The sequence below is a fragment of the Ranitomeya imitator genome, chromosome 1 (assembly GCF_032444005.1).
Source record: "Ranitomeya imitator isolate aRanImi1 chromosome 1, aRanImi1.pri, whole genome shotgun sequence".
NCBI classification, from domain to species: Eukaryota; Metazoa; Chordata; class Amphibia; order Anura; family Dendrobatidae; genus Ranitomeya; species Ranitomeya imitator.
Window position 1 is genome coordinate 302,126,847 of NC_091282.1, and position 144,179 is coordinate 302,271,025.

At 44.8% G+C, this 144,179-nt stretch overlaps 2 protein-coding genes across 3 annotated transcripts; one reads left to right on the plus strand and one right to left on the minus strand.

Moving 5' to 3' along the window:
- Positions 1-34,386: 34,386 nt before the first annotated feature.
- GUCD1 (guanylyl cyclase domain containing 1) lies at positions 34,387-48,438 on the plus strand. 2 transcript variants are annotated; one of them, XM_069757457.1, is made up of 6 exons: positions 34,387-34,542; positions 36,395-36,479; positions 42,184-42,349; positions 42,511-42,602; positions 45,682-45,923; positions 47,080-48,438. In XM_069757457.1, exons 1-6 carry the CDS (start codon positions 34,425-34,427, stop codon positions 47,169-47,171), a joined length of 795 nt encoding a protein of 264 aa, XP_069613558.1. In that variant the 5' UTR covers positions 34,387-34,424; the 3' UTR covers positions 47,172-48,438. The 2 variants fall into 2 exon arrangements, with proteins under 2 accessions (XP_069613558.1, XP_069613549.1); XM_069757448.1 differs by having other exon boundaries at positions 34,393-34,542; positions 42,142-42,349.
- An 11,781-nt stretch (positions 48,439-60,219) lies between these two features.
- Positions 60,220-118,266, minus strand: UPB1 (beta-ureidopropionase 1). Its single transcript, XM_069757469.1, has 10 exons — positions 117,941-118,266; positions 116,758-116,929; positions 100,361-100,448; positions 87,745-87,839; positions 82,611-82,772; positions 69,963-70,132; positions 64,066-64,147; positions 63,926-63,968; positions 61,871-62,025; positions 60,220-60,422 (listed from the first exon to the last, which is right to left on the minus strand). The coding sequence occupies exons 1-10, from the start codon at positions 118,234-118,236 to the stop codon at positions 60,339-60,341; spliced, it is 1,347 nt and encodes a 448-aa protein (XP_069613570.1). The 5' UTR covers positions 118,237-118,266; the 3' UTR covers positions 60,220-60,338.
- Positions 118,267-144,179: the final 25,913 nt, after the last annotated feature.

The window sequence follows — 144,179 nt, forward strand, 5'->3', positions numbered from 1 at the left end:
AGAATCTGGAATTGCTTGCCTGAGGAGGTGGTGATGGCGAACTCAGTCGAGGGGTTCAAGAGAGGCTTGGATGTCTTCCTGGAGCAGAACAATATTGTATCATACAATTATTAGGTTCTGTAGAAGGACGTAGATCTGGGTATTTATTATGATGGAATATAGGCTGAACTGGATGGACAAATGTCTTTTTTCGGCCTTACTAACTATGTTACTATGTTACTATGTTACTATGTAGTATATAGCACAGCCACGTAGTATATTGCCCAGCCACGTAGTATATTGCCCAGTCACGTAGTATATTGCCCAGCCACGTAGTATATAACACAGCCACATAGTATATAGCACAGCCACGTAGTATATAACACAGGCCACGTAGTATACAGCACAGCGATTAAGTTTATTGCCCAGCCACGTTATATCTACCACAGCCACGTAGTATATAGCACAGCCACGTAATATATTGCACAGCCACGTAGTATATAGCACAGCCACGTAGTATATAGTAGAGACGTAGTATATAACACAGCCTATGCAGTATATAACAGGCCACGTAGTATATAGAACAGACACGTAGTATATTGCCCAGCCACGTAATATATTGCACAGCCACGTAGTATATAGCACAGCCACATAGTATATAGAACAGAGACGTAGTATATAACACTGCCCATGCAGTATATAACCCAGGCCACGTAGTATACAGCACAGCAATGTAGTATATTGCCCAGCCACATAGTATATAGCACAGCCCACATAGTGTATAGCACAGAGATGTAGTATATACCACAGCCCATGCAGTATCTAACACAGCCCACATAGTATATAGCATTGTGGGCACCATATCCCTGTTAAAAAAAGAATTAAAATAAAAAATTGTTATATACTCATCCTCCGTTGGCCCCCCGTATCCAGCCGAGGTGCTTACTGATGCTCCTTGCGACGCTCCGGTCCCAAGAGTGTATTGCGGTCTCGCAAGATGATGACGTAGCAGTCTCACGAGAATTGCAGGGAGAAATGGCGCTGGTGTCTCCAGGTCCATGGCGCTGAGCTGCAAAGGACGCAGGTAATTCCGGGCGTCCTTTGCAGCTTAGCGCCACGGATCTGGAGACACCAGCGCCATTTCTCCCTGCGATTCATCGCCCTACCTCGGCGCCTTTTCTCAAGCACATCCTCCAGGACCACAGAGGTGTGATCTCCCGGGTACATTTATGCGCAGGCCTTCTGGGCCTACCTATCATGCTATTTGGCTTCCAGTATTATCAAAGATGTTTCTGATGAAGGTCTTGTGATTAGACCGAAAACGTTTAAATCTTTGAACTGTATGCACAAAATAAACTAAATGTTCATCTTCATCTTGCAAAAGAATCTTTGAGTGCCAAGTGATTTGTTATCATTTACTGACGGGCTGGAAACCTGACTTGTGCACCACCAAGGAGCCTTGAGTGCCGTGTGTACTTCCTTTATCTGGAGGGGATTATGGAGCGGGCACTGACTGCGGGGAGTAAGGAGCGGCCATTTTGCCCCCGGACTGTGCCTGTCGCTGATTGGTCGTGGCCGTTTTGCCGCGACCAATCAGCGACTTGGGATTTCCGTGACAGACAGAAGGACAGACAGAAAGACGGAAGTGACCCTTAGACAATTATATAGTAGATAGCCATAATATAAATTATAGCCAGAATGGGAGAGAAAGATACAATTAATATATCAATAGGGATCTCATTATATTATAAAAATAGAACTAGCGTGTATTAAAGATTAAACATCTCACTGTTCTTAATAGTTGTAATATCGTTCTTTTCAGTCCATGATTTCAACAGAGCCACCAAGAAGCAGTGACAGCAGTGATAATCCAAATCTCAACCTTTCAAAGAGACAAAAAACATCACCCAGTGCCGCTGAACACCATTCTACCAAGACAGGTAAGATATGATCAGAGGTGATCATCAGTATCCTAATAGAATCTCCAGAAATAGACATCATTTATTGATTGTCCCTTCACAGAGAGTTCACCTGGTGGATGAAAGCAGGACCCCTACAAAATTTCCTCCGCAAGGATTCAACATCCACAACCTCGCTGGATCCAGCGCAAATCAGGTAGGTAAGTACCAGAAGTCTAAAATATAAATTTTCGGGGAACTCCATTCCTCCACCAATACTGTATGAATGCGACTATGGGAGTAGGTGTAGCTTGTTGTCCTATGTTGTTCATCCGACATCCTACGGCAACAGGGAGCTGAAAAATGGAAAAAATAAAATAAAAATCTTGATGCAGTGAACCCCCCTGCATAATTCAAGCTTCCAAATTCTGAACAAAGAGAAATGGAGATCTACAAGAAGGCCCCAAACCCAAAACTTTCATTGAGATCCTGTGGTGCTAGGGAACCCAATGTATAGATCCATTTACCGTACTTTCCTTTGATCTGGGCCTGGGTGAGGGCTTTTTTTGTGCCCCAAGCTGATGTTTTTATTAATATCATTATGGGGTAGATAAGATGTTTTTATTACCTATTATTACATTTTATAGCAATGTTGCGGCAACCAAAAAAAACGTAATTCTGGAGTTTATAATTTTTTCTCATTATGCCGTGTGCTGATCGGATTAATTCTTTTTAGATTTTGATAGAACGGGCGTTTCTCAATGACACAACAATACCAAATATGTGTATTTTATTATTTTGAGTGGGGCAAAAATGGGGTGATTTCAACTTTTATATTTTCTTATTTTTTTATATTTTTAAAAACTTTTTTTTACACTTTTCTCTTGCTTCAGTAGTCTCCTTAGGAAACTTGAAGCTGCGATCTTATGATCGCTTGTGCTAGACATACCAGGGCTTCAATACTGCTATGTGTAGCAGAAATGCCCATACGCTATAAACACCAGCTGCGGGCGGCACTCATAGCAGATTGGCATTCAACAGGCAACCCTGGCACACCAGCCTGACCAAAGAACTGATGCATGACAATGTGTGTCATGTGGCTGAAGTGAGTCAGCAGTTCTTGCATTATGAAGGCATTAATGCTATGGACTGGCCTGCCCTGTCAACAGACCTGAATCTAATTGAGCACATCTGGAACATCATGTTTCATTCCATCCACCATTGCCACGTTGCATCACAGACTGTCCAGGAGTTGACTGATGCTTTAAACCAGGTCTGGGAGATCACTCAGGAGAATATCTGCCGCCTCATCAGGAGTATGCCTAGGTATTGTAGGGAGGTCATACAGGCATGTGGAAGCCACACACGCTACTGAGCATCATTTTCTTGTCTTGAGGCATTTCCACTGAATGTGGATCAGCCTGTAATTTGATTTTCCACTATTATTTTGAGTATCATTCCAAATCCAGACCTCCATGGGATATTATTTTTGACTTACACTAATAATTTGTATGTGTTTTCCTCAGTGCATTCCACTATGTAATGAAAAAAGATTTGCAAATAGAATATTTAATTCAGTGATATCTAGGATGTGTTATTTCAGTGTTCCCTTTATCCGACATCCTATGGCAACAGGGAGCTGAAAAAAAAATTATATATATATATATATATATATATATATACAGTGGGGCAAAAAAGTATTTAGTCAGTCAGCAATAGTGCAAGTTCCACCACTTAAAAAGATGAGAGGCGTCTGTAATTTACATCATAGGTAGACCTCAACTATGGGAGACAAACTGAGAAAAAAAATCCAGAAAATCACATTGTCTGTTTTTTTAACATTTTATTTGCATATTATGGTGGAAAATAAGTATTTGGTCAGAAACAAACAATCAAGATTTCTGGCTCTCACAGACCTGTAACTTCTTCTTTAAGAGTCTCCTCTTTCCTCCACTCATTACCTGTAGTAATGGCACCTGTTTAAACTTGTTATCAGTATAAAAAGACACCTGTCCACAACCTCAAACAGTCACACTCCAAACTCCACTACGGTGAAGACCAAAAAGCTGTCAAAGGACACCAGAAACAAAATTGTAGCCCTGCACCAGGCTGGGAAGACTGAATCTGCAATAGCCAACCAGCTTGGAGTGAAGAAATCAACAGTGGGAGCAATAGTTAGAAAATGGAAGACATACAAGACCACTGATAATCTCCCTCGATCTGGGGCTCCACGCAAAATCCCACCCCGTGGGGTCAGAATGATCACAAGAACGGTGAGCAAAAATCCCAGAACCACGCGGGGGGACCTAGTGAATGAACTGCAGAGAGCTGGGACCAATGTAACAAGGCCTACCATAAGTAACACACTATGCCACCATGGACTCAGATCCTGCAGTGCCAGACGTGTCCCACTGCTTAAGCCAGTACATGTCCGGGCCCGTCTGAAGTTTGCTAGAGAGCATTTGGATGATCCAGAGGAGTTTTGGGAGAATGTCCTATGGTCTGATGAAACCAAACTGGAACTGTTTGGTAGAAACACAACTTGTCGTGTTTGGAGGAAAAAGAATACTGAGTTGCATCCATCAAACACCATACCTACTGTAAAGCATGGTGGTGGAAACATCATGCTTTGGGGCTGTTTCTCTGCAAAGGGGCCAGGACGACTGATCCGGGTACATGAAAGAATGAATGTGGCCATGTATCGTGAGATTTTGAGTGCAAACCTCCTTCCATCAGCAAGGGCATTGAAGATGAAACGTGGCTGGGTCTTTCAACATGACAATTATCCAAAGCACACCGTCAGGGCAACAAAGGAGTGGCTTCGTAAGAAGCATTTCAAGCTCCTGGAGTGGCCTAGCCAGTCTCCAGATCTCAACCCTATAGAAAACCTTTGGAGGGAGTTAAAAGTCCGTGTTGCCAAGCGAAAAGCCAAAAACATCACTGCTCTAGAGGAGATCTGCATGGAGGAATGGGCCAATATACCAACAACAGTGTGTGGCAACCTTGTGAAGACTTACAGAAAACGTTTGACCTCTGTCATTGCCAACAAAGGATATATTACAAAGTATTGAGATTAAATTTTGTTTCTGACCAAATACTTATTTTCCACCATAATATGCAAATAAAATGTTAAAAAAACAGACAATGTGATTTTCTGGATTTTTTTTTCTCAGTTTGTCTCCCATAGTTGAGGTCTACCTATGATGTAAATTACAGACGCCTCTCATCTTTTTAAGTGGTGGAACTTGCACTATTGCTGACTGACTAAATACTTTTTTGCCCCACTGTATATACACATATATACATACAGTACAGACCAAAAGTTTGGACACACCTTCTCATTTAAAGATTTTTCTGTATTTTCATGACTATGAAAATTGTAAAGTCACACTGAAGGCATCAAAACTAGGAATTAACACATGTGGAATTATATACTTAACAAAAAAGTGTGAAACAACTGAAAATATGTCTTATATTCTAGGTTCTTTAAAGTAGCCACCTTTTGCTTTGATGACTGCTTTGCACACTCTTGGCATTCTCTTGATGAGCTTCAAGAGGTAGTCACCGGAAATGGTTTTGATGCTTTCCGTGTGAATTTACAATTTTCATAGTCATGAAAATACAGAAAAATCTTTAAATGAGAAGGTGTGTCCAAACTTTTGGTCTGTACTGTATATACATAGCACGGTGGCGCAGTGGTTAGCACTGCAGCCTTGCAGCGCTGGGGTCCTGGGTTCTAATCCCACCCAAGACAACATCTGCAAAGAGTTTGTATGTTCTCTCCGTGTTTGCGTGGGTTTCCTCCGGGTACTCTGGTTTCCTCCCACATTCCAAAGACATACTGATAGGGAATTTAGATTGTGAGCCCCAACGGGGACAGCGATGATAATGTGTGCAAAACTGTAAAGCGCTGCGGAATATGTTAGCGCTATATAAAAATAAAGATTATTATTATATATACACAGTATATATACTGTATATTGCTCAAAAAAATAAAGAATAAAAAAACAGAATATAACTCCAAGTAAATCAAACTTCTGTAAAATCAAACTGTCCACTTAGGAAGCAACACTGTTTGACAATCAATTTCACATGCTGTTGTGCAAATGGAATAGACAACAGATGGAAATTATTGGCAATTATCAACACACTCAATAAAGGAGTGATTCTGCAGGTGGGGACCACAGACCACATCTCAGTACCAATGCTTTCTGGCTGATGTTTTGGTCCCTTTTGAATGTTGGTTGTGCTTTCACACTCGTGGTAGCATGAGAAGGGACTCTACAGCCCACACAAGTGGCTCAGGTAGTGCAGCTCATCCAGGATGGCACATCAGTGCTAGCTGTGGCAAGGTTTGCTGTGTCTGTCAGTGTAGTGTCCAGAGGCTGTAGGCGCTACCAGGAAACAGGCCAGTACACCAGGAGATGTGGAGGGGGCCGTAGGAGGGCAACAACCCAGCAGCAGGAACGTTACCTCAGCCTTTGAACAAGGAGGAACAGGAGGATCACTGCCAGAGCCCTGAAAAATGACCTAGAGCAGGCCACAAATTTGCATGTGTCTGCACAAATGGTTAGAAACCGACTCCATGAGGATTGGCAAATTCGCCACTGGTGCCCTGTGCTCTTCACAGATGAAAGCAGGTTCACACTGAGCAAATGTGACAGACGTGACAGAGTCTGGAGACACCATGGAGAGCGATCTGCTGCCTGCAACATCCTTCAGTGTGACCGGTTTGGCAGTGGGTCAGTAATGGTGTGGGGTGGCATTTTTTTGGAGGGCCGCACAGCCCTCCATGTGCTTGCCAGAGATAGCCTGACTGCCATTTGGTACCGAGATGAGATTCTCAGACCCCTTGTGAGACCATATGCTGGTGCCGTTGGCCCTGGGTTCCTCCTAATGCAGGGCAATGCCAGACCTCATGTGGCTGGAGTGTGTCAGCAGTTCCTGCAAGATGAAGGCATTGAAGCTATGAAATTGCCCGCCCGTTCACAAGACCTGAATCCGATTGAACACATCTGGGACATCATGTCTCGCACCATCCACCAATGTCACGTTGCACCACAGACTGTCCAGGAGTTGGCCGATGCTTTAGTCTAGGTCTGGGAGGAGATGCCTCAGGACTCCATCTGCCGCCTTATTAGGAGCATTCAGGCACGTGGAGGCCACACACACTACTGAGCATCATTTCCTTGTCTTGAGGCATTTCCACTGAAGTTGGATCAGCCTGTAACTTCATTTTCCACTTTGATTTTGAGCATCATTCCAACTCCAGACCTCCGGGTGTTTGGAGGTGTGACACTGCGGGTGTTTGGTGGGGCGAGTGCTCCACTGACATTTTGTGAAAGCCGAGGAACCCCCGCACTTCCATGATTTACATTGTGGTGGACTCAAGGAAAATGGCTCCCAGGGGCAGCACATGCACAGATGGAGATCTCCGCACCAAGATCTTGGCAGCTGAGATCTCAGCGCCAGGATCTCCATCTACGCACCGCCCTCAGCAGCCATTTTCCCAGAGTCCACTGCATAGTAAACCATGGAAGTATGGGGGCTTCGGCCTTTCAAAAAGTGTGTGTGTGTAATACCAAGCCCAAAGTTTAGTAATAAACAGGTGTCAGCCAAATACCCTCATTAATAAAATGGTACATAAAGAGATAAATAAAATACAAACACACGAAATCTACTTGAAACTCAAAATCTGTTTATTATTCAAAATAATTTTTTTTTTAAATTGCGTGAGCTCCCGCGTAATTTTCATAAACAGCAGAGGGAAAGCCGACAGCTGATGTTAACCCCTTAAGCCCCGAGGGTGGTTTGCACGTTAATGATTGGGGCAATTTTTACAATTCTGACCACTGTCCCTTTATGATGTTATAACTCTGGAACGCTTCAACAGATTCTGGTCATTCTGACACTGTTTTCTCGAGACATATTGTACTTCATGGTAGTGGTAACATTTCTTTGATATTACCTGCGTTTATTTGTGAAAAAAATGGAAATTTGGCGAAAATTTTGAAAATTTCGCAATTTTCCAACTTTGAATTTTTATGCCATTAAATCACAGAGATATGTCACACAAAATAATTAATAAGTAACATTTTCCACATGTCTACTTTACATCAGCACAATTTTGGAAACAAAATTTTTTTTTGTTAGGGAGTTATAAGGGTTAAAAGTTGACCAGCAATTTCTCATTTTTACAACGAAATTTACAAAACCATTTTTTTTAGGGACCACCTCACATTTGAAGTCAGTTTGAGGGGTCTATATGGCTGAAAATACCCAAAAGTGACACCATTCTAAAAACTGCACCCCTCAAGGTGCTCAAAACCACATTCAAGAAGTTTATTAACCCTTCAGGTGCTTCACAGCAGCAGAAGCAACATGGAAGGAACAAATGAACATTTAACTTTTTAGTCACAAAAATGATCTTTTAGTAACAATTTTTTTATTTTCCCAATGGTAAAAGGAGAAACTGAACCACGAAAGTTGTTGTCCAATTTGTCCTGAGTACGCTGATACCTCATATGTGGGGGTAAACAACTGTTTGGGCGCACGGCAGGGCTTGGAAGGGAAGGAGCACCATTTGACTTTTTGAATGAAAAATTGGCTCCACTCTTTAGCGGACACCATGTCACGTTTGGAGAGCCCCGGTGTGCCTAAAAATTGGAGCTCCCCCACAAGTGACCCCCATTTTGGAAACTAGACGCCCCAAGGAACTTATCTAGATGCATAGTGAGCACTTTAAACCCCCAGGTGCTTCACAAATTGATCCATAAAAATGAAAAAGTACTTTTTTTTCCCCAAAAAATTATTTTAGCCTCAATTTTTTCATTTTCACATGGGCAACAGGATAAAATGGATCCTAAAATTTGTTGGGCAATTTCTCCTGAGTACACCGATACCTCACATTTGGGGGTAAACCACTGTTTGGGCACATGGTAAGGCTCGGAAGGGAAGGAACGCCATTTGACTTTTTGAATGGAAAATTATCTCCATCGTTAGCGGATACCATGTCACGTTTGGAGAGCCCCTGTGTGCCTAAACATTGGAGCTCCCCCACAAGTTACCCCATTTTGGAAACTGGACCCCCCAAGGAACTTATCTAGATGCCTAGTGAGCACTTTAAACCCTCAGGTGCTTCACAAATTGATCCGTAAAAATGAAAAAGTACTTTTTTTCACAAAAAATTTCTTTTCGCCTCAATTTTTTCATTTTCACATGGGCAATAGGATAAAATGGATCCTAAAATTTGTTGGGCAATTTCTCCCGAATACGCCGATACCTCATATGTGGGGGTAAACCACTGTTTGGACACACGGCAGGGCTCGGAAGGGAAGGCGCGCCATTTGACTTTTTGAATGGAAAATTAGCTCCAATTGTTAGCGGACACCATGTCGTGTTTGGAGAGCCCCTGTGTGCCTAAACATTGGAGCTCCCCCACAAGTGACCCCATTTCGGAAACTAGACCCCCCAAGGAACTTATATAGATGCATATTGAGCACTTTAAACCCCCAGGTGCTTCACAGAAGTTTATAACGCAGAGCCATGAAAATAAAAAATAATTTTTCTTTCCTCAAAAATGATATTTTAGCCTGGAATTTCCTATTTTGCAAAGGGTAATAGGAGAAATTGGACCCCAAATGTTGTTGTCCAGTTTGTCCTGAGTACGCTGATACCCCATATGTGGGTGTAAACCACTGTTTGGGCGCACGGCAGGGCTCGGAAGGGAAGGCACGCCATTTGGCCTTTTAAATGGAAAATTAGCTCCAATCATTAGCGGACGCCATGTCACGTTTGGAGAGCCCCTGTGTGCCTAAACATTGGAGATCCCCCACAAATGACCCCATTTTGGAAACTAGACCCCCAAAGGAACTAATCTAGATGTGTGGTGAGCACGTTGAACCCCCAACTGCTTCACAGAAGTTTAAAACGCAGAGCAGTGAAAATAAAAAACAAAAATTTATTTTCTCAAAAATGGTTTTTTAGCCTGCAATTTTTTATTTTCCCAAGGGTAACAGGACAATTTGACCACAAAGGTTGTTGTCCAGTTTCTCCTGAGTACGGTGATACCCCATATGTGGGGGTAAACCACTGTTTGGGCAGATGCAAGGGCTCGGAAGTGAAGTAGTGACGTTTTGAAATGCAGACTTTGATGGAATGCTCTGCGGGCGTCACGTTGCGTTTGCAGAGACCCTAATGTGGCTAAACAGTAGAAACCCCCCACAAGTGACCCCATTTTGGAAACTAGACCCCGAAAGGAACTTATCTAGATGTGGTGAGCACTTTGAACCCCCAAGTGCTTCACAGAAGTTTATAACGCAGAGCCGTGAAAATAATAAATATGTTTTCTTTCCTCAAAAATAATTTTTTAGCCCAGAATGTTTTATTTTCCCAAGGGTTACAGGAGAAATTGGACCCCAAAAGTTGTTGTCCAGTTTCTCCTGAGTACGCTGATACCCCATGTGTGGGGGTAAACCACTGTTTGGGCACACGTCGGGGCTCAGAAGGGAAGTAGTGACTTTTGAAATGTAGACTTTGATGGAATGCTCTGCGGGCGTCACGTTGCGTTTGCAGAGCCCCTGGTGTGCCTAAACAGTAGAAACACCCCAAAAGTGACCCCATTTTGGAAACTAGACCCTCCAAGGAACTTATCTAGATATGTGGTGAGAACTTTGAACCCCCAAGTGCTTCACAGACGTTTACAACGCAGAGCTGTGAAAATAAAAAATCATATTTCTTTCCTCAAAAATGATGTTTTAGCAAGCAATTTTATATTTTCACAAGGGTAACAGGAGAAATTGGACCCCAGTAATTGTTGCGCAGTTTGTCCTGAGTACACTGATACCCCATGTGTGGGGGTAAACCACTGTTTGGGCACACGTCGGGGCTCGGAAGTGAGGGAGCACCATTTGACTTTTTGAATACAAGATTGGCTGGAATCAATGGTGGCGCCATGTTGCGTTTGGAGACCCCTGATGTGCCTAAACAGTGGAAACCCCTCAATTCTACCTCCAACACTAACCCCAACACACCCCTAACCCTAATCCCAACTGTAGCCATAACCCTAACCACAACCCTAATTCCAACCCTAACCCTAAGACTATGTGCCCACGTTGCGGATTCGTGTGAGATTTTTCCGCACCATTTTTGAAAAATCCGCGGGTAAAAGGCACTGCCATTCCGCTGCGGATCCGCAGCCAAATCCGCACCGTGTGCACATAGCCTAATTCTAAAGGTAAGTGCACATGCTGCGGAAAACGCTGAGGATCCACAGCAGTTTCCCATGAGTTTACAGTTCAATGTAAACCTATGGGAAACAAAAATCGCTGTACACATGCTGCGGAAAAACTGCACGGAAACGCAGGGGTTTACATTCCGCAGCATGTCACTTCTTTCTGCGGATTCTGCAGCGGTTTTACAACTGCTCCAATAGAAAACCGCAGTTGTAAAACCGCAGTGAAATGCGCAGAAAAACCGCGGTAAATCCGCAGCGGTTTAGCACTGCGGATTTATCAAATCCGCTGCGGAAAAATCCGCAGAGGACCAGAATACATGTGCACATATCGAAACCCTAACCCTAACCCTAACCCTGGTTCTAACCCCAACCTTAGTGGGAAAAAAAATTATTTATTTTATTATTGTCCCTATCTATGGGGGTGACAAAGGGGGCGGCGCCCATGGAGAAGACGGACGGACCCCGGGAGGATCGGTAAGTATGATGGGGTTGAGGGGGGGCACGGGGGGGGGGGTGGATTTGAGCACGGGGGGTGGATCGGAGCACAGGGGGGGTGGATCGGAGTGCAGGAGGGTTGGATCGGAGCACGGGGGGTGGGACTGGAGCACGGGGGGAGCGGACAAGAGCACGGGGTGAGCGGAGCACGGGACGGAGGGGAGTGGGGCAGTGTGCAGGACTGATCGGTGGCTTGGGGGGGGCGATCGTAGCCACGGGGGGGGGGGAAGCCACCCCCCCTCGGCTGTACTACACTCCCCCTGTCCCTGCAGATCGGGTGAAATTGGAGTTAACCCTTTCACCCGATCTGCAGGGACGCGATCTTTCCATGACGCCACATAGGCGTCATGGGTCGGATTGGCACCGACTTTCATGACGCCTACGTGGCGTCTAAGGTCGGGAAGGGGTTAATAAGTAACATTACCCACATGTCTACTTTATATCAGCACAATTTTATAATCAACATTTTTTTGTTTTGTTAGGGAGTTATAAGGGTTAAAATTTGACCTGCAATTTCTCATTTTTACAACACCATTTTTTTTTTAGGGACCACATCACATTTGAAGTCATTTTGAGGGGTCTATATGATAGAAAATAACCAAGTGTGACACCTTTCTAAAAACTGCTCCCCTCAAGGTGCTCAAAACCACATTCAAGAAGTTTATTAACCCTTCTGGTGCTTCACAGGAATTATTGGAATGTTTAAAAAAAAATGAACATTTAATTTTTTTTCACAAAAAATTTACTTCAGCTCCAATTTGTTTTATTTTACAAAGGGTTACAGGAGAAAATGGACCCCAAAAGTTGTTGTACAATTTGTCCTGAGTACCCCGATACCCCATATGTGGGGGTAAACCACTGTTTGGGCGCATGGCAGAGCTCGGAAGAGAAGGAGCGCCATTTGACTTTTCAATGCAAAATTGGCTGGAATTGAGATGGGACGCCATGTTGCTTTCGGAGAGCCACTAATGTGCCTAAACATTGAAACCCCCCACATGTGACACCATTTTGGAAAGTAGACCCCCTAAGGAACTTATCTCGATGTGTGGTGAGCACTTTTACCCACCAAGTGCTTCACAGAAGTTTATAATGTAGAGCCGTAAAAATAAAATATAATATTTTTTCACAAAAATGAAATTTTTGCCTTCCAATTTTTATTTTCCCAAGGGTATCAGAAGAAATTGTACCCCAAAAGTTGTTGTGCAATTTGTCCTGAGTACGCTGATACCCCATATGTGGAGATAAACCACTGTTTGGGTGCATGGCAGAGCTCGGAAGGGAAGGAGCACCGTTTGACTTTTCAATGCAAAATTGGCTCGAGTTAAGATGGGACGCCATGCTGCATTTGGAGAGCCCCTGATGTGCCTAAACATTGAAACCCCCACAAGTGACACCATTATGGAAAGTAGACCCCCTTAGGATCTTATCTAGATGTGTTGTGAGAGCTTTGAACCCCCAAGTGTTTCACTACAGTTTATGACGCAGAGCCGTGAAAATCAAAATTCTTTTTTTTCCACAAAAATTATTTTTTAGCCCCCAGTTTTGAATTTTCTCAAGGGTAACAGGAGAAATTGAACCCCATACACTGTTGTCTAATTTGTCCTGAGTACGCTGATACCCCATATGTGGGGGGGGAACCACCGTTTGGGCGCATGGCGGAGCTCGGAAGGGAAGGAGAGCCATTTGGAATGCAGACTTAGATGGATTGGTCTGCACGCATCACATTGCATTTGTAGAGCCGCTAATATACCTAAACAGTAGAAAAAAAAACCCACAAGTGACCCCATATTGGATACTAGACCCCCAAGGAACTTATCTAGATGTGTTGTGAGAACTTTGAACCCCCAAGTGTTTCACTACAGTTAATAACACAGAGCCGTGAAAATAAAAAATAATTTTTTCCCACAAAAATTATCTTTAACACTCAGTTTTGTATTTTCCCAAGGGTAACAGGAGAAATTGGTCCCCAAAATTTGTTGTCCAATTTGTCCTGAGTACGCTGATAGCCCATATGTGTGGGTGAACCACCGTTTGGGCGCATGGCAGAGCTCGGAAGGGATGGAGCACCATTTGGAATGCAGACTTAGATGGATTGGTCTGCAGGCGTCACGTTGCATTTGCAGAGCCCCTGATGTACCTAAACAGTAGAAACCCCCCACAAGTGACCCTATATTGGAACCTAGACCCCCAAGGAACTTATCTAGATGTGTTGTGAGAACTTTGAACCTCCAAGTATTTCACTACAGTTTATAACACAGAGCCGTGAAAATAAAAAATCATTTTTGTCCCACAAAAATGTTTTTTTCAGCCCCTCAAATTTTTGAGTACGCTGATATGTTGGGGTAAACCCCTGTTTGGGCGCACAGGAGAGCTCAGAAGGGAAGGAGCAGTGTTTTACTTTTCCAACGCAGAATTGGCTGGAATTGAGATCGGGCGCCATGTCGCGTTTGGAGAGCCCCTGATGTGCCTAAACAATGGAAACCCCCAATTCTAACTGAAACCCTAACCTAAACACAACCCTAATCCCAACCACACCCCTAACCCCAACCCTAACCACACCCCGAACTCCAACACACCCCTAACCCTAATCCCAACCATAACCCTAACCACACCCCTAACCCTGACACACCTTTAACCCTAATCCCAACCGTAAATGTAATCCAAACCTTACCTAGCCCCAACCCTAACCCCAGCCCTAACCCTAGCCCTAACCCTAACCCTAGCCCTAACCCTAGCCCTAACCCTAGCCCTAACCATAACCCTAGCCCTAACCCTATTGGGAAAATGGAAATAAATACATTTTTTTTTATTTTTCCCTAACTAAGGGGGTGATGAAGCAGGGTTTGACTTACATTTATAGCGGGTTTTTTAGCGGATTTTTATGATTGGCAGCTGTCACACACTAAAAGACGCTTTTTATTGCAAAAAATATTTTTTTGCGTTAACACATTTTGAGAGCTATAATTTTTCCATAGTTTGGTACACAGAGTCATGTGAGGTCTTGTTTTTTGATGTTTTTATTGGTAACATTTTCGGGTGCGTGACATTTTTTGATTGCTTTTCATTCCGATATTTGTGAAGCAGTATGACCAAAAACCAGCTATTCATGAATTCCTTTTGGTGGGGTGGCGTTTATACCGTTCTGCGTTTGGTAAAATGGATAAAGCAGTTTTACTTTTTTGGGTCAGTACGATTACAGCGATACCTCATTTAGATTTTTTTTAATGTTTTGGCGCTATTATACAATAAAAACTATTTTATAGAAAAAACAATTATTTTTGCATCGCTTTATTCTGAGGACTATAACTTTTTTATTTTTTCACTGATGATGCTGTATGGCGGCTCGTTTTTTGCAGGACAAGATGGCGTTTTCAGTGATACCTTGGTTATTTATATCTGTCTTTTTGATCCCATGCTATTCCACTTTTTGTTCGGCGGTATGATAATAAAGGGTTGTTTTTTGCCTCGTTTTTTTATTTTTTTAACGGTGTTCATTTAACCCCTTTCTGACATCAGACGTACTATCCCGTCGAGGTGGGGTGGGCCCCTATGATCACCAACGGGATAGTACGTTATACGCGATCAGCCACGCTCACGGGGGGAGCGCGGCCGATCGCGGCCGGGTGTCAGCTGACATCCGGCACTATGTGCCAGGAGCGGTCACGGACCGCTCCCGGCACATTAACCCCCGGCACACCGCGATCAAACATGATCGCGATGTGCCGGCGGTACAGGGAAGCATCGCGCAGGGAGGGGGCTCCCTGCGGGCTTCCCTGAGCCCCCCGCAGCAACGCGATGTGATCGCGTTGCTGCGAGGGTCTGCTCACCTCCCTCCCTGCTCCAGGCCCGGATCCAAGATGGCCGCGGCATCCGGGTCCTGCAGGGAGGGAGGTGGCTTCACAGAGCCTGCTCAGAGCAGGCACTGTGAAGCCTGCAGTGCTGCAAGTCAGATCGGTGATCTGACAGAGTGCTGTGCAAACTGTCAGATCACCGATCTGTGATGTCCCCACCTGGGACAAAGTAAAAAAGTAAACAAAAATTTTTCCAAATGTGTAAAAAAAAAAAAAAATATTCCTAAATAATGAAAAAAAAAATTATTATTCCCATAAATACATTTCTTTATCTAAATAAAAAAAAAAACAATAAAAGTACACATATTTAGTATCGCCGCGTCCGTAACGGCCCGACCTATAAAACTGGCCCACTAGTTAACCCCTTCAGTAAACACCGTAAGAGGAAAAAAAAAAAACGAGGCAAAAAACAACGCTTTATTATCATACCACCGAACAAAAAGTGGAATAACACACGATCAAAAAGACAGATATAAATAACCATGGTACCGCTGAAAGCGTCATCTTGTCCCGCAAAAAACGAGCCACCATACAGCATCATTAGCAAAAAAATAAAAAAGTTATAGTCCCGAGAATAAAGCGATGCAAAAATAATTATTTTTTCTATAAAATAGTTTTTATCGTATAAAAGCAACAAAACATAAAAAAATGATATTAATGAGGTATCGCTGTAATCGTACTGACCCGAATAATAAAACTGCTTTATCAATTTTAACAAACGCGGAACGGTATAAACGCCTCCCCCAAAAGAAATTCATGAATAGCTGGTTTTTGGTCATTCTGCCTCACAAAAATCAGAATAAAAAGCAATCAAAAAAGTCACGTGCCCGAAAATGTTACCAATAAAAACGTCAACTCGTCCCGCAAAAAACAAGACCTCACATGACTCTGTGGACCAAAATGTGGAAAAGTTATAGCTCTCAAAATGTGGTAACGCAAAAAATATTTTTTGCAATAAAAAGCATCTTTCAGTGTGTGACGGCTGCCAATCATAAAAATCCGCTAAAAAACCCGCTATAAAAGTAAATCAAACCTCCCTTCATCACCCCCTTAGTTAGGGAAAAATTAAAAAAATGTATTTATTTCCATTTTCCCATTAGGGCTAGGGTTAGGGCTAGGGTTAGGGTTAGGGTTAGGGCTAGGGTTAGGGTTAGGGCTAGGGTTAGGGTTACCGTTAGGGCTACAGTTAGGGTTGGGGCTAAAGTTACGGTTAGGGTTTAGATTACATTTACAGTTGGGTTGGGATTAGGGTTAGGGGTGTGTTTGGATTAGGGTTTCAGTTATAATTGGGGGGTTTCCACTGATTAGGCACATCAGGGGCTCTCCAAATGCGACATGGCGTCCGATCTCAATTCCAGCCAATTCTGCGTTGAAAAAGTAAAACAGTGCTTATTCCCTTCCGAGCTCTCCCGTGCGCCCAAACAGGGGTTTACCCCAACATATGCAGTATCAGCGTACTCAGGACAAATTGTACAACAACTTTTGGGGTCGAATTTCTCCTCTTACCCCCGGGAAAATACAAAACTGGGGGCTAAATATAATTTTGGGGGGAAAGTTTTTTTTTTATTTTCACGGCTATGCGTTACAAACTGTAGTGAAACACTTGAGGGTTCAAAGCTCTCACAACACATCTAGATAAGTTCCTTAGGGGGTCTAGTTTCCAAAATGGTGTCATTTGTGGGGGTTTCTACTGTTTAGGTACATTAGGGGCTCTGCAAACTCAATGTGACACCTGCAGACCATTCCATCTAAGTCTGCATTCCAAATGGAGCTCCTTCTCTTCCGAGCCCTCCCATGCGCCCAAACGGTGGTTCCCCCCCACATATGGTGTATCATCGCACTCAGGACAAATTGGGCAACAAATTTTGGGGTCCAATTTCTCCTGTTACCCTCGGGAAAATTTTTTGTTTTTTACGGCTCTGCATTATAAACTTCTGTGAAGCTTTTGGTGGGTCAAAGCGCTCAAAACACATCTAGATAAGTAAGTTCCTTAGGGGGGTCTACTTTCCAAAATGGTGTCACTTGTGGGGGGTTTCAATGTTTAGGCACATCAGGGGCTCTCCAAACGCAACATGGTGTCCCATCTCGATTCCAGTCAATTTTGCATTGAAAAGTCAAATGGCGCTCCTTCGCTTCCGAGCTCTGTCATGTGCCCAAACAGTGGTTTACCCCCACATATGGGGTATCGGTGTACTCAGGACAAATTGTACAACAACTTTTGGGGTCCATTTTCTCCTGTTACCCTTGGTAAAATAAAACAAATTGGAGCTGAAGTAAATTTTTTGTGAAAAAAAGTTAAATGTTCATTTTTATTTAAACACTCCAAAATTTCCCGTGAAGCACCAGAAGGGTTAATAAACTTCTTGAATATGGTTTTGAGCACCTTGAGGGGTGCAGTTTTTAGAATGGTGTCACACTTGGGTATTTTCTATCATATAGACCCCTCAAAATGACTTCAAATGAGATGTGGTACCTAAAAAAAAATGGTGTTGTAAAAATGAGAAATTGCTGGTCAACTTTTAACCATTATAACTCCGTAACAAAAAAAAATTTTGGTTCCAAAATTGTGCTGATGTAAAGTAGACATGTGGGAAATGTTACTTATTAAGTATTTTGTGTGACATATCTCTGTGATTTAATTGCATAAAAATTCAAAGTTGGAAAATTGCGAAATTTTCATAATTTTCGCCAAATTTCCATTTTTTTCACAAATAAACGCAGGTACTATCAAAGAATTTTTACCACTATCATGAAGTACAATATGTCACGAGAAAACCATGTCAGAATCACTGAGATCCGTTGAAGCGTTCCAGAGTTATAACCTCATAAAGGGACAGTGGTCAGAATTGTAAAAATTGGCCCGGTCATTAACGTGCAAACCACCCTTGGGGGTAAAGGGGTTAAGGGGGTAACTAGTGGGACAGTTTTATAGGTCGGGTCGCTACGGACGTGGCAATGCTAAATATGTGTACTTTTATTGTTTTTTTTTTTATTATTTAGATAATGGAATGCATTTATTGGAACAATACTTTTTTTATTACTTATTTAGGATTTTTTTTAAAAATTTTTTACACATGTAAAAAAAATTATTTTTAACTTTTTTACTTTGCCCCAGGGGGGGGGCATCACATTATATTGACAGATCGCTGACCTGACCCTTTGCTGTGCACTGTGTCAGATCAGCGATCACACAGGCACAGCAGGGAGGCTTCCTGGCGCCTGCTCTGAGCAGGCGCTGGTAAGCCACCTTCCTGCAGGACCCCGATGCAGCCCTGTGGCCATTTTGGATCCTGGCCTATAAGAAGGAGGAGGTAAGAGACCCTCGGAGCAATGCGATCACATCGCGTTGCTCCAAGGGTTTCAGAGAAGCACGCAGGGAGCCCCCTCCCTGCGCGATGCTTCCCTATACCGCCAGAAGACTACGATCATGTTTGATCGCAGTGTGCCGGGGGTTAATGTGCCGGGGGCGGTCCTTGACCGCTCCTGGCACATAGTGCCGGATGTCAGCTGCGATAGTCAGCTGACACCTGGCCGCAATTGGCCGCGCTTCCCTCATGAGCGTGGCTGATCGCACTGAACGTACTATCCCGTCACTGGGAATTAAGTCCCAGGTCACCTTGACGGGATAGTACGTCCAATGGGATTAAGGGATTAATATTCTGGAAAGGAGCCAATAGCCTTAAAGGTTCCCAGGCTATTAATATCAGCTCACAGATGTTTGCTTAGCCTTTACTGGCTAGTTTACAGGGGAACCCCAGAAAAAAATTGACATGGGGTCCCTCTATAAAATCGAACCAGCAAAGGCTAGGCAGACAGCTGCGTGCTGATATTAATATGGATATTGGCACCCCCAGGCAAAAAACATCAGCTCTCAACCGCCCCAGAAAGAAATGGTGCATCTTATAGATGCGCCAATTCTGGCACTTAGCCTCGCTCTTCCCACTTGCCCTATAGTGGTGGCAAGTGGGGTAATATTTGTGGAGTTGATGTCACCTTTGTATTGTCCGGTGTTATCAAGCCCACGGATTAGTAATGCAGAGGCGTCTATAAGACACCCATCCATTACTAATCCTATGGTTGTATGGTAAATAAACACACAGCCAGAATAAAGCACTTTATGTGAAACTAGATGGTGGCCCGATTCTAACGCATCGGGTATTCTAGAAAATGTATGTACTGTATGTATGTACGTCGCGCTTAGCACAGCCACGTAGTATATAGCACAGCCACGTAGTATATAACACAGCCACGTAGTATATAACACAGACAGCCACGTAGTATATAGCACAGCCACGTAGTATATAGCAGCCACATAGAATATAGCACAGCCCACGTAACAGACAGCCACGTAATATATAGCACAGCCGCGTAGTATATAACACTGCCCACATAATATATAGCACAGCCCACGTAATATATAGCACAGCCCACGCAGTATATAACACTGCCCACGTAGTATATAGCAGCCAGGCAGTATATAACACAGCCCACGTAGTATATAACACAGCCCACTTATATACTGCGTGGGCTGTGCTATATATTACATGGGCTATGTTATATACTGCCTGGCTGCTATAAACTACATGGGCAGTGTTCTATACTGCGTGGGCTGTGTTATATACTACGTGGCCTGTGTTATATATTGCTTGGGCTGTGCTATATATTAATACAGGCCACATCGTATATAACACAGCCCACGCAGTATAGAACACTGCCCACGTAGTTTATAGCAGCCAGGCAGTATATAACACAGCCCACAATATATGTAGCACAGCCCACGTAGTATATAACACAGCCCACGTCGTATATAACACAGCCCACGTAGTATATAACACAGGCCACGCAGTATATAACACAGCCCATGCATTATATAACAGCCCACACAGTATATAACACAGCCCACGCAGTATATAGCAGTGTGGACACCATATCCCTGTTAAAAAAACTTTAAATAAAAAATAGTTATATACTCACCCTCCGGCGTCCACCGAAGCTGTCCCGATGCGCGTGATGCTGCCGCTAGCTTCCGTTACCGGTGAGGCATTGCGAAATTACCCAGATGACTTAGCGGTCTCGAGACTGCTAAGTCATCTGGGTAATTTCGCAAGGCATCACTGGGAACGGAAGCTGGCGGCAGCATCGCGCGCATCGGTGGACAGCGGAAGGTGAGAATAGCACAATTTGTTTTTATTATTTTTAACATTATATCTGTTTACTGTTGATGCTGCATAGGCAGCATCAATAGTAAAAAGTTGGTCCAGGATGGGGCGATACACTGGCGCTGACTGGAGGGGAGTAGGGAGGGGGCACTGACTAGAGTAGAGTAGGGAGGGGCAAATTTGCTGCCGGACTAAGCCTGTCGCTGATTGGTCGCGGCCGGCGATGCGGGATTTCCGTTACAGACAAACAGACAGACAGACAAACAGACGGAAATACCCCTTAGACGATTATATAGATAATCACACAGACTCCTTTATTGTAACTTACCATACTCACCAAACGCTAATCCCCGATGCCGTGTCTCCTGCAACAAAAATAAAAAAAATACCCACGTATGTGGCTGTTGTAGGAGGCTTGGGCGTCGGGGATTAGATGTTTGGTGAGTATGTATATTGTATGTAATTATGTAAAATGTTTTTATTTTTTTTACAATTGAACACAGTCGCCGGATCATCGGCTCATACTTTCACTGTTATATGTGACAGCAGACATAGCCTGATGGGAGTAGTAGTCCAATCAGACGACGCCTGGATACACACAGACACCCGCAGACAGACACACACATATTCTCCGCTCACACATATTCTCCGCCCACACATATTCTCCGCCCACATACTCTTCCTCCTTCTGACATCATTTCCTTTCTGCAGAGTTTTTCACACGCAAATCTGCAGACCTTTTTACATTTTTTTGCGGTTTGGCTGCAGATTTGACTGACTCAATGTAAGTCAATGGGTGCAGAAATGCTGCAGATCCTCAAAAGAATTGCCATTCTGCAGAAAATAAAATGCTGGGAATCAGGACGGAATTTTCCGCAGCATGTGCACACCAAGTCTGTATTCCGATTGATTAACATTGCTTGAGCTACCCTTTGCGGATTTGGTGCAATTCCGCGAAGAAAAAACGTTGCGGATCTGCAACAAATCCGCAACGTGTGCACATAGTCAGAGGATTTCAAGTATCTGTCATACTTAGGCTATATTTCTTTAATTTCTATTCATTCTGTGTTTCCTCACCTCCTTGTGGTTTGCAGTATAGGTAGAAGCCAGGAGCAAGTCAGGCTGTTCCTACGTTTTCATAAAGGGAGGCCATTGATCTATGTCCCCTGCAGGCCTTCACAGGAATGTTGGAAAGGCTTGTGGGGCCACATGGTTTATGACACATGATTGCCATAAGCCATATTCTTGAGCACTTTTTGGTAACATTTTTGTTGAGGAAAGCACATAGTTGTTTTTTTAAAAAAAAAAATCAAGATCAGCTTCAATGGCCATTCAGCAATGGAAAGAACTCACCTCGCCTTGTTGTTTCTCAAGGGAATAGCCGGTGTGCTGGTGAAATAAACTCCCTCATGTAAAAGTCATTGAAGACATCTACACTACAACTACATTCAGACATCAGTTTTTCTTATGTTGCCATTTTTAAAAGAGACAGCACACTGAGCAATAGAGTTTAGTGGACCCAGTCACAGACCAGACTCGGCCATTCAAGCCTATGGGTTTCATCAAATTGAATGAAAATGGAAGATATCCATTCATTTTTCTATGCTAATATCAGTTTCCATCCTTCAGCTTTTTTAAATGGAGGTGAAGACAACAGATCACTTGAGCGTAAAAACTGTTCATCTATAATATAACGGTGGGAGCGTCACTCTGTCCGAAGCCTTTATAGACTGCGCAAGCGCGACGCACCGCGCCTGCGCAGTCTGGACCAGAGTGACGCAGCCGAACTTACTTATCCCCCCACCAATATACCGGCCATGGGGGCTCCACACACCCGTGGATCCCCCATAATATAGCGACCATGGGGGCTCGGTGCTCTGCAGCTCCCGTCAGGGTAGATGTAGAGCCCAGCGGAGCTCCAGGACCTTTGATGATGTCACCAGCATGTGACCAGTGACGCGAGTGGGCGGAGTCAGCCCTCGCTGTGCTGGCTGCAGGGGTGCTGTATCCATTATAGCCAGCGCCGCACTCAGGCAGTAAGTACAGCCACACTCACGCAGTACAGCCACACTCAGCCGCACTCACACAGTACAGCCACACTCACACAGTACAGCCACACTCACACATACAGCCACACTCAGCTGCACTCACACAGTACAGCCACACTCAGCCGTACTCACACAGTACAGCCACACTCAGCCGCACTCACGCAGTAGAGTCACACTCAGCCGCACTCATGCAGTACAGCCACACTCAGCCGCACTCATGCAGTACAGTCACGCTCAGTATAGCCACACTCAGACAGTACAGCCGCGCTCAGTATAGTCAAACTCATGCAGTACAGCCATGCTCAGTATAGCCACACTCAGGCAGTACAGCCACACTCAGCCGCACTCAGGCAGTACAGCCGCGCTCAGTATAGCCGCACTCAGGCAGTACGGCCGGGCTCAGTATAGCCGCACTCAGGCAGTACAGCCGCGCTCAGTATAGCCGCACTCAGGCAGTACAGCCGCGCTCAGTATAGCCGCATTCAGGCAGTATAACCACTCTCAGTATAGCCGCACTCAGGCAGTAGAGCCGCGCTCAGTATAGCCGCACTCAGGCAGTATAGCCGTGCTCAGTACAGCCGCACTCAGGCAGTACAGCCACGCTCAGTATAGCCGCACTCAGGCAGTACAGCCACGCTCAGTATAGCCGCACTCAGGCAGTACAGCCACGCTCAGTATAGCCGCACTCAGGCAGTACAGCGACGTTCAGTACAGCCACGCTCAGTACAGCCGCACTCAAGCAGTACAGCCGCGCTCAGTATAGCCGCACTCAGGCAGTACAGCCGTGCTCAGTATAGCCGCACTTAGGCAGTACAGCCGCGCTCAGTATAGCCGCACTCAGGCAGTAAAGCCGCACTCAGTATAGCCGCACTCAGGCAGTACAGCCGCGCTCAGTATAGCCGCACTCAGGCAGTACAGCCGCGCTCAGTATAGCCGCACTCAGGCAGTACAAGCGCGCTCAGTATAGCCGCACTCACGCAGTACAGCCGCACTCAGTATAGCCGCACTCAGGCAGTACAGCTGCGCTCAGTATAGCCGCACTCAGGCAGTACAGCCGTGCTCAGTATAGCTGCACTCGGGCAGTACAGCCACGCTTAGTATAGCCGCACTCAGGCAGTACAGCCGCGCTCAGTATAGCCGCACTCAGGCAGTACAGCTGCGCTCAGTATAGCCGCACTCAGGCAGTACAGGCGCACTCAGTATAGCCGCACTCAGGCAGTACAGGTGCACTCAGTATAGCCGCACTCAGGCAGTACAGGCGCACTCAGTATAGCCGCACTTAGGCAGTACAGCCGCACTCAGTATAGCCGCACTCAGGCAGTACAGCCGCACTCAGTATAGCCGCACTCAGGTAGTACAGGCGCGCTCAGTATAGCCGCACTCAGGCAGTACAGGTGCATTCAGTATAGCCGCACTCAGGCAGTACAGGCGCACTCAGTATAGCCGCACTTAGGCAGTACAGCCGCACTCAGTATAGCCGCACTCAGGCAGTACAGCCGCACTCAGTATAGCCGCACTCAGGTAGTACAGGCGCGCTCAGTATAGCCGCACTCAGGCAGTACAGGCACGCTCGGTATAGCCGCACTCAGGCAGTACAGCCGCGCTCGGTATAGCTGCACTCAGGCAGTACAGCCACGCTCGGTATAGCCGCACTCAGGCAGTACAGCCACGCTCAGGCAGTTCAACTGCACTCAGTATAGCCGCGCTCTGGCAGGATAGCCGCGCTCAGGCAGGATAGCCGCACTCAGGCAGTACAGCTGCACTCAGTATAGCCACACTCAAGCATTAAAGCCGCACTCAGGCAGTTCAACTGCACTCAGTATAGCCGCACTCAGACAGTATAGCCGCACTCAGGCAGTATAGCCGCACTCAGGCCGTATAGCCGCACTCGGGCAGTAGAGCCGAAGAGAGAAAGATGGGAGCAACATATGGCAGAATGGAAACAGGATTATTTAGTCTAGAAAAAAGACGACTGAGGGGCGATCTAATAACCATGTATAAGTATATAAGGGGACAATACAAATATCTCGCTGAGGATCTGTTTATACCAAGGAAGGTGATGGGCACAAGGGGGCATTCTTTGCATCTGGAGGAGAGAAGGATTTTCCACCAACATTGAAGAGGATTCTTTAGTGTTAGGGCAGTGAGAATCTTGAATTGCTTGCCTGAGGAGGTGGTGATGGCGAACTTAGTCGAGGGGTTCAAGAGAGGCCTGGATGTCTTCCTGGAGCAGAACAATATTGTATCATACAATTATTAGGTTCTGTAGAAGGATGTAGATCTGGGGATTTATTATGATGGAATATAGGCTAAACTGGATGGACAAATGTTTTTTTTCGGCCTTACTAACTATGTTACTATGTAGCACATTACAACAGAATGGGGGCACAGGATGGGAGCAGCACATGACAGAATGGTTGCGCATGATGCGAGCACCACATGACAAAATGGGGGCGCAGGATGGGAACAGCACATGACAGAATGGTTGCGCACGATGGGAGCACCACATGGCAGGATGGGAGCAGCACATGACAGAATGGTTGCGTAGGATGGGAGCAGCACATGACAGAATGGGAGTGCAGGATGGAGCAGCACATAACAGGATTGAGACCATATACCAATATAAATGCTCGCCACCCGGGCGTAGAACGGGTTCAATAGCTAGTTTATGATATATGTAAATATGGAAACTGACTAGATGGGGAGAGCGGTAATGTCACGATGGGGGCTGGCATGCGGCACTATTGTTACCTAATGGCATCCTGTGATAATCTAATGACTTTTACATCAGGGGACTCGTGCTTGACGCATACCCTTATATGCATTGTTTTTGTCCCAGTGATGCTGTTGCTCTTCAAGAGTCTCATGTGCCCTTTGTTGTCTTCGATGTTGTGCCTTTGCTGCTTTCCTTTCATTGTCATTGGGGTATTTTATATGAAGAGCCATGTTGGCATTAATATTTGCTTTTTAAAGGGATTTTCCCACGAACAGAAGTTCATTTTAAAAATTGTCTGTGTCTGACCATGTACCGAACATACCACAGCTCCTGGGCAGGGAAGGAAGCAAAAGACAATACTGACATTAATGCTAAGTGCACACGTTGCAGAATTGCCGCGGAAATTTCCGCGGCAATTCTGCGCCTCCTGCCGCGGGTATATTGCATGCGGAATTGGCATGCATATTCCCGCAGAAAACTAGCGTTTTGCAAGCATAATTAGCTTGCAGAATGCTAGCGTTTTCCAAGCGATCTGTAGCATCGCTTGGAAAACTGACTGACAGGTTGGTCACACTTGTCAAACATAGTGTTTGACAAGTGTGACCAACTTTTTACTATTGATGCAACCTATGCCGCATCAATAGTAAAAGATAGAATGTTAAAAATAATTAAAAAATGGTTATACTCACCTTCTGCAAACAGCCGATCTCCTCAGCGGCTTCCGTTCCTATAGATGGTGTGTGTGCAGGACCTTCGATGACGTCGCGGTCACGTGACCGCGACATCATCGCGGTCACGTGACCGCGACTTCATCGCAGGTCCTTCACACACACCATCTACAGGAACGGAAGTGGCCGCGTGCAGCGCTGAGGGGCAGGAAGACTCCGGGGCCATCCAGGGTGAGTATATCACGATTTTTTTTATTTTAATTCTTTTTTTTTTAACAATTATATGGTGCCCAGTCCGTGGAGGAGAGTCTCCTCTCCTCCACCCTGGGTACCAACCGCACATGATCTGCTTACTTCCCGCATGGTGGGCATAGCCCCATGCGGGAAGTAAGCAAATCCATGCATTCCTAGGTGTGCGGAATCCCCGCGATTCCGCAAATTAAATGAACATGCTGCATTTTTTTCTGGAATGCGAATCTGCTCAGGAAAAAAATGCAGCATGTGCACAAAAAATGCGGATTGCATTCTATTAAATAGGACGCTTAATGTGAGCTTTCTTTCGCGGTTTTAGAGCGTTTTTATAGCGAAAAACTGCAAAAAATCTGCTACGTGTGCACACAGCCTAAAGCAGAGGTCCCCAACTCCAGTCCTCAAGGCCCACCAACAGGTCATGTTTTCAGGATTTCCTTTGCATTGCACAGGTGATGCAATTATTACCTGGGCAAGACTAAGGAAATCCTGAAAACATGACATGTTGGTGGGCCTTGAGGACTGGAGTTGGGGACCCCTGGCCTAAAGCAGGAGATTGCAGAGGATACATTTTGTGAGGTAAAATATTTTTAAAAAACAGTAAGTGAAATATTTTACCTCACAAAATGAATCCACTGTGATCCCCTGCTGTAATGTCAGTGTTGTCTTTTGCTTCCTCCCCTGCGAAAACGCATACACAACACAACCCATTGAATTCAATTGGATTCCGCAATGCTGTGCTAATGCGTATTTTTCCGTTGCGCAATCGCATCGCGGAAAAATACGCAGCATGCTCATTCTTTGTGCGGCGATTCCGCACACATAGGAATGCACTGATCCGCTTACTTCCCGCATGGCGCTCTGCCCACCATATGCAAAGTAAGCGGATGATGTGCAGTTGGTACCCAGGGTGCAGGAGTGGAGACTCTCCTCCGGGCCCTTAAAAAAGAATTAAAATAAAAATCTACTATATAATTGTCTAAGGGGTACTTCCGTCTTTCTGTCTGTCCTTCTGTCTGTCTGCAACTTCCGTCACGGAAATCCTGCGTCGCTGATTGGTCTCGCCAGCTGCCTGTCCTGGCTGCCGCGACCAATCAGCGACGGGCACAGCCCGGTCGAGAATTAGTCCCTCCCTACTCCCATCCAGTCAGTGTCCGGCGCCCGCTCCATACTCCCCTCCAGTCAGCACTCACACATGGTTAATGACAGCGTTAACGGACCGCGTTATGCCTCGGGTAACGCACTCCGTTAACACTGCTATTAACCCGGTGTGACCAACTTTTTACTATTGCTGCTGCCTATGCAGCATCAATAGTAAAAAGATCTAATGTTAAAAATAATAAAAAAACAAAAAACCTGCTATTCTTACCTTCCATCGTCCACCGAGGCGCGCGGCTGCCGCCAGCTTCCGTTCCCAGAGATGCATTGCGAAATTACCCAGAAGACTTAGCGGTCTCGCGAGACCGCTACGTCATCTGGGTAATTTCGCAATGCATCCTGGGAACGGAAGCTGGCAGCTGCCGCGCGCGCATCGACAGAGCTTCGCTGGACGCCGGGGGGTATATAACTATCACCAACCGTTACACCGATGCCTCTACCTTGTGCCAATCATTACACTGGCTACCCATCCACTCCAGAATCCAGTACAAAACTACTACCCTCATCCACAAAGCACTCCATGGCTCAGCACCACCCTACATCTCCTCTCTGGTCTCAGTCTACCACCCTACCCGTGGCCTCCACTCCGCTAATGACCTCAGGTTAGCATCCTCAATAATTAGAACCTCCCACTCCCGTCTCCAAGACTTTACACGTGCTGCGCCGATTCTTTGGAATGCACTACCTAGGTTAATACGATAAATCCCCAATCCCTACAGTTTTAAGCGTGCCCTAAAAACTCATTTGTTCAGACTTGCCTACCGCCTCAATGCATGAACCTAACGATCCCTGTGTGGCCTATTTAAAAAAAAATCAGGTTCCTCGCATTATGTTCTCATTCACTTTATGCAGTTAATAGCCCTCTGTGTCTGTACTGCTACATACTTAGGCAGTTAACTGGTTCATGCAGCTTTACATGAACACCCGAGCCTTACACTATGGCTGGTCCGAATAACTATAGCAATTTGTTACCATCCACCTCTCATGTCTCCCCTTTTCCTCATAGTTTGTAAGCTTGCGAGCAGGGTCCTCATTCCTCCTGGTATCTGTTTTGAACTGTGATTTCTGTTATGCTGTAATGTCTATTGTCTGTACAAGTCCCCTCTATAATTTGTAAAGCAATGCGGAATATGTTGGCGCTATATAAATAAAAATTATTATTATTATTATTTTTTATTTTAATCATTTTTTTTAACAGGGATATGGTGCCCACACTGCTAAATACTACGTGGGCTGTATTATATACTATGTGGGCTGCGTTATATACTACATGGCTGCTATATACTACGTGGGCAGTGTTATATACTACGTGGCTGTGCTATATACTGCATGGCTGCTATATACTACGTAGCCAGTGTTATATACTAGGTGGGCTGCGTTATATACTACGTGGGCAGTGTTACATACTATGTGGGCTGTTATATACTACATGGCTGCTATATACTACGTGGGCAGTGTTATATACTACGTGGCTGTGCTATATACTGCATGGCTGCTATATACTACGTAGCCAGTGTTATATACTAGGTGGGCTGCGTTATATACTACGTGGGCAGTGTTACATACTATGTGGGCTGTTATATACTACATGGCTGCTATATACTACGTGGGCAGTGTTATATACTATGTGGGCAATGTTATATACTGCGTGGGCTGTGTTATATACTGTTTGGCTGCTATATACTACATGGGCAATGTTATATACTACATGGGCAGTGTTATATACTACGTGGGCAATGTTATATACTGTTTGGGCTGTGTTATATACTGCATGGCCTGCATAAAATGCATAGGGTATTCTAGAATATGTTGTGGCCTGTGCTATATACTATGTGGCTGCTATATACATACAGTACATACATACATACATATTCTAGAATACCCGATGCATTAGAATCGGGCCACCATCTAGTAGTTATATACTCACCTTCTGGTAGCCCCCAGATCCAGCCCAGGCCTTAGCGATGCTCCCAGCAGCTCCCGTTCCCAGTGATGCATTGCGACAATGACCTGTGATGACATAGTGGTCTCGCGTGATGCTACGTCATCTGAGGTCATTGTCGCCAGGTATCACTGGGAATGGGAGCTGCCGGGATCATGGCGAGGATCGGGAAGGCTGCGGGGCCTCCGGAAGTTGAGAATATCACGATTTTGTATTTTTTTTAAATTATTTTTAACATTATATCTTTTTACTATTGATGCTGCATAGGCAGCATCAATCGTAAAAAGTTGATCACACTTGTCAAACACTATGTTTGAATGTGAGTTTGAATGTGAGTGTGAGCGTGTGGGGGTAAATTATCTTTATTACATACCTATTGATCGTCTGTCAATACAGGCAATGGTAATTATAACTTTGCTTTGACTATTTAGCCAGTATCCCCACGTCCCACGTTTGTAAAATTGCTCATATGTTCGTGGGTGTATCCACTGTTACACATGTTTTTGTACCTGTTTCTAATAAAGTTTTTCTACAATTTTATATACTCTCCGGCCTGTTGATCGTTCTCTCCTCCTTGTTTTCTATATTGAGAAACAGGAACATCATGGGGATCGCCCCTGGAAGCATTTCTGACTCCAAGGTCACAGCTGCGCAGTTAATCATTTTCCTACGGCTGCCTGGCGGGAGTGTGCCCCAGTGGTCAGGATCCGAGCGGCAGCCGGGATCCCAGCGGCGGTCTGGATTCCAGCGGCGGCCTGGATCCCAGCGGTGGGGAGGGGTCCTTGCTGCGGGGGAGTCCCAGCAGCGGGGGGCCTGGCGATGACCCGCTGGTGGTACTGTGCAAGGGCCTGGTACCACCAGAGGGTGCCATATTGGAATACCCATCACTTGGGTATTCCAATATGGCAGTCTGCGTACTTCCGGTGCGGTGCGGTGGATTGTGGGATTCGAGGACGTCCAAACGGAAGTGGATGACAGACAATTTAAGGTAATAGATGTGTGAATGTAAGCCTAGTCCATTCAAATGTAAGTTGATTGACCCATATGGATTCTTTTGAAAATTAAAAATGTGTTTTTAACTACGGTAACTGGTTTAATTTTAACTGCCAGATCCCAAATAGCAAAGTATATATGCTACAAGATGTGCAAGTATTAGGAGGTACGGAAACAATAAGGAAAACCATTTTGTTTTTTACCTAGAAAAGAATACAACAGTCTATTTTGCTCAATGGAGATAAAATACATGTCTAGAAAATACCAGTAAATGGATGCCCCAAAAATGAGGAAAACACTCAAAATATCGTTGGAAAAGAAAAAAAAAACTACTAAGATACTTCAGGAAAATGTTTCCTGAAGCCTATTCTTTTTGAAAAACATGGTATAGTCGCCCGCCTGAAAACGGCGTCTGTGCACATGGCTCAACTTACATGTGTGTGAAATCCATCTAGAGATGAGACCCTGTTCAGATTACGTTTGATGTTGATGATACCATCGTGGCACGTCTGAACTCTGAATCCTGGTTTTCAGGGGGAATCAAGCCGCTGGTGAACGGATCCTGTACTATACTGACATAATTCATGGGCAAAAGTGATCTGTAGTATGAGGATTTGCCTGTGGAGTTTTCTGCTCAGATTCTTCCTCTCTTGGCAGAAAACACAGCTGAAAATCTTCGTGGATTTGATGCGTTTTTGATGCGGATTTTCATGTTTTTTTTTCTTGCGGATTTTTATGCGTTTTTGTAGTCTAAATAAAGATATTGTTAGGGCTAGAGGAACGCACCGAGTAAATATAGATGTTTATTATTGGTGCGTTCGCAGCCCGGGGTCCACCGTGCAGGAGGAACCTGCTGCTAGTGAATGGTGGCACTATTTGGCGGTATAAGCTAGCTCTGTTACTTCACAGAGTCGCCGTGAAAGGAAAGCACTGCGCCCTGTTAGACTCACAGGAGAATATACGGCCTACCTCGCATGTGCTATGGTGCTGTCCCAGGAGTTGTTTCTCCATTTTAAAAATTGGAATAAATTTTCATGATTTTATTGAAGCTGGAACCATTCTCTTTTCGTTTATAGACTCACAGGAGCACAAGCTTACTGCCGAGCTGATAGCAGTCAGTGGTCATGCAAAAACACAATCTCCTCACCGGAGGTGCCGGTATTCTAGGGGCTTATTTCAGCCGGGTCCCTGACTACAAACACAACACACAATCTCCTCACCGGAGGTCCCTGAATACACACATAACCACACTGGCGCAAAGCACATAACTTCGATTGATTCTAGCGCATGGCCGTGCGGTCATGCGAACATTTTATAGCTGCAGCAACTACAGGCCCTTCCCAGAAGGACCAATGGGAGGCTGCCACAGAACTTGAGCAACTTCAGGACCTTCCTAGAGGACCAATAGGAGTTGCTTTAGTACCTGAGCATGTGACCCCCGACCTCCAACGAGAGATCTTACCCTGGGCATGCTCAGAAGGGGAAAAGTAGGACTTAGTCCCAAAGACGTCTGCTTGCCGCTGACCAGTACTGGCTACAATGGCAGAAGCTGGAAAGGCAGCAGTAACCCTTTGCATAGTGTCAGACTGAGCAAGGTGCTGGGACCGACGCCTCTGCTGAGCAGACTTCACTGTTGCAGGAGAAGAATGGGAGACCGCAGTGGAGATGGCTCGAGATTCCCCCTGTGCAGAGGCGGGAACTCAACCCCTAACAGATATATTATTTAACAAAAAAAGAATTGTGATGTAATTTCCTTGTCCAACCTCTTCTTTTACATACTCCATTGAAGAATAATGTTTACACACACACAAAGACAGATAGATCTATAGATAATAGATAGACATGACATGGGGTCCCCCTATAATTAATAACCAGAAAATGCTATGCAGACAGCTGGGGGCTGATATTAATAGTCTAGGAAGGGGCCATGGATATTGGCCCCCCCTGGCTACAAACATCAGCTCTCAGCTGCCCCAGAAATGGTGCATCTCTAAGATGCACCAAATCTGACACTTAGCCTCGCTCTTGCCACTTTCCCTGTAGCGGTGGCAAGTGGGGTAATAGTTTGGGGTGGTTGGTGTCACCTTTGTATTGTAAGGTGACATCAAGCCCACGGCTTAGTAATGGAGAAGCGTCAATAAGACACATATCCATTACTAATCCTATAGTTGTTAAGGGGATAAAGACACAGCCAGAATAAAGTCTTTTAATGAAATAAAACACAACAGCTTCCCATATTTATTATACGCCTAATTCCTGCAATGCCCTCATTTTCCTGCAAAAAAAATAAAATAATAACCCAACTCAAATACTCCCTGTTCCGATGTAATCCATTTAATAACGACTGTGCCACGATGATCTCTCGTGTAGAACAGTCACATCAGGTGTCATCCCCTTGAGAAAGCAAGTACGAAAAGAAGCGAAACGTGCATTGGGGGCTATTTAGAATCCGACCTGGTGTCTTTTGCCTGCTATATATACTGGTAAGCGCTGCTCTTCATGCCCAACGGGTTTCTGTTGCAATGTCTTACTTGTCTGATTGGTACTGATACCACACTGAGCAGCTCTTTGCCCATAAATTTACTCATTCAGCCTCACTCAGCTATTTACATCAGGGGTTCTTCTCCTTATTCCATCCTTGTGCACTTTATTATTGTAATTCTTTACTTTTTTTTGTAATATTTTACTAAGTGTTGTGAATAAAATATGTTTTACACCTACATACTCCTTAATTCTCTGTCTTTGGTACATCAGGAGATGTGACCGCTCTACAGGGCCTGCGGTGATACACTGAGATAATACTCCCGCAAGGTATGATCGGAGTTCGTGCTCTCACTTTACGGCACTACAGCTGGGTGAGAATTTTCTCACGCCGAGGTTCCACAAGTGACAGGACGAACTCCGGTGACCTCTAAACGGCAGAGTGATACTTACGGGAGGATACCTCCTGTCAGTGTATCACCGAAGCCGTGTAGAGCAGTCACATCTACGGATGTGACTGTTCTACGCGGGAGATCGTCGTGGGACAGACGTTATTAAATGGACATCAGAACAGGGAGTATTTGTGTTGGTTTTTTTCTTTGCAGGTGTTCGAGGGCGTCGGGGATTAGCTGTTTGGTAAGTATGTGAATATGTAAATGTAGGTTTTTTTTTAATAATATTCAACAGTAGCTGGATGATGGTACTACTGCCCCTTCATCTTCTAATGCTGTCACTGTTCTACGTGAGCCGACATAGCCAGATGGAACTAGTAGTCCCATCGGATGATGCCTGCCTACACACAGACCCGCACACAGATAGACACCCGCAGTCTCCACTCACAGTCTCCACCCACTCACATATTCTCTGCCCACACACTCTCATCTCACACTCTTCCTCCTTCTGATCTGCAGCGTTTTTCGCACGCAACCCCACAGCAAAACCGCAGATCTTTTTACACCTGCGGTTTTGCTGCGGATTTGACTGAAGTCAATGAGTGAAAAACGCTGCAGAGCCGCAAAAGGAATTGACATGTTGCGAAAAATAAAACGCTGCACATCCACACGGATTTTTCCGCAGCACGTGCACACCAATCGTAGACTCACATAGATTAACATTGGCTGTGCACTACATTGCGGATTTGGTGCAATTCCGCGTGTCCCAATAACGCTGCGGATCTGCAACAAAATCCGCAACGTGTGCACATAGCCTGCAAACAAAGGGTGAGGGGCCCATCCATTATTATCAGGTCCGTCTGGGTTACTTTAGTTTTTTTGATGCAGACCTTTACAGACATCAAACTCCATAGGAATACGGGGCCCATTGCTTCTGTTTCCACAACGGATCACTAATGCACAGAACTTCTGTTCATTACCGCAACACAAACGTAAGATCCGCACGGCACAAGCGCGGGATTCGGAAGCAGCGGCCTCTTATAGAGTGCTCAGCCACGCCCCCAGTCATTACTTGCCAGCCAGTGGGCGTGGTCTCAGAACACGGCTCTCACTCTGCTGTTAGGCTCCGCCCCGGGTAGGACGGCGGCTGTGAGGTCGGTATGAGGGAGCTGTTTATTCCAGGATATCCGAATATCGTCATGAAGAGCCCCGGAACCACTGGTGCAGAAGCCGACAAAGCCGCGCTGCAGTCCCCGGACACAGGGCACACAGACAACCGTCAGTAATGATTTCTGCGCGCCTGCTGTGTCTCCACGTATAGTGAATGCACTCATATAGTAGGAGAGCAACCAGCACTGACCTCCCCAACATATGTGCCCATCCTCCTCCTCACTGCACTAGTGTGTACCCCATCCTCCCCCTGACTGCCCCAGTGTATGCCCACATGTATGCCCCCATCCGGCTGCTGACTGCCTAGTGTATGCCCCCATCCGGCCGCTGACTGCCCACATGTATGCCCTTACCCGGCTGCTGACTGCCCACATGTATGCCCCCATCCGGCCGCTGACTGCCCCGATGTATGATCCTATCCGGCCGCTGACTGCCCCGATGTATGCCCCATCCTCCCTCTGACTGCCCCGATGTATGATCCTATCCGGCCGCTGACTGCCCCGATGTATGCCCCCATCCTCCCCCTGACTGCCCCGATGTATGATCCTATCCGGCCGCTGACTGCCCCGTTGTATGCCCCATCCTCCCCATGACTGCCCCGATGATGCCCCCATCCTCCCCCTGACTGCCCCGATGTATGCCCCCATCCTCCCCCTGACTGCCCCGATGTATGCCCCCATCCTCCCCCTGACTGCCCCGATGTATGCCCCCATCCTCCCCCTGACTGCCCCGATGTATGATCCTATCCGGCCGCTGACTGCCCCAATGTATGCCCCCATCCTCCCCCTGACTTCCCCGATGTATGCCCCCATCCGGCCGCTGACTGCCCCGATATATGCCCCATCCTCCCTCTGACTGCCCCGATGTGTGCCCCATCCTCCCTCTGACTGCCCCGATGTATGCCCAATCCTCCCTCTGACTGCCCCGATGTATGCCCCCATCCGGCCGCTGACTGCCCCGATGTATGCCCCCATCCGGCCGCTGACTTCCCCGATGTATGCTCCTATCCGGCTGCTGACTGCCCTGATGTATGCTCCTATCCGGCTGCTGACTGCCTCGATGTATTCCCCCATGCGCCGCTGACTGCCCACATGTATACCCCCATCCTCCCCCTGACTGCCCACATGTATACCCCCATCCTCCCCCTGACTGCCCCAGTGTATACTCCTTCCTCCCCCTCACTGTTCCAGTGTATACTCCTTCCTCCCCCTCACTGCCCCAGTGTATACTCCTTCCTCCCCCTCACTGCCCCAGTGTATACTCCTTCCTCCCCCTCACTACCCCAGTGTATACTCCTTCCTCCCCCTGACTGCCCCGATATATGCCCCCATCCGGCTGCTGACTGCCACGATGTATACCCCATCCTCCCTCTGACTGCCCCGATACATGCCCCCATCCGCCACTGTCTGCCCCGATGTATGCCCCCATCCGGCTGCTGACTGCCCCAATGTATGCCCCCATCTGCCGCTGACTGCCCCAATGTGTGCCCCTATCAGGCTGCCCACTGCTTGATGGCATCTCTACTCTCTTCTGGTCCTTTATACTGGTTTTCAAAGACCTGTGACCAGCATCACTTTTGGGATTTTGGCAGACTTTCAGAAGTTGAGTAGCAACCATCGGTGACATTTGGTGCTCTGTTTACATGGATCTCAGACTGGTGAAATTGCATCTGTAAATCCCCTGTAAGAAATGAGGAAGGGTTATTGCTCAATATCTGAAGGTTTTGTGCAATCTGCAGACCCTCTCCCTCTGTCATTAAGGAGAATAGTAAATAATTTAATGTGTGACTCCATGTGACATTTATAATTGAAGTATTATGAGGGAGCAGCGAAACGAGCCATATCACTAAGTATTATTTTTGATCATTTCCTTGGCTAGTTTGATATCCTTGACAAATAGAAGTTTTGTTAGGTTCTCTCTTTTGTTTTTTTTATTTCTTTTTTCATCTGTCATGTTTTAGGTGATCATGTCCAGTTGAAAGTACCCCTCATCCAGCAGTCTTACCACTGGGATTGTGGTCTGGCATGTGCCCGCATGGTTTTGCAGTAAGTAGTTTTCTTTGGGTGCTTGGGACGGATATTGCACTGGCATATATGGATGATGCTGGAGAATAGATGTTCAAGAGCTATTACTTTAGGTTTGAATGACACTATTCATTTTATCATATAATGCAGGGGTGCAAAACATTTTTTAGTCCAAGAGCCACATTTCTATACTAAATCAATCCCAAGGGTTGCAAAAACATTTTAAGGGATACTTGCATAAATACATAACCAAAACCAAGTTTTAAGTATTTGAGGAGGATTTGGGGACTTTCTGCTCAGTCTCCGTTCCAAAAAAAAATCAGTTTGAACCTGTCAGCAGTAATTTTGCTAAGTAACCTATAGGCATTGTCAGGTTGCCGCTGTTATACTGATTAAAATGATACCTGGGGTGAAGAAATCAGTTTTGTGGTTCTTGTGTAATCAGTGTTAGAAGTTTTCAGTTAATGATATGCCCGTGCTCAGGGGTGGGACTGTAGGCAGAGTCTTATCTTCCTGCTCTAAGGGTACCGTCACACAGTGGCACTTTGGTCGCTAGGACGGCACGATCCGTGACGTTCCAGCGATATCCTTACGATCTCGCTGTGTCTGACACGCTACTGCGATCAGGGACCCCGCTGAGAATCGTACGTCGTAGCAGATCGTTTGAAACTTTATTTCGTTGCTGGATCTCCCGCTGACATCGCTGAATCGGCGTGTGTGACGCCGATTCAGCGATGTCTTCACTGGTAACCAGGGTAAACATCGGGTTACTAAGCGCAGGGCCGCGCTTAGTAACCCGATATTTACCCTTGTTACCAGTGTAAATTTAAAAAAAAAAAAAAACACTACATACTTACATTCCCGGTGTCTGGTCATGTCCCTCGCCTTCAGCTTCCCGCACTGACTGGTGAGCGCCGGCCAGCCGTTAAATACAGCGGTGACGTCACCGCTGTGCTTTCCGGTTGTCCGGCGCTCACTGTCAGTGCAGAGAAGCACAGCGCCGAGGGACGCGACAGGAATGTAAGTATGTAGTGTTTGTTTTTTTACGTTTACGCTGGTAACCAGGGTAAACATCGGGTTACTAAGCGCGGCCCTGCGCTTAGTAACTCGATGTTTACCCTGGTTACCAGGGGACTTCGGGATCGTTGGTCGCTGGAGAGCTGTCTGTGTGACAGCTCTCCAGCGACCACACAGCGACGCTGCAGCGATCGACATCGTTGTCGTATCGCTGCAGCGTCGTTTTAGTGTGACGGTACCCTAAGCCAGAGAAACCAAGGAAAGAGCTGTCCACAGGCCGTGCCGAAGCAAACATGCTCCTCGTCATAGAGACAAGTTCACTTTAAAGGGAATCTGTCACCCCAAAATTTGCCTAAAAGCTAAGGTCACCGGCATCAGGGGCTTATCTACAGTATTCTGTAATGCTGTAGATAAGCCCTCAATGTAACTTGAAAGATAAGAAAAACAAGTTAGATTATACTCACCCAGGGGTGGTCCCGATTCGGTTCGGGTCCAATGGGCGTCATGGTCCGGGTCCAGCGCCTCCCATCTTCATACGATGACTTCCTCTTCTTTTCTTCCTGCCATAGCTCCTGCGCAGGCGTACTGATTTGCCCTGTTGAGGGCAGGGCAAAGTACTGCAGTGCGCAGGCGCCTGGCCTCTCTGACCTTTCCCGGCACCTGCGCACTGCAGTACTTTGCTCTGTCCTCAACAGGGCAAAGTACGCCTGCGCAGGAGCCGCAGCAGGTAGCAAAGAAGAGGACGTCATCGTATGAAGATGGGAGGCCCCGGACCGCGACGCCCATCGGACCGGACCGCACCGGGACCGCCCTTGGGTGAGTATAATCTAACCTCTTTTTCTCATCTTTCAGGTTACATCGGGGGCTTATCTACAGTATTACAGAATGCTGTAGATAAGCCCCTGATACCGGTGGCCTTAGCTTATAGGTGAATTTTGGGGTGACTTTAACCCCTATCTGACCTTGGACGGGATAGTACGTCCAAGGTCAGATCCCCTGCTTTGATGCAGGGCTCCGTGGTGAGCCCGCATCAAAGCCGGGACATGTCAGCTGTTTTGAACAGCTCACATGTGCCCGTAATATGCGCGGGCAGAATCGCGATCTGCCCGCACCTATTAACTAGTTAAATGCCGCTGTCAAACGCAGACAGTGGCATTTAACTACCGCATCCGGCCGGGCGGCCGGAAATGTCATCGCCGACCCCCGTCACATGATCGGGGGTCGGCGATGCGTCTCCATTGTAACCATAGAGGTCCTTGAGACTTGTGTGCTGTGGTCGGCGCTCACAGCACACCTGCATTTCTGCTACATAGCAGCGATCAGCAGATCGCTGCTATGTAGCAGAGCCGATCGTGCTGTGCCTGCTTCTAGCCTCCCATGGAGGCTATTGAAGCATGGCAAAAGTAAAAAATAAAAAAGTTGAAAAAAATGTTAAAAAAATTAAAAAAATATAAAAGTTTAAATCACCCCCCTTTCACCCCAATCAAAATAAATCAATAAAAAAAAAATCAAATCTACGCATATTTGGTATCGCCGCGCTCAGAATCGCCCGATCTATCAACTAAAAAAAAGTATTAACCTGATCGCTAAACGGCGTAGCGGGAAAAAAATTCAAAACGCCAGAATTACGTTTTTTTTGGTCGCCGCGACATTGCATTAAAATGCAATAACGGGCGATCAAAAGAACGTATCTGCACCGAAATGCTATCATTAAAAACGTCATCTCGGCACGCAAAAAATAAGCCCTCAACCGACCCCAGATCACGAAAAATGGAGACGCTACGGGTATCGGAAAATGGCGCAATTTTTTTTTTTTTTTTTTTTAGCAAAGTTTGGAATTTTTTTTCACCACTTAGATAAAAAATAACCTAGTCATGTTAGGTGTCTATGAACTCGTACTGACCTGGAGAATCATAATGGCAGGTCAGTTTTAGCATTTAGTGAACCTAGCAAAAAAGCCAAACAAAAAACAAGTGTGGGATTGCACTTTTTTTGCAATTTCACCGCACTTGGAATTTTTTTCCCGTTTTCTAGTACACGACATGCTAAAACCAATGATGTCGTTCAAAAGTACAACTCGTCCCGCAAAAAATAAGCCCTCACATGGCCAAATTGACGGAAAAATACAAAAGTTATGGCTCTGGGAAGGAGGGGAGTGAAAAACGAACACGGAAAAACGAAAAATCCCAAGGTCATGAAGGGGTTAAGCTGAGTTTTGGAGCAGAAACTCACCAAATCCTCCTCGTAAAAATGCTCAAAACTTAGAGATATGAAATTAAGGTTTATCATAGCTATGAAGCATGTTATGGATTGCTACATGTGTAGATCAGAACAACCCTCAGCGCATGAATGTAGCTTCAGAACCCCCGTCAGTGCACGACTGCAGCGCCAGAGGCACAGCCAGTACCTGACTGCGGCGCCATTTTTTTGAGCTCTGTGTGTGTGTGTGTGTGTGTGTGTGTGTATATATGTATATATATATATATATATATATATATATATATATATATATATATATATATATATATATATATATATTCCAGAAAAATTGGAGGCAGCACACCTTTTGTAGTGAAAAGGAGCTATTTTATCAGCCCAGAAAGCGACGTCCCGTTGGGACCGAAACGCCGCTTTCTGGGCTGATTAAATAGCTCCTTTTCACTACAAAACGGTATGCTGCCTCCAATTTTTCTGGATTTTTATAATTGAGGTTTGGTATTTGCCTGGGGGGCTCTGCACCCGGACTCTTTCTTTGTGCTGCTTTCTTATATATATATATATATATATATATATATATAGTGGAGCAAAAAAGTATTTAGTCAGTCAGCAATAGTGCAAGTTCCACCACTTAAAAAGATGAGGCGTCTGTAATTTACATCATAGGTAGACCTCAACTATGGGAGACAAACTGAGAAAAAAAAATCCAGAAAATCACATTGTCTGTTTTTTTAACATTTTATTTGCATATTATGGTGGAAAATAAGTATTTGGTCAGAAACAAACAATCAAGATTTCTGGCTCTCACAGACCTGTAACTTCTTCTTTAAGAGTCTCCTCTTTCCTCCACTCATTACCTGTAGTAATGGCACCTGTTTAAACTTGTTATCAGTTTAAAAAGACACCTGTGCACACCCTCAAACAGTCTGACTCCAAACTCCACTATGGTGAAGACCAAAGAGCTGTCAGAGGACACCAGAAACAAAATTGTAGCCCTGCACCAGGCTGGGAAGACTGAATCTGCAATAGCCAACCAGCTTGGAGTGAAGAAATCAACAGTGGGAGCAATAATTAGAAAATGGAAGACATACAAGACCACTGATAATCTCCCTCGATCTGGGGCTCCACGCAAAATCCCACCCCGTGGGGTCAGAATGATCACAAGAACGGTGAGCAAAAATCCCAGAACCACGCGTGGGGACCTAGTGAATGAACTGCAGAGAGCTGGGACCAATGTAACAAGGCCTACCATAAGTAACACACTACGCCACCATGGACTCAGATCCTGCAGTGCCAGACGTGTCCCACTGCTTAAGCCAGTACATGTCCGGGCCCGTCTGAAGTTTGCTAGAGAGCATTTGGATGATCCAGAGGAGTTTTGGGAGAATGTCCTATGGTCTGATGAAACCAAACTGGAACTGTTTGGAAGAAACACAACTTGTCGTGTTTGGAGGAAAAAGAATACTGAGTTGCATCCATCAAACACCATACCTACTGTAAAGCATGGTGGTGGAAACATCATGCTTTGGGGCTGTTTCTCTGCAAAGGGGCCAGGACGACTGATCCGGGTACATGAAAGAATGAATGGGGCCATGTATCGTGAGATTTTGAGTGCAAACCTCCTTCCATCAGCAAGGGCATTGAAGATGAAACGTGGCTGGGTCTTTCAACATGACAATGATCCAAAGCACACCGCCAGGGCAACGAAGGAGTGGCTTCGTAAGAAGCATTTCAAGGTCCTGGAGTGGCCTAGCCAGTCTCCAGATCTCAACCCTATAGAAAACCTTTGGAGGGAGTTGAAAGTCCGTGTTGCCAAGCGAAAAGCCAAAAACATCACTGCTCTAGAGGAGATCTGCATGGAGGAATGGGCCAACATACCAACAACAGTGTGTGGCAACCTTGTGAAGACTTACAGAAAACGTTTGACCTCTGTCATTGCCAACAAAGGATATATTACAAAGTATTGAGATGAAATTTTGTTTCTGACCAAATACTTATTTTCCACCATAATATGCAAATAAAATGTTAAAAAAAAACAGACAATGTGATTTTCTGGATTTTTTTTTCTCAGTTTGTCTCCCATAGTTGAGGTCTACCTATGATGTAAATTACAGACGCCTCTCATCTTTTTAAGTGGTGGAACTTGCACTATTGCTGACTGACTAAATACTTTTTTGCCCCACTGTATATGAGAAAGCTATATATATATATATATATATATATATATATATATATATATATATATATATATATATATATATATATATATATATATATATATATATATATATATATATATATATAATCTCCTCAGCTCCCCCTGCTCTATTACATGGTGCCTGCAGATGCAGATTAGACTGCATTTTTATGGTGACACTTTAGCAATGTCTACAAAACTGGTAGATACAGCTGAGAGTGGTATTTGATATGAATCTTTGTCCGACCACAGGACTTCACTCTTCCTTACCTCTGGTTATGGCCAATCCTTTAGGTACCTTAATCTGCTGAATGAAGAGGAGTTCCAGAATGCAATGCAAGAGCTCCAACTAACAAAAAGTATTTGGACTATTGACCTGGCTTACCTAATGCACCATTTTGGGGTACAGCACCAGTTTTGCACTCAGACTTTGGGTGTAGACAAAGGATACAAGAATGAAGTATGACATTTATGCTTTGTTTATTATGGCTTGATTTACATACACTGTAATTTCTAAAGATATTAATTTTGATTTCACTATAAATATTAATGATATATGCTTGTCCGGCCATCTTAAATCAAAGGTTTGATTCAATGTAATGAATATTTGGCTTCCTGTAGTCTTTTTACAGGAAACATTTTGATGCGGAGGAAAATAGGGTGAACCAATTATTCGCCCAAGCCAAAGCTCACGGTGTTAATGTGGAAAAAAGGTACACAATATATTTTTCTTCAAAATGATGACATGCAAATATTTTATAAATTCTACAAACATATAACTTTAACTAAAAATAAAAACTTGATTGTGCCTTTATCAAACAAACTTAGCGAAAGAGTTTGCTAGTGCTGCGCTGCTTGCCTAGGAGACAGGCCACACCGATAGACTGCAGAGGTAGCTAGTAACCTAGGCAATGAGCAGTAAGCGATAACATTAAAAATGTCTCCTTGAGAATGTAAAATATCTTTAAAGGGAACCTGTCACCCCCAAAATCGAAGGTGAGGTAAGCCCACAGGCATCAGGGGCTTATCTACAGCAGAGGTCCCCAACCTTTTTTGCACCAGGGACCGGCTTTAAGCAAGACCAGTTTTCCATGGCCCGGTGGGGTGGAGGTGGGGCAGGGGTGGGGCTCTGGTCATATGGGGGTGGGGTTATGGAGGGGTGGAGCTTAGTGCATACTTATCATGTAATTATGACATTTATAATGAGAATGTGATTCACACATTCTCACACACACATTCTCACACACATTCACACACACACATTCACACACACACATTCACACACACATTCACACACACACACACATTCACACACGCACATTCACACACACACACACATTCTCACACACACACATTCTCACACACACACACACACACACACATTCTCACACACACATTCACACACACACTCTCACACACACACATTCACATTCTCACACACACACACACACATTCACACACACACATTCTCACACACACACATTCACACACACATTCACACACACACATTCTCACACACACACATTCTCGCACACACATTCTCACACACACATTCACACACCCCTCTCACCTCTCCTCGCACTCTACCACAGCATCTCATTGCCTTCCTCTGACACAGCCGGCCGCTGAATGATGACGTCATCCAGCGGCGCGTCTGTGTGAGAGGAAGCAGGAAGACAGATCGCTGGGCAGCGGAGCTGCGGGGATTTCTCCCTGCCCGTCGCAGCCACCCTGCAGGGGCTCCCCTCCACCTCTGCACACGTTGGGAGCCGGCGCTCTGCAGCTTCTCTGTGCCGGCTGTCAGCTTGACAGTCGGCACAGAGAACAGCTGACTCCCTGACCGGGGGCGGCAGAATGCAGCCGCCGGGGGAGACACTGCGGACCGCCGAATGAGGCGGCCCGACTGCGCCCCTCCCTGCCGGCTGCGCCCGGGGCAAATGCCCCGGCTGCCCCCCCCCTAGATTCGCCACTGGGCGTGTCAGTGAGGAGAGCCTGCCGCCCCACCCCATCAGGAACACACCATGCTGCGCAGGAGGGCTGCGTCACTAAGACCCGCCTGACGCCCCGCCCCGTCCTGCATAATGTTCTCTGCCGGGAGCTGCGAGCTGTCACAGAGTGTGCTCTGACCAGGCGCAGGGCCGCGAAGATAGCTGTCAGCGGCGCCGCGGACCGGCTGAAAAACCTCAATGGCCCGGTCCTGGTCCGCGGACCGGCGGTTGGGGACCTCTGATCTACAGCATTCTGTAATGCTGTAGATAAGCCCCCGCTGTAACCTGAAAGATGAGAAAAAGAGGTTAGATTATACTCACCCAGGGGTGGTCCTGCTGCGGTGGGTGACGCGGTCCAGGCCGGCTCCTCCTATCTTCATCAAATGACGTCCTCTTGTCTTCACTCTGCGGCTCCGGGGGCAGGCGTACTTTGTCGGCCCTGTTGAAGGCAGAGAAAAGTACTGAAGTGCGCAGACGCTGGGCTTCTCTGACCTTTCCCGGCGCCTGCGCACTGCAGTACTTTGCTCTGCCCTCAACAGGGCAGACAAAGTACGCCTGCGCCGGAGCTGCAGCGTGAAGACAAGAAGAGGACGTCATCGTATGAAGATGGGAGGCCCCGGACCGGAGCGCGACGCCCATCTGATGGGACCGCCCCTGGGTGAGTATAATCTAACCTCTTTTTCTCATCTTTCCGGTAACATCGGGGGCTTATCTACAGCATTACAGAATGCTGTAGATAAGCCCCTGATGACGGTGGGCTTAACTCATCTTCCATTTTGGGGGTGACAGGTTCCCTTTAATACAAAGTAAATTGCAAAGTTGATCGATTTTTTTGCAATTGTAGGCTTCTAAAAGGATTAATGTAGCATATATTTTTGATCCGTGTTCTTTTTTTAATTCAGTTACTGCTTTTTTATTTTTCAAATAATTTTTATTAACAATTTTTTTCAACAAAACCAATATAGTGCATTTGTAAAGTATTAGTATTCGTCTACATTAAAAAACAAGAGAGTGGTTGGGAGAAGGGAGGGAAAGGGAAAAGGGAAGCGGGAGGGGAAGAGGAAGGGGGAACATAATAACAAAACCATCAGATAAGCAAAAACCTTGCCTTTTGGGCCACTGACCTCAGTTACTGCTTTTTTGAATTGTTGTACGGACTTGTTTTTAGTGTAGATCTGCGTCAGGTTGTGGACCTGGAATGTTGCATCAAATGCTTTCACACACCAAATGGGCCTCATTGTTTCTGCACGGCTAGTTACTGTGTGGCATAACTGTACACATTCTATCACAAATTTATGCAGTCTCGGCTTTTGGCCATACGACTTGTGAAAAAGTGTGTTTCACCGTTAGAAACAAATGCACGGCTTTGTATAGCGGTAGCTGGCTGTGCAGCAAATTTGGCACGTGCAACTACATAACGAATCATACTTTAGTTTACAACCAATAAATAGCACCCAGGTCCACATTTCTACAATGGGTTAGTGAGGCCCTGTTGTCCAGCCATCTAGGCAGTTCTTCCCTCTCGCTGATCTCCTGCGCAGTAACAGGTGCCTGCCATCTCTCCTACTCACAGAACATGCTTGATTGTTCTGTAGAGTGTGAAGAGAACGGTTAGACCTAATACTTTTTTTTATCCATCAAGGTTATGTCAGGTAGACCAGTGTATACAAGGAGAGAGTGGGATAGATGGCAGCATGGGGCATCCCCTGGGGGTCTTTGACAATCATTGTATACTCCGGGCAGTTTGCATTGACCTCTTTGCCATACTGAAGAATTTGTTCTGATGTGTGTCCTATGTTTTCAGAAGTGTCACAATACAAGAGCTACAAGATCACCTTTCCCAGGGAAATGTGGCCATCGTGCTGGTAAATGCTGTCCTGCTCCTGTGCGACCTCTGTCCTAGCCGCGTTAAATACTGCTGTTTTCTTCCTATTGGTCAAAAGTGCTTCTGCAAAAGCAGTGAATATCAGGGTCATTTCATTGTGCTATGTGGCTACAGCAAGTCCTCTGGGAGTCTTTTCTACAACAATCCTGGATATGCAGACAGTGAGTACCCCAAGAGGAGCCTGTTAAGAGTTTCATGCTGACCTAACCATGGGCAACATGTGGTGACAAACTGCCATGTAGTGAACCGCATTTTACTGTGAAATGCAATGTAGTTTCAAAAAGAGCCAGGCACAGGGAGAAGTGTCTGCTTGGTGGCTCCCTTTTGGCTTTTTTACCTAACTGTTGGGTTGTAAGGTCTTTCCCTGTTTGCATACAGAGAGAGAACGGTCAATCAAGCCGAGCTGGGCAGGGAGTATTTAAAGGGGCCATCTAGCGGTCACTTACTCTCTTTCCTGGACACTTTATCCTATGCCGTGCTCTCTCTCAAACCGTTTTCTCTTAAATGCCATAGTGTTTCTGACTAAACCATCGCTGAGTGTAACGAGGCAGACTGGAGCTGTTCTATGCAGCCTGTTAGGAAGTCTAAAACTGTGGACGTGTTTCCTTAAAGGGAACCTGTCACCCCGAAAATTGCGGGTGAGGTAAGCCCACCGGCATCAGGGGCTTATCTACAGCATTCTGTAAGGCTGTAGATAAGCCCCCGATGTTACCTGAAAGAGGAGAAAAAGACGTTAGATTATACTCACCCAGGGGCGGTCCCGCTGCTGGTTCGGTCGGATGGGCGTCTCTGGTCCGCTCCGGCGCCTCCCATCTTCATTACAAGACGTCCTCTTCTGATCTTCAGCCACGGATCCGGGGCAGGCGTACTTTGCTCTGCCCTGTTGAGGGCAGAGCAAAGTACTGCAGTGCGCAGGCGCTGGGCCTCTCTGACCTTTCCGGCGCCTGCGCACTGCAGTACTTTGTTCTGCCCTCAACAGGGCAGACAAAGTACGCCTGCGCCGGAGCCGTGGCTGAAGATCAGAAGAGGACGTCTTGGAATGAAGATAGGAGGCGCCGCAGCGGACCAGAGACGCCCATCCGACTGGACCAGCAGCGGGACCGCCCCTGGGTGAGTATAATCTAACGTCTTTTTCTCCTCTTTCAGGTAACATCGGGGGCTTATCTACAGCATTACAGAATGCTGTAGATAAGCCCCTGACGCCGGTGGGCTTACCTCACCCGCGATTTTCGGGGTGACAGGTTCCCTTTAAACTAAGTAGATACCCTTTTAGCCTGTTAAAAATGGAACTATATCTAAAAGTGTATTTTATCTTAGGGTTGTGTCAGACAAGCATCACCAACTTTGAAGAAGCGCGTAGCAGTTATGGTACAGATGAGGATATCCTCTTTATCTATGTGGACAGCTGACCCCAGAATGGATGACGACAAGAAGCTGATACTTTCTTCTGTGCAGAGCAACGTCTGCAGATTATGCACTACAGAGACATTTGTTTGTATAGCATTTGCAGTAAAAAAAAAAAAATGGATGATGGGTGAACTATTTGGCTAAGAGAGGATGCTGTTGATCTATCGTTATCAGTGGAAGTTATTTCTAGTGTATTAGGTTCTGCAGTGAATGTGGTATTTGTGATATTGGCCTCATTACAGTCCAGGAATATATATATTGGAACATGTACACTACATGGTCAATGAAAAGTGATCAGCTGAACTTCTCATCTCGAAATCATGCTTCACCATGGAGCTAGTCTTCTTTTTGTTGCTATAATTGCATTCTGGGAATGCTTTCCTCTAGGCTTTCATACGTGGCTGGTAAATCCTCACAGCCATAAGAGCATCAATGAGGCTGGACCAAGGTAGTGGTCAGAGCTCTAAGCTGGCCAGGCAAGTTCCTCCACACCAGACTTAGTAGCCAATTTGTAAGGATCTTGTTTTTATATTGAAACCACTCATCCACTAAACCCAGATTGCTTTATCAGATGGCAGCTGCCGAGTTCTGATTACTACTTGCCACTCTGCCCTGTTCTTCACATTGCTCGTGGTGGTCTCAGGTTTTTATGCTACATTTATAGTCTATCAGCGCAGATCTGTATGCAGTTGCCATGCTGTGTTCAGTCTACACTATGTGTATCCCTTGGATAAGCCTACAATGGCTGACACAAGAAGGCCACGGGCTCAACTGATCTTATCAGAGCTACAGATGTCCAGTGGATGGCGGTGGGTTATTTCCTGCAATTGAGGACTGTGTCAACCAGATTGTATGAAATCAGCAAGATGTGGTACATTTCCAGAACTGATTATTAATGTACAGTTTGAAATAAAGTACATTTACTTGCTATTTATTTACAGACACAATAAAGCCATCACTAGTGCAATAACAAGCTTTTCTACAGGTTTCTATGGTATATTTCACCAACCAGGTCACTGCTCTAATGGATTTTCCTTGTACGTGTATGCATTAAACGTGATCTGCTGCCAGCGTCGGGCATGTACACCAATCACATCACTTTCCATTATTCTGTGACTGCAGCAGATTGAAATCTTTGCATACTCCATGGACTTGGTGGCGGACTATATTGCCGCTCGGTGTTTGTAGCCTAACTTGTCTTCTGTCTCATTTATTTATTTCAGTTATTCATACATTCAGCTGCAAATAAATTTAATTTTAAAGACGTTTCCCAAGTTGTTATTTTCTCGATTGTGATGGGCTGTAAGCTTGATTTCACATCACGTTTGTAAGACGCATCAATCTGAATCCTCAAAAAACACAATTCAGACATGCCCCCAACTTTTTAAAGGGAACCTGTCAGCAGGATTGTGCACAGTAACCTACAGACACTTTCAGGTCATCACAGTTATACTGATTAAAATGATACCTTGGTTGCTGCAATCCGTCTGGTATCATTGTAATCAGTATAACGGCGCCAGCCTGACACTGCCCATAGGTTACTGTGCACAAACCTGATGACGGGTTCCCTTCAGTGAGCCAAACTGAGTTGAAAATATGACATGTTGGACTGTTTAGGCCTCCTTTCCAGCATTGTATGACTTAGCGTTTGTTTTTTTGAGAATTCAGCCAGAATCCCCCAGCAGTCATAAACGTGCAAAAGAAAATGAGACGTGAACTTTGGCCTAAATGCTGATTCACTTTTGCCTGCGTCATCAGATTGTGTTCTATGTAAAGTATCTGGAATATTGATATTCTTAAACGGTTGTTTTGCTGACCTGTTTAAACACTAATGACCCATCCTTAGAATTCACTTTGGACTGAGGTGGTTTACTAGAGTACAGAGGCCCCGACACTCCAGAAAATGCAAATGACTGTTCTAAAAGTTAAAGTTTACATACAAATACTTCATACAATTTAATGTTCATTCATCATCCCTTATAGCACAGATGTATTCTATAAATACTGCTTATGGGGGTTGTCTACTACGTGAGTCACTTATGAACTTATATGGTTGTTTTCTTTTCTTAGTCAGACCTTCATGTCGACTTCTAGCTTCTCCCAGCTCTGCTGCAGTTGACGGACTGGTTTCCTCCAATGGATGTACAGTACAGACCAAAAGTTTGGACACACCTTCTCGTTTAAAGATTTTTCTCTAGTAACCACCACGACAGCACACCTGGAGGATGTTACCCCTTTCCTAATAGGGACAGGAAATGACAAGAGGTTAAATAACCCCTCCCTCATCCTCCCCCTCAGTGTTTTTTCCTGTCCCTACTAGGGATGAAGAGGTCATCCCAGGTGTGCTGTGCCAGCAGCGGTCACCAGGGGGAAAAGAGATTCTATGCCGGGCAGCTGGGGAGCAGACTTACCTCTCTTCCCCGAGCGCTGCTCCCATCTCTCCGGACTCGGGACTTCCGCCACCAGTCCGCACCGACAAGGCAAGGTCTGGGCGGCATTCTTCGGCTGGAGGCCTCCCTGAGCTCTCCAGCCCCTCTCCTCCAGCGCTGTGCGAGCGATGAGGGCTTCCGGTCTGAAGCCGGCGGCAGGAAGTGACGTCAGACGCTGGCCGGCTTTAGTACTCAGGAAGCTCCTTTGCGTTCCACGCTGGAACGCATGTCAGCGTGGATATCGGCGGTCTTTCTCCCCCCACATCCGGACATTGGAGGAGGTCCTCTCACAGGAGGACAGGTGCTGTGTCCGGTCGCCTATTTAAGAGCCCCGGACAAGAAGACGTCTCAGGTAAGACCACAGTGTGGTGAAAATCATGGAGACGTCTGCCTCGCGCTCTGCTCTTGCAGATCCCAGCACCATCCCGGCCCCAGTAAGTAATCTGGCCCAGGGTGTCCACTCCCTGATGCGGGTTGCAATCTTATGATTCCTTCTCCCCTTTGTTTCAGGGGGACAAGGAACCCGCATCAGGAGGCAGATCCAAAGCTGCACGTAAATGTGCTGTCTGTGCAAAAAAACTGTCCTCTTCATATAAGAAGACATTGTGCAAAGAGTGCACAGAAAAAATTGTCAGAGAAGAGCAGCCATCTCTAATGGAAGAGATTAAAGGCTTGATCCAGCACGAGATCAGAAGCTCTCTGGCCACACTCTCCCAGCCCACACCCTCCCCCAGTACTCCTCCGGAAGCTAAGAAAAGGAAGCTTAATCTAGAGGAGGAAAGGCATGAGGAATCTCAGGAGGAGATGTCGGATGAACATCCAGAGGAAGGTGAAATATCCTTAGACTCAGAGGCTTCTCAGCAAGAGAGATACTACTTCTCCTCCAGTGACATATCAGAACTCCTCACAGCAGTGAGGAAGACTATGGAGATTGAAGAAGAGAAGACGGCTCAGTCAGTACAAGATGAGATGTTCGGGGGTCTTCGTTCTAAGAAGAAACAAGTATTTCCCATTCACAAGAACATCCATGATTTAGTTCTAGAAGAATGGGAGACTCTGGAAAAGAGGTTGACCACCCCAGCAGAAATTAAGGATCGATTTCCGGTAGATGCTGGTCGGAGATTCCTAAGGTGGATATCCAGATCGCTAGGGTAGCTAAGAAAACCACGCTACCATTTGAAGATGCCTCCCAGTTGAAGGACCCTCTGGAGTGTAAAATGGATGGGCTGCTAAGAAAGTCTTGGGAGACGTCTGCATCTTTACTTAACATCAATTCAGTGTCTACCTGTGTGGCTAGATCAATGCACCGCTGGCTGGGTCAATTAGAGGAACACCTCTCTTCAGGCACTCCCAGGGAGGAGATCCTGGCCTCTCTACCTATCTTCCAGAAAGCGACAGGATTTCTAGCGGATGCCTCAGCTGAGTCCGTGAGGGTGGCAGCAAGGTCATCAGGATTGTCAAATTCTGTAAGACGAGCACTCTGGCTGAAATCATGGTCTGGGGACATGACCTCGAAGATGAGGCTCTGTTCGATTCCCTTCAAAGGGAATTATATGTTTGGGCCGGCCCTGGATGATCTACTGGAGAAGGCTTCAGATAAAAAGAAGACATTGCCAGAACCTAGAAACCCTAGGAAAAGACCCTTTCGCTCTCAACAAGAGCATACTCCTCAATACAGAGGCAAGGGTAAGACAGGGCGCTGGAGTTACCCAAAAGGAGGGAGAGACAGAAATCTCTCTCTTTCCCAGCCCCAAAACCAGAGAAAACAATGACGCCACCAGGGTAGGGGGTTGTATTTCAAACTTCCTCCCATACTGGCAAGCAATCTGCTCAGATCAATGGACGTTAACATCAGTCAGAGACGGAATAAAAATAGAGTTGAGATCATATCCTCAAAAGATGTCAAGAACAACATCTTTAGCTACACCAAAGCTACAGTCCATATTGATAGCGGGAGTACAAGATCTTTTAGACAACAAAGTGATCTCCTCAGTCCCGGAGAACGAGAAGAACAGAGGACATTATTCAAATTTGTTTCTGATAAAGAAACCAAACAGGTCCCATCGAATAATAATCAACCTAAAACCTCTGAATCAACATGTCGCCTACAGAAGGTTCAAGATGGAATCAGTAAGGTCCACAATACCCCTCATAGGACAAGATTTCGTCATGGCGACGATCGACCTACAGGACGCGTATTACCACGTCCCAATCCATCCAACTTATCGAAAATTCCTAAGATTTGCAGTCGCCAGGGGAAAAGACATAGACCATTTTCAGTTCAATGTCCTCCCCTTTGGGCTATCCTCAGCCCCGAGGATCTTCACGAAGATCATGTCCGAAGTAATGGCCTACATCAGAGGTCAACGAATATGCATAATTCCATACCTCGACGACCTACTGATAGTGGCCCCCTCAGTTCCCATTCTTCAAGAACACCTTCAGAGGGTAGTCCAGATCCTATCATCCCTAGGCTGGATAGTGAACCACAAGAAATCGGAGATGGTTCCATCAACAACAAAGGTCTTTTTAGGGGTCCTACTAGATTCTCGCAGCCAAACATCTTTTTTACCAGAACAAAAACGGACCTTGCTTACAGCAAAGATCAGAACATTGGGACAAGATAACTTCTCTAAGATGGGCCATGTCGGTTCTCGGGACCATGACGTCGTGCATCCAGATGGTGTCATGGGCACAAGCCCACACCAGAGTACTCCAGACTCATATTCTGTCAAATTGGGACGGATCCTCAGATTCTCTGGACAGAAAGATCAGAATACCACCGCATGTAAAGTCATCTTTGACGTGGTGGCTACAAAAGGAAAATCTACTCAGAGGAGTTTCCTGGTCGCAGGACCCAGCAATCTCTATAACAGTAGATGCCAGCGAAAGAGGTTTGGGAGCTACGGTAGCCCAACACATATTTCAAGGGAACTGGCCAAGCGAGATAAGTCAACGATCCTCGAACTTCAGAGAATTAAAAGCTGTAGAGGAAGTCCTCAAAGCAGCGGTAACTCTCGTTCAGAATTCCCATATCAAGATCTACTCGGACAACATGACAACAGTTGCCCATCTTCGTCATCAGGGAAGTACAAGACACGAGGATCTAAAGGCCATATCAGCCATAATATTTTCCTGGGCCGAAGAACATGTTCTCTCTCTTTCTGCCCTGCACATAAGAGGGGAAATAAATGTACAGGCCGACTTCCTGAGCAGAGAAAAGATCCATCCCGGAGAATGGGGTCTAGACCCAGAGACTTTTCAGATTTTGGTCAGAAAATGGGGACAGCCGGAAGTGGACCTGTTCGCGAGCGCCCAGAACACAAAAGTGGATCAATTTTTTTCACTAGATCCAACCAATCCGGTGCTAGGAGTAGACGCATTGGCCCAACCATGGACATTCTCACTGGCCTACGCGTTTCCTCCATTACCAATTCTACCAAGGGTCCTACAGAAGATAAGGACAGAAAGAGTCAGTGTAATCTTAGTAGCTCCATTTTGGCCCAAAAGAAGTTGGTTTGGGTCCCTCATCAGCCTAAAAGTAGATGGACCAATGGCACTACCTCCGATCAAGAACCTCCTCTATCAGGGGCCAATACTTCATCCAGACCCCGAGAGATTACACCTGAATGCCTGGCTTCTGAATTCTCAATTCTGAGGACCAGAGGACTATCAAACAAGGTCATTAGTACGCTACAGAAAAGCCGGAAGACCGTTACCAATTCCATTTATCAGAAAATAGGGAAGACCTATATCACATGGAGTGCTCCTGAACGGCCCAACCCAGATAGGCCGAACCTAGCCAGAATCCTGGATTTTTTACAAGATGGACTAGAAAAAGGTCTCAAACCCAGCACCCTCAAGGTACAGGTGGCGGCACTGAGCTCGTATTTTGACCAACCTCTAGCCGAACACAGATGGATAAGAAGGTTTATGACGGCAGCATCCCGCATATCTCCAAGATCCATTAATATAGTCCCATCTTGGGACCTCAATATAGTCCTGAAGGGACTTACACTTCCACCTTTCGAACCTTTGTCATCAATAGCAATGGATAGACTCGCCTGGAAAACCACCTTCCTGATAGCCATAACTACAGCCAGGAGAGTAGGTGAACTACAGGCCCTGTCGATCAATGAACCCTACATGAGGATTCTACAAGATAGGCTTATTCTGCGATTGGATCCATCCTTTCTTCCAAAAGTCGTCTCTGACTTTCATAAGTCACAGGAGATAATTCTCCCTTCCTTTTATCAAGAACCAAAAAATGAAGAAGAACAACAGTTCCATACTTTAGACGTTCGAAGAACGGTACTTTATTACCTTCAAATTTCAGATAAAATTAGGAAGGATCAGAATTTATTTATCCATCTTCATGGGCAGAATAAGGGAAAGAAGACTTCCAAATCTACAATTGCCAATTGGATCAAGAGAGCAATCTTGGAGGCCTATCAGATCCAAGGCCTTCCACCGCCAGAAAAATTCACAGCTCATTCTACCAGAGCAACAGCTGTCTCCTGGGCCGAGAAAGCCAGTGCTTCCATTGAGCAAATATGCAGAGCGGCTACGTGGTCCTCGGTCCATACATTTTCTAAACATTACAGGCTAGACCTGATGTCAAAGGAGGACTTGGCCTTCGGAGAAAAAGTCCTTGGGGCTATAGTCCCTCCCTAATAGATTACTCTTGGGTACTGCTCCAGGTGTGCTGTCGTGGTGGTTACTAGAGAAAATAGAATTATTCTTACCGTTAGTTTCTAGTAACTCACCACGACAGCAGGAGTAATCCCTCCCTATGCTTGATATATACGTTCTGAAAAGAATAAATATAATTTGAAGCATTCCTTCTCCTGTGGTCCTTTATAATAACACTGAGGGGGAAGATGAGGGAGGGGTTATTTAACCTCTTGTCATTTCCTGTCCCTATTAGGAAAGGGGTAACATCCTCCAGGTGTGCTGTCGTGGTGAGTTACTAGAAACCGAATTAACGGTAAGAATACTATTTTCTATATTTTCAGGACTATGAAAATTGTACATTCACACTGAAGGCATCAAAACTATGAATTAACACATGTGGAATTATATACTTAACAAAAAAGTGTGAAACAACTGAAATTATGTCTTATATTCTAGGTTCTTCAAAGAAGCCTTTTGCTTTGATGACTGCTTTGCACACTCTTGGCATTCTCTTGGTGAGCATCAAGAGGTAGTCACCGGGAATGGTTTTCACTTCACAGGTGTGCCCTGTCAGGTTTAATAAGTGGGATTTCTTGCCTTATAAATGGGGTTGGGACCATCAGTCGTGTTGTGCAGAAGTCTGGTGGATACACAGCTGATAGTCCTACTGAATAGACTGCTAGAATTTGTATTATGGCAAGAAAAAAGCACCTAAGTAGAGAAAAATGAGTGGCCATCATTACTTTAAGAAATGGAGGTCAGTCAGTCTGAAAAATTGGGAAAACTTTGAAAGTGTCTCAAAGTGCACTTGCAAAAACCATTAAGCGCTACACAGAAACTGGCTCACATGAGGACTGCCCCAGGAAAGGAAGACCAAGAGCCATCTCTGCCGCTGAGGATAAGTTTATCCAAGTCACCAGCCTCAGAAATCGCAGGTTAACAGCAGCTCAGATTAGAGACCAGGTCAATGCCACACAGAGTTCTAGCAGCAGACACATCTCTACAACAACTGTTAAGAGGAGACCTTGTGCAGCAGGCCTTCATGGTAAAATAGCTGCTAGGAAACCACTGCTAAGGACAGGCAACAAGCAGAAGAGAATTGTTTGGGCTAAAGAACACAAGGAATGGACATTAGACCAGTGGAAATCTGTGCTTTGGTCTGATGAGTCCAAATTTGAGATCTTTGGTTCCAACCACCGTGTGTTTGTGCGATGCAGAAAAGGTGAACGGATGGACTCCACATGCCTGGTTCCCACCGTGAAGCATGGAGGAGGAGGTGTGATGGTGTGGGGGTGTTTTGCTGGTTTCACTGTTGGGGATTTATTCAAAATTGAAGGCATACTGAACCAGCATGGCTACCACAGCATCTTGCAGTGGCATGCTATTCCATCCACTTTGCGTTTAGTTGGACCCTCATTTATTTTTCAACAGGACAATGACCCCAAACACACCTCCAGGCTGCGTAAGGGCTATTTGACCAAGAAGGAGAGTGATGGGGTGCTACACCAGATGACTTGGCCTCCACAGTCACCAGACCTGAACCCAATCGAGATGGTTTGGGGTGAGATGGACCACAGAGTGAAGGCTTAAGGGCCAACAAGTGCTAAGCATCTGGGAACTCCTTCAAGATTGTTGGAAGACCATTCCCAGTGACTACCTCTTGAAGCTCATCAAGAGAATGCCAAGAGTGTACAAAGCAGTCATCAAAGCAAAAGGTGGCCACATTGAAGAACCTAGAATATAAGACATATTTTCAGTTGTTTCACACTTTTTTGTTAAGTATATAATTCCACATGTGTTAATTCATAGTTTTGATGCCTTCAGTGTGAATGTACAATTTTCATAGTCATGAAAATACAGAAAAATCTTTAAACGAGAAGGTGTGTCCAAACTTTTGGTCTGTACTGTATATTGTGAAAAACCTGTCAGTCAATGGGATCAAGGTAGGGAGAAGATAACAGTGGACTTCCTCACACTAGTCAGCGGAGATATAGTCCTTGGCTGGTTTTTCACAGTATGTTTTCTCAGAAATGTGACCGTGTTTTAGAGCAAAGCATACCTGTCTGCAATCAGGTTACCAGGCTCTGATTTATGATGCCATCAGACTGCATGAATCTAATGAACGGTTCCTTTTTAACCCCTTATGCCCACAGGATGGTTTGCACGTTAATGACCGGGCCAATTTTTACAATTCTGACCACTGTCTCTTTATGAGGTTATAACTCTGGAACGCTTCAACGGATCCCGGTGATTCTGACATTGTTTTATCGTGACATATTGAGGTTCATGATAGTGGTAACATTTCTTTGATATTACCTGCGTTTATTTGTGAAAAAACGGAAATTTTCCAACAACACCATTTTTTTTTTTAGGGATCACATTTGAAGTCATTTTGAGGGGTCTATATGATAGAAAATAACCAAGTATGACACCATTCAAAAAACTGCACCCCTCAAGGTGCTCAAAACCATTCAAGAAGTTTATTAACCCTTCAGGTTTTTCACAGGATTTTTTGGAATGTTTTAAAAAAATGAACGTTTAACATTTTTTCACAAAAAATTTACTTCAGCTCCAATATGTTTTATTTTACCAAGGGTAACAGGAGAAAATGGACCCCAAAAGTTGTTGTCCAATTTGTCCTGAGTACGCCGATACCCCACATGTTGGGGTAAACCCGTTTGGGCGCACGGGAGAGCTCGGAAGGGAAGGAGTGTTAAATATGCTTATTTTGCACATTTATTTAATCAGGACTCCTCACCAGGTGTGATACTCTTAAAAGAAAAAATTTCATGATATTTTCATAAAAAATGTAGTGGTTTATTGAATTGTCCACAGAAAAACCACATTGCAGCATAAAATAGATGAAATAGTTACGAACAGATTGTCCATTTGTTCCTATCAGCGTTTGTTCCACATCTTTCCCAAAGTTCTGAATGGTAAAAGCTGTCTGTGTGAAGCCTGAAGTCATCATGGCTACCAGTTGTTCCTTCCTTCTGTGACTTGTCTGATGTCCATGGTGAATGCAGGAGGTGACAGCCCCCTCCCTCTTAAGAGACGTAATATATATATGTCCCACAGCCCTTGTTTCCTCTCTATATGGTGTTAACTTATACTCTAAGCTATATATACATAAATAGCTTTTATAATGTCAGTGAGAAGCAATGTGCTCAGTACAGAATTGAGAATAATTCAATTAATATTTAACAAGGAGCACTGTTTTACTTTTTCAACACAGAATTGGCTGGAATTGAGATCGGACGCCATGTCGCATTTGGAGAGCCCTGATGTGCCTAAACAGTGGAAACCCCCCAATTGTAACTGAAACCCTAACCCAACCACCCCCCTAACCCTACTCCCAACCCTAACCACACCTCTAACCCCAACACACTCCTAACCCTACTCCCAACCACACCCCTAACTCCAACACACCCCTAACCCCAACCATAAATGTAATCCCAACCCTAACTTTAGCCCCAACACTAACCCTAACTTTAGCCCCAACCCTAACTGTAGCCCCAACCCTAACTTTAGCCCCAACCCTAATGGGAAAATGGAAATAAATAAATACATTTTTTTTAATTTTATTATTTTTCCCTAACTAAGGGGGTCATGAAGGGGGGTTTGATTTACTATTTATAGGGGTTTTTTTAGCGGATTTTTATGATTGGCAGCCGTCACGCACTAAAAGATGCTTTTTATTGCAAAAATAGTTTTTGCGTCTCCATATTTTGAGAGCTATAATTTTTCCATATTTTGGTCCACAGAGACATGTAAGGTCCTGTTTTTTGCGGGACGAGTTGTCGTTTTTATTGGTACTATTTTCGGGCACGTGATGTTTTTGATTGCTTTTTATTCCAATTTTTGTGAGGCAGAATGACCAAAAACCAGCTATTCATGAATTTCTTTTGAGGGGGGCATTTATACCGTTCCATGTTTGGTAAAATTGATAAAGCAGTTTTATTCTTCGGGTCAGTAGGATTACAGCGATACCTCATTTATATCTTTTATGTTTTGGCGCTTTTATACAATAAAAACTTTCATAGAAAAAAAATATTTTTGCATCTCTTTATTCTGAGGACTATAACTTTTTTGCCGATGATGCTGTATGGTGGCTCGTTTTTTTGGGACAAGATGATGTTTTCAGCGGTACCATGGTTATTTATATCCGTCTTTTTGATCATTTTGATTATTTCACTTTTTGTTAGGCGGTATGATAATGAGACGCGGTGATACTAAATATGTGTACTTTTATTGTTTTTTTATTTAGATAAAGAAATGTATTTATGGGAACATAAAGAAATGTATTTATGGGAACAATATATATATTTTTTTCTTTTTAGGAATTTTTTTTTTTTACACATCTAAATATTTTTTTTTTTTACATTATCACATTTTCCCAGGGGGGGAGGGACATCGCTATATAGTGACAGATCGCTGATCTGACACTTTGCAGAGCACTGTGTCAGATCAGCGATCTGACATGCAGGGCTGCAGGCTTGCTCTGAGCAGGCGCTTGTAAGCCACCTCCCTGCAGGACCCGGAAGTAGCCCCGCGGCCATTTTGGATCTGGAGCCTGCAGGGAGGAGATGCTTGGTACAACGTGAGCACATCGCGTTGTACCAATGGTCTCAGGGAAGCCCGCAGGGTGCCCCCTCCCTGCGCGATGCTTCCCTATGCCCCCGGAACGCTGCAATCATCTTTGATCGCGGTGTGTCAGGGGTTAATGTTGCAGGAGCGGTCCGTGACCGCTCCTGGCACATAGTGCCGGATGTCAGCTGCGATAGTCAGCTGACACCCGGCCGCGTTCCCCCGTGAGCGTGGCCGATTGCATATGACATACTATCCCGTCACTGGGAATTAAGTCCCAGGTCACCTTGACGGGATAGTACGTCATATGGGATTAAGGAGTTAAAACCAAAGAAAGGTAGTGTTTTCTCCTTGTTAACGTGCAGTTAATATCTAACTTTTACATGAAGGATTCTGTCAGGTGGTTATCCAGCTATGTCCTTGTCACACTGGAAAACAGAAACTGTAGACTATGTAATGTGACAGACTAACTGAATGCAAGGAGCATAATGTCCAGCAGCTGACGTGACTTGGAATTCTGTCTCTTTTCATAGCTTTTTTATATCTTTTTCTTTGGTGGTCTTCAAGAGCAAAAGTGTTTTTTTTTCTTTTCGTAATCCTCTTTTGATGCTGCAGAAAACTGTCAATGGCTCTTGTACTATTAAATGGTTTTAACAGGCCAAGGCAAATTTTGTTTCGGCACTGTAGCATGCCAAATGATCCGAACAGTGTATACTATACACATTAAGATTTGTCTCTGCTTGCCGGTTTGGGCAGTCGGCCTGAGGTTGCCCATATGTCCTTTGCATAATTGCAGTCACGTGCTGAATATTTTCTTTTCCCGATTCTCTTCACCAACTATGCAAATTGCATGAATGGTCATGTGATGACCATTCCATCCAGCAAGCAGTGCTGAATCCTAAGGCTATGTGCACATGTTGCGGATTTGGCTCTGCGGATCCACAGCAGTTTTCCATGCGTTGTACAGTTCCATGTAAACCTATGGAAAACCAAATCCGCAGTGCACATGTGGAAAACTCCACGTGGAAACGCTGCGGTTTATTTTCTGCAGCATGTCAATTCTTTGTGCGGATTCTTCCGCAGCGTATTACACCTGTTCCATAATTGGAATCCGCAGGTGTAAAAACACAGGTAAAACGCAGGGCGTTTTACCTGTGGATTTTTCAGAATCCGCGTGGAAAAATCTGCATTGGATTCCGCAACGTGTGCACATACCCTAACAGTTTGTCTATTACACACTGTTAGGATTCAGCATGATGGAGTACCAGAAAAAATAATTGTCCTGACCTGGAAAATCTTTGTATCTAGAGTGTGCACTAGGAACGTAATTTTCAGCAACGTTATAGATGAATGGAATTCGTCTTGTGATTAAATTGTTACTTTTTTAATAATTATTGAATCTGAAAATCTGAAGCTGTTTACACACCAGCAATATCCAATTATAACATCCTTTGTGTTTGAATATAGATCACCGTTTATTTACTCCTGTACTATATTGGGCTGGAAATCTGGTCTCACAGCTTGGGATAATTCTGCAGCATACATTTCATGGCGTCCAGTCATCTGCATGAGGAAATAAAATTATTAATTAGTTTCCAGTTTTAACCTCTTCAGCCCCAGAGCCTGTTTTCACCTTCATGACCAGGTCAAATTTTTAAATTCTGACCAGTATTACTTTACGCGATTACTTTACTGATTCTGAGATTGTTTTCTCGTGACATATTGTACTTTATGATAGTGGTAAAATTTATTCTATATGACTTGTGTTTATTTATGAAAAAAACAACGGAAATTTGGTGAAAATTTAGCAATTTTCAAACTTTTAATTTTTATGCCCTTAAATCAGAGCATTATGTCACACAAAATAGTAACATTTCCCACATGTCTACTGTACATCAGCACAAATTTTGAAACAATTTTTTGTTAGGAAGTTCGAAGGGTTAAAAGTTGACCAGCGATTTTCTCATTTTTCCAACAAAATTTTCAAAACCATTTTTTTTTTAGGGACCACATCACATTTGAAGTGACTTAGAGGGGCCTATATTGACAGAAAATACACAAAAGTGACACCATTCTATAAACTGCACCCCTCAAAAGTCTTCAAAACCATGTGCAAGAAGTTTGTTAACCCTTCAGGTGCTTCATAGTAATTACTAAAATGTTGATGGAAAAAAATGAACATTTTAACTTTTTTTCACAAAAATTATACCTTAGACCCCATTTTGTTTTATTTACACAAGTGCAACAGGAGAAAATGGACCTCAAAAATTGTGCAATTTCTACTGAGTAAGCAGATACCCCATATGTTCTGGTAAACCACTGTTTGGGCGCACGGCAAGGCTCAGAAGGGAAGGAGCGCCATTTGACTTTTTGAACGCAAAACTGACTGGAATCGAGAGCGGACTCCATGTCGCGTTTGGAGAGCCCCTGATGTGCCTAAACAGTTAAACTCCACCACAAGTGGATTCTGATCGCTGCTGTGTGTCAAACTGAACGATATCGCTAGCCAGGACGCTGCAACGTCACGGATCGCTAGCGATATCGTTCAGTGTGACGGTACCTTAACCCTAGGTATTTCTGTTTATAGTGGGTTTTCTAGTTGATTTTGATGATTGGCAGCTGTCACACACTTCTCATCATGCGTTTCAAAAACGCAAATGCAGGAAAAAACGCATGTAAACGCGTCAAAACGCCGCGTTTGTGTTAAAACATGCAAAAACGCATGCGCCTAAAAAACGCAGCATTTAAACGCGTTTTTTCACCAAATGCGTTTGCGTTTAAAACGCTGCGTTTTTAAACACAAATGTGAAACCAGCCTTAGACTTCTATTTTTGAAAGTTTTCTTACTTTGCAATATTTTTTCTGAACCTGCCTAAAGTTTTGCATAGTTTTCGTTGTGTATGTATATACATATAATACGGATTGGGAACATTATCATTTTAATGAATTTGCATGTTCACGAATGTGGATATTCATGGTTATTGCATGTTTTGATGGCTTTTGGTACTAACCTTGAAGTTCCACTTATCGCTTGTCTGCCTGCAAAAGTTGAGATCCAGTTCAGCAATCAAAAGACCGTCAGATACCCTACTTAGCCCAGGGGTACGACTGCCATCAGGAGCTGCCACATAACTAGATCCATAAAAGTGGCCAAAGTCATGATGGGCTGAAGAAAGAAAAGATGTCTGTTAACATGGCTGTCATAATAAATGCCTTACTGATTAAAAAAGTAACAAAGTATCAACTTTTTTTAAAAAAATTTAATCGCAGAGAGAACATTTACTTTCATCAATATTATTATTTATTGTTATAGCACCATTTATTCCATGGCGCTTTACATGTGAGGAGGGGTATACATAATAAAAACAGGTACAATAATCTTGAACAATACAAGTCACAACTGGTACAGGAGAAGAGAGGACCCTACCCGCGAGGGATCACAATCTACAAGAGATGGGTGAGGATACTTTAGGTAAGGATAGAACTGGTCGTGCAGTGGTTTGGTCGATCGGTGATTACTGCAGGTTGTAGGCTTGCCGGAAGAGGTAGGTCTTCAGGTTCTTTCTGAAGGTTTCGATGGTAGGTGAGAGTCTGATATGTTGTGGTAGAGAGCTCCAGAGTAGGGGTGATGCGCGAGAGAAATCTTGGTATGCGATTGTGGGAAGAGGAGATGAGAGGGGAGTAGAGAAGGAGATCTTGTGAGGATCGGAGGTTACGTGCAGGAAAGTACCAGAAGACGAGGTCACAGATGTATGGAGGAGACAGGTTGTGGATGGCTTTGTATGTCATGGATAGGCTTTTGTACTGGAGTCTCTGGGTAATGGGGAGCCAGTGAAGGGATTGACAGAGGGAAGAGGTCGGGGAATAGCGGGGGGACAGGCGGATTAGTCGGGCAGCTGAGTTTAGAATAGATTGGAGTGGTGCGAGAGTGTTCCAGGGGAGGCCACAGAGCAGGAGGTTTCAGTAGTCAAGATAGGGGGCGATGTGACGAGGTGGTGTGTGAATGGGAGACGCTGAATGTTCGGTCAGTTAGGTATGAGGAGATCCAGGATAGGGCAAAGTCTGTGATGCCAAGGGATGAGAGGGTTTGTAGTAATAGGGAATGGTCCACTGTGTCAAAGGCAGAGGACAGGTCCAGGAGGAGGAGGATAGAGTAGTGTCGCTTGCTCTTGGCGGTTAAAAGGTCATTGGTGACCTTAGTTAGGGCAGTTTCAGTGGAGTGGTGTGACCGGAAGCCTGATTGTAAGCGGTCGAAAAGGGAGCAGGAAGATAGATGGGAGGACAGTTCAAGATGGACGTGTTGTTCCAGTAGTTTTGAGGCATAGGGGAGAAGTGATATAGGGCGATAGCTAGATACAGAGGATGGGTCAAGAGAGGGCTTTTTGAGGATAGGTGTGATGGAGGCATGTTTAAAGCTTGAGGGGGAAACACCAGTTGTTGGTGATAAGTTGAAGAGATGGGTATACAGTATATCTATATCCCAGTTCATTAACCTATGCACTAATGGTAAATAGGCAGTTTAAGCTTACCCATCTCATACCTAATCAATGGACGAGGTAATTAAATAAGCTGCAGTCAAAATTTTTGCATTTGAAGAAGAGTAATTTTTTTAGTAGGTGTCACAAATTTAATTATAAAAACATGATTCAAGCTCACCTAGTAGCTCAATGCTCATCCACCTGGGGCTCAGACTACGGCCTCGCCCTGGCCTCACATCAAGGAAAATAGAAAAAATTGGAGTCCGGCTCAACAGGACTGGATTTTACTTTTCTTTTTCAAAAGAAAATATAGTGCATACAAAATAAAAATTTACATGGTCGACATGACCCAGTCGACGCATTTCGACTGCCTAGGCAGTCTTACTCATCCAGTCCTGTTGAGCCGGTCTCCAATTTTTTCTATTTTCACAAATTTAATCATCAAATCTGATACAGGCCTCCTCCCCCCTAAAATGCTTAACGTGGGTATTTTATTTTGTATGAAGCATGATTTATTTAAAACATGGAGATTATGAATTCTTCTGAGTTCACGTTTATTAATAACAAGCAGTCTTATTATTTTGTCACCTTTCTTGCCATCTCCCGATGTGAATTCGTTTTCAAAGTGTTCCTTAAAAGAAATGTCCAGAAAAAAAAATTGTACGTTATTGTCACATTAAAACAAAAAGAACATATGGAGGTTCAGGAGGACGAATGTTTATACTCACAGTTCCCACACGGTTAATGGCACAGGTAAAGCAATGATTGGCAATGGCTGCATTTCTTGCCTCAATGGGCCACAGAGACTCACTGCAAATAAATTAGGGCCATATTACATTAAAGGGGTTTTCCAGCTCTACAAAATTGATTGCCTATCTGTAGAATAGGCTATTGATAACAGATGAGTTGGGAATCCCAATTCTTAGCACCAGTGTTGATCAGCTTGCTAGAAAAGGTGCAGTATACCCGCCGCAGCTATGTGCTTTTTGTACTGGTGTGCTTGCTATTGCAGTTCATATACAGGTCCTTCTCAAAAAATTAGCATATAGTGTTAAATTTCATTATTTACCATAATGTAATGATTACAATTAAACTTTCATATATTATAGATTCATTATCCACCAACTGAAATTTGTCAGGTCTTTTATTGTTTTAATACTGATGATTTTGGCATACAACTCCTGATAACCCAAAAAACCTGTCTCAATAAATTAGCATATTTCACCCATCCAATCAAATAAAAGTGTTTTTTAATATCAAACAAAAAAACCAACAAATAATAATGTTCAGTTATGCACTCAATACTTGGTCGGGAATCCTTTGGCAGAAATGACTGCTTCAATGCGGCGTGGCATGGAGGCAATCAGCCTGTGACACTGCTGAGATGTTATGGAGGCCCAGGATGCTTCAATAGCGGCCTTAAGCTCATCCAGAGTGTTGGGTCTTTTTTAGAATCTAAAAAAAAAATCCAGAAAATCACATTGTATGATTTTACATAATTTATTTGCATTCTATTGCATGAAATAAGTATTTAATACAATAGAAAAACAGAACTTCATATTTGGTACAGAAACCTTTGGTTTCCTGTAGTACTTGGCAAAGTTTGCACAAACTGCAGCCAAAATTTTGTCCCACTCCTCCATGCAGATGTTCTCCGCATTTTTCAGGTTTTGGGGCTGTTGCTTGGCAACATTATTTCATCTCCCACCAAAGATTTTCTATTGGGTCTAGGTCTGGATACTGACTATGCCCCTCCAGGACCTTGAAATGTTTCTTACGGAGTCACTCTTTAGATGCCCTGGCTGTGTGTTTCTGGTCATTGTCATGCTGAAAGACCCAGCCAGAACCCATCTTCAATGCTCTGAGGGAAGGAGGTTCTTGGCCAAAATCTCACAATACATGACCCCATCCATCCTCTCTTCAATACGGTGCAGTCGTCCTGTCCCCTTTGCAGAAAAGCATCCCCAAAGTTTGATGTTTTCCCCACCATGCTTCACAGTTGGGATGGTGTTCTTCGGGTTGTACTCATCTTTCTTCCTCCAAACACTGAGTGGAGTGGATACCAAAAAGTTCTATTTTGGTCTCATCTGACCACATGACCTTCTCCCATGCCTCCTCTGGTCACTGATGAACTTTAAATGGGCCTGGACATGTGCTGACATGAGCAGGGGTACGTTGCATGCCCAGCAGGAATTTAATCCAAGATGGCGCAGCGTGTTACTAATGGTAAGTTTGAGACTGTGGTCCCAGCTCTCTGCAGATCATTGACCAGGTCCTTCTGAGTAGTTCTGGGCTAATTCCTGACCTGTCTCAGAATCGTCCTTACCCCACTAGGCGAGGTCTTGCATGGAGCCCCAGATTGAGGAAGCGTGACAGTCACCTTGTGTTTCTCACATGTTCAAATAATTGTACCAACAGTTGCTGCCTTCTCACCAAGCTGCTCGCCTATTGTCCTGTAGCCCATCCCAGACTTGAGCAGGTCTACAATTTTGTCCCTGGACAACTCTTTGGCCTTGGCCATGGTGGAGAGGTTGGAGTGTGAATGATTGAGTGTGTGGACCGGTGTCTTTTATACAGATAATGAGTTCAAACAAGTGAAATTAATACAGGTAATGAGTGCAGAGTAGGAGGGCTTTCTTAAGGAAAAACTAACAGGTCTGTGAGAGACAGAATTTTTGCTGGTTGGTAGGTGATCAAATACTTATTTCATACAATAAATACAATTTAATTAATTAAAAATCATACAATGTGATTTTCTGTTATTTATTATATTCTGTCTCACAGTTGAAGTGTACCTATGATAAAAAACTATAGACCTCTCCATTCTTTGGAGGTGGGAAAATTTGCAAAATCTGCAGTGTATCAAATACTTATTTTACCCACTGTAGTTCTAAAAACAAAAAACCTTAACCCCTTAGTGACGGAGCCAATTTGCAGCTTAATGACCAGGCCAAGTTTTACAATTCTGACCACTGTCACTTTATGAAGTTAACTCTGGAACGCGTTAACGGATCACGCTGATTCTGAGACTGATTTTTCGTGACATATTGTACTTCATGTTAGTGGTAAAATTTATTCGATATTACTCGCGTTTATTTATGAAAAAACGGAAATATGGCGAACATTTTTAACATTTTGCAATTTTTATGCCCTTAAATCAGAGAGATATGTCACACAAATTAGTTAATAAATAACATTTCCCACATGTCTACTTTACATCAGCACAATTTTGGAAACAAATTTTTTTTTTGTTAGGACGTTATAAGGGTTAAAAGTTGACCAGCGATTTCTCATTTTAACAGCAAAATTCACAAAACCATTTTTTTTAGGGACATCTCACATTTAATGTCACTTTGAGGGTGTACATGACAGAAAATACCCAAAAGTGACACAATTCTAAAAACTTCACCCCTCAAGGTGCTCCAAACCACATTCAAGAAGTTTATTAACCCTTTATGTGCTTCACAGGAACTGAAGCAATGTGGAAAGAAAAAAATTAACATTTCATTTTTTTTTTTACAAACATTTTATTTCAGAACCAATTTTTTTTGTTTTCTCAAGTGTAAAACGAGAAAATGAACTACAAAAGTTGTGCAATTTCTCCTGAATACGCAGATACCCCATATATTCTGGTAAACCACTGTTTGGGGGCACGGCAGAGCTCGGAAGGGAAGGAGCGCCGTTTGACTTTTTAAATGCAGAATTGGCTGGACTTGAGATCAGACGCCATGTCGCGTTTGGAGAGCCCCTGATGTGCCTAAACAGTGGAAACCCCCCACAAGCGACACCATTTTGGAAACTAAACCCCTTAAGCAACTCATCTAGATGTGTGGTGAGCAATTTGAACCCCCGAGTGCTTCACAGAAGTTTATAACGTAGAGCCATAAAAATAAATTTTTTTATTTTTTTTCCACAAAAATGATGTTTTCTTCCCCAAATTTTTATTTTCACAAGGGTAACAGGAGAATTTAGACCCCAAAGTTGTGGGGGTAAAACACTGTTTGGGCGCACAGCAGAGCTCAAAAGGGAAGGAGCGCGGTTTGACTTTTTTTTTCAATGCAGAATTGGCTAGGATTGAGATCGGACGCCATGTCGCGTTTGGAGAGCTCCTGATGTGCCTAAACAATGGAAACCCCCCACAAGTGACCGCATTTTGGAAACTAGACCCCTTAAGGAGCTTATCTAGATGTGTGGTGAGCACTTTGAACTCCCAAGTGCTTCACAGAAGTTTATAACGCAGAGCCGTGAAAATAAAAAATCTTTTTTTTTTCCTCAAATATGATTTGTAGCCCGCAATTTTTTATTTTCACAAGGGTAACAGGAGAAATTGGACCCCAAAAGTTGTTGTCCAATTTGTCCTGAGTACACTGATACCCCATATGTGGGGGAAAACTACTGTTTTGGCACACGTCGGGGCTCGGAAGGAAAGTAGTGATGTGTTTTGGAATGCAGACTTTGATGGAATGGTGTGCGGGCGTCATGTTGCATTTGCAGAGCCATCGATGTGCCTAAACAGTAGAACCCCCCAATTCTAACTCCAACACACCTCTATCCCTAATCCCAACCATAACCCTAATCACAACTCTAACCCCAACACACCCCTAATCCCAACCCTAACCATAACCCTAACCACAATCCCTATCCTTAATCTCAACCCTAACCCTAATTTTAGCCCCAACCCTAAGTTTAGGCCAACTCTAACCCTAATGGGAAAATGGAAATAAATACATTTTCTTTATTTTACTATTTTTCCCTAACTAAGGGGGTGATAAAGGGGGGTTTATTTACTATTTTATCTATGACAGTGACCAAAATGAACCAATAGGAAAAATCTTCCTATTGTTGCTGGGTGCCAGCCGGCAGATCTCGGTGGGCGCACTGCGCATGCGCCCGCCATTTTCTTACCGGAAGAAGAAGATGCCAGCAACCATGGGGGGGAAGCAGTAGTATCCAGGGACGCCGGGAAACACTGGTAAGTATTGGGGGGCGATCGGAGACCCTATTTCTCTGTCCTCTGATGTGCGATCACATCAGAGGACAGAGAAATTAAATGGCAAATTGCGCTTTTTTTTTGCGGTCGCTGTTATACCGTTAATAACGGCAATCGCAACCTGGGGGTCGGTAAAAACCGACCCGAATCATGTTCTCTGGGGTCTCGGCTACCCCCGGCAGCCGAGACCCCGGAGAAAATCCGACTCTGGGGGGCGCTATACACTTTTTCCACAGTGCCGTTAACTAATGGAGCTATGGTTTAAGTACCCTTAACTACCGCCGTTAAATGGTGTATCGGCGGTCGTTAAGGGGTTAAGGTTAATATGGCAAGGTACAGTGTAAGGAACTTTTTGACTATAAAACATTTAATTTACTACCAAAAAGCTGCTTTTATTAAAAAAAAGCTAGATGTCTGTAATAAAATCAAACTAGTATAAGGCAGACGATATGGAGCTACATTCCCATGCATACATACATCCGCTCTACACGTCCTTGTACTGACATTTTTTTTCTCAGACAACACACTGACTCACAGAGTGTCATTGATCCATACACACGATTATTAAAAAAGGACCTACTTTGTTTCGCGAGACCTTGCAGGTCCTACTCTCATCTATTTTGCGAACAAAACTCTGCCACTAAAGTCTATTCTTTATACTTCTGTGTACCATCCTTTTTTTTTTCATTGATCCGTGGTTAAGATGTCTTAGTTTCTCCTAATTATGTGATGTATTGTAGTGCAATTATGTTAAAATAATCAACAATTGCCATATTCCCCAGTTTCCAGCTCCGGTCCTCTTCTGGCCCACATGACCGCTCTTCGACACTGCCAGCTCACATATTGTGCCGAGATGTTTCTTTTCCAATTTAAACTTATAAGAATCAAAACTGGGCTCCATAGACCTATAGTGAGAAAGTGACTTCCGCTCTACCTGTAAACCCATGTGAGCCAGCTAGACTCATTTCAGGTCACATGGGCCAGAAGAGGACTGCAGCGGCAATGGAAACCGGGAAGAAGGTGATCAGTAAGTATTTTAATAAAAAAATAACTAAATATTTACACACTCAAACCGGTCAAGTGTTGAATCGCAGCTGCTGCACCCAGAGACCGTTTTACTGTCAGCGGCGCTGACATCACATTGCCAGAGCCGCAGTCAGTAACTGAGCTCAGCTTGAGTTGACGATACTAGGCGGTCAGTGCTATTCAGTTCACTGATGGGCTGCAGTGCTGTCGACATGACGTCAGCACTGCAGACAATAACAGGCACAAGGAGCAACAGCGGAGACTCTGCCCTGGACCCGGGGTTGGTGAATAAAGCACAATTTGTTTTTAAACCGAATGCAGCTGGAAGAGAGGGATAACCCCTTTACAATATGGAGAAAAAAATAAGTTTGACCCCTGTGTCCTGGGCGGTTCTTAGAATATATTGTCTTTTTCTGTAAGTGATATTATGCAATGATTTATCTATTTGTATCAAATTAGAATATCTAAACATAGAGGACTTGTTTCCATAAAATAAAAGTTATCCATAAGCTGCACCACCCAATTCCGCTGACACTCTAAAAAAAAAACCCAACATTTACATATCTCATGGTTTTATTTTAGTATACTTTGTCTACATTGATTTATTACCTAAGCTCTCCAACAGTGGCTGAAGGGTTAAAAATTATTTCTGCTCCATTAATGCTGTACATTAACCAGTTAAGCGGATGGTGTCGTCCATAACAGATGTTCACAGCAATCCTCCCATATGCGGTCTGAAATACTCTGTGTCCTGTGTCGCCCTCCATGTAATAAGTGGACTAAAATACAAAGATTTGGCACGGTGAAATACAATTACCGGTAGGTGACATTGTTGGAATGTGAAGCACAAATCAGCACTGGATCTTTGGACCCGAACTTAACAGCTTTATGGAGGCTACAGAGTTTGGGTCAGGAGACCTGAAAGTCGGTCTCAAACCGGAACACATGACTGTGTGAATGTTGCCTTAGGCCGGGTTCAGATGAGCGTATGAAAAATTATCAGATTTTAATCCCCAAAAACAGTCGATTTTCATCCATATTGTCATCTATATGACATCTGTGTGTCATCCATATGTCTGGTTTCTACATCCGTATGGCATCTGATTTTATACATCAACATTTTAAGGGAATCTATCAGCAGGTTTTTGTGCGGATTTCACCTATTGAGGAGCACGTGTAAACCGCATGGAAAACTGCTGCGAATCCGCAGCGTCAAATCCACAACGTGTGCACAAACCCTAAAACTGCCTCCACCACTGATTGGCAGCTGCTTATAAACTCAAAGCTGATAATCAGTGTTTTATGGGTATCAGGAAAAATAAAATCCATAAAATATCTCCGGAGAGGGGACATATCACCCTGAGATTAATTATACCTGGGAAGAGAAAGACAAATTATAACTAGGAGGTGAGAGAGGGAGCGCTAACACTTCAAGCTCCATTAAAGTATGGACCTCCTGCAGTGATCAGGTAATCAGGGATGTGGAGTCACAGTCGGTGTCCATTTTGAAGGAGTCGGTATAAAATGGACTGACTTCCAAGATATATAATAAATTGGGTGTAGTAGTAGAATGCAGGATGAGCTGTAAATGTTTTCATAAGAACTTGGCAAAGTTAGGAAATGTCCTATAAATGTGTGTTCCTTTTCTAAAGGTACCGTCACACTTAGCGACGCTGCAGCGATACCGACAACGATCCGGATCGCTGCAGCGTCGCTGTTTGGTCGCTGGAGAGCTGTCACACAGACCGCTCTCCAGCGACCAACAATCCCGAGGTCCCCGGTAACCAGGGTAAACATCGGGTAACTAAGCGCAGGGCCGCGCTTAGTAACCCGATGTTTACCCTGGTTACCAGCGTAAAAAAACAAACAGTACATACTTACATTCAGCTGTCTGTCCCTTGCCGTCTGGTTCCTGCACTGACTGCTGGCCGTAAAGTGAAAGTGAAAGCACAGCACAGCGGTGAGTCACACAGCGGTGACTCACCGCTGTGACTGTGCGCTGTGCTCTGCTTTCACTTTACGGCCAGCAGTCAGTGCAGGAACCAGACGGCAAGGGACAGACAGCTGAATGTAAGTATGTAGTGTTTGTTTTTTTACGCTGGTAACCAGGGTAAACATCGGGTTACTAAGCGCGGCCCTGCGCTTAGTTACCCGATGTTTACCCTGGTTACCAGTGAAGACATCGCTGAATCGGTGTCACACACGCCGATTCAGCGATGTCTACGGGGAGTCCAGCGACGAAATAAAGTTCTGGACTTTCTTCCCCGACCAGCGACAGCACAGCAGGGGCCTGATCGCTGCTGCCTGTCACACTGGACGATATCGCTAGCGAGGACGCTGCAACGTCACGGATCGCTAGCGATATCGTCTAGTGTGACAGTACCTTAAGGATCTCGGCGTTTAGCTGAGATGAATCTGTGCTGCACTTTATGTACACGGTCAGCAGTGACCAGTGCTGTGGAGACTGGAGGCAGGGAAATTGAGGCGTTGGTTTGGCTTACTGACTCCACAGCCCTGGAGGTAATTACAGCGGAGAAATACTTGGAGGAAAAGACAGCAAGTCTGGCGGAGAAGTGTCTTTCCCAAGCATAGAGCTTCCGCTGATCAAAAAACTGTTCTGTCTCCAGTGTCCAGATATGAATGTTGGTGTTTTGCATCAATCCAATATTTATGGGAGATAGATTTTTTTCGGCATCATAGCGAAGTGATGAACACATTCACCTTACCGAAGGGCCATTCTAACACCTCCAACTTAATATTGGTCTAATGGATGATGCTATAACTGTCATGTGTCACTAAATCATAAATTTACTAAATATAAAATCACGGTAGGAAACACGATGAAATCTACTGATCTCCAGGGGCAAAGACATCGTGTAAGTTCAGGATCTCATGGAATTCTTAACGGATTAGCACATCCCACAATCAGCCCCCGGAAGAGATCATCAAGGGGAGGTATGTGGGCGCAGCACTGAGCTAATAAAAATGAAAGTTTGGGTCTCTGCCTTTGTTCATTTTGGAAAACACAGGTTTGCACTGAATGTCTCATTTTCCCAGTCGGAGTGCTCCCTTCCGCTAAGCTCTGAGCCATTTCCATGACATCAGGTTTAGTAATTTTTTTTTCGTTATTCCTTTTTATTTAATGTAATTGTATACATTGTATTGTTTTGTTCCCATTTTGTATCATCTTTGTAGATTTTTTTAAACACTGCCTATCTTTCTGGATTAAATATATAAAATGTAATAGCTCTGTTCCTCTTTCTCTGTAAACCACACCCCTGAAGCCATATGCTACCTGTAATGGGTGTCCAATCGGCCTGTATAAATATATAATGTTCCATGAGTTGGAATTGGAGGTATACCATAAGAACACTGTGAGTTTCCCTTAAAGGGAACCTGTCACCTGAATTTGGCGGGACTGGTTTAGGGTCATATGGGCGGAGTTTTCGGGTGTTTGATTCACCCTTTCCTTACCCTCTGGCTGCATGCTGGCTGCAATATTGGATTGAAGTTCATTCTCTGTCCTCCATAGTACACGCCTGTACAAGGCAAGATTGCTTTGCGCAGGCGTGTACTATGGAGGACAGAGAATGAACTTCAATCCAATATTGCAGCCAGCATGCAGCCAGCGGGTAAGGAAAGGGTGAATCAAACACCCAAAAACTCCGCCCATATGACCCAAAACCAGTCCCGCCAAATTCAGGTGACAGAGTCCCTTTAATAGTGGAAGCAGCTGCAGCTATGTAACTGCCCTGATGATTGGAGGCAGCGGAATTGTGTCCCCTGACAAACTTATGGCGGAGGTGGAATCTGTGTGATCCCCTCACCCCAGGATGGTATACTTGACAACTGGTGACAGCAGCTGGATCTGCATTACCCCCTGGCTGTTATCCTTGACAGTGGGGTTATACAGAGCTCAGCATTATGAACACTGGTGGATCTGCAGCAGAGAAAATAAGTATTATATCATGACTACACCAAGCATCCCAGCAAGTGACACATCTTTGGTATCAGGGTCTCTGTCCCTACATCATGCTGCTCTCAGATAACATTGCAAAAACATGCTGACAGATTCCATTTAAAAAATGTACAAGACAAAATACAGTTTACTATGTTAATAATGGCAAGGTATCCCTAAAAAATTGGATGCAATATGGATGATCTGTATGGGATCATTTTTCTTATGCGCACCGATAGATTTCATAGGGTGAGTCTCATAAAATATACACAAAAGAATAGTGCATGCGGCAATTTATTTTTCCTTGTAAAAAAAATGAAATCTAAAACAGCCATATTCAATCACATTGGTGCTTGTTCTGCATGGGTAGTACATTATCTGATTTTAAAGGGAACCTGTCACCTGAATTTGGCGGGACTGGTTTTCGGTCTTATGGGCGGAGTTTTCGGGTGTTTGATTCACCCTTTCCTTACCCGCTGCGCAGGCGTGTACTACGGAGGACAGAGAATGAACTTCAATCCAATATTGCGGCCAGCATGCAGCTAGCGAGAGGGTGAATCAAACACCTGAAAACTCCGCCCATATGACCAAAAACCGGTCCTGCCAAATTCAGGTGACAGGTTCCCTTTAACATGGACAGCAAACATACAGGTGCTTCTCACAAAATTAGAATATCATCAATAAGTTAATTTACTTCAGTTTTTCAGTACAAAAAGTGAAACTCATATAGAGTCATTACAAACAGAGTGATCTATTTCAAGTGTTTATTTCTGTTAATGTTGATGATTATGCCTTACAGCCAATGAAAACCTAAAAGTCATTATCTCAGTAAATTAGTATAATTAACAAAATACACCTGCAAAAGCGTCTTAAGCATTTAAAAAGGTTCCTTAGTCTGTTTCAGTAGGCTTCACAATCATGGGGAAGACTGCTGACTTGACAGATGTCCAGAAGGCAGTCATTGACACACTCCACAAGGAGGGTAAGAAACAAAAGGTAATTGCTAAAGAAGCCGGCTGTTCACAGAGTGCTGTATCCAAGCATATTAATGGAAAGTTGAGTGGAAGGAAGAAGTGTGGTAGAAAAAAAGGTGCAGAAGCAAATGGGATAACCGCAAGGATTGTTAAGAAAAGGCCATTCAAAAATTGGGGGGAGATTCACAAGGAGTGGACTGCTGCTGGAGTCATTGCTCCAAGAGCCACCACACACAGACGTATCCAGAACATGGGCTACAAGTGTCGCATTCCTTGTATCAAGCCACTCATGACTAATAGACAACGTCAGAAGCGTCTTACCCGGGCCAAGGAGAAAAAAAAACTGGACTGTTGCTCAGTAGTCCAAGGTGTTGTTTTCAGATGAAGGTAAAATTTTGCATTTAATTTGTAAATCAAGGTCCCAGAGTCTGGAGAAAGAGTGGAGAGGCCACAATCTGAGCTGCTTGAGGTCTAGTGTGAAGTTTCCACAATCTGTGATGGTTGGGCAGCCATGTCATTTGCTGGTGTAGGTCCACTGTGTTTTATCAAGACCAAAGTCAGCACAGCCGTCTATCAGGAAATTTTAGAGCACTTCATGCTTCCCAAGCTTTTTGGAGAATTTCATTCTCCAGCAGGACTTGGCACCTATCTACACTGCAAAAGTACCAGTACCTGGTTTAAAAACAACAGTATCATTGTGCTTGATTGGCCAGCAAACTCACCTGACCTTAACCCCATAGAGAATCTATGAGTTATTGTTAAAGGGAACCTGTCACCCCGGTTTTTCAGTACGAGATAAAAATACTGTTAAATAGGGCCTGAGCTGTGCGTTACTATAGTGTATTTTGTGTACCCTGATTCCACCCCTAAGCTGCCGAAATAACTTACCAAAGTCGCCGTTTTCGCCTGTCAATCAGGCTGGTCAGGTCAGATGGGCGTGGCGACATCGCTGTATCTTCCCCCAGATCTTGCATGTATTTCCGTTGGTGGCGTAGTGGTTTGCGCATGCCCATCTTCTGAACCACTGGGCAGGAGAAGAAAAAACGCGCGATCGGCACTATTTCCCTGGTGATCTGTGGGGGCGGCCATCTTCCTGAGGCCGCGCGTGCGCATATGGAGTCCTCTGCTGCCCGGGGCTTCAGGAAAATGGCCGCAGGATGCCGCGCGTGCGCAGATGGAGATCGCGGTGGCCATTTTCCTGAAGCCGAGTTCGCATCTCAACTTCAGGAAAATGGCCGCCGCGATCTCCATCTGCGCACGCGCGGCATCCCGCGGCCATTTTCCTGAAGCCCCGGGCAGCAGAGGACTCCATATGCGCACGTGCGGTCTCAGGAAGATGGCCGCCCCCACAGATCACCAGGGAAATAGCGCCGATCGCGCGTTTTTTCTTCTCCTGCCCAGTGGATTCAGAAGATGGGCATGCGCAAACCACTACGCCACCAACGGAAATACATGCAAGATCTGGGGGAAGATACAGCGATGTCGTCACACCCATCTAACCTGACCAGCCTGATTGACAGGCGAAAACGGCGACTTTGGTTAAGTCATTTCGGCAGCTTAGGGGTCGAATCAGGGTACACAAAATACACTACACTATAGTAACGCACAGCTCAGGCCCTATTTAACAGTATTTTTATCTCGTACTGAAAAACCGGGGTGACAGGTTCCCTTTAAGAGGAAGAGGAGAGACACCAGACCCAACAGTGCAGATGAGCTGAAGGCTGCTATCAAAGCAACCTGGGCTTCCATAACACCTCAGCAGTGCCACAGGCTGATCGCCTTAATGCCACGCCGCATTGATGCAGTAATTGATACAAAAGGACCTCGACCAAGTATTGAGTGCATTTATTGATCATACATTTCAGTAGGCAAACATTTTGGATTTTAAAATCATTTTTTCAAGCTGATGTTATAAAGTATTCTAATTTACTGATATAATGACTTTTGGGTTTTCATTGGCTGTAAGCCATAATCATCAACACTAACAGAAACAAACACTTGAAATAGATCACTCTATGGCTGCCGTCACACTAGCAGTATTTGGTCAGTATTTTACATCAGTACTTCTCAGCCAAAACCAGGAGTGGGTGATAAATACAGAAGTGGTGCATATGTTTCTGTTATACTTTTCCTCTAATTGTTCCACTCCTGGTTTTGGCCGGCTTCACACTCAGCGTATGAAAATATGGTCCGTTTTTTACGGCCGTAATACGCTGAAAAGTCCCCAAAATAGTGGTCCGTAGCTCCTCCGTAGGCAGGGTGTTTCAGTGTTTTTTGCGCATGGCATCCTCCGTATGTCATCCGTACTGCGTGTTTGCAGGCTTGCAAAGCCGACATACGGTTATACAAGGGATCCATGTGTAAAAAAAAAAAAAAAAAACATATATACTGTATATATATATATATATATATATATATATATATATATACATATATGTCAGTAGACACATATATGTATATATATTAATATTTCATCCAGCGCGATATAGCAGAAAGCCGGTAATTCAATTACCGGCTTTTGCTTTCTCCTTCCTAAACCCGACATGATATGAGACCTGGTTTACATACAGTAAACCATCTCATATCCCCATTTTTTTTTTTTGCATATTCCACACTACTAATGTCAGTAGTGTGTCTATGCAAAATTTGGCCGTTCTAGCTAGTAAATTAAAGGGTTAAATGGTGGAAAAAATTGGCGTGGGCTCCCGCACAATTTTCTCCGCCAGAGTAGTAAAGCCAGTGACTGAGGGCAGATATTAATAGCCTGGAGAGGGTCCACGATTATTGCCCCCCCCTGGCTAAAAACATCTGCCCCCAGCCACCCCAGAAAAGGCACATCTGGAAGATGCGCCTATTCTGGCACTTGGTCACTCTCTTCCCATTCCCGTGTAGTGGTGGGATATGGGGTAATGAAGGGTTAATGTCACCTTGCTATTGTAAGGTGACATTAAGCCAAATTAATAATGGAGAGGCGTCAATTCAGACACCTATCCATTATTAATCCAATACTAGTAAAGGGTTAAAAAAAACACACACATTATTAAAAATTAATTTAATGAAAAAATCACAAAGGTTGTTGTATTAATTTATTCTACTCTCAATCCACTCACTGAAGACCCTCGATCTGTAAATAAAAAAATAAAAATAAACCAACAATATACATACCTTCCAAGGATCTGTCACGTCCAACGATGTAAATCCATCTGAAGGGGTTAAAATATTTTGCAGCCACGAGCTTTGCTAATGCAACGTTGCTCATGTCTGCAAAACCCCGGAGAATGTAGGTAAAGTAGGGTAATGACCTATATTTACCTGCATTTGCGGTGAGGCGCCCTCTGCTGGTTGTTCCTAGATCGTGGGAACTTTCCTAGAAAGCTCCCAGGCTCAAGATCATAAGAGGCGCCCTCTGCTGGTTGTCCTCATATGAACTCGAGCCAGGGAGCTTTCTAGGAAAGTTCCCACGATCTAGGAACAACCAGCAGAGGGCGCCTCACCGCAAATGCAGGTAAATATAGGTCATTGACCTACTTTACCTACATTCTCCGGGGTTTTTGCAGACATGAGCAACGTTGCATTAGCAAAGCTCGTGGCTGCAAAATATTTTAACCCCTTCAGATGGATTTACATCGTTGGACGTGACAGATCCTCGGAAGGTATGTATATTGTTGGTTTATTTTTTTTTTATTTACAGATCGAGGGTCTTCAGTGAGTGGATTGAGAGCAGAATAAATTAATACAACAACCTTTGTGATTTTTTCATTAAATTAATTTTTATTAATGTGTGTGTGCTTTTTTAACCCTTTACTAGTATTGGATTAATAATGGATAGGTGTCAGAATTGACGCCTCTCCATTATTAATTTGGCTTAATGTCACCTTACAATAGCAAGGTGACATTAACCCTTCATTACCCCATATCCCACCACTACACGGGAATGGGAAGAGAGTGGCCAAGTGCCAGAATAGGCGCATCTTCCAGATGTGCCAATTCTGGGGTGGCTGGGGGCAAATGTTTTTAGCCAGGGGGGGCCAATAACCATGGACCCTCTCCAGGCTATTAATATCTGCCCTCAGTCACTGGCTTTACTACTCTGGCGGAGAAAATTGTGCGGGAGCCCACGCCAATTTTTTCCGCCATTTAACCCTTTAATTTACTAGCTAGAACGGCCAAATTTTGCATAGACACACTACTGACATTAGTAGTGTGGAATATGCAAAAAAAATGGGGATATGAGATGGTTTACTTTATGTAAACCAGGTCTCATATCATGTCGGGTTTAGGAAGGAGAAAGCAAAAGCCGGTAATTGAATTACCGGCTTTCTGCTATATCGCGCTGGATGAAGTAATAATATATATACATATATGTGTCTAATGACATATATATATATATACCTATTCTATGTGTACACATTTATTCTACCTATTCTACTGTAAGCTGTCAGTGTGATTTTACTGTACACCGCACTGAATTACCGGCTTTTCTCTCTAACACCGCTGCGTATTCCTCGCAAGTCACACTGCTGGTCCGTGTGTAATCCGTATTTTTGGGGCTTCTATAGACTTTCATTGACGTTTTATTTGCGCAATACAGTGACAAACGCAGCATGCTGCGATTTTGTACGGCCGTAGAAAGCCGTATAATACTGATCAGGAAAATACGGCAGATAGGAGCAGGGGCATAGAGAATAATTGTGCCGTATTTTATGCAAGTTTTACGGACGTAGTTTCTGCGCTCTTACGTCCGTAAAACTCGCTAGTGTGAGGCCGGCCTTTGGCTGAGAAATACTGATGTAAAATACTGACCAAATACTGCTAGTGTGACGGCAGCCTATATAATATGAGTTTCACTTTTAGTATTGAAGAACTGAAATAAATTAACTTTTTGATGATATTCTAAATTTTGTGAGAAGCACCTGTCTGTATAAGACAGAATCTTTCTGCTGCTTTTTTTCTATTTAATCTGACAGCAGCATAATATAGAGCAAGAGAGCCTGATTACAGCAATGTGTCACTTATAAGGCTGTGTGCTGTAGTTTTAATACAATCAGTATTATATCAGCAGTAGATTATCACTGCCTGAACAGGTCTCATACGCACTGCAGTCCAGTTAATCTGTGTGACCCTGCCCCCACCACTGATTAGCAGCTTGCTGACAATGTGCAGTGTACACAGGAAGCTGTAGATCAGTGGTGTCGGTGGGGTTATACACAGCTCAGCATTCATAGCACTGCTACATCTACAACAGAGAAGACAGGGATTCTATAAAAACTACACCAAGCAGTTCAGTAAGTGACACATCGCTGGAATCAGGCTCTCATGTCCTATATTATGCTGCTCTCAGATTATGCAGCAAAAACCTGCTGACGGATTCTATTTAAGAAGTATTCAAAATATTCTGTATAAATGTTATTTATTGTAAAATTATCAGTTATATCTGAACACATCATAGTTTCCAAAATCTCTGCTTACTGTCATTAAAGAGAAAAACTCTGTTTTCTTTGAGTGAATGAAGATCTGTTGGATACACGGGTAGAGAACTAATTACAATTATAATATCTGCCTCTTTTCACAAATACAATATCTGCGTGTCCACCACATGACCATGACATTCTAAAAACTCTGGAAAAAAAGGGTTTATTTTCCTATTCAATGATAGCAAGAAGAGATCTTGAAAACCATCAGGAATTGATTACAAAATGTCATTTTACAAAAGATTTACTTGCTGCAATAAGGCTGGTTTCACATTGGCGTTTTTTCGGGTGCGTTTTTGCGGTAAAAAACGCAAAAAAACGCATGGTGAAAAAACGCATGTAAACGCGTGTAAACGCTGCGTTTTTTTGATGCATGCGTTTTTGCATGTGGTGAAAAAAACGCGGCGTTTTACCGCATTTACATGCGTTTTTTCATGCGTTTGCGTTTTTTAAACGCATGCAGAAAAATGTGTGACAACTGCCAATCATCAAAATAAAGTAAAAAACCCACTATAAACAGAAATAGTTAGGGTTAGGGGTAGGGGTAGGGTTAGGGGTAGGGATCATAACCCTAACCCTAAAGGGATCCTACCCCTAACCCTACCCCTAACCCTAACCCTACCCCTAACCCTAACCGTACCCCTAACCCTAACCCTAAGGGATCCTAACCCTAACCCTACCCCTAACCCTAACCCTACCCCTAACCCTACCCCTAAGGGATCCTACCCCTAACCCTACCCCTAACCCTAACCCTAAGGGATCCTAACCCTAACCCTACCCCTAACCCTACCCCTAACCCTAAGGGATCCTAACCCTACCCCTAACCCTAACCCTACCCCTAACCCTAACCATAAAGGGATTAGGGTTAGGGTTAGGATCCCTTAGGGTTAGGGTTAGGGGTAGGGTTAGGGGTAGGGTTAGGGTTAGGATCCCTTAGGGTTAGGGGTAGGGTTAGGGGTAGGGTTAGGGGTAGGGTTAGGGTTAGGATCCCTTAGGGTTAGGGGTAGGGTTAGGGGTAGGGTTAGAGGTAGGGTTAGGGGTAGGGTTAGGTTCCCTTTATCACCTTTATGCTGGGGGGTGGCATATCAGTGTGTTTTCTGGTTTTTTAATAAAAAAACGCATGCGTTTTTTACTGCAAAAAACGCATGCACCAAAAAACGCATGCGTCCCCATTGACTCCAATGTATTTTTTGACCCAAAAAAAACGCATGAAAACGCATGCGTTTTTTTTTGGTCCAAAAAACGCTTCTAAAAATACTACAAGTAGCATTTCAGAAAATGAACGCATGCAGTAAAAAAACGCATGCGTCAAAAAACGCGACCAAACGCGTACACAAAAAAAGCATGCGTTTTCAATGTTAAAGATAGGAAAAAAAAACGCATGCGTTTTTTTGAAAAAAAACGCTGCAGACAAAAACGCAAGTGTGAAACCACCCTAAGAATTTGCCTTTAAGCATCTTGATCCATATTAGTCTACAATTAATTCTTTATGTATAACAATAGCGGGGTTCGCCAAGCTTAAACATTCATGGCATCATCACATCATGTGCGTCTCATCATTCATTTGTAAGAGAAAATGTTGAGCTATGAGAGCACTTTCCTATGTGAAAGATTAATTATTAATAATTCCATCTGCTCGTACACATTCGATTAATATTGGCAAATCTTAGTCATCTAATGAGTATGACTGACTATTTCCTTGGCAGAAGATGTCGGGGGAATCTTAATTACGCTGGATTATTTCTTCTGCCAGAAGTCACGGTCAGAACAGAAATAACCATGACCACTAATCCGAGCTGTGGGTGGATCATCAGCTACTGTATGTGTCTGTATACGGACTGACCGCTGGCCTTATTCATCATTGGAGTTTTCCCAGTTTTTTGCATCTCTAAATTAGTGATTTTTTTCAATTTGAGACAAACTCTTCAACAATTTCCATTTTTAAAAAAGTTCATTTGTTGTTTAGTCAGGGATCTGATTTTTATGCCAATGTGGCTTTTCAAGATGTTTTAGACCAATTCACCAATTGTAACTTTTTGGCCACATTTACCCGTTCAGTATTTGGTCAGTATTTTACATCAGTATTTGTAAGCCAAAACCGGGTCAGGAACAATCAGAGGAAAAGTAGAATAGAAACATATGCACCACTCCTGCATTTATCACCCACTCCTGGTTTTGGCTTACAAATACTGATGTAAAATACTGACCAAATACTGCTAGTGTGGACGTGGGCTTTAAGGGAACCTGTCACCTGAATTTGGCGGGACCGGTTTTCGGTCATATGGGAGGAGTTTTCGGGTGTTTGATTCACCCTTTCCTTACCCGCTGGCTGCATGCTGGCCGCAATATTGGATTGAAGTTCATTCTATGTCCCCCGTAGTACTCGGCTGCGCAAGGCAAGGTGAGTCCAGGCATTTATACAGACCATTCCATCTGAACCTGGTCTAAGTCAGGGAAAGATCGGTGGTGGTATTACTTTTTTATTGATGGCCAATCCTTAATATAGGCAATCAATATCCCATCAGCTCCAACAGTTCTATAGTGGTCACTGCCGGGTAATTCAACTGAATAGGTGGATCTGTAGTACCAGGCCGCGGACACTATAGATTTGATAGACCTGCTGTGTTCTGGCAGCATCCGAGAAGTTCCAGGTGATAGGTGGGGTTTCTGTGTTGTATCCCCACCGATCTGATATTGATGGCCTATCCTAAGGATAAAAAAGCGGTGGCCAACCGCAATGATACCATGGATGCGTGTGAATTCAGCTGACTGCATATGGCCCATTCCTTCCATTATATATCATAATATTACATGCTGAATATGTAGCTGTTATTAAACACTGCGGTAATGTCACCTCGTTGAAGTCTCCTATCCTCGGGATATGATTTTTGCGGCTCTTGCCCAGGACGGCTCCAGTATTTGATATGACCACAGCAGTGTTCCATAATACGTCTCCATGTAACTCATCCCTCTCCAGTATTGGAGACACAATTACCATGTTGTACTTCTTTGCAAGCTGAAAGGGTCAAAAAAAAAAAAGCACTTATGTAAAAAGTAATACAAAACGGATTGCAGCTACAATGATTCCATTTGTGACCATTTATCGGTCAAAATTATCACTTATTTTAAGATTTTAGTAAAGGTATGACGTCTCCCTATATTCGAAGTGGAAGAAATCTATTGACGACACTAATAAAAAAAGAAAAAAGAAGGTCTTGCAATATAAAAATGAGCTTAAGATAAAGGGGGATGGGGGCCTGTTGTGCACTTAGAATAAAATCTCTCGGAAACTCTGGATTTTGACAATATCTGAAATGCGCCAGAATGAGTACAGACACATTGCAGTATTATGGCTCGCTTTGTATGAAATTAGACAGAAAAAAAATGATGTCATGTTCTAAGGGTGAATATCACCACCTACATGGGGCCCGAATCATCATTTGTGATTTATTGAAGTGACTTTTCTTTATTTTTTTTTGGCTTGTGTCATTTGTTGACATTTGTGCACCAAATTCTTCAAAATGGAGAATGCCGTGAATTTGGCGCAAAATCAAATAAATGTTCTTTATTTTTGTATTTGACCAATTTGACTTAAATCAAAATTCTCAAATCCTTAAAAAAAAAGTCAGAAACATGCACCAAATTGGAAACTCCACCAGAAACCTTACTCCAGACAGTGACTGGAGTGGGATGCGCCAAATAAAAATGCAACACTTGGTAAAAGTCTCATTGATGAACTATCTAACACAGATGTATAAGCAAAGTTGTAGAGTAAGAATCCAAAAAGAAAGACAACTTAAGTGGTGCACAACATATCAAATAAAATACGCAAATACTAAAGCTGCTAAAAACGAGCAAATTACTCCAGAGAAGTGGAGAAACAACAATGATGAATTGGGGCCATGGAGTCTGTCGTAGCCTGTACAGCAGTGCAGATTGTGGCACTGACCCCGTGTGTGAGCCCTATCATTACATTTCCTTCTCCCAAGCAAAAAGAGGGTTTGTTCAAGATAAGAACCATATGCACCACTAGTGTCCATTCATCCTGACTACTGATGAGCGACCATGCTAGAATAAGGTGATATTCGAGCATGCTCAGGTACTGAGCGAGTGTCTTCGGCATGCTCGAAGAATATGTTCGACAGCTGCCACACATGCAGGGACTGCCTAATAAACAGACAATCCCTGCATGTGATGCGGCTGTCGAACAGTTGCGAGACATGCAGCCGCGGGGACTTGAAAATATTATCTGAGCACACCTAAGATATTCAGCACCCAAGCATGCTCAGATAACACCTTATCCTAGCACGCTCCGTCCCTTCGTGACTTGAATAGGGATCAGCTGAAATACCAAACACAGCCAAGGTTGCCAGCTTCTCTGCCTGTTGCTGGGTGTTAGGCCGGAGTCACACACAACGTATAAAAATACGGTCCGTTTTTGATGGCCGAGATATGCAGAAAATGTCCTGAACAGTGATCCGTATTCAATGCGAGGATGCGATTTTTTTCTCCAAAAATTATCCGTGTGTCATTCGTATGGCATTAGTATGGCATCTGTACGGCGAGATTTTCTCGCCGCCTTGCAAAATGGACATAGAATGGATCCATTACCTCAAATATTCGTAAAAACATATATACAGTCTATATACAGTACAGACCAAAAGTTTGGACACACCTTCTCATTTAAAGATTTTTCTGTATTTTCATGACTATGAAAATTGTACATTCACACTGAAGGCATCAAAACTATGAATTAACACATGTGGAATTATATACTTAACAAAAAAGTGTGAAACAACTGAAAATATGTCTTAAATTCTAGGTTCTTCAAAGTAGCCACCTTTTGCTTTGATGACTGCTTTGCACACTCTTGGCATTCTATTGATGAGCTTCAAGAGGTAGTCACGGAGAATGGCTTTCCCTTCACAGGTGTGCCCTGTCAGGTTTAATAAGTGGGATTTCTTGCTTTATAAATGGGGTTGGGACCATCAGTTGTGTTGTGCAGAAGTCTGGTGGATACACAGCTGATAGTCCTTATTAAGGCAAGAAAAAAGCAGCTAAGTAAAGAAAAACGAGTGGCCATCGTTACTTTAAGAAATGAAGGTCAATCAGTCTGAAAAATTGGGAAAACTTTGAAAGTGTCCCCAAGTGCAGTGGCAAAAACCATCAAGCGCTGCAAAGAAACTGGCTCACATGAGGACCTCCCCAGGAAAGGAAGACCAAGAGTCACCTCTGCTTCTGATGATAAGTTTATCCGAGTCACCAGCCTCAGAAATCGCAGGTTATCAGCAGCTCAGATTAGAGACCAGGTCAATGCCACACAGAGTTCTAGCAGCAGACACATCTCTACAACAACTGTTAAGAGGAGACTTTGCGCAGCAGGCCTTCATGTTAAAATAGCTGCTAGGAAACCACTGCTAAGGACAGGCAACAAGCAGAAGAGACTTGTTTGGGCTAAAGAACACAAGGAATGGACATTAGGCCAGTGGAAATATGTGCTTTGGTCTGATGAGTGCAAATTTGAGATCTTTGGTTCCAACCACCGTGTCTTTGTGCGACGCAGAAAAGGTGAACGGATGGACTCTACATGCCTGGTTCCCACCGTGAAGCATGGAGGAGGAGGTGTGATGGTGTGGAGGTGCTTTTCTGGTGACACTGTTGGGGATTTATTCAAATTTGAAGGCATACTGAACCAGCATGGCTACCACAGCATCTTGCAGCGGCATGCTATTCCATCCGGTTTGCGTTTAGTTGGACCATCATTTATTTTTCAACAGGACAATGACCCCAAACACACCTCCAGGCTGTGTAAGGGCTATTTGACCAAGAAGGAGAGTGATGGGGTGCTACGCCAGATGACCTGGCCTCCACAGTCACCGGACCTGAACCCAATCGAGATGGTTTGGGGTGAGCTGGACCACAGAGTGAAGGCAAAATGGCCAACAAGTGCTAAGCATCTCTGGGAACTCCTTCAAGATTGGTGGAAAACCATTCCCGGTGACTACCTCTTGAAGCTCATCAAGAGAATGTCAAGAGTGTGCAAAGCAGTCAAAGAAAAAGGTGGCTACTTTGAAGAACCTAGAATATAAGACATAACAAAAAAGTGTGAAACAATTGAAATTAAGTATATAATTCCACATGTGTTAATTCATAGTTTTGATGCCTTCAGTGTTAACGTACAATTTTCATAGTCATGAAAATACAGAAAAATCTATAAATGAGAAGGTGTGTCCAAACTTTGGGTCTGTACTGTATATATACATATATTTCATATAGCGCTAGATAGCAGAAAAGCCGGTAATTCAATTGCCGGCGTTTGCTATCTCCTTATCAAACCCGACAGGATATGAGACATGGTTAACATACAGTAAACCATTTCATATCCCTTATTTTTTTTTTTTTACATATTCCTCACTAGTAATGTTAGAAGTGTCTGTGTGCAGAATTTGGGGGCTCTGTTAAAATAAAGGGTTAAATCACAGAAAAAACTGGCGTGGGCTCCCGCGCAATTTTCTCCGCCAGAGTGGGAAAGCCAATGGCTGAGGGCAGATATTAATAGCCTAGAGAGGGACCATGGTTATTGGCTCCCCCCCAGCCACCCCAGAAAAGGCACACCTGTAAGATGCGCCTATTCTGGCACTTGGCCTCTCTCTTCCCACTCCCGAGTAGAGGTGGGATATGGGGTAATAAAGGGTTAATGTCACCTTGCCATTGTAAGGTGACATTAAGCCTGGTTAATAATGGAGAGGTGTCAATGAGACCTATACTATACCTATACTATGTGTAGACATTAATTTTATCTGTTCTATTCTAACCTGTCAGTGTGATTTTACTGTACATCGCACTGAATTGCCGGCTTTTCTATAGAACACCGCTGCATATTTCTCGCAAGTCACTCTGATGGTCCGTGTGTAATCCGATTTTTTTCTCGCACCCATAGACTTGCATTGGCGATTCTTGGTCGATATACGCTGAATACTCGGATCCTGAATACAGCCGAGAAAACAACGGATAATAGGAGCTGCCCCATAGATTAACATTGAGCCGAGTGCTGTGCGATTTTTTATCGCATTGCACTCGTCCGTATTACGGTCTAGTGTGACTCCGGCCTTAGTTCCAACCTGCCTGATGTCAGCATTGCCCATTTACTGACTTTCATTTGTGAATTACCCTCAATTATGGTTGCTGCCCACTTATCAGATGCACCATGCTTCTAGTATCAATATGTTTCTTTTTATTTTGTAAGGCAATGGAGACGTATGCAAGTGTTGGTATACAAGTGCAATCGCTAAACCCCTTTTGACAGTATTGTATTATTTTTTAAATGGGAGATTAAGAAAATCACATGGCCGAACTTAGCACAATGAAACTTGTAGCTTCGTCAACCACTGAACAAAGTTTTGGGACATTTTAAAAAAGAATTTAGGAAGTTTGTACAAAACCGTAAAAGATCCATTTTGAAAGTCACCATTTAGCAAAAGGAATATGTCAAACTGTTTTTTTTTCCCAAGAATTGAAATATTAACGGTTTAATAAAAAATGTTTCACCAAAACACAATTGTAGGAAACGAAGTGTAAGGTGAAGGGTCACAAGCAATATTCATATATTGGGGAGTTAGAAGACAAAGCTGTAGGTGACTTTCATTAACAGGCCCTTTATGGACGGAGGTGATCCATCACACAGCGGTCATAGGAGTGCCGGGCTCCATAGCGCTGACCAGATCTATGGTTGGACAGCTGCAGCTCATACATGAAGTGGTTACAAGTGCACTAGGAAATTACTGTATATACAATTGCTAAACATGGGATTGAATTACTTTCCTCAGAGATCAGACGACACTTCCCAGAGACACGTCGGCTAGAGATCACTGAGAAGTGACACAACTACATGTTAGATCTCATTGAAATAAAATGCACATGATTCTTAATATTACCTTATGTATAAAAACACCCCCAATCTGTGAGAAAATAGTTAGCATTAGTTTTACCTCCTGGCAGAACTTAGTGGTGACTCCATTTTCAGCCGACTCTGCAAACTCTGTCCACGGCAGTCGCTCCCTTGTGCAGAATGCAAAAGGCATAGCTGGAAACATATCATGGGGATGGTTCAAGACAAGTGTGCAAAAAGTGAAAAACCTTACTATAAAGGGGCAAATACTGTAGAATTAGGGTTTAGCAAGTATTTATTTATCGAGTTACAAATTCTTTCTTTTTGTTCACTGCTTTATATATTTCCTCTAACAATCAAGAGGCTCATGACCAGTTATAATACTAGCATAGAAAATCATATGTAATCATATGGAACCTTAGAAGTACTGCCACTGTCCAATCAGAAGACTGCAAAACAGACTTCAGGAAAAAAAGCTCTCCTGTGAGAAAGCTCCCACGATCTATGAACAGCCAGCAGAGGGCGCCTCACCGCAAATGCAGGTAAATATAGGTCATTGACCTACTTTACCTTCATTGCCCGGGGTTTTGCAGGGAGGAGTAGCGTTGCATTAGCAGAACTCCTGGCTGCAAAATGTTTTAACCCCTTCAGAAGGATTTACATCGTTGGACTTTATAGATCTGCGGAAGGTATGTATATTGTTGGTTTATTATGTTTTTTTATTTACAGATCGAGGGTCTTCAGTGATTGGATTGGGCGTTAAATAAAATATTACAACAACCTTTGATTTTATTTCATTAAAATAATTTTTAATAATGTGTTTGTGTAATTTTTTAACCCTTTACTAGTATTGGATTAATAATGGATAGGTGTCATAATTGACGCCTCTCCATTATTAATTAGGCTTAATGTCACCTTACAATAGCAAGGTGGCATTAACCCTTCATTACCCCATATCCCACCACTACACGGGAATGGGAAGAGAGTGGCCAAGTGCCAGAATAGGCGCATCTTCCAGATGTGCCTTTTCTGGGGTGGCTGGGGGCAGGTATTTTTAGCCAGGGGGGGCCAATAACCATGGACCCTCTCCAGGCTATTAATATCTGCCCTCAGTCACTGGCTTTACTACTCTGGCGGAGAAAATTGCGCGGGAGCCCACGCCAATTTTTTCCGCCATTTAACCCTTAAATATAATAGCTAGAACGGCCAAATTTTGCATAGACACACTACTGACATTAGTAGTGTGGAATATGCAAAAAAAATGGTGATATGAGATGGTTTACTGTATGTAAACCAGGTCTCATATCATGTCGGGTTTAGGAAGGAGAAAGCAAAAGCCGGTAATTGAATTACCAGCTTTAAAGCTGTCTCGCGCTGCATTAAATATATATATATATATATATATATATATATAGGTGTCTCCCTGACATATATATATGTATATATACCTATTCTATGTGTATATATCTACTCCTATCTAACCTGTCTGTGTGATTTTACTGTACTCTGCGCTGAATTACCGGCTTTTCAAAGGAGACCCGTGCGTAAAAATCGGACAGCAATACGAATGTCATACGGATGTTGCGATAAAAAAAAATCGCATGACACTCGCATGACACTCGCATGGCACTCGCAGACGTTACATCAGTTTTTTCGGTCCGTAAATCGGACCGTTTTTTTCTCACACAAGTGGAAAGGGGCCCTTAGAGTACAAGTCTGCAATTCTTCTCTGACCGCAGACTCATGAATCGTCACATCATGCTCACTGCACGCTGTGAGGATTTCCCGACATTGGGAGGGCGCATGACCGCAAGTATGTGATTTGCATACATGCAGTCACATGCTGACTAGACGTGCATGAATGGAGTGTGATCGGGCACGTCTAGTCAGAAAGTAGTCAGAAGTATGCATATTGTATACTTGTAGTCACTTAACTACTTGCTCCTGGTACCGGAGAATCCTCACAGTGCGCAGTGTGCGCGATCCATGAGGATGAAATTGCTCTATACAATTTGTTGTGCAATTTCTCCTGAGCATGCCGATACTCAATATGTGGAGTAAAACCACTGTTTGGGTGCACGGCAGGGCTTGGAAATGAAGGAGCGCCATTTGACTTTTTGAATGTAAAATTTGCTGGAATAATTAGGCCGGGGTCACACTAGAGAGGAATACGGACGTATGAGAGGCGCAAAAACTACGCATTGCACACGGACCATTGTTTCTCTATGGTGCAGCTCCTATCTGCCATATATTTCTCAGCTGTATTTTATGGGCTGAGAAAATCGTGTATTGCACAAAAAATCCGCCAATGAAAGTCTATGGGGCGAGAAAAATACGGATTACACACAGACCACCAGTGTAACTTGAGAGAAATTCGCAGCGGTGTTCTAGAGAAAAGCCGGCAATTCAGTGCGGTGTACAGTAAAATCACACTGACAGGTTAGAATAGCTAAAATAAATGTGTGCGATATATATATATATATATATATATATATATATATATATATATATATATATATATATATATATTTATATTTAATACAGAGCTAGATAGCAGAAAAGCCGGTAATTCAATTGCCGTCTTTTGCTATCTCCCTATCAAACCCGACAGGATATAAGACATGGTTTACATACAGTAAACCATTTCATATTCGTTATTTTTTTACAGATATTAATAGCCTAGAGAGGGACCATGGTTATTGCCCCACTCCACCTGACTAAAAACATCAGGGGGAGTGGGGCACTCTCTTCCCACTCCCCTGTAGCGGTGGGATATGGGGAAATAAAGGGTTAATGTCACCTTGCTAATGTAAGGTGACATTAAGCCTGGTTAATAATGGAGAGATGTCAATAAGACACCTATCCATTATTAACCCCTTTACCCCCAAGGGTGGTTTGCACATTAATGATCAGGCCAATTTTTACAATTCTGACCACTGTCCCTTTATGAAGTTATAACTCGGGAACGCTTCAACTGAGTGATTCTGACATTGTTTTCTCGTGACATATTGTACTTCATGATAGTGGTAAAATTTCTTTGATATTACCTGTGTTTATTTGTGAAAAAAACTGAAAATTTTGAAAATTGCACAATTTTCCAACTTTGAATTTTTATGCAATTAAATCACAGAGATATGTCACACAAAATAATTAATACGTAACATTTCCCACATGTCTACTTTACATCAGCACAATTTTGGAATCAAAATTTTTTATGTTAGGGAGTTATAAGGGTTAAAATTTGACCAGCAATTTCTAATTTTTACAACACCATTTTTTTTAGGGACCACATCACATTTGAAGTCATTTTGAGGGGTCTATATGATAGAAAATGCCCAAGTGTGACACCATTCTAAAAACTGCACCCCTCAAGGTTCTCAAAAGCACATTCAAGAAGTTTATTAACCCTTCAGGTGTTTCACAGGAATTTTTGGAATGTTTAAATAAAAATGAACATTTAACTTTTTTTCACAAAAATTATCTTTTCGTCCCCAATTTTTTATTTTCCCAAGGGTACGAGAAGAAATTGGACCCCTAAAGTTGTTGTACAATTTGTCCTGAGTACGCCGATACCCGACATGTGGGGGTAAACCACTGTTTGGGCGCATGGGAGAGCTCGGAAGGGAAGGAGCACCGTTTGACTTTTCAATGCAAAATTGACAGTAATTGAGATGGGACGCCATGTTGCGTTTGGAGAGCCACTGATGTGCCTAAACATTGAAACCCCCCACAAGTGACACCATTTTGGAAAGTAGACTGTTATGATCAGGTGGCCTTGGAGCAGCATGAAAAGACCTTCGCTGGAGCAGTGGTAACTTTACTGACCGCAAACCCTGATCCTATCACCACAACTAGAAGTAGCCGTGGGGTGTGCCTAACCAGACCTAGACACCTCGACACAGCCTAAGGACTACATATCCCTAAAGATGGAAATTGGAAAACTCTCTTGCCTCAGAGTAGACCCCCAAAGGATAGGTAGCCCCCCACAAATAATGACTGTGAGTAGGAGAGGAAAAACACACACAGACAGAAAACAGGGATAAGCAAAGGAGGCCACTTCTACCGAGATAGGAAAGGATAGTACAGGATACTATGCGGTCAGCATAAAACACTACAAAATATCCACAGCAGAAAAATAGAAAAACTCCACCACCTAACTAAAGATGTGGAGAGTATATCTGCGACTACAGCGAGTCCAACTAGACTGAGAAAAACATCAGGCACAGTCTAGCAGGAACAAAATAGAAACAAGATAAGCACAGAAAATAAACACACAGCAGTGTGTCTAAAAAATGAAGCAAAACACTTATCTTTGCTGAATTGTCAGCAAGCAGGAGAGGCCAGGCAGAGGACCAACACTTCCAAAGGAACATTGACTACTGGCAAGGACTAATGAGTCCTGCACAGCTAAATACCCCAGTCAGAATTGCAATTAGCCGAAACACCTGTCCAAGACTGCTGCTCAGGAATAACTGCATTACCATCAACAACCACCGGAGGGAGCCCAAGAGCAGAATTCACAACAGTAGACCCCCTAAGGAACTTATCTAGATGTGTGGTGAGCACTTTGACCCACCAAGGGCTTCACAGAAGTTTATAATGCAGAGCCGTAAAAATAAAACAAAAATTTTTTCCCACAAAAATTATTTTTTAGCCCCCAGTTTTGTATTTTTCCAAGGGTAACAGGAGAAATTAGACCCTAAATGTTGTTGTCCAATTTGTCCTGAGTACGCTGACACCTGATATGTGGGGGGAAACCACTGTTTGAGCACATGGCAGAGCTCGGAAGGGAAGGAGCATCATTTGGAATGCAGACTTAGATGGATTGGTCTGTGTTCTGTCCCCACATGAGGCGAATGGAGGTGTGGTTGATTAATAAGTGTTGTGAGAGAGAAACGTACCTCCGTATTTCTTCGATGTGAGGCAGACAGGACCAATGCTGCTCAGCATCTGAAGAGATGATGCACTCCAGGGATTGTGTAATCCAGACTTGTTTATTTTGTAGATCTGGACATACAGCGTATAACTGGTAATACAGAACTTCTCCAGAAATGCAGGGTAGACAGGGTACAGTAAGATGTAGCACCAAGTATGACTGCAAGTGTGAGCAGCATGAGAGAGTGGTCAAAAGACTGATGCCTTCCTAAGCCCAGTTCAAAAGCACGTCCTCTCACAACAGAAAGTAAACTGGAAATGGCTGCCAGAGGAAGAGAAGATTTGACCCCTGAACCGGATGTAAGACATGCCCACAAGAAATACATGAAAAACAAGCTGCCATACAGAAAAAGGCCATTGGGTGGCAGCAGAGTAAAATATAACAACATACATGGAAACTGAGGAATATACATGGAACAGCACACTCCCCGTCTGAAATTCCGAAAGGGATTTCACTATATCAATGTCCTTAAAAAGTCCAACAACCTAGAAAATGAAACCAAACATGCATGTAATGCAATAATAACTTTAAACAAGATAAACATTAAGCCAGTTTCTGAGATAATCCAAAGGAAAACCCATCTTCGGATCAGAGAAGCCGCACTAGACCAAACTATCTCTGACCCACTGTAATCCAATGGGTAAAGTACTAGTGCAGTGTTCTGTTGGTAGTTTATCCTACCGGAATGTCCTCGATAGTGAGTATTTTTTGGCAGACGTGCCAACCATGACAGTCTTTGTCTCCATGTGGCTTGTGATAAGATCTCGCAATGTGGACTAACCTTGCAATAGTCTTAATGAGTTTCATCCAATTGGAGAAGCGTTTGAAGCACTGGCAACCGAGGGAGGAGGTTGGTTTAGCGTTCGTGGCCAGAGCACTGACCTCGGAGCGGACTTCTGGATCATCGTCCGGATCCTGGATGCTGAAGACTTCCTGAACACATTCACTTCCCTTCTGTTCCAGCAGAAACTTTGGACCTGAAAGCCAAGAAGAGTTAGCAAAGGAATTTATAGACATAGGTCTAGTGGCATGGTCGGCTGGATTAAGTTCAGATGGGATATAGTGCCACTGTTCAGGTTTGGAAGACCTTCTTATTCTCTCAATGCGGTTACTGACGTACACGTAGAAGCGCCTTGTTTGGTTGTAGATGTAACCTAAGACAACTTTACTGTCACTGTAGTATTGTACGTCATCTATGTGAGTGTCCAGCTCATGCTGAATAAAGTCTGCGAGTTCTACTGCAAGCACAGCCCCACAGAGTTCCAGCCTGGGAATAGTGTGGTCAGGCTTGGGAGCCAACTTAGCTTTGCCGAAAACGAACCCAACATGATCTTGATTGTCAGATCCCGTTACCTTCAGGTAGACAACAGCTGCAATGGCCTCCGTGGATGTATCCGAGAACACATGGAGTTCCGTCCTAGTGCTAGCAGCAAGTGAGATTCCAGCGTAGCATCTCGTTATATGGATTTTATCCAAGGCACACAAAGACTGCTTCCAGGTTTCCCATTTTGGTTCCTTATCAGGAGGTAGAGGGGTATCCCAGTCCTTGACAGTTTCGGACAGCTGTCTCAGAAGGGATTTACCTTGTATGGTAATTGGTGCTACGAATCCCAGTGGGTCATACAGGCTATTTACCACTGACAGAACACCACGTTTAGTGAATGGTTTGTCTGCACAGTTGATTTGGAATCCGAAGGTGTCGGCTGACAGGTTCCACCTCAGGCCTAAGCTTCTCTGCACAGGCGGACGGTCTGGTCCCAGGTCTATGTCCTTGAATCCAGGTGCGTGGTCGCTTGACTCAAAGGCTCTCATGACAGCCGGGCTGTTTGAAGCAATTTTGTGCAGTCTAAGCTTAGCTCGGTACAGCATATGTTGGGTCCTTTTGAGTAGGTCGATTGCAGCTTCTTCTGTAGGTAGAGATTTTAGTCCATCATCTACGTAGAAGTCTTTCTCTACAAAGTCTCTGGCGTCTGTTCCATACTCGGACTCTCCTTCTTGTGCGGTTCTCCGCAGGCCATATGTTGCCACAGCGGGTGAAGGGCTGTTCCCGAATACGTGCACCCGCATGCGATACTCCACCATCTCTTTGCTGGGGTCATTGTCCTTGTACCACAGGAACCTGAGGAAATTCCTGTGGTCCTCTCGGACTATGAAACAGTGGAACATGTGTTCAATGTCGGCGGTGATGGCAATGGGCTCTTTCCTGAACCTCATCAACACTCCTACTAAGTTGTTTGTCAGATTAGGACCTGTGAGGAGGACATCATTGAGAGATACGCCTTGATGTTTGGCGCGTGAATCAAAGACAACTCTAATTTGTTTAGGTTTCTTCGGGTGATATACTCCAAATGAGGGTAGGTACCAGCACTCCTCGTTTTCCTTTAAGGGAGACGCTGGCTCCGCATGGTTGTTATGGAATATTTTGCCCATAAAGGTGACAATGTGTTCTTTCATCTCCGGTTTATTGCTTAGCGTGCGCTGGAGAGAGTTAAATCTGGACAAGGCTTGTTCACGATTGTTCGGGAGCCTTACCCTGGTAGCTCGGAAGGGTAAGGGGAAAACCCAGTGATTGGTTTCGTCCTTAAGGAACTCATTGTCCATTATCCTGACAAATTCCTTGTCTTCCATAGATGGGGCTACTTTGTTGTCATCCTTAGTGGTATGAAACACCAATTTTCCTAAGTCGTCTGCATAGGGAGAAGGGATAACATCAGGCAGCTCTACGGAATCTGGAAGCTTTTCCTTCACCTCATAGTGATGAGGACATGGTTTGCAGAAGGTAGTGCGCCCGTCTCAGCATACGTACGTCTTAAAGGAGTGGACTCCTGTTTGGTCCAAGCATACATTTCCTATGACTACCCACCCCAAGTCAAGTCTCTGGGCGTAGGGGGCGTAGTCAGGACCTTATGTATCCTCAAATTGTCTCTGCCGAGCAGAAGTAGGATTTCAGCATCTGTGTCCAAAGGTGGGATAACGCTGGCTAGGTGCCTTAAGTGTGGTTGGTGGAAAGCAACTTCCGGGGTAGGGATCTCATCCCTTTGGTCTGGTATTTGATCGCATTCAATTAGCGTAGGTAGGGGTATTTCTACGTCTTCATTGACAGGAGAAGCGATGAAACCTTGTGCTCTTCTGCCGCTAGTCTCTATGCGCCCCGAGCAAGTATTCAGAGTGTAGGGCGTTGCTGGTCCCTTGATTCTAAAGGCTTCAAAGAACTTAGGTCCAGCTAGGGATCGATTGCTCTGATCGTCAATGATGGCATACATTTTTACAGCCTTCTCTGGTTGCCCTTCTGGATAGACTCTGATTAGGCATATCCTGGCACAGCATTTAGCACTTTGATTCTCCCCACATACCTCTGAGCATGAGCAGGACACAGCTGTGGTGGACTTGGCGTGATTCTGTGGCTCCCCGCCATGGTTTGTAGCGGGACTAGAGGTAACTGCAACTGCTGTTTCGCCGGTGACTGAGCCTGGGTGCAAGGCTGATGGGTGTCTGTCGCTATGACACTCTTCACACTTAGTGGCAGATTTACAGTGCTTGGCCATGTGTTCTGATGAAGCGCAGCACTTGAAACATACCCCAAGTTCGTTGAGGATTTTCTTGCGCTCCTGCATGGTTTTGGACCTGAAGCCTCTACATTTGTTCAGTGAGTGTGGTTTTTTGTGAATGGGACACTCACGATTGAAAGACTTATCCCTCGACGGAATAGTGTACTGCTTGTCGGCAGGTACTGCAGGTGATGGCAGGTTAGTCTTTCTGACGCTTACAATGTTCCTTGAGTCCTTGCGTCTATGTGCGACGATTTCATACCTTGATGAAGGTGTTGCTGGAGCTGCAGTGTTAGACTCCAGGAAGTCGAGGCTAGGGTCGTTCCTCATTTGGGCTTGTTCGTCAATGAACTTGCAGAACTGAATGAACGGAGGAAAGGTGACGTCATGTGACCTTTTATACCTGGAGACACACACTGCCCACTTCTCTTGCAGACTATGTGGCAGCTTTGAGACGATTGGGTTCACCCCATGGGCAGTGTCCAGGTAGCACAGTCCTGACAGACGAGGGTCTCTTTTAGCAAGTTCCAGCTCCATAAGCAGATCACTTAAGTCCAGAAGCTTGTGGGCTTCCTTAAGGTTGATCCTTGGAACGTTCTGCAGTCTCTTGAATAGGGACTTTTCTATGGCTTCAGCGCTGCCGTAGGTTCTTTCAAGTCTCTGCCAGGCCGCAGCGAGACCTGCTTCAGCTTGCCCCACATAGACGGTCCTAAGACTCTTGATACGGTTTGTGGATTCAGGACCCAACCATTTTACCATGAGGTCGAGCTCCTGCTCCGCGGATAGGTTGAGATCAGCAATGGCGGCCTTGAAGGTTGCTTTCCAGGCTCTGTAGTTCTCTGCACGGTCGTCGAATTTTGAGAGGCTAGTGCTGATTAGCTCCCTGCTCACCATGAACCTGGCAAACTCGGACATGTCTGATCCTTCACTCCTTGTTACCATATTAGCTTGTGGTGCCCCTCGGGCGTATAAGCTGTGTGGCGTGGAAGGGTGAATTGTTCCCGGGTAGAATGATGTCGCTGCAGGGTTGAGCTGTGGTTTAACCTCTAGAGATTCCGATGACTGCTGCTTGAACTGTGGAGGCGGGCTGGAGTGTGCCTTGTGGTCGTCTTGCGATGATGATTGCTCCTGAGGGGGTACATCACGGCGTTGGTCTTGGGTCTCTGTAGGGGCTGTGGGCGATACTGGCATCATAGGTTGGGCTGACTTGGACGTTTCCGCAATGTTGGGTTGAACGTCACTGGAGAAGGTGTGCGCTGCAGGTATCTGTTTCTGCACGTAGTCTCTGGTACGAACAGCTGGGTCGTCTTCTTCCTGTGGTGGCAGGCAAATCGGGTCGAGGTTTTGCTTCAATGCTTGCTCGAGTATTTTTACTTCGGCTAATGCAATTTCTTCCTCCATTTCTGTTTGAAGAATCCTTGCTTGAGCCTCTGCTTCTGTTTGAAGAATCTTTGCTCGAGCCTCTGCTTCTGCTCTCTTCGCTTCTGCTTCTGTTTGAAGAATCTTTGCTCGAGCCTCTGCTTCTGCTCTCTTCGCTTCTGCTTCTGTTTGAAGAATCTTTGCTCGAGCCTCTGCTTCTGCTTTCTTTTCGGTGTATGAACGTCTTAGTTTGGACCGCTCTGCATTTAAACGGGCCTCTAGGATTCTGTCGCTGAGGGCTGAAGTTCTTGAGCAGGATGATTTGTATGACCGAGCAGAGTGTTTAGACGAGGCTGACCTGTACGATCTAGTTTCTTGCAGATGGGTGATACGAAGCTCCGCTTTATCTTTGGCGTCTTGCACGGCGGCGTCCCTTTCTCTGTCTGTGGAATCTGCCTTGCTTAACTCTGATAGGGCTTCGTCGATTTTAGATTCTTTTAGGAAGGCAGCATACTTTGTGGACAGTCTCTTGTATCTGCCGTGGGCCACGTCTAGCTGTCTTATAGTGTCCTGTAAACCCGCTGCATCATTTTTATGGCGTTGGACGCTTGACATAAGGGAGGCGACTCGTTCCCATAGGTCGTCCAAGTTGTCATTGAACTCATCCCTTGTGGAACAGTAATTCTCGAGGACCTTTAATGTTGGCTTGATGGAACGTACTGGTCGTGCATCTGGGTCTGCTGTGGAAGCGGGCTCCGCTTCCTGGTCTTCATAATGGACAGTATCAGGTTGTATTTGCTCTGTTTCAGCATTGGGGAACTGTGGAAGGTCCTTTTCGGCCATTTTGATTTAAGGTGCGCTGTCCCTTTAAGAAACTGAACCTTTGAATTGGGGGCTGGAAATTGCGGTGCAGCTTAGTTGCGACCCCCTGATAAGATTCCCAAGGTGTTGTTGGAGAATTGTGGGGTTCTGCGGTCCGACGATCTGCAGCAGTGTGGTATAATACACAGAGAGTCTTTATGTACAATGCAGTCTGAGGTGATGCTGCAGGAGATTTCTTAGCAGAGCAGGGCTGCAGTATGTGAGCGGGCAGAGAGCGGGCACGTGAATAGTGATATAAGGGTGATTCTGGCCGGGCTTCAAGGCAGTCTTTCGACTGTTCTGTCCCCACATGAGGCGAATGGAGGTGTGGTTGATTAATAAGTGTTGTGAGAGAGAAACGTACCTCCGTATTTCTTCGATGTGAGGCAGACAGGACCAATGCTGCTCAGCGTCCAGAGAGATGATGCACTCCAGGGATTGTGTAATCCAGACTTGTTTATTTTGTAGATCTGGACATACAGCGTATAACTGGTAATACAGAACTTCTCCAGAAATGCAGGGTAGACAGGGTACAGTAAGATGTAGCACCAAATGTGTCTGCAAGTGTGAGCAGCATGAGAGAGTGTGGTCGAAAGACTGATGCCTTCCTAAGCCCAGTTCAAAAGCACGTCCTCTCACAACAGAAAGTAAACTGGAAATGGCTGCCAGAGGAAGAGAAGATTTGACCCCTGAACCGGATGTAAGACATGCCCACAAGAAATACATGAAAAACAAGCTGCCATACAGAAAAAGGCCATTGGGTGGCAGCAGAGTAAAATATAACAACATACATGGAAACTGAGGAATATACATGGAACAGCACAGTCTGCAGGCGTCACATTGCGTTTGCAGAGCCCCTAATGTACCTCAACAGTAGAAACCCCCCACAAGTGACCACATATTGGAAACTAGACCTATTTTTTGCGTTACATTTTGAGAGCTATAATTTTTCCATATTTGAGTCCACAGAGTCATGTGAGGTCTTGTTTTTTGCGGGACTAGTTGACATTTTTATTGGTAACATTTTCGGGCACGTGACATTTTTTGATCGCTTTTTATTCCGATTTTTGTGAGGCAGAATGACCAAAAACAAGCTATTCATGAATTTCTTTTGGGGGAGGCATTTATACCGTTCCGCGTTTGGTAAAATGGATAAAGCAGTTGTATTCTTCGGGTCAGTACGATTACAGCGATATCTCATTTATATCATTTTTTTATGTTTTGGCGCTTTTATACGATAAAAACTATTTTATAGAAAAAATAATTATTTTTGCATCGCTAAATTCTGAGGACTATAACTTTTTTATTTTTTCGCTGCTGATGCTGTATGGCAGCTCGTTTTTTTGCGGGACAAGATGACGTTTTCAGCGGTACCATGGTTATTTATATCCGTCTTTTTGATCGCGTGTTTTTGCACTTTTTGTTTGGCGGTATGAGAATAAAGCGTTGGTTTTTTTTTTTACAGTGTTCACTGAAGGGGTTAACTAGTGATATAGTTTTATAGGTGGGGTCGTTACGGACGCGGCAATACTAAGTATGTGTACTTTTATTGTTTATTTTTTTATTTAGATAAAGAAATGTCTTTATAGGAACAATATATATATATTTTTTTGGAATTTTTTTTTTATTTTTTTTACACATGTGAATATTTTAGTAGCTTCCAATCTGTTTCATGCACACACACAAGTTATGCCTGTCCTTGACCCTTTGCACAGCTGACAGTAAGTTTACCTTGTTACATAATAATGTCACGTTACACATTCACCTGACATACGAATACCTGTAACCCGCAGAGCACAGATCGCTCACTAGAAGTTATCTTTCACAGTTTTTTTTCTCAGAATGCAAAAACTAAGCTTTACGGTGGTTAATTAATAAATTCTGAATTCAGAATCCTGATTTTTTTTTAATAGTTCACTGGTCCACATCCCTCATGATAAGCAGAACATAGGTACACAGGATATATCATGCCACTGGTTTTATTATACGAGCTGCCAATGTTTGATACTTACTCCATGCCTCCTGAAAACACACAATATTCACATCGCACATAGCCGCGACTTCCACGATCTCCGCAATGCGCCTGTGCAGGGCATTTACCTGTAGAAACAAGTATAATATACCAGTACTCTTATATGCCACAGCCAAGTAAAGACAACAGTATAAGGGCATGCAGAGAATTGGGCCGATTATGCTAATGTCACTCGGATCAAACTCCGGATGATCGGAGTGTCATCTTAGTGTGATCCGATTCTCTTACATGAGGGAACCGCAGCACAGGTGAGAAGAAGGAGAACTTAATTTCTCCATCTTCTCCATTGTCTGTGTCTGACTAAATTCGGACGGCACTTGATTTGACAGATCTGCACTGCCCCATAGAATAACATTGTGACAACTGCTATCCAATAAAACATCAGATAGCACTAATCCGAGTTATACACTAATGTGAGCGAGCCCTTACACCATTTACAAGATAACTTAGTCTAAGGCTCCGGTACGTGAGGTGACAGTTTCCTCACGTACCGGAGACACTGACTCACGTAGACACATTGAAATCAATGTGTCTCTGCACATGTCAGCGTGTTTTCACGGACCGTGTGTCCGTGTGCAAAACACGGAGACATGTCAGTGTTCATGGGAGCGCACGGATTACACGGACCCATTAAAGTCAATGGGTCCGTGTAAAACACGTACCGCACACGGACGCTGTCCGTGTGAAGTCCGTGTGCCGTGCAGGAGACAGCGCTACAGTAAGCTCTGTCCCCCCACGTGGTGCTGAAGCCGCCATTCATATCTTCTCTCCAGCAGCGTTGCTGGCGAGAAAATATGAAAAATCCTTTTTTTTTTCGTGTTTAAAATAAAGATCCCTGTCCCCACCCCCTTCCCACCCCCTGTGCGCCCCCCTGCTGTTAATAAAATACTCACCCGGCTCCCTCGCAGCGTCCTGTCCTCGCCGCACCTTCTCCTGTATGAGCGGTCACATGGTGCCGCCGATTACAGTCATGAATATGCGGCTCCACCTCCCATCGGGGTGGAGCCGCATATTCATCACTGTAATGGGTGCATATGTTTCTATTATACTTTTCCTCTATTTGTTCCACTCCTGGTTTTGGCTACAAATACTGACGTAAAATACTGACCAAATACTGCTAGTGTGACAGCAGCCTAATGTCTATGGGAGGTTGCATAATATATGAAGTCTATGGAAAAAAGGAAAACAGGTTGCATTCTTGCTTGATTCAGTCAGTAGAGGTCTAGCTACTCTTTTTTCTCCATCACATCATATTGAGGCACACGACCATCATTTAAAGTATGGCTTCATAAAGTTAAATTCAGCCTATCCGGTATTATAGCCCTAGCGTTACTTTTATCATTCTTGTTATTGCTGGACGATGCCAACAAATTGTCAACAGACCCATGCCTGAAAAATCAGCTAGTATATTCATAAGTGTCAGAATTTCCATTCATACTTTCTGCAACAAATCTGCTATGTGTGAATACACCCTTACTATATACTAAATCAGATCACCGCACCAGTGCAAGACCTGTGCAGAACAAGCAGGACATGCTGGAAGATGTGAGCTCAGAAACCTGCAGAATTGTGAAAGCAGCTACGCATGAGAATTGGCTATAGCGCATTATGTATTAGGGCTCATACTCACATGCGAGAAACTCGGATGAGTCTCGCACGTCAATACCCGGCACTCAGATCGGAGCGTGGGGCCACATAGCAATACATGGAACCACACGCTCCGCTCCTGAGTGCCGGGAATTGACGTGCGAGACTCATCCGAGTTTCTCGCAGGTGAGCATGAGCCCTAAAGATTAGTACATGATAAATAATGTAATGTATCAAAAAAGCTACTTAAAGAGATTGTCCACAATTCACACAACCCCTTTTTAAATACTATATTCCCCAGTGGAAAATAAAAATCCTGTACCGGCAAAGTTCCTGCGATGTCAGCACCGGATATGCCCAGGTTCGCAAAACATTCTTAGGGCAGTCTCACACGTCCAGATAATTCCGGTACCGGAAAAATCGGTACCGGAATTATCCGTGTCCGTGTGCTGGTGCGTTTCTGTATCACATCAGTGTGGCACACGAGCGGCACACGTGTGCCGCCCGTGTGCCCACTGGGTACCACACGCACCATGCTGGGTACCACACGTACCAGCATCTGGTGCTGAAGCCGCGATTCATATCTTCCCTGTAGCAGCGTTTGCTGTAGAGAAGATATGAATAATCCTGTTTAAAATAAATATCCATGTGCCCACCCCCCTCCCACCCCCTGTGCTCCCCCCGCTATTGTTAAAATACTCACCCGGCTCCCTCGCTGGCTGGCGCTGCTTCCTGTCCTGGCCGCACCTTCTAATGTATCTGCGGTAACGTAGGGCCGCTCATTTACAGTAATGAATATGCGGCTCCACCCCTATGGGAGGTGGAGCCGCATATTCATGATTGTAATGGGCGGCCCCACGTGACCGCTCATACAGTAGAAGATGCGCCCAGGACAGGAAGCAGCGCCAGCGAGGGAGCCAGGTGAGTATTTTAACAACAGCGGGGGGGGGGGGGGCGCACAGGGGGTGGGCACATGGATATTTATTTTAAACATGATTATTCATATCTTCTCTACAGCAAACGCTGCTGCAGGGAAGATATGAATCGCGGCTTCAGCACCAGTGGGGGGGGACAGCGCTTACTGTAGCGCTGTCTCCTGCACAGCACACGTACTGCACACGGACAACGTCCGTGTGCGGTACGTGTTTTACATGGACCCATTCACTTTAATGGGTCTGTGTAATCCGTGCGCTCCCATGAACACTGACATGTCTCCGTGTTTGGCACACGGAGACACGGTCCGCAAAAAATCAATGACATCTGCACAGATGCATTGATTTCACTGTGCCTACGTGTGTCAGTGGCTCCGGTACGTGATGAAACTGTCACCTCACGTACCGGAGCCACTGACGTGTGAAACCGGCCTTATGCTGCGCCTATCAGTGGCCGATAATAGGTCTTCATTTGGACTTCCTAGGTTCATGTAAAGGAAATCCAAAGACCGGTGATTGGCTGCAGTGGTTACATAACAATGTCATGCAAGCCCTGAGAGATCCGCCGCTTACATTGCTACAACAGTATGGGTCTGGGATGTGAGTATATTTTGTTTTAATTTAACCCTGAGGGACATAGTATTTATTTAAGATAACTGCCACTATCCCCATATGCCTGTATCATGTAAAGAGCGAGCATATGGTCGCAAGTAAGTGAACTTAGAGGGAATCATCAGAAAACAGCCTATTGTATCGAATGTATGTTTAACCCCTTAGTGACGGAGCCAAATTTTTGAAATCTGACCAGTGTCACTTTATGTGGTAATAACTCTGCAAAGCTTCAACAAATCCCAGTGATTTTGAGACTGTTTTTTCGTGACATATTATACTTTATGATAATGGTAAAGTTAGGTCAATATGTTTTGTGTTTATTTATAAAAAATATCAAAAATTTGAGAAAAATGTTAAAAAATTAGCAATTTTCAAAATTTGAATGATTATCCCTTTAATCCAGATAGTCATACCACAGCAAAGCATTAATAAATAACATTTCCCACATGTCTGCTTTACATCAGCACCATTTGTAAAATGTTATTTTATTTTTTTATCATTTTAGGAGGTTTAAAATTGTAGCTGCAATTTTTCATTTTTTCAAGGAAATTTACTAAATTTATTTTTTTAGGGAACTCTCCATGTTTGAAGTGACTTTAGGGGTCTCATATATTGAGAAATCCCCAAACATGATACCATTTTAAAAACAGCACCCCCTGACATATTGAAAACTGCAGTCAGGTAGTTTATTAACCCTTCAGGTGCTTTACAGGAATTAATGCAAAGTGGTATGACAGAAATGAAAATGTGCATTTTTACCACCTAAATGTCGGTAACTTCTGAACAGGTTACAACAGCCGACAGACTCTAAGGCCGCTATTTGGTCATGAATTGCCACCGCAAACATCAGGACCACAAAATCAAGATCTGAGGGCGCCAATTGGGATAAAGAGGAAGCCCCCACACTCTGTTAACCATATATAATGATGTAGTCACTATTTACAGCAGCATCTAAGGGGTTAAACAGATTTGGACAGTGCAAACACTGATCATGGCTGATGCAGAAAGTTGTCAGCTATAGTGCACAACCGACAGATGCTGGATTGTTACCTGTATGGGGAGGCTATTCTCTTATATGTAAGGTCAGTTAAAAGGCGTATTGGCGGTCATTAAGGGGTTAAGACACTTTTACAATTATTTTTTTTCAAATCACAATATTTATTAAAGATTATTAAATTTAAAAAAAAGGAAGCCGTGCAATTCAATTTTCACACTGGCCCCTGGGGCTATTTTAGAATCTCCATTATTACAGGAAATCCACGCACAGAGATCATTGTAATCCTGATTCTGCTATGAAATCTTCCTGAAATATCAGAAGTAACAGTCTATAAAAAATCCCAGTGACCAGCGCGAAAACTACAAGCTTGCAATTTTATTTCTTTGTTAAAGATCGTGCTATGGAAATATAATACTGCTAAAATAAAAAAAAAAAATGCATGTACCAAACTTAGATCCTTTTCTGACTACACATTCCCATTAAGTGATCTTAATTATCATTCCCACGGGGGGTTTTCTGGAAAGAATGAAGTCAATGGGAGCTTCAGAAGTGATTTAACTATGGCACTCAGCAGGACCTTGGCCAAAACAAATATAGGCATTGGTGGTCAGTAGGGTTGAGCGACCTTGACCTTTTTAGAGTCGAGCCGTGTTTCGCGAAACCCGACTATCTTAGAAGTCAAGTCGAGTGGAATCGGCCGATTATCGCGAAAAGTCGGGTATCGCCCGAAACACGAAACCCAATGCAAGTCAATGGGGGAGCATAGTCGGCAGTGAGTGGAGGCCAGGAAAACACCTACACTGCCCATTTTAATGGCAAAAACATCCATTCTTGTTAAAGAAGCTTGTCAATCGTAATTTACCTTATAATAATTGGAAGGCATTTGAAATTGGGGGTCATTTGGCTAAAGTTGTGGGGGTAGGGCTGGTTCAAGTAATTAGTGGGCCCAGTAAATCTGGACCACGTCACGGCAGTGGAGCAGGGAGAGGTAAGTATTTAAACTTTGCAAGTGCTGTGATCCTGAGCAAGCAGGGGGGGCCCACTCGTTGGCATTGGCACTGGCACAGGGCCCCTCAAAGTACAGCGGTGTGTTTGCACGGCGGGGGCGCCTCCCACCGGCAGCAACACTTTTGCGTACTATGAGAGGCCCTGTGCCAGTGACGTCGCCAACTAGTATTCCTCCCCCCACCTGATGAAGGAACCTGCACTTTCATCTGCACCTTCCTCTTTGTCCCCGTGTAAGGTGGTATGGTATGCGGGAAGAGGAACCTGACTTTCAGCAGGGTCACAATCTTGCTGTGTAGCGTGCACGGGGAATTTTGCGTTATGGGTCAATGTACCAGCAGACTCATCTATCACTGGCTGGGCAATGGGCAGGATGAGGAGGAAACACAGATATAGGCCCAAAGAATAAAGTTGGCTAAATGCAGTTCAAAATTGGTAACACAGGACTAACCAGGGGGCATTGCAGTGGAGGACAACTGGAATGAGAGGCTGACACAGAGAGTAGGCCCAAATCAGTAAGTAGTCGAAATGCAGTTCAAAATTGGCAACCGTAGTAAACAGGCGGCACAGCTTTGTTCAGTGGAGGAGAACAGCAAGGAGTGGCAGACACCGATAGTAGGCCCCAAACCAACTAGTACGCCAAATGCAGTTGTTCCATTTAACCACAATTTAATGAGAGCCTGAAGATAGAAGCTCAGGAAAGGCAACCTGGAGAACACCTTGGAGTGGAACACACCATCTCTCTACACCCCATACCCAATTTGTAGGCCTAATGCAGCGTAGTTTCCAACAACTACTAAACGAGAGCATGAAGATCGAAGCAATGGAGAGGAAACCTGGGGAACACCTTGGAGTGGAACACACCATCTCTCTACACCCCATACCCAATTTGTAGGCCTAATGCAGTGTAGTTTCCAACAACTACTAAACGAGAGCCAGAAGATCGAAGCTCAGGAAAGGCAACCTGGAGAACACCTTGGAGTGGAACACACCATCTCTCTACACCCCATACCCAATTTGTAGGCCTAATGCAGCGTAGTTTCCAACAACTACTAAACGAGAGCATGAAGATTGAAGCAATGGAGAGGAAACCTGGGGAACACCTTGGGGAGGCAGACACCGTTAGTAGGCCCTACCAAAGTTGTACACCCAATGCAGTTTTAAAATTCCTAGAGGCTGAAAACAAGACTATTGACGCTCAGCTTTTTTCAAAGGAACACAGCTGAATTGAGTAGCGCAGACAGACACAGGTAGTAGGACTCAAACCAAAAATGTGGCTCACTGCAGCAGAAAAAAGTTACAGGGGTACACAAGCTGCAGTGCTCTAGGCAGTGGAGGACAAGTTCAATAGTGAACCGCAGACAGACTTTGTACGCCTACTATTAAAAAAAGGATGCTCTATGCAATTATAAATAGGTTCTAGGGGTACACGGGCAGCAGTGGTGTGGTCAGTGGAGGCCTAGTGGAAGGAGTGACCGCAGACAGGCATCGAAGGCCTAAAATAATAACACATGGCTGTAGGCAATTTTAAATTGGTTCCAGGGGTACACGGGCAGCAGTGGCCTGGTCAGTGTAGTAGTAGTAGAAAGAACGGACCGCAGACAGGCATCGAAGGCCTAAAATAAAAAAATTGGGCTGGCTGTAGGCAATTTTAAATTGGTTCCAGGGGTACACGGGCAGCAGTGGTGTGGTCAGTGGAGGCATATTGTAAGGAGTGACCGCAGACAGGCATCGAAGGCCTAAAATAATAACACATGGCTGTAGGCAATTTTAAATTGGTTCCAGGGGTACACGGGCAGCAGTGGTGTGGTCAGTGGAGGCCTAGTGGAAGTAGTGACCGCAGACAGGCATCGAAGGCCTAAAATAAAAAAATTGGGCTGGCTGTAGGCAATTTTAAATTGGTTCCAGGGGTACACGGGCAGCAGTGGTGTGGTCAGTGGAGGCCTAGTGGAAGGAGTGACCGCAGACAGGCATCGAAGGCCTAAAATAATAACACATGGCTGTAGGCAATTTTAAATTGGTTCCAGGGGTACACGGGCAGCAGTGGTGTGGTCAGTGGAGGCCTAGTGGAAGGAGTGACCGCAGACAGGCATCGAAGGCCTAAAATAATAACACATGGCTGTAGGCAATTTTAAATTGGTTCCAGGGGTACACGGGCAGCAGTGGTGTGGTCAGTGGAGGCCTAGTGGAAGGAGTGACCGCAGACAGGCATCGAAGGCCTAAAATAATAACACATGGCTGTAGGCAATTTTAAATTGGTTCCAGGGGTACACGGGCAGCAGTGGCCTGGTCAGTGTAGTAGTAGTAGAAAGAACGGACCGCAGACAGGCTTCGAAGGCCTAAAATAAAAAAATTGGGCTGGCTATAGGCAATTTTAAATTGGTTCCAGGGGTACACGGGCAGCAGTGGTGTGGTCAGTGGAGGCATATTGTAAGGAGTGACCGCAGACAGGCATCGAAGGCCTAAAATAATAACACATGGCTGTAGGCAATTTTAAATTGGTTCCAGGGGTACACGGGCAGCAGTGGTGTGGTCAGTGGAGGCCTAGTGGAAGTAGTGACCGCAGACAGGCATCGAAGGCCTAAAATAAAAAAATTGGGCTGGCTGTAGGTAATTTTAAATTGGTTCCAGGGGTACACGGGCAGCAGTGGTGTGGTCAGTGGAGGCCTAGTGGAAGGAGTGACCACAGACAGGCTTCGAAGGCCTAACATAACAAAAATGTCAATACAATGGTATTGTCAGTGGCAGGCATTGAAGGATGTCAGCGCATAGACTAAACATTGGTGGAGCTGTGAGATAATTTTGCAAGTGGTAGAGCACTGTTTGAGCTGGGGGGGGAACTGTCTTGTGGCCGGCGGTACAGGCCCAGGGCCCCTCATATTACAACGGTGTGTCTGACGTTGGGTGCGCACCACCACCGCCAGAGACACTTTATTGTACTAGGAGGGACCCAGTGGCAGTGCCGTCGACCAAAAGCGGGCACACCCACCTCTTCAGACAAACAGCACTCTCACGGGTGCTGTCGCCAAGTGTCGATACCACGGCCCCGTGTGGGGAGTTTGGCCATTTAGTGAGGTGTAAACATGTCGTATGCTGGACAATCAGGTGCAGAAAATTATGAGATTGGAAAAGGCATTCAGAATAGTCCACAGGCAAGACCTTTTCATAGGAAAGCTAGGTGTCAGCCGGGCAAGGTGGGGCAAAAGATTTCGAAATCCAGTTGTGGTTCATTTTAATGAAGGTTAGATCATCTACATTTTGGGTAGTCAGACGAGTCCTTTTTTCTGTTAGTATTGAACCTGCAGCACTGAATACTCTTTCTGATAGGACACTAGCTGCCAGGCAAGCAAGCTCCTGCAATGCATATTCTGCCAATTCTGGCCAGGTGTCTAATTTTGATGCCCAGTAATCAAATGGGAATGACGGTTGAGGGAGAACATCGATAAGGGATGAAAAATAGTTTGTAACCATACTGGACAAATGTTGTCTCCTGTCACTTTGAATTGATGCTGCAGTACCTGTCCTGTCTGCGGTCATAGCAAAATCACTCCACAACCTGGTCAGAAAACCCCTCTGGCCAACGCCACTTCTGATGTCTGCCCCTCTAACTCCTCTGGTCTGCTGGCCCCTGCAGCTCGTGTGAGAACGATCACGGGCGCTGTGTGCAGGGAATGCCAGAAGCAAACGGTCAACAAGAGTTGATTGTTTGGTTGCTAATATTAGTTCCAAGTTCTCATGTGGCATTATATTTTGCAATTTGCCTTTATAGCGAGGATCAAGGAGGCAGGCCAACCAGTAATCGTCATCGTTCATCATTTTAGTTATGCGTGTGTCCCTTCTGAGGATACGTAAGGCATAATCCGCCATGTGGGCCAAAGTTCCAGTTCTCAAATCTGCGGTTGTGCTTGGTTGAGGGGCAGTTTCAGGCAAATCCACGTCACTTGTGTCCCTCCAAAAACCAGAACCCGGCCTTGCCGCGCCAACAATTTCCAGTGGCCCCGGAAAAGCTTCCTCATTAAAAATATAATCATCCCCATCATCCTCCTCGTCCTCCTCCTCCTCTTCGCCCGCTAACTCGTCCTGTACACTGCCCTGGCCAGACAATGGCTGACTGTCATCAAGGCTTTCCTCTTCCTCAGCTGCAGACGCCTGATCCTTTATGTGCGTCAAACTTTGCATCAGCAGACGCATTAGGGGGATGCTCATGCTTATTATGGCGTTGTCTGCACTAACCAGCCGTGTGCATTCCTCAAAACACTGAAGGACTTGACACGTCTTGAATCTTCGACCACTGCACACCTGACAACTCCATGTCTGCCATCCTACTGCCTGCCCGTGTATGTGTATCCTCCCACAAAAACATAACAGCCCGCCTCTGTTCGCACAGTCTCTGAAGCATGTGCAGTGTTGAGTTCCACCTTGTTGCAACGTCTATGATTAGGCGATGCTGGGGAAGGTTCAAAGAACGCTGATAGGTCTGCATACGGCTGGAGTGTACGGGCGAACGGCGGATATGTGAGCAAAGTCCACGCACTTTGAGGAGCAGGTCGGATAACCCCGGATAACTTTTCAGGAAGCACTGCACCACCAGGTTTAAGGTGTGAGCCAGGCAAGAAATGTGTTTCAGTTGGGAAAGGGAGATGGCAGCCATGAAATTCCTTCCGTTATCACTCACTACCTTGCCTGCCTCAAGATCTACAGTGCCCAGCCACGACTGCGTTTCTTTCTGCAAGAACTCGGATAGAACTTCCGCGGTGTGTCTGTTGTCGCCCAAACACTTCATAGCCAATACAGCCTGCTGACGTTTGCCAGTAGCTGCCCCATAATGGGAGACCTGGTGTGCAACAGTGGCAGCTGCGGATGGAGTGGTTGTGCGACTGCGGTCTGTGGACGAGCTCTCGCTTCTGCAGGAGGACGAAGAGGAGGAGGAGGGGGTGCGAACGGCTACAGCCAACTGTTTCCTAGACCATGGGCTAGGCAGAACTGTCCCAAACTTGCTGTCCCCTGTGGACCCTGCATCCACAACATTCACCCAGTGTGCCGTGATGGACACGTAACGTCCCTGGCCATGCCTACTGGTCCATGCATCTGTTGTCAGGTGCACCTTTGTGCTCACAGATTGCCTGAGTGCATGGACGATGCGCTCTTTAACATGCTGGTGGAGGGCTGGGATGGCTTTTCTGGAAAAAAAGTGTCGACTGGGTAGCTCGTAGCGTGGTACAGCATAGTCCATCAGGGCTTTGAAAGCTTCGCTTTCAACTAACCGGTAGGGCATCATCTCTAACGAGATTAGTCTAGCTATGTGGGCGTTCAAACCCTGTGCGAGGCTAAGTACTTCCTTTTTCTAACCATAGTCTCATGTAGGGTGAGCTGGACTGGAGAGCTGGAGATCGTGGAACTAGCGGGGGTGCCGGTGGACATGGCAGACTGAGAGACGGTGGGAGATGGTATTGTTGCCGCCGGTGCCCTAGATGCAGTGTTTCCTACTACGAAACTGGTGATTCCCTGACCCTGACTGCTTTGGCCTGGCAGAGAAACCTGCACAGATACTGCAGGTGGTGCGGAAAATGGTGGCCCTACACTGCCGGAAGGGATGTTGCGTTGCTGACTAGCTTCATTGGCCGAGGGTGCTACAACCTTAAGGGACGTTTGGTAGTTAGTCCAGGCTTGCAAATGCATGGTGGTTAAATGTCTATGCATGCAACTTGTATTGAGACTTTTCAGATTCTGTCCTCTGCTTAAGGTAGTTGAACATTTTTGACAGATGACTTTGCGCTGATCAATTGGATGTTGTTTAAAAAAATGCCAGACTGCACTCTTTGTAGCATCGGATACCTTTTCAGGCATTGCAGACTGAGCTTTAACCGGATGGCCACGCTGTCCTCCAACAGGTTTTGGCTTTGCCACGCGTTTTGGGCAAGATACGGGCCCGGCAGATGGAACCTGTTGCGATGTTGATGCCTGCTGCGGCCCCTCCTCCTCCGCTTCAGAACTGCTGCCGCCTGCACCCTGTTCCCCCAATGGCTGCCAATCGGGGTCAAGAACTGGGTCATCTATTACCTCTTCTTGTAGCTCGTGTGCAACTTCGTCTGTGTCACCGTGTCGGTCGGTGGTATAGCGTTCGTGATGGGGCAACATAGTCTCATCAGGGTCTGATTCTTGATCATTACCCTGCGAGGGCAATGTTGTGGTCTGAGTCAAAGGACCAGCATAGTAGTCTGGCTGTGGCTGTGCATCAGTGCACTCCATGTCAGATTCAACTTGTAATGGGCATGGACTGTTAACTGCTTCACTTTCTAAGCCAGGGACGGTATGTGTAAAGAGCTCCATGGAGTAACCCGTTGTGTCGCCTGCTGCATTCTTCTCTGTTGTTGTTTTTGCTGAAGAGGACAAGGAAGCGACTTGTCCCTGACCGTGAACATCCACTAATGACGCGCTGCTTTGACATTTACCAGTTTCACGAGAGGAGGCAAAAGAGCTAGAGGCTGAGTCAGCAAGATAAGCCAAAACTTGCTCTTGCTGCTCCGGCTTTAAAAGCGGTTTTCCTACTCCCAGAAAAGGGAGCGTTCGAGGCCTTGTGTAGCCAGACGACGAACCTGGCTCCACAGCTCCAGACTTAGGTGCAATATTTTTTTTCCCACGACCAGCTGATGCTCCACCACTACCACTACCCTCATTACCAGCTGACAATGAACGCCCCCGGCCACGACCTCTTCCACCAGACTTCCTCATTGTTTTAAAAACGTAACCAAACTAACGGTATTTGTTGCTGTCACACAACTTACACGGTGAGCTATAACTTCAGTATGATTTAGCTACCCCTTTACAGGTGAGTGAGACCACAACGAAAATCAGGCACAATGTTACACACTCTGTTGTTGGTGGCAACAAATGAGAGAGATGCCACACACGCAGGACTGTCACTGAAGCACAAATGTAAATATTAATCTCCCACTGATTTGATTTTTTTTTTTTTTCAGGGAGACGTTAGGAAAAAAAAATAATAGAATAAAATGATTTTTTCAGGAAGAATTTAGAAACCAAATAAAATAAAATGATTTTTTCAGGGAGAATTTAGAAAACAAATAAAAGAAAAAATAGGCTTTCTATGGCCCACGGAGTGAGAGATGACGCACACAGGAGTCAGGAGTGGCACACAAGCCCAGAGGCCAATATTGTTCTCCCAATGATTGATGTAGTGATTTTTTCAGGTAGATTTTGGAACCCAAATCAAGCTAAAAAAATAATAGGCTTTCTATGGCCCACAATTGGAGAGAGAGAGAGAGAGAGATGGCACACCCAGGAGTCAAGACTGGCACACAAGCAGAAAGGGCAATATTAATCTCCCACTGATTTGATTTTTTTTTTTTTTTCCAGGGAGACTTTAGAAAAAAAAAATAATTAAAAAAAAAATGATTTTTTCAGGAAGAATTTAGAAACCAAATAAAATAAAAATGATTTTTTCAGGGAGAATTTATAAAACAAATAAAACAAAAAATAGGCTTTCTATGGCCCACTGAGTGAGAGATGACGCACACAGGAGTCAGGAGTGGCACACAAGCCCAGAGGCCAATATTTATCTCCCACTGATTGATTTATTGATTTTTTCAGGTAGAATTTAGAACCCAAATCAACCAAAAAAATAAATAGGCTTTCTATGGCCCACTATTTGTGAGAGAGATGGCACGCTCAGGACTGGCACACAAGCCCAGAGGCCAATATTAATCTCCCACTTTTTTTTTTTTGTTCCAGGGAAAATTTATAAACCCAATAAAAAAAATAATAAATAGGCTTTCTATGGCCCACTATCTGAGAGAGAGAGATGGCACGCTTAGGACTGGCACACAAGCCCAAAGGCCAATATTAATCTCCCTTTTTTTTTTCAGGGAGAATTTATAAAACCAAAAAAAAAAAAATAAATAGGCTTTCTATGGCCCACTATTTGTGAGAGAGATGGCACGCTCAGGACTGGCACACAAACCCAGAGGCCAATATTAATCTCCCACTTTTTTTTTTTTTGTTCCAGGGAAAATTTATAAACCCAATAAAAAAAATAATAAATAGGCTTTCTATGGCCCACTATCTGAGAGAGAGAGATGGCACGCTTAGGACTGGCACACAAGCCCAAAGGCCAATATTAATCTCCCACTGATTGATTTATTGATTTTTTCAGGTAGAATTTAGAACCCAAATAAAGCAAAAAAAAAAAATAGGCTTTCTATGGCCCACTGAGTGAGTGATGATGCACACAGGAGTCAGGAGTGGCACACAAGCCCTGAGGCCAATATTTTTCTCCCACTGATTGATGTTGTGATTTTTTCAGGTAGATTTTAGAACCCAAATCAAGCAAAAAAATAAATAGGCTTTCTATGGCCCACTGACTGAGAGATGGCACACACAGGGATGGCACTCTAGCAGAAATGCCAATCTTAATCTCCCACAAAAAAAAAAAAAAAAAAAAAAAACAGGGAGTGTCCAACAATTACTATCTCCCTGCAGTAATCTCAGCCAGGTATGGCAGGCAGCAATAAGGAGTGGACTGATGCACAAATTAAATAAAAAGTGTGGACAAACAAAAAAGATAGCTGTGCAGAAAGGAAGGAACAAGAGGATTTGTGCTTTGAAAAAAGCAGTTGGTTTGCACAGCGGCGTACACACAGCAATGCTGCTATCAGGGAGCCTTCTAGGGCAGCCCAATGAGCTACAGCGCTGAGGGGAAAAAAAAAAAAAATGTAGCTTCCACTGTCCCTGCACACCGAAGGTGGTGTTGGGCAGTGGAAATCGCTACAGCACAAGCGGTTTGGTGGTTAATGGACCCTGCCTAACGCTATCCCTGCTTCTGACGAAGCGGCAGCAACCTCTCCCTAAGCTCAGATCAGCAGCAGTAACATGGCGGTCGGCGGGAACGCCCCTTTATAGCCCCTGTGACGCCGCAGACAGCAAGCCAATCACTGCAATGCCCTTCTCTAAGATGGTGGGGACCAGGACCTATGTCATCACGCTGCCCACACTCTGCGTTTACCTTCATTGGCTGAGAAATGGCGCTTTTCGCGTCATTGAAACGCGACTTTGGCGCGAAAGTCGCGTACCGCATGGCCGACCCCGCACAGGGGTCGGATCGGGTTTCATGAAACCCGACTTTGCCAAAAGTCGGCGACTTTTGAAAATGAACGACCCGTTTCGCTCAACCCTAGTGGTCAGTGTAACCGGATCTGTAGTGTCATCTCCTGCTCTATTAAAGGGAACCTGTCACAACCCCCCCCCCTGGCATTTTTAACTAAAAGAGCCACCTTGTGCAGCTCTAATGCTGCATTCTGTGAAGGTGGCTCTTTTATTTGGGGTCCCTTCCAACGCTGCAATATTAGTTATTTTAATTTGCCCGCTATACCTGTAGTCTGTCGGAGGGCATGTCTTTTCTCCTTGGACACAAACACCTCCCAGCCATGACTCGGCCCCTCCGTGCGCCACCTCCTGTGCCTTCATTAACGTCCCCGACGCCTGCGCTGTAAGTTCCTTTTCCGGCCATGCGCAGTTTGCGCTGCCCTTCGACTCACATCACATGATGGGAACTTACAGCGCAGGCGCCGGGGACGTTAATGAACGCACATTTCTAAAACCTCACACCCATTCATTTGGGAAATAAAAAAACGCATAAAAAAAAGAGTGTATTTGTCCTGCCATTACTCTGGTTTTTGCAGCAGAAAAATCCTCTACAAATACTAATCGGTTGCACATACTATCAGGCTATGTACACACGATGCGGATTGTGCTGCGGATCCGCAGCAGTTTCCCATGAGTTTACAGTATAATGTAAATCTATTGGAAACCAAAACGCTGTGCCCATGCTGCGGAAAAAAACGCGCGGAAACGCAGCGGTTTACATTCCGCAGCATGTCAATTCTTTGTGCGGAATCCGCAGCTGTTTTACACCTGCTCCACAATAGAAAACCGCAGGTGTAAAACTGCAGTGGAATCCGCACAAAAACTGCAGTAAATCCGCAATAAATCTGCAGGAAAAATGCGCAGTTTTTGCCCTGCGGATTTATCAAATCTGCTGCGGAAAAATCTGCAGAGGACCATTCTGCGTGTGCACATACCCTTAGGCTACGTTCCCACGATGAGTGATTTTTTTTATGTTGTAGATTTTCTGCACCTATTAGGTAAATTAGGGGCCTTGTACTTTGTTTTTATGCATTTTTTGAAGTGGCGTTCATTTTTGCATTTTTGATGGTACAGTTGTCTCTTTTTGGATTTGTCATGTTTTAAATAAAGCTGCTTTGTTTTTGATACTGGCTGGAATTTGGCTGTGACAAAACCTTACCCGGGGGCAAGGCAGAAGAGGCACATGACATTACCAGTAATGAGGAAGAATACCTTCTTTGTGAAGGTTGAATTGGATCAGAAACGAGTGAATTTGCTGTGGTTGTAACATTTCTTTTACAAATCTGCAGAAAATGGTGACGCTTCTAATAGAAACTGCAGAGTGCAGCCAGTAAGCTGAGGAGTCTCTTCTAAAAATATGTGGGGGCTAAAGGGGTCTCCATCTATTCAGTGGAAACAGCAATGGCGACCTATACGTCACTATTCCAATCACACCAGAAGGGGAGAAACGCTACATGGGTGCGGAGGGAAATCGGGCGTTAGTTTGTAAAATGAAAAGAGGTGAACAAATCCTTCTGTGACTTAAAGGGAATCTGTCAGCAGGATTTCACCTCTTTAAACTCATTACATGCACATCTAGCTCTTTGAAAGACAAATCCAGCAACACCTTGACACTGCCAGCGAGTTCCTCCATTACTGAGAAATTAGCGTTTTAACTGATATGCAAATGAACCTGCAGCCTCGGTCACTCCAGCTCTATTCTCTGCCCAGCACCGCTTCCTCCTTCCCTCGATCAGCCTGTCATGCTGGAAGAGGTGGTGCGGAGCAGGGAATAGAGCTGTAGTGACAGAGGCTTCAGATCTTCACCCTCATTTGAATATAAAGTCAAATGCTGATTTCTTAGTAACAGAGGAAAGGACTGGTCCTGTAATGGTATTGCTGGACTTGTCTTTGAAAAACTTACTTGTGCATATAAATAGCTTTGGGGGTGAAATCCTGCTGAAAGGTTCCCTTTAATGTCCAGAAAGGTGGACCATGATTGTCACCTTACAGATATGGCCGAACTCTCTTGCTTGATGGTTCACCAAATGGTACAAGTAACACATGCTACTAAAATCACATACTAGTACAGGACTACCACACCTGCTCTGCCACCGGACTTGAAGTTGGCAACTGGATTTTATTCTGAATTAATCCCACCCGGGCCACTCGAGGCCTCCGGAGTTGTTCACCTGCAGCATCAAACATATATCCCTTTAGCTCAAATCCTTGTTGTGAGGCAGAATCCAGAGCGCGGCCGGGGAGCTCCAAACACCTGCAAAATAACAGAGCGGCCACCGAGGACGTCACATCACCGAGCCTGTACAATCCCCAACTACAGTACCGTAATCCTGCACTTCACCCATCCAGATACATAACTAGACGAAATGTCAGCTAGTGCAGATAAGAAATAGGTCAATATGTGGTCAATGTGAGATAGATAATTTAGATGATAGAAAGATAGATAGTTAATAGATAATAGATATATAGATAATAGATAGAAGATAAACAGATAGATAGATAATAAATAGATAGATAGATAATAGATAGATAATAGATATATAGATAATAGATAGTAGATATAAGATAGATAATAAACAGATCGATAGATAATAGATATATAGATAATAGATAGATAGAAGATAAACAGATAGATAGATAGATAATAGAAAGATAATAGATAGATAGATAGATATAGATATGGGATAGATAGATAGATAGATAGATAATAGATAGATAGATAGATAGATAGATAGATAGATAGATAGAAAGATAGATAGATAGATAGATAGATAGATAGATAGATAGATAGATAGATAGATAGATAGAGATATGGGATAGATAGATAGATAGATAGATAGATAGATAGATAGATAGATAGATAGATAGATAGATAGATAGATAGATATATGGGATAGATAGATAGATAGATAGATAGATAGATAGATAGATAGATAGATAGATATAGATATAGATATGGGATAGATAGATAGATAGATAGATAATAGATAGATAGATAGATAGATAGATAGATAGATAGATAGATAGATAGATAGATAGATAGATATATGGGATAGATAGATAGATAGATAGATAGATAGATAGATAGATAGATAGATAGATAGATAGATAGATAGATAGATAGATAGATATATGGGATAGATAGATAGATAGATAGATAGATAGATAGATAGATAGATAGATAGATAGATAGATAGATAGATAGACAGACGGCTACGTAGTTACAGGCGGGTTACTAGATAGTGAAGCCCCGCTTGTCTCTGACCTCAGCTCCCTCCCGTACAGCAGCCTCCATACTTCCCGCAGCTCCTCGGCAGGAATGTATTTCTCCAGCACTTGCTCCACACACAGCAGCTCTCCGGACATGATGGTCACAGTCTGCCGCGACCCTGACAGAGGCCGGAGATAGGGGCCGGGGCGGTGCTGCAGGGGCGGCCTCTCCTGTGCCCACCCCGAGATCCCGGGGTCATCGCCCGGAGTGGGGCCGGGGGAGTGTGGGGACGCACCAGGCGGGAAGGTGAACGCGCACCACAGCCTGTCAGATGATCGCACAGCTGCCATACCGATCGTATAGTAGGAGTCGCACCGGCAGAAATCACAGCGCTGTGCTGACTTTTTTGTGTGACTTTTTTCCACATTATCAATAAAGAGCTTCTTTTCTCACGCACTTTTTAAGAGAACATTATGAAAAAAACATTGTGTATGTTCACACAGCAGCGGAATCTGCCTAAGGCTATGTGCACACGCTGCGGATTTTGCTGCGGATCCGGAGCGGATTGGCCTCTGCAGGTCCGCAGCAGTTTCCCATGCGTTTACAGTACCATGTAAACCTATGGGAAACAAAATCCGCAGTGCACATGCTGCGGAAAAAAAGTGTGGAAACGTAGCGTTGTTTATTCCGCAGCATGTCAATTCTTTGTGCGGAATCTGCAGCGGTTTACACCTGCTCCTCAATAGGAATCCGCAGGTAGAATCCACACAAAATCTGTGGTAATTCCGCAGTAAATCCACAGTGCGGATTTACCAAAATTAGTGCGGAAAAATCCACACACCATTCCGCAACGTGTGCACATACCCTAAAAACCGCTGCAAAAGTGTCCACTGAAATGAGCCTAAAAAACTGTGGTACTGTGCACATGCTGTGTCTTTTGTCACTTTTAACTGCTTCACAGTTCAGAAACGGAAGTCGCCCTCTGCAAAGTGACCGTGAGATGTGGACAGCGTCACCGAGGATGGCTGACTGCACCTATTCGCTCGCTGAATCACGCACTGGGATTAGATGCGTGCAGTATGTCACACACTGGGATTAGGTATGAGTCTCTGCATCATGTGCCAGAATTAAAGTGAACCCGTCAGCAGGATTGTGCACAGTATCCTACACACAGTGTCAGGTCGGCGCCGTTATACTGATTACAAGGATACCTTGGTTGATGAAATCCATCTTGTGGTTCTTGTTTAATCTTTATTTTCAGTTTGTGCTAATGTTTTATGTGCCAATAATGCATTTTATTCAACTTATTCAGCTAGGGGAAAGGGAAAAAAAATCAATTAGAAAATGGTCCGACTGCACCTGCACAGTAGTTGCTGTCGGTGTAGTTGTGATCCGCATGCGCAGGCGGCGCCATCTCCGAGGAGGAATTTTTTTTCTTCTCTAGAAAGATGGAGCCACGGGCAGCAGTGCTGGGAATTGAGGTGAGCGACTCGCATTGCACACACCAGTGTGACCCTGGCGTAAGGAGCTAAATGTGTACGAGGTGTATGGAGCGGAGCCGTGTGTGTATGAGGTGTATGGAGCGGAGCCGTGTGTGTATGAGGTGTATGGAACGGAGCAAAATGTGTACGAGGTGTATGGAGCGGAAAAACAACAAGAGAAAGAAAGCTATGCAAATAGGGCGCACGCCCCAAAAAATACAAACTGAATAGCAAAAAATACAAAAATAATTTATTAAAGAAAGAAACAAATGCACAAACATAAAAACATATAAAATACAACAACCACACTACTGGTCTCAAGATATTCATATATAAACAGCCCAAATATAAATGATATTAAAGGACAGCAATAAAGACATGCCACAATTGGATTGTTATACCATAGAAGTATATGCATGAATATATATACATACCTTTCCCAAAACAATATATGGGAAAGGCCTATATAACAGCACAGAGCCCCGGCGCTGTACCAAAAGGAACCGCCGCCCCACAGCACCCACGCGGCACAAAGGAGCAGCCGCCGCCGCTCCCCAGCACCCCACGCTGACGCTGCAGCTACAATATGAGGTAATGGGGCATACTCACACTTCCCTGTGAGACGCCCCCTCCGTCATCGGGACCACTCCCCCCCCCCACCCACCATAGATACCCGGTGTATAAGACGACCCCCGACTTTTAAGAAGATTTTCAGGGGTTAAAAAGTCGTCTTATACGCCGGAAAATACGGTAGGTAAAATATGACTCAATATTTCAAATGGCCACAATATAACAATATCTATACAAATATAAACATATATGAGCATAAAGAGTCTGGGCGTCCCCAGACAACCTTGCAATAAATAAAGTGCCCTAATATAGAAAAAGAGACTAATACCATCAATGGGGCCCCAATAAGCACATAAGAGAATAATATAAAAAAAATCCCCCCCAGAAAAATTTATGAGATATTAGCTAATTAAAGAGATGCGACAAGCAAAGCAGCCAGGTGGGGAAATAAACCCACTCAGGTATAGAGAAGGCGTCCATAAAAATGGAAGTATGTGGCACAATGATGTAAAAAGATACAGGGGTTAAAGATAAATACCCAGAGTAGGTCATCCAGTATGTGGCATGGCTCGTCGGCAGTCAGTAGTCAAAGGTGGAAAAGGGCGAACCCGGGATACAGAGAGTGTGGGGGGAGCCCCACGCGTATCGCTGCCAGACGCAGCTTCGTCAGGTGAGGTGTATGGAGCGGAGCTGAATGTGTACGAAGTGTACGGACCGGAGCCATGTGTGTATGAGGTGTATGGAGCGGAGCTGAATGTGTAAAAGGTGTACGGAGTGGAGCCGTGTATGAGGTGTATGGAGCGGAGCTGAATGTGTATGAGGTGTATGGAGCGGAGCAGTCTGTGTATGAGGTGTATGGAGCGGAGCCGTGTGTGTATGAGGTGTATGGAGCGGAGCAAAATGTGTATGAGGTGTATGGAGCGGAGCTGAATGTGTACGAGGTGTATGGAGCGGAGCTGAATGTGTACGAGGTGTACGGAGTGGAGCCGTGTGTGTATGAGGTGTATGGAGCAGAGCTGAATGTGTGCGAGGTGTACGGAGAGGAGCCGTGTGTGTACGAGGTGTATGGAGCGGAGCTGAATGTGTACGAGGTGTATGGAGCGGAGCTGAATGTGTACGAGGTGTATGGAGCGGAGCTGAATGTGTACGAGGTGTACGGAGCGGAGCCGTGTGTGTATGAGGTGTATGGAGCGAGCTAAATGTGTACGAGGTGTATGGAGCGGAGCTGAATGTGTACGAGGTGTATAGAGCGGAGCAGTGTGTATATGAGGTGTATGGAACAGAGCAAAATGTGTACGAGGTGTATGGAGCGGAGCTGAATGTGTACGAGGTGTATGGAGCGGAGCTGAATGTGTACGAGGTGTACAGACTGGAGCCGTGTGTGTATGAGGTGTATGGAGCGGAGCTGAATGTGTACGAGGTGTATGGAGCGGAGCTGAATGTGTACGAGGTGTATGGAGCGGAGCCGTGTGTGTATGAGGTGTATGGAACGGAGCAAAATGTGTACGAGGTGTATGGAGCGGAGCTGAATGTGTACGAGGTGTATGGAGCGGAGCTGAATGTGTACGAGGTGTACGGACCGGAGCCGTGTGTGTATGAGGTGTATGGAGCGGAGCTGAATGTGTACGAGGTGTACGGAGTGGAGCCATGTATGAGGTGTATGGAGCGGAGCTGAATGTGTACAAGGTGTATGGAGCGGAGCTGAATGTGTACGAGGTGTATGGAGCGGAGCTGAATGTGTACGAGGTGTACGGAGCGGAGCCGTGTGTGTATGAGGTGTATGGAGCGAGCTAAATGTGTACGAGGTGTATGGAGCGGAGCTGAATGTGTACGAGGTGTATAGAGCGGAGCAGTGTGTATATGAGGTGTATGGAACAGAGCAAAATGTGTACGAGGTGTATGGAGCGGAGCTGAATGTGTACGAGGTGTATGGAGCGGAGCTGAATGTGTACGAGGTGTACAGACTGGAGCCGTGTGTGTATGAGGTGTATGGAGCGGAGCTGAATGTGTACGAGGTGTATGGAGCGGAGCTGAATGTGTACGAGGTGTATGGAGCGGAGCCGTGTGTGTATGAGGTGTATGGAACGGAGCAAAATGTGTACGAGGTGTATGGAGCGGAGCTGAATGTGTACGAGGTGTATGGAGCGGAGCTGAATGTGTACGAGGTGTACGGACCGGAGCCGTGTGTGTATGAGGTGTATGGAGCGGAGCTGAATGTGTACGAGGTGTACGGAGTGGAGCCATGTATGAGGTGTATGGAGCGGAGCTGAATGTGTACGAGGTGTACGGAGCGGAGCCGTGTGTGTATGAGGTGTATGGAGCGGAGCCGTGTGTGTATGAGGTGTATGGAGCGGAGCAAAATGTGTACGAGGTGTATGGAGCGGAGCTGAATGTGTACGAGGTGTATGGACCGGAGCCGTGTGTGTATGAGGTGTATGGAGCGGAGCTGAATGTGTACGAGGTGTACGGAGTGGAGCTGTGTATGAGGTGTATGGAGCGGAGCTCAATGTGTACGAGGTGTATGGAGCGGAGGCGTGTGTGTATGAGGTGTATGGAGCGGAGCCGTGTGAGTATGAGGTGTATGGAGCGGAGCAAAATGTGTATGAGGTGTATGGAGCGGAGCTGAATGTGTACGAGGTGTACGGAGTGGAGCCATGTGTGTATGAGGTGTATGGAGCAGAGCTGAATGTGTACGAGGTGTACGGAGTAGAGCCGTGTGTGTACGAGGTGTATGGAGTGGAGCTGAATGTGTACAAGGTGTATGGAGCGGAGCTGAATGTGTACGAGGTGTATGGAGCGGAGCTGAATGTGTACGAGGTGTACGGAGCGGATCCTTGTGTGTATGAGGTGTATGGAGCGGAGCTGAATGTGTACGAGGTGTATGGAGCGGAGCTGAATGTGTACGAGGTGTACGGAGCGGATCCGTGTGTGTATGAGGTGTATGGAGCGGAGCTGAATGTGTACGAGTTGTATGGAGCGGAGCAGTGTGTGTATGAGGTGTATGGAACAGAGCAAAATGTGTATGAGGTGTATGGAGCGGAGCTGAATGTGTACGAGGTGTACGGATTGGAGCCGTTTGTGTATGAGGTGTATGGAGCGAGCTGAACGTGTACGAGGTGTACGGAGCGGAGCCGCGTGTGTACGAGGTGTATGGAGCGGAGCGCGTGTGTACAGAGCGGAGCCGTGTGTGCAAAGTGTACGGAGCGCAGCCGCGTGTGTAGGAGTAGCTATGTGTGGCCATTATACGGTAGGAAGTATCTTGTGCGGCCAATATACAGTATGGAGCATCATGTGCAGTCATTATACAGTATGGAGCATCATGTGCAGTCATTATACAGTATGGAGCATCATGTGCGGTCATTATACAGTATGGAGCATCATGTGCAGTCATTATACAGTATGGAGCATCATGTGTGGCCATTATACAGTATGGAGCATCATGTGTGGCCATTATACAGTATGGAGCATCATGTGTGGCCAATATACAGTATGGAGCATCATGTGTGGCCATTATACAGTATGGAGCATCATGTGTGGCCATTATACAGTGTGGAGCATCATGTGCAGTCGTGGCCATTATACAGTATGGAGCATCATGTGCAGTCATTATACAGTATGGAGCATCATGTGTGGCCATTATACAGTATGGAGCATCATGTGCAGTCATTATACAGTATGGAGCATCATGTGTGGCCATTATACAGTATGGAGCATCATGTGCAGTCATTATACAGTATGGAGCATTATGTGCAGTCATTATACAGTATGGAGCATCATGTGCAGTCATTATACAGTATGGAGCATCATGTGTGGCCATTATACAGTATGGAGCACCTTGTGGCCATATTTTTTTGTTTATAATTATTCTTTATGAAACAGTGTCATCAGCAGTGCTAAATGGGTGTGGTTGGGACGTGGATATGGGTGTGATTAGTTATGAATGGGTGTGGTCAGAGGTGTGGCCTAAAATTTGCCCTCTTTCCTATCTTCAAAAGTTGGGAGGTATGCATCTTTCCCGGCACATGTCAGTGGAACGCCCGCTAGGGCCGTGGGGTACTCGGGCCGGATCTGATGGTCCTTAAAGGGGGTGATCACAGTTGCAGGGACCCGGTCTGTGGCCCTGGATGTCCAAGTTAAAGGGAAGGTCTTTAAAGGGAATGGTTTCTAAGAAAATAGAGAATGTTCGTGATGCCACCTGTGGTATTTGGTCAGGGATGACCGACGCTGCTAAAGGGGTCCACTTTTGATGATGGTACTGCAGCAGGGATGGTATGGCATCCCACAGGTGAAGCTTAGTCTCCAGGGCTCCCGTTGTAGTGGATAAAGATGACAAATGGTGTAATGCCGGAAAGAATTAGAGGATACAAGTTTGCAGTCTCATTACCTTTTACTGATGTAGTTCAGGTACCCCGATTACAGGCGATTTTTGGAATCCGGTCAGCCTGGAAGCGATTTGTAATCCCCGTAGCCAGGTGGGGTTGGGAGCCTTCCTTACTGCGCTGTAGTGTGCATCCCTTGCTGCCTGAGGCTTCACACAAGGTCCTCTCTCTCTGTCCTATATGTAGGACAGTACCCGCATGGCAGGCAACGCGAGCCTTTTTACAGGTGTCCTTACCCTACTTGCGGCGACTCCAGGCTATACTGTATATGCTGCTGTGTAGTTGAGAACATGCGATTTGAAATCTCCTGCCCTCCGGTTTCTGCTGTGGAGCATACAGTCCCACACAGCCTCAGACTCCTGGTGTCCGGTTCCTGCGCTTCAGCGTGGAGGGAGCCCAGTCGCAGCTCCCCTCCAGCTCCTCACTTCTCCTTTGCTCATTCTCCCCTCACACTCTCCACAGACTAACAGACTGACTACAGACTAACTAACTCCTCCCCCAGCCAGAATATATAGGAAGCTCCCCTGAAACCGGGTCTAGAGCTCCCCCTTCTGGCCTGGAGTCAGAAAGTGTTGAATGTACGTGTTACCTGTTAAAGGGATCCTCCTCCCTTCCAGGCATGGCATCACCCATACCACTATGGTACCCGGACTCCTGTGGTGCAATGATGGGCGATCAAAAGATCGCATCTGCACCAAATGGTATCATTGAAAACACCAGCTCGGCACGCAAAAAACAAGCCCTCACGTGGCCATATTGATGGAAAAATAAAAAAGTTATGGCTTTAACAAAAAGAGGAGTGAAAAACGAAAGCGCAAAACCGAAAAAAGCTCCAGGAGTTAAGGGGTTAAATCCTCAAAGTATCAACCATAAAACTCTATTGAATTTTTAAAGGGGTTGGAGTCGCTGAAAATATAATCTCCTCCCAAACTGTCATTTGCCTGCCATTCTCACTTCTTGTTTTTGAAGGAAAAATTGTTGGTTGAACGAAAAATAATTATGCGTTAGCAAGAAAAAAAACGCATCCAAAATATACAGTTGAATCACTGTTTTATATGTGTTGTATTTTTTAAGAAAATATGAGAGACTAGTCAATGTAGTCTAGTGTGGAATAGAGAAGGAAGCCAAGTTATCCCACATGATGGGATTAGATACTCGGCTCTGCAGGCTGTATCACACATGGTAGGATTAGATACATGGATCTGCTATGTCAGTGTAAAGCCACATTCAGACCTCTGTAATACAGGGATGTATGAATATAGCTTAGGCTACTTTCACCCATCAGGTTTTTTGTTTCTGGCACAATCCGGCAAGTTTTGAAAAAAACGGATCTGTTTTTTTTACGCCGGATCTGTTTTTTTCTCATAGACTTGCATTAGCGCCTAATTGCGCCTGATGGGCAGACGTTTCATCCGTTTTTTTCCGGATCCGTCCAAATAGTCGTTTCCGGCGGACGGAGAATACGTCCAGAGGAAGGTTTTTTTGTCTTGCGAAAAAAGCGCACAGTGACGGAACCGGCCAAAAACACGTGAAACGGAGATGTGAAACAATCAATCCGCCGTACGGATCCGGTTTTCCAAACATTTTCCATTGAAATCATCCATATTTTCCCTCTCTCTCATGGCCGTATCACTTATCGGCCAAAACTGGTGACAGGTTCCCTTTAATACTAAAGATGTATAGACCCTTTTTTTTGTATTATACATTGGAGGCTGTGGCCCCTCAAGTGCACAGCCCCTTATCTACATAACCTTCCCAGACCACAAGGTTTCACTCCCAATTCAGAAAAGGCCTGACTTGGCACATTGAGAGGTAGGATTTAAAGGGAACTTGTCAGCAGGATCATTGTCAGCTTGGCCACGTTATACTGATTAAAATGATACCTTGGTTGATGAAATCCATCTTGTGGTTGTTGTTTAATCTTTATTTTCAGTTTTGCGTTAATGATATGTTCGTGCTTCGGGGCAGCCTGTGTGTGTGTGCGGGGGGGAGGAGGGGGGGTCTTCATGTGGTGCTAACTACTTGCCCACTAGTTTACATAATGAATATTATTTATGCAGCACAAAATGTGTATTTAGTTATAATTTTGGATGGTATACATAAATTTAAAAAAAAATCAGTCTGAAAATGGCGCCAGTCGCGCCTGCGCAGTAGCATCTATCAGATCACCTGTAGATGCTATTGCGCAGCCGGAGCCATCTTAGTGGAGACAATTTTTTTTTCCCTATCAAGATGAGAAATTGTCTCAGTTTCCGTACCTATAACCACTTCTGCAGGTAGGATAAACTGAGACACACCTGTGGAGGAGAAATATACACTGAGGTTGTAATCCCCCACATAACTTGGGTCATAAGTTTTCTGACCTTTCTTGGTGCTTTGATATAGACAGACAAATGCCTATGAATTTACCCTTTCTGCCCAAGTGAAAGCAACCTCCGTTTTGATAGAAACCGCAAGAGACCCATAATGGGGTGAAACCCCCTTAACTGCTTAGGTTCTTCAGAGCACACAAAGACAACTTCCACTTTAGGAAGAACCACAGGGGGTGGGGTCACTGCAGGTCAATCCCTGAGGTGTCTATGAATATGTATGGAAATAACCATGGTGGCCTCCAACTGGGTGTCAGTGGCCAAATTATGGAATTCTGAATTCCTCTGCCGGTCGGTCTCCCTGCTAGAGCTTATGAAGTTTAGACTCTACAAGGGAGATCCAGTAAGGGTCATCATAAATGAGGCCAAGAGACACAAAAAAATCCATCCCCCAACTGGATTGACAATGAGTCAGATGGGAATGAGAAGGCCCAGGATTAAGGGCCTCCTTGAAGAAGGGAAACAACAATCCCCACCCTCTGTGCCTCACTCACAGATGACCCAGGATGAAGCCTGAAATAGAGCTTGCAGGCTTCCCGGAATGCAACAAATTTATCTCAACCCCCGGAAAACCATCTGGGAGCGCCACTTTAGGTTCTGGTTCAGCTGTCTGTTGTGACAAGACCTTGGACCGTAGGTCGGACAGTTCAAAAGACAGAAACTGCAGCTGTCTTGCAAGGTTAGCCATGGGATCCATGTCAAGATCCAGAAAAATGTGGGGCCGGTGAAAATGTGACTGTTCGTAATAGGGAAAGGGGACCTGAACCATCCCTAGAACTGGGGCCCTAACTATTCCAGCCTTCCAGCCTTCCTGTTCTTCAGTTATTCCCTAAGCCGAAATTCACACTCCCCCAGGAGGCCCGGGACAGAAATGCTAGTGTATCAACATGTAAGACTGACAGGGATAACAACAGAAAGCAACAAACATACAAACACTAGCAGAAAGCAACAAACATTCAAGCACTCACCTAAGATAGAGAGGTATATAAGGAAGGATAGGGATGTACCAACCAAATGGGAATAGGACAATGAGAAAAGCATACACCCAAAAACAGCATACAACAATATCCAGTAGCAACAATGATCTACAATTCAGCACCGCATCTCCAAGGAGCTAGGAAGCAAAGCTTTCACTGGCAAGGAACAGAAGGTCTTGCCAGGTTTTATAGAGGGAATGACCAGAACAGAAGCAGCTGAAATGGAGCTGCATGTTTCTGACCACCATAGAAAGGGTTGCTAACCTATTCAGCACCAAAGGAAACCAAATCCATTTAATATGGGCCACAAAAACACAGGCTAAATAGAAGATCTGCGATTCACAATACATAGTGATCTTCTAACCTCAGATCTCATAGTACACAAAAACAGAGGAAGTGCAAAAACCCAAGTAAAATGAAAAAGTTTATTGATAAATCAAATTAAAAAGATATTTCTATAAGAGATACAAAAATTGAATGGTAAGGGTGTGAAACAAGGCAGAGGGAGTCCTAAGCAACCAACCTCATAGATAAGACAAATGTAATAGGTAAGTATACTGTATATTGACAGAAATATACATGTGAGGATAATCACAGCATAAGTGCAGCGCCCCAGGGTCCGGGTCGTTGCAGTAATATCATTCTCCTCTAGGGGGGAGTGATGTTACTTTTGGAGTCAAAGGAGGACAACTGCATCCAGGTATCACAAACATGCAACACATTTCACACTCCAGGCCACCAGGGGGAGCTATGCTCCTATTTATTAGGGCACGCCTCACACTTAGGTAAAACTCGGAGCTGTGCATGCCCTGAGAGCTGCAGCTTCTAGAAAGAGACACTGAAGGAGAACTGTATTGCAGGGAGGGTGAAAGAAGTCATAGCAAAGGAGTGGATTCCAGGAGTGGAACAGCCCTACACAGGCTGCCTCCTTCTGAGGCGCAGGATCTCGGTAGCCAGAACACCGAGGGAGCAATGATCCTTTATGCCTTGCTCCAGAGACCGGCAGGACAGCTAATTTCACGTTACCTGTTCGCCTCTGCACCCAGGAGGCAAGGTGGCACCCCTTAGAGGCTGGGGCATGATAGAGTCCCTGTAAAACGCCTCAAGCCACCGGTCATACGGGTTTGTCCTATCCATCTGGGGGACAGAGAGAGAGAGACATAACATCTACAATATCTGTGAGGACCTTATGAGAAGCTTAGCAGTAAGGGACTACGACATCATGGCGCTAGAGGAAGGCTACTGATTTCTACCTGGACAAGGGGACTCTGGACTTGCCTCCGAACCAGCCGGACTCTGTCTGCCCTGTGATCTGGTGCTCTGGACTGTGGATGCTGAAGCCTTCAGTAAAGGTGAGTGAGGAGACTGCAACCTTGTTTCCTCATTCTTCACTGCACCATCTACACACTGGGACGCCCTGGGAACATACTTCACCTGTGGGAAGGTATGCCATCTAGCTGTCATAACATCACCCCAGCGGACCCCTTAAAGCAGCGTCGGTCACCCTGACCGAATACCACAGGTGGTGTCATGAACATTTTCCCTTTAAAGACCTTTTCCTTTTACACGGACATCCCAGGGCCATGGACTGGGTCAGCCACCGTGACACCACCCCGTGAACCGAAAGACCCGGAACTGAATACCCCACTGCCCTTGGGGGCGCTCCATAAGTATATATCATAGGGTAAATGCCAAATGGCCTAGACCAGGGGTCCTCAAACTACGGCCTACGGGACACATACGGCCCACCGAGAACATTTGTCCGGCGCCTGGGACCGGCCGACATTGAACGTCATTACAGTTCAATGCCGGGGGGCCCTGTAATCGCAGGCAGAATGACAAGGCATGGAGGAAAGGTAATGCGCGGCCCTCCGTATACAGCACAGACCACGTGATTGTCATCACGCCGCCTGCGCGGCCTGATGACGTCACACCGCCTGTGCTAAAAGAAGACAGAGTCGAACAGGCGCCTCTTCAGAGCAGTGGGGGACATAGATGTTTTTTTTTCAAATGCCAGGTCCAGTCTATCATGCTAAATGGGGACCTATGCTGCCTATTGGGGACATTGGGACATTTACCTGCCTATTGGAGACCTACACTGCCTATTGGGGACATTTACCTACCTATTGGGGACCTATACTGCCTATTGGGGACTATGCTGCCTATTGGGGACTTGTACTGCCTATTGGGGACATTTACCTGCCTATTATTATTATTTATTATTATTATAGCGCCATTTATTCCATGGCGCTTTACATGTAAGAAGTGGTATACATAATAAAAACAAGTACAATAATCTTGAACAATACAAGTCACAACTGGTACAGGAGGAGAGAGGACCCTGCCCGCGAGGGCTCACAGTCTACAAGGGATGGGTGAGGATACAGTAGGTGAGGATAGAGCTGGTCATGCAGCGGTTTGGTCGATTGGTGGTTACTGCAAGTTGTAGGCTTGTCGGAAGAGGTGGGTCTTCAGGTTCTTTTTGAAGGTTTCGATGGTAGGTGAGAGGCTGATATGTTGCGGTAGAGCGTTCCAGAATAGGAGTGATGCGCGAGAGAAATCTTGCATGCGATTGTGGGAAGAGGAGATAAGAGGGGAGTAGAGAAGGAGGTCTTGTGAGGATCGGAGGTTGCGTGCAGGAAAGTACCGGGAGATGAGGTCACAGAGGTATGGAGGAGATGGGTTGTGGATGGCTTTGTATGTCATGGTTAGGCTTTTGTACTGGAGTCTCTGGGTAATGGGGAGCCAGTGAAGGGATTGACAGAGGGGAGAGGCTGGGGAATAGCGGGGGGACAGGTGGATTAGTTGGGCAGCTGAGTGTAGAATAGATTGGAGGGGTGTGAGAGTGTTAGAGGGGAGGCCACAGAGCAGGAGGTTACAGTAGTCGAGGCGGGAGATGATGAGGGCATGGACTTGGGTTTTTGCAGATTCTTGGTTTAGGAATGTACGAAATATTAGGGACTATGCTGCTTATTGGGACATTTGCATGCCTATTAACCCCTTCCCGACCCATGACGCCACGTAGGCGTCATGAAAGTCGGTGCCATTCCGACCCATGACGCCTATGCGGCGTCATGGAAAGATCGCGTCCCTGCAGGCCGGGTGAAAGGGTTAACTCCCATTTCACCCGATCTGCAGGGACAGGGGGAGTGGTAGTTTAGCCCAGGGGGGGTGGCTTCACCCCCTCGTGGCTACGCTCGCTCTGATTGGCTGTTGAAAGTGAAACTGCCAATAAGAGCGATTTGTAATATTTCACCTATTATAACGGGTGAAATATTACAATCCAGCCATGGCCGATGCTGAAATATCATCGGCCATGGCTGCAAATACTAGTGTGCCCCCACCCCACCCCTCCGATCGCCCCCCCAGCCCTCCGATCTGGCCGGTACACTGCTCCGGCTCCCCTCCGTCCAGTGCTCCGCTCCCCCCCGTGCTCTTGTCCGCTCCCCCCGTGCTCCAATCACCCCCCCGTGCTCCAATCACCCCCCCTGCACTCCGATCCACCCCCCCCCCGGTGCTCCGTTCCACCCCCCCGTGCTCCATTCCAGCCCCCCCGTGCTCCGTTCCACGCCCCCCGTGCTCCGTTCCACCCCTCCCGCACTCCGATTCTCCCCCCCGTGCTCCGATCCCCCCCCCTCGTGGTCCCCCCCCCCACCCCATCATACTTACCGATCCAGCCGGGGTCCCGTCCGTCTTCTCCCTGGGCGCCGCCATCTTCCAAAATGGCGGGCGCATACGCAGTGCGCCCGCCGAATCTGCCGGCCGGCAGATTCGTTCCAAAGTGCATTTTGATCACTGAGATAGATTATATCTCAGTGATCAAAATAAAAAAAATAATAAATGACCCCCCCCCCTTTGTCACCCCCATAGGTAGGGACAATAAAAAAATAAAGAAATTTTTTTTTTCCACTAATGTTAGAATAGGGTTAGGGGTAGGGTTAGGGTTAGGGCTAGGGGTAGGGGTAGGGGTAGGGTTAGGGGTAGGGTTAGGGTTAGGGCTAGGGGTAGGGTTAGGGTTAGGGTTAGGGTTTCGGTATGTGCACACGTATTCTGGTCCTCTGCGGATTTTTCCGCTGCGGATTTGATAAATCCGCAGTGCTAAACCGCTGCGGATTTATGGCAGATTTACCGCGGTTTTTCTGCGCATTTCACTGCGGTTTTACAACTGCGATTTTCTATTTGAGCAGTTGTAAAACTGCTGCGGAATCCGCACAAAGAAGTGACATGCTGCGGAATGTAAACCGCTGCGTTTCCGTGCAGTTTTACCGCAGCATGGGCACAGCGATTTTTGTTTCCCGTAGGTTTACATTGAACTGTAAACTCATGGGAAACTGCTGCGGATCCGCAGCGTTTTCCGCAGCGTGTGCACATACCTTTAGAATTAGGCTATGTGCACACGGTGCGGATTTGGCTGCGGATCCGCAGCAGTGTTCAATCAGGTTTACAGTACCATGTAAACATATGAAAAACCAAATCCGCTGTGCCCATGGTGCGGAAAATACCGCGCGGAAACGCTGCGTTGTATTTTCCGCAGCATGTCAATTCTTTGTGCGGATTCCGCAGCGTTTTACACGTGTTCCTCAATAGGAATCCGCAGGTGAAATCCGCACAAAAAACACTGGAAATCCGCGGAAAATCCGCAGGTAAAACGCAGTGCCTTTTACCCGCGGATTTTTCAAAAATGGTGCGAAAATATCTCACACGAATCCGCAACGTGGGCACATAGCCTTAGGGTTAGGGTTGGAATTAGGGTTGTGGTTATGGTTAGGGGTGTGTTGGGGTTAGGGTTGTGGTTAGGGGTGTGTTGCGGTTAGGGTTGTGTTTAGGGTTATGGCTACAGTTGGGATTAGGGTTAGGGGTGTGTTGGGGTTAGTGTTGGAGGTAGAATTGAGGGGTTACCACTGTTTAGGCACATCAGGGGTCTCCAAACGCAACATGGCGCCACCATTGATTCCAGCCAATCTCGTATTCAAAAAGTCAAATGGTGCTCCCTCACTTCCGAGCCCTGACGTGTGCCCAAACAGTGGTTTACCCCCACATATGGGGTACCAGCATACTCAGGACAAACTGCGCAACAATTACTGGGGTCCAATTTCTCCTGTTACCCTTGTGAATCAAAAAAAATGCTTGCTAAAACATAATTTTTGAGGAAAGAAAAATGATTTTTTATTTTCACGGCTCTGCGTTGTAAACGTCTGTGAAGCACTTGGGGGTTCAAAGTGCTCACCACATATCTAGATAAGTTCCTTGGGGGGTCTAATTTCTAAAATGGGGTCACTTGTGGGGGTTTCTACTGTTTAGGCACACCAGGGGCTCTGCAAACGCAACGTGACACCCGCAGACCATTCCATCAAAGTCTGCATTTCAAAAGTCACTACTTCCCTTCTGAGCCCCGACGTGTGCCCAAACAGTGGTTTACCCCCACTCATAGGGTATCAGCGTACTCAGGAGAAACTGGACAACAACTTTTGGGGTCCAATTTCTCCTGTAACCCTTGGGAAAATAAAAAATTCTGGGCTAAATAATTATTTTTGAGGAAAGAAAACGTATTTATTATTTTCACGGCTCTGCATTATAAACTTCTATGAAGCACTTGGGGGTTCAAAGTGCTCACCACACATCTAGATAAGTTCCTTTCGGGGTCTAGTTTCCAAAATGGGGTCACTTGTGGGGGGTTTCTACTGTTTAGGCACATCAGGGGCTCTGCAAACGCAACGTGACGCCCGCAGAGCATTCCATCAAAGTCTGCATTTCAAAACGTCACTACTTCAATTCCAAGCCCCGGCATGTGCCCAAACAGTAGTTTACCCCCACATATGGGTTATCACCGTACTCAGGAGAAACTGGACAACAAATATTGGGGTCAAATTTCTCCAGTTACCCTTGGGAAAATTAAAAAATTCTGGGCTAAATAATTATTTTTGAGGAAAGAAAACGTATTTATTATTTTCACGGCTCTGCATTATAAACTTCTATGAAGCGCTTGGGGGTTCGAAGTGCTCACCACACATCTAGATAAGTTCCTTTCGGGGTCTAGTTTCCAAAATGCGGTCACTTGTGGGGGGTTTCTACTGTTAAGCCACATCAGGGGCTCTGCAAACGCAACGTGACGCCCACAGACCATTCCATCAAAGTCTGCATTTCAAAACGTCACTACTTCACTTCCGAGCCTCGGCATGTGCCCAAACAGTGGTTTACCCCCACATATGGGGTATCAGCGTACTCAGGAGAAACTGGACAACAACTTTTGGGGTCCAGTTTCTTCTGTAACCCTTGGGAAAATAAAAAATTCTGGGCTAAATAATTATTTTTGAGGAAAGAAAACGTATTTATTATTTTCACGGTTCTGCATTATAAACTTCTATGAAGCACTTGGGGGTTCAAAGTGCTCACCACACATCTAGATAAGTTCCTTTGGGGGTCTAGTTTCCAAAATGGGGTCACTTGTGGGGGGTTTCTACTGTTAAGCCACATCAGGGGCTCTGCAAACGCAACGTGACGCCCACAGAGCATTCCATCAAAGTCTGCATTTCAAAACGTCACTACTTCACTTCCGAGCCCCGGCATGTGCCCAAACAGTGATTTACCCCCACATATGGGGTATCAGCGTACTCAGGAGAAACTGGACAACAACTTTTGGGGTCAAATTTCTCCTGTTACCCTTGGGAAAATAAAAAATTGCAGGCTAAAAGATCACTTTTGAGAAAATAATTTTTTTTTTTTTTTCATGGCTCTGCGTTATAAACTTCTGTGAAGCACTTGGGGGTTCAAAGTCCTCACCACACATCTAGATTAGTTCCTTTGGGGGTCTAGTTTCCAAAATGGGGTCATTTCTGGGGGATCTCCAATGTTTAGGCACACAGGGGCTCTCCAAACGTGACATGGTGTCCGCTAATGATTGGAGCTAATTTTCCATTTAAAAAGCCAAATGGCGTGCCATCCCTTCCGAGCCCTGCCGTGCGCCCAAACAGTGGTTTACCCCCACATATTGGGTATCTGCGTACTCAGGACAAACAGGACAACAATATTTGGGGTCCAATTTCTCCTATTATCCTTGGCAAAATAGGAAATTCCAGGCTAAAAAATCATTTTTGAGGAAAGAAAAATTATTTTTTATTTTCATGGCTCTGCGTTATAAACTTCTGTGAAGCACCTTGGGGTTTAAAGTGCTCAATATGCATCTAGATAAGTTCCTTGGGGGGTCTAGTTTCCAAAATGGGGTCACTTGTGGGGGAGCTCCAATGTTTAGGCACACAGGGGCTCTCCAAACGCGACATGGTGTCCGCTAACAATTGGAGCTAATTTTCCATTCAAAAAGTCAAATGGCGCGCCTTCCCTTCCGAGCCCTGCCGAGTGCCCAAACAGTGGTTTACCCCCACATATGAGGTATCGACGTACTCGGGAGAAATTGCCCAACAAATTTTATGATCCATTTTACCCTACTGCCCATGTGAAAATGAAAAAATTGAGGCGAAAAGAATTTTTTTGTGAAAAAAAAGTACTTTTTCATTTTTACAGATCAATTTGTGAAGCACCTGAGGGTTTAAAGTGCTCACTAGGCATCTAAATAAGTTCCTTGGGGGGTCTAGTTTCCAAAATGGGGTCACTTGTGGGGGAGCGCCAATGTTTAGGCACACAGGAGCTCTCCAAACGCGACATGGTGTCCGCTAACGATGGAAATAATTTTTCATTCAAAAAGTCAAATGGCGCTCCTTCCCTTCCGAGCCTTACCATGTGCCCAAACAGTGGTTTACCCCCACATGTGAGGTATTGGTGTACTCAGGAGAAATTGCCCAACACATTTTAGGATCCATTTTATCCTGTTGCCCATGTGAAAATGAAAAAATTGAGGCTAAAAGAATTTTTTTGTGAAAAAAAAGTACTTTTTCATTTTTACGGATTAATTTGTGAAGCACCTGGGGGTTCAAAGTGCTCACTATGCATCTAGATAAGTTCCTTGGGGCGTCTAGTTTCCAAAATGGGGTCACTTATGGAAGAGCTCCAATTTTTAGGCACACGGGGGCTCTCCAAACGTGACATGGTGTCCGCTAAAGAGTGGAGCCAATTTTTGATTCAAAAAGTCAAATGGCGCTCCTTCCCTTCCAAGCCCTGCCGTGCGCCCAAACAGTGGTTTACCCCCACATATGAGGTATCAGCGTACTCAGGACAAATTGGACAACAACTTTCGTGGTTCAGTTTCTCCTTTTACCATTGGGAAAATAAAAAAATTGTTGCTAAAAGATAATTTTTGTGACTAAAAAGTTAAATGTTCATTTTTTCCTTCCATGTTGCTTCTGCTGCTGTGAAGCACCTGAAGGGTTAATAAACTTCTTGAATGTGGTTTTGAGTACCTTGAGGGGTGCAGTTTTTAGAATGGTGTCACTTTTGGGTATTTTCAGCCATATAGACCCCTCAAACTGACTTGAAATGTGAGGTGGTCCCTAAAAAAAATGGTTTTGTAAATTTCGTTGTAAAAATGACAAATCGCTGGTCAAATTTTAACCCTTATAACTTCCTAACAAAAAAAAATTTTGTTTCCAAAATTGTGCTGATGTAAAGTAAACATGTGGGAAATGTTATTTATTAACTATTTTGTGTCACATATCTCTCTGGTTTAACAGAATAAAAATTCAAAATGTGAAAATTGCGAAATTTTCAAAATTTTCGCCAAATTTCCGTTTTTATCACAAATAAACGCAGAATTTATTGACCTAAATTTACCACTAACATGAAGCCCAATATGTCACGAAAAAACAATCTCAGAACCGCTAGGATCCGTTGAAGCGTTCCTGAGTTATTACCTCATAAAGGGACACTGGTCAGAATTGCAAAAAACGGCAAGGTCTTTAAGGTCAAAATAGGCTGGGTCATGAAGGGGTTAAGGACCTATGCTGCCTATTGGGGACATTTACCTGCCTATTGGGGACTATGCTGCCTATTGGGGACTTCTGCACCACACCTGTCTGAGCCTGAGGTAAAAGCAGAGTTCCACCAGTATGGGCACTGGTGAGGCTGAAAGGATATGGACTGACAAGGCTGCATTGATGGGCACTGATCAGACTGCGTTGATGGGCAGTGCAGTTTGTATGTCTCTGTGTGGGCAATTTTATTGCTGGTATATTGTTTTTGTAGCATTACAAATATACATTGTATGTATATTGATAATTTACTAATAGCAATTTGGAATCCCTAGGAAACCATGATATCAAGAAAGAGAACAATTGCGTCACTTGTTACGACTAGCAGTGACAAATATGGAACCGGACATTGACCATCTCATTAGCCAAAAGCAGACCCATAGAAATACCGGTAAGTTTGTTGATTTAACTTTACTTGTTCTTCATTTTAAATATTGTATTTGTTCCTGTTTTGTGTTTTTTTTACTTCAAAATGAGATGTGTGCAGTGTGCATAGGAATTTGTTCATAGTTTTTTTAAAAACTATAATGGTCTGAGGGACCGTGAACTGGCCCCCTGTTGAAAAAGTTTGAGGACCCCTGGCCTAGACAATTGATATGCATGTGTTGCAGTCACAAAAGGGGTATGTAAAAGTGATGATAGAGTGGCAGCATATTCTTATAAAAAATAATGATGCCAAAAAGCCTTGATCATATAAAACTTCCCCAAATGTAAGAAAAATGTTTAAATAAAGTCTTTTGCACAGAAAAAAAACCATGAGAAGATGTTCCACACCCATTGAAAGTGGATTGTTCTAAAAGTGCATTGTGCTAAAAGTGCAAATGCAAAAGAGGAAGGAACATTGATTAAAATTTATGCAAATGTTGCAAATGCAAAAGAATGAGCATTGAAAGAGAATTACAGAATGACAAAGTCAAAAGGCTAAATGTAAGGGCACAAATAACATGCTGCCAATACCTATGCATGGAGGTTGCTCAGGCTTTTTTCGCCATAGAGATACTCTTAGCGCCTTACTCTATGCATCTTCTGCTCAGCCTAGGCATGTAATTAGAGTGATTCCTACTGGGCAATTTGAAGTATCAAAAAAGCATATACATGTGCCATCAATACTGATTGACAAAATCTAATCTTTTCAACTCAAAAATGCAAGGCAGATGTTAAGGTAAGATTAATTACACAATACCATTCCCAGTGGCAACTAATGCGTAACATCATTGCTAGACATTGGCCTATTCTTATGAGTGATTCAATCCTGCAACAATATCTCTGCAGCGCCCCAGAGACCTGGTCGTTGCAGTATAGCGCTCTGCCACTAAGGGGAGCAACAGTACGTCTGATGGCACTAAGGAGTTCTCCTGACGTAGCACCCCATCACTCTCCTTCTTGGTCAAATAGCCCTTACACAGCCTGGAGGTGTGTTTGGGGTCATTGTCCTGTTGAAAAATTAATGATGGTCCAACTAAATGCAAACCGGATGGAATAGCATGCCGCTGCAAGATGCTGTGGTAGCCATGCTGGTTCAGTATGCCTTCAATTTTGAATAAATGCCCAACAGTGTCATCAGCAAAGCACCCCCACACCAATCACACCTCTTCCTCCATGCTTCACGGTGGGAACCAGGCATGTAGAGTCCATCCGTTTACCTATTCTGCATCGCACAAAGACACGGAGGTTGGAACAAAAAAACTCAAATTTGGACTCATCAGACCAAAGCACAGATTTCCACTGGTTTAATGTCCATTCCTTGTGTTCTTTAGCCCAAACAGGTCTCTTCTGCTTGTTGCCTGTCCTTAGCAGTGGTTTCCTAGCAGCTATTTTACCATGAAGGCCTGCTGCACAAAGTCTCCTCTTAACAGTTGTTATAGAGATGTGTCTGCTGCTAGAACTCTGTGTGGCATTGACCTGGTCTCTAATCTGAGCTGCTGTTAACCTGCGATTTCTGAGGCTGGTGACTCGGATAAACTTATCCTCAGAAGCAGAGGTGACTCTTGGTCTTCCTTTCCTGGGGAGGTCCTCATGTGAGCCAGTTTCTTTGTAGCACTTGATGGTTTTTGCCACTGCACTTGGGGACACTTTCAAAGTTTTCCCAATTATTTGGACTAACTGACCCTAATTTCTTAAAGTAATGATGGCCACCTGTTTTTCTTTACTTATCTACTTTTTTTTGCCATAATACAAATTACCAGACTTCTGCACAACACAATTGATGGTCCCAACACCATTTAGAAGGCAAGAAATCCCACTTATTAAACCTGACAGGGCACACCTGTGAAGTGAAAACCATTCCCAGTGACTACCTCTTGAAGCTCATCAAGAGAATGCTAAGAGTGTGCAAAGCAGTCATCAAAGCAAAACGTGGCTACTTTGAAGAACTTGGAATATAAGACATAATTTAAGTTGTTTCACACTTTTTTATTAAGTATGTAATTCCACATGTGTTAATTCATAGTTTTGATGCCTTCAGTGTGAATGTACAATTTTCATAGTCATGAAAATACAGAAAAATCTTTAAATGAGAAGGTGTGTCTAAACTTTTGGTCTGTACTATATATTAATCTTATGTGTTTGTTTTTTCACCATCTGGAAGGACTTAGGCTGGTTTCACATTTGCGTCTTTGTGCTCAGCGTTTGATCCGCATAGATCCGCATGCGTCATGCGTACATATATTTAACATGATGTATGCATGGTCATGTGTTTGCATGCATTCGCATGGTTTTGCGTTTGCATGCGTCGTTTCTCAGTGTGCGGCGGGGCATGGTGAACACATCATGTTGCATTTTTGGAGGCGTCAAAATGCAGATGAGTGCATAAAAAATCCGCATTACTATCTATGGGAATGCATGCGTGCGCAAGGACATGCGTACGCATGCGTTCGATGCACTTGCGTACTTCGACCTCCTGGAAATATCGAACGCATAAACAACGCAAACACAGCCAAAAACGCATACAAACACATTCACACGCAGCTTCTTTTTGCCGTCATGCGTAAGCTGATGCGGATAAAAAACGCTGCGTAAACATGCGTTTGCTTGCGTTTTGGCATGCATTTGCGCATGCAGATGAAACACTGCGCACATATACACAAATGTGAACTTAGCCTTACCTCACATATCCCAGGGACATACCCCATCAGCATTGGGACATTACTTGTGTTATCTTTGTTGCACTTGACCTGGTGTATCATTATCCAATTATTCTTTTTTTCTTACTTCATAATATAAAATTTGCAATGTATTATGCTCTCCCACACTGTATGTCTTCCTTTTTCTTTTCATTCACATTCTACATTAATATATATTTTTTTACTTTTTCATTCATTCTCGCCACTATATATACACAATTTTTCATTATTGTTCTTCACATCCTTTTATTTTATCATGCCTTCACTCTATATTATCTGTTTTCATATTTCACACAACCCTTTTTCCTTTACATTCACTTGTCCTTCCTTCTAATGGGAAGCACATGGTGGAGACATGTGCCTGCAGAGACCGTGACGGCTATCTGGGTTGGGGAAGCTACCGTCCTTCGGTGGTTCTGGAACTGACTGATGTGTGACTGCCAGGCAAGTTGCTGATCCCCGTAAGGCAGCTTCTCGTGAGGTCAGGAGCTACGTAATGCCAGCTGATGAAACCTGCAATGTTGTCAAGCAGGTAACCCAGACTGTGTGTGTTTGGCTCCAGAGCGAGCCTGAATATTGGACTCTACCGAGTATGGTCACAGTCCTGATGGAGTAGAGTCATGCTATGAACACTGTTACTTTGTTTTGCCAGATCTGAAGGCTGTTACTTTGTGTTTGTGCCGCTGGGGTTTATGGAGTAATAAACCAAGTTGAACTTTTGAAGAAAATACGGTCTTGCTGTGTGTTTCATCTCTGCCAAGCGAGTATTCCCTAACCCGCTAGTGATCGCGGCATCACACTATGTATGACTGGCACAAACCATCTACTTACCGTATATACTCGAGTATAAGCCGACCCGAGTATAAGCCGACCCCCCTAATTTTGCCACAAAAAACTGGGAAAACTTATTGAGTCGAGTATAAGCCTAGGGTAGAAAATGCAGCAGCTACCGGTGAATTTCAAAAATAAAAATAGATGCTCCATACCGTTCATTATTGCCCCATAGATGCTCCATATACAACTGTGCTATATAGAATGCTCTGCACCTTTGATTATGGCCCCATAAATGCTCCTTATAATGTTGTGCCATATATGCTCTGCACCTTTGATTATGGCCCCATAAATGCTCCTTAGAATGCTGTGCCCCATATATGCTCTGCACCTTTATGGCCCCATAGGTGCTCCTTATAATGCTGTGCCCCATTTATGCTCTGCACCTTTATGGCCCCATAGGTGCTCCTTAGAATGCTGCTGGTGCTGCCATAAAAAAAAAAAAATCACATACTCACCTCTCTTCTCAGGACGCCGGCGCTTTCAATAATTACCTGCTCCTCTGCGGCTCCGTCTCCAGCACTGACGCTCAGCAGAGGGCGCGCACTGACTACGTCACAGCGCCCTCTAACCTGAGCGTCACTGCTAAAGGACGCTGCAGACGGAGCCGCACCGGAGCGAGGAGCAGGTAATTATAGCGCTGCGCTCCCCTTACCTGCTGCGGCGCGGTCCCTGCAGTCCCTGGCTTCTCCGCCGCTGCAGCTTCTTCCTGTAATTGAGCGGTCACATGGCACCGATCATTTACAGCAATGAATATGCGGCTCCTCCCCTATGGGGGTGGAGCTGCCTATTCATTTCTGTAATGAGCGGTGCCATGTGACCGCTCAGTACAGGAAGAATCTGCAGCGCCGGAGAAGCCAGGGACTGCAGGGACCGCACTGGGAGCAGGTAAGTATGATTACACAGCCCCCGCTCTCCCTCCCCTGCTGACACCCGGGTATATGACTCGAGTATAAGCCGAGAGGGGGACTTTCAGCCCCAAAAAATGGGCTGAAAATCTCGGCTTATACTCGAGTATATATGGTACTTCATTCTTACTTCTTCATTTTAGCAATATTTTGTGATCAGTAACAATTATGTGCTTTTCCGTTACCCTGGTGATTCTTATATGCAGGCAGTGCGCATGCGGGCTTGCCTCCCTCCCTGCTTGCATCCTCTGCGGCGTCTTTCTGCTGCCGCCGTGTGCTTGTGTCTCATGTGGGTGGGGCATCAGTCATGTGCTCACGGTGTCACCATGAGGCTATGTGCACACGTTAAAACCTACAAGACAAAAAAGAAAGCAAAAACCCTGATGTAACTAAGTAAAAAAAGCAAAAGTGCATTTAACCCCTTAACGACCGCCGATACGCCTTTTAACGGCGGCAGTTAAGGGTACTTAAACCTCAGCACCGTTAATTAACGGCGCTGTGGAAAAAGTGAATAGTGCTCCCCAGAGTCGGATTTTCTCTGGGTTCTCAGTTGTTGGGGGTAGCCGAGACCCCAGAGAACATGATTCGGGTTTTTTTTACCGACCCCCGGGTTGCAATCGCCAGTAATTAACCGTTTACCGGCGGTCGCAAAAAAAAGTGATTTCCCATTTAATTTCTCTGTCCTCCGATGTGATCACACATCAGAGGACAGAAAAATGGGGTCCCCGATAGCCCCCCGATACTCACCTGTCTCCCCCGGTGCTCCTCGTGGCTCCCGATGGGCGCCGCCATCTTGTTCCAGCCAAAAAATGGCGGGTACATGCGCAGTGCGCCCGCCGGCCGGCACCCAGAAAATCTTTGGGGTAGCCGAGACCCCAAAGAACATGACCCCTGTTTTGCGATTGCCGGTAATTAACTGTTTACCGACGGCCGCAAAAAAAAAAAGCTATGTGTCATTCTCTGTCCTCTGATATGAGAAATATACTTACCAGTATCCCTGGGTCCTCCTGCGTCCCCTCTTGCCCGCCGGCTTCTTCATCCGGTAAGAAAATGGCGGGCGCATGGGCAGTGTGCCCGCCATGATCTGCCGGCCGGCAGCTGGAGGAGTTGGGGCTAAATTTAGGGTTAGGTTTAGGGTTGGGGCTAAATTTAGGGATAGGGTTGGGGCTAAATTTAGGGTTAGGGCTGGAGCTAAATTTAGGGATAGGGTTGGGGCTAAATTTAGGGTTAGGGTTAGAGTTGGGGCTACATTTAGGGTTAGGGTTGGGGCTAAATTTAGAGTTAGGGTTAGGGTTTGGGCTAAATTTAGGGTTAGGGTTAGAATTGGTGCTAAATTTAGGGTTAGGGTTGGGACTAAATTTATGGTTGGGGCTAAATTTAGGGTTAGGGTTAGAATTGGGGCTAAATTTAGGGTTAGGGTTGGGGCTAAATTTAGGGTTAGGGTTAGGCTAAAATTAGGGTTGGGGCTAAATTTAGGGTTAGGGTTGGGGCTAGGGTTAGGGCTAGGGTTGGGCTAAAGTTAGGGTTAGGGTTGTAGTTAGAATTGGGGGATTTCTACTATTTAGGTACATCAGGGGGTCTCCAAACACGACAGCCAATTTTGCGCTCAAAAAGTCAAATGGTGGTTTAAATAGTGGTTTACCCCCACATATGGGGCATCAGCGTACTCGGGATAAAATGGACAACAACTCTTGGAGTCCAATTTCTCCTATTACCCTTGTGAAAGTAAAAATTTGGGGGTGAAAAGATCATTTTTGTGGAAAAAATATGATTTTTTTATTTTCATGGCTCTATATTATAAACTACTGTGAAGAAGTTGGGGGTTCATAGTGCTCACCACACATCTAGATATGCTATTTGGGGGTCTAATTTCCAAAATGGGGTCACTTGTGGGGGGTTTCTACTGTTTAGGTACATCAGGAGCTCTGCAAATGCAACATGACGCCCACAGACCATCCCATCAAAGTCTGCATTCCAAGTGGCGCTCCTACCCTTCCAAGCCCCGATGGGTGCCCAAACAGTGCCCCCCCCCCCCACATATGGGGAAACGGCATACTCAGGACAAACTGGTTAACAGATTTTGGGGTCCAATGTCTCCTGTTACCCTTGAGAAAATAAAAAATTGCAGGCTAAAAAATCATTTTTGAGGAAAAAAAAGTTTTTCTATTTTCACGGCTCTACTTTAAAAATTTCTGTGAATCACTTGGGGGCTTAAGGTGCTCACCACACATCCAGATAAGTTACTAAAGGGGTCTAGTTTCCAAAATGGGGTCACTTGTGGGGGGTTTCTACTGTTTAGACACATCAGGGGCTCTCCAAACGCGACATTGCGTCCGATCTCAATTCCAGCCAATTCTACATTGAAAAAGTAAACCGGCACTCCTTCTCTTCCAAGCTCTGCGGTGCGCCCAAACAGTGCTTTACCCCCACACATGGGGTATCGGCGTATTCAGGAGAAATTGCACAACAAAATTTATAGTTATTTACATTTCTGTTTTTAAACTTGTGAAAATAAAAAAAATGGTTCTGAAGTAAAATGTTTGCAAAAAAAAGTTAAATGTTCATTTTTTCCTTCCACATTGTTTCAGTTCCTGTGAAGCACGTAATGGGTTAATAAACTTCTTGAATATGGTTTTGAGAACCTTGAGGGGTGCATTTTTTTTAGAATGGTGTCACACTTGGTTATTTTCTATCATATAGACCCCTCAAAATGACTTCAAATGTGATGTGGTCCCTAA

Bases quoted from the DNA above. Each gene is read 5' to 3' on its own strand.
- GUCD1 (XM_069757448.1), top strand. From the start codon at position 34,425: ATGAGGGAGCTGTTTATTCCAGGATATCCGAATATCGTCATGAAGAGC. The intron at 36,480-42,141 runs GTAAGTAGTTTT...GTCCGACCACAG, and splicing joins TGTGCCCGCATGGTTTTGCA to GACTTCACTCTTCCTTACCT. The intron at 45,924-47,079 runs GTGAGTACCCCA...ATTTTATCTTAG, and splicing joins CAATCCTGGATATGCAGACA to GGTTGTGTCAGACAAGCATC.
- UPB1 (XM_069757469.1), bottom strand. From the start codon at position 118,236: ATGGCAGCTGTGCGATCATCTGACAGGCTGTGGTGCGCGTTCACCTTC. The intron at 116,930-117,940 runs GTCAGAGACAAG...GTTATTTTGCAG, and splicing joins CTGTACGGGAGGGAGCTGAG to GTGTTTGGAGCTCCCCGGCC. The intron at 82,773-87,744 runs GTAAAACTAATG...TGACCCTTTCAG, and splicing joins CCACTAAGTTCTGCCAGGAG to CTTGCAAAGAAGTACAACAT.